General features: G+C 37.7%; 2 protein-coding genes and 1 long non-coding RNA gene across 3 annotated transcripts; 2 read left to right on the top strand and 1 right to left on the bottom strand.

The window, feature by feature from the left end:
* Positions 1–33,481: 33,481 nt before the first annotated feature.
* On the top strand, positions 33,482–48,037 carry ANKRD7 (ankyrin repeat domain 7). Its single transcript, XM_048213135.1, has 8 exons — positions 33,482–33,711; positions 36,251–36,365; positions 36,523–36,696; positions 37,563–37,669; positions 38,567–38,704; positions 40,645–40,754; positions 44,038–44,126; positions 47,795–48,037. The coding sequence occupies exons 1-8, from the start codon at positions 33,482–33,484 to the stop codon at positions 48,035–48,037; spliced, it is 1,206 nt and encodes a 401-aa protein (XP_048069092.1).
* Positions 48,038–58,852: 10,815 nt separating this feature from the next.
* LSM8 (LSM8 homolog, U6 small nuclear RNA associated) lies at positions 58,853–67,613 on the bottom strand. The gene is made up of 4 exons (XM_026510040.4): positions 67,454–67,613; positions 66,263–66,303; positions 63,584–63,711; positions 58,853–61,296 (listed from the first exon to the last, which is right to left on the bottom strand). The coding sequence occupies exons 1-4, from the start codon at positions 67,608–67,610 to the stop codon at positions 61,206–61,208; spliced, it is 417 nt and encodes a 138-aa protein (XP_026365825.3). The 5' UTR covers positions 67,611–67,613; the 3' UTR covers positions 58,853–61,205.
* Positions 67,614–67,707: 94 nt separating this feature from the next.
* LOC130542065 (uncharacterized) lies at positions 67,708–143,013 on the top strand. The gene is made up of 4 exons (XR_008956354.1): positions 67,708–67,790; positions 75,664–75,896; positions 138,007–138,104; positions 140,589–143,013. It is a non-coding gene; the product is annotated as an uncharacterized LOC130542065 (long non-coding RNA).
* Positions 143,014–144,179: the final 1,166 nt, after the last annotated feature.

Here is a 144,179-nt window from a genome sequence, read left to right as displayed (position 1 = left end):
AGAAATGGAACTGCCATCTCTGGAAACACCCACAGCCACAAGCTGCCACTTGTGCATATTTCTTTTTTACCACCTAGCTGTCCTTTCTTTCCACCTCCTTCATAAATGCCTTCTCATTCGCGTCCTCTCTACAGATCCTTTTATGCTTGTTTCCCAACGCCTTTAACATCACCTGCCCTTATAAGCTCCAGGTGATTTATGATTTAATTCTGCTCAAATTTCCATTCCATTCTCTGTTCTCCATTAATATGTTCAGCCTTAAGACAACCAGGAAATCACGTGTCCCTCCTTCCCACATATTTTGTGAATAATGGCATTTTGGTTGATCACTTCTGTGACCTGGCTTCTTACATCTAAAGCTCTCCAAATGCCAGGGCTCATGCTCAGATGCTCTCATATTTTAAATTTGTGGGGAAGACCTATAAATGCAATGACCTCTTTCTTCCTCTGTTAAATTTTTGCATTAAGTATCTTATTCCTTTTTCATTTTTTCATAGATCTATATCTACCAAAATCTAGTCTTCCCATACTTAGGCATCCTTCCAATTTCCATATTATTTTGCATTATTGTTATAGCCATATGATAATGTTCCTATGATTGTTTCATTTCAGAACAAAATGTAATCCCAGCTGGCTTAACAACATTACCATTCAATTTCTCTAACATTATCTTCCTTGTTTCAGTGCAAACCCTTTCTAATATAATTCAAGAATCAACTTTCTATGTTATGGATACAATGTGATGTTCAAATATTTTCTCCCAGTCTGTGCCTTGTCCTTTCATTCTCTTAACTTCTTTTCAGAGAAAATGTTTTTAATTTCAACATAGACATGAATGTTTATATCAGCACTCTTTACAATTACCTAAAATTGGAAATAACCCAAATATACTTCAATGAGTGAATGAATAAGCAAACAGTGGTACATCTATACAAAGCAGTTCTATTCATCAATAAAAATAGATGAACTATTGCTATACACAACAACTTGAATCTCCAGAGCATTTTGCTGAGTGAAAAAAGTAAGTCTCCAAAGGTTACATACTAAAGGATTCCATTAATGTGACATCCTGGAAAAAATAAATATTGGAACAGAGAACAAATCAGTGGTTTCCATGGGTTAGGGGTAGGGGAGACGTTCTGATTTAAGAAGTCAACAATAGGGAAGTATCTAGCATGTTGCAATCATGCTATAATCAGGTGAAAAGTAGTTACAAAAATCTATGCATGTGTGAAATCTCATAGAACTCTATGCCCCAAGCAGTGAATACTGCTGTATGTATGTTTTTTAAAGAGTAAGATACTAAATGCTTGAAAGGAAATCAAGTTTGACTTGATTTGTGCATATTTCTTTTTTATCACCCCCCGTGGGTGGTGGGTGATCAGCCCCACCTCATAGTTTCCTCTACAGGGTTATAAAACCCAAGAAAGGAAGCACTGCCCTCTATGCAAGCTAAACAGTTTACGCTGACAATTGTGATTATACTTAAATAAATTACCAGAAGTCATTCCAATTGAAAAGCAAATGCCTATAATCATTATCATAATCATATAATAATTATAATATTCAGATTGGAAACAATTTATTACTGACTAATTTAGGGTAATATCCACATGCATCTTTGTTTCTAAAGTCTTTGGCTTTCCACCTGCAGACTTAAAGCTGTGTATCTTTACTAACTTCCCTTAGCCTGTTTCATCTGGATTTATTGTTATTTTCCCATGTGCATATTCCAAAATTCAATAATTTTTCTTTCTTTCTTTCTTTCCATTAAATTGCAATCTCACTCAGAGAATAAACAGTATCTTAAAATTCCTTTTGTATCTACCACTTTACCTAATTCAATGCTGGGCACACAAAAAGAGCTCAGTAAACACTTGTATTTAATTATTTATTGTATATTTCTTTTGTCACCAGATGACCCAGTCCACTTCTGAACCTTGTTCCCAGACTGGAACCTGCTTCTCTTCAAAATATAGATTGGAGTTTTCTACAACATACTTAGGTATTTACATATCAGATACATGTTGGATGGAATCCCTTTAATTTTTAATATTACATATTCTCCAAACTTAAACCAGGGTCCTTACTAATGCTGGTTGTATAATACTCTTATTCTCATTAGCTGGCATTTATTGAACAATGATTTTGTGTCTGACACTGTGGTAAACAACTTAAGAGTCATTATTGCTTTTATCTTGTCTTCTGCCTTCCAAAATCTTTTCTTTGGAGGATGACAGTCATACTGGTGGGCATTTGAGTTACTAATGGGAAGCATCTGAACAAAATAAGTTGCCATTGGTCCCATGTGCAACTTTCCAAGCATTGTCATCAGCTGGCATTGACTTTTGAGTAAAAGCCACTGGTCATGAAAAGATAGATACAGATATAGATCAGAGGACTTGGCTCTTTTTTTAAGCTTTGTTTTTGTTTTTTGCAATTCCCCATTATGTAAACTCAAATGCACATCTCAGATATCTCTCTCTTGTTTTTTTAAGATTTTATTTTATTTATTTGAGACAGAAAGAGAGAGAGAACATGAGTGGGGGAAGGAGGGGCAAAGGGAGAGGAAGAGGAGGAAGAAGACCCCCCACTGAGCAGGGAGCCTGTCGTAGTAGTGGGGCTCAATCCCAGGACCCTGGGATCATGACATGAGCTGAAGGTAGATGCTTAACCAACTCAGCCACCCGGGCACCCCTCAGATATTTCTTTTAATGCTTTTGTTTATTCATTTTTATCTTGTATGAGAGGAAGAAACAGCGCACCAAATTAATGGAGTGGTGGTCAGTCCTCATTTATAAATAATGATTTTTGTGAAATGTTTATTGGAACATTTACGTGTCTAGCAATTGATGAACACCTAATAATAGGAAATGTAAATTACTAAATTTTGTATTGATCATCCAATTTCTAAACCATTTATTCATTTAACAAATAGTGGTGGTCATAATGAAGGGATACTGAAACATAAAAAATGGTTGCTGCTGAACTTGAAAATATCTTGGAAAAGTCAGGAATTAGACAGTAGCTTTATTTCACCTGAACTTCATGGCATAGAAAGAGAATTACACCTAGAAACATGAAAGTCTGGGATCAGTGCTGTCAAATACAGTAGCACTAACAATATGTGACTACTTAATTTTAAATTAACTAAAATTAAACAATTTAAAAATTCAGTTCCCATTCACACAAGCCACATGTTGAGCGTTCAGTAACCACATGTGAGAGTGGCTCCCTATTGGAGAACACAAGTGTAGAACATTTCCTTGATTCCAGAAAGTTCTGTTGGTACGATAGTAGATAGTGTGCATAATAATGCATGAATGAAGAGCTGTTGTTCTTTGCAGCAAATCTGTGACTTAATTTATAAAGTAAGTTTAAAATTGTTCAGATTTAGAATTTTGTTAAGTAAATTTTGGTTAACTAAATAATAATAATACGAAAAATTGTGCAGAAGTACTAAAACCAAAATTAACTTCTATACTCACTAAATATATATGGAGTACCTCGTAACTAAAATATTTTCAAGGAAAAATATTAAAAACTCAAAAGCTTCTAAGACTCCTAAGAATTTTTACTGATGTAAAAAAAATGCAAATCTTTGTAATTATGTAAAAAAGCCCCTTTCCCTGTAAATAAGAATGCTTAAGTGTCACAAGATGAACTACACACTTTTATTTTGGTCAAAAATAATACTTGGCTACTTCAAAATTTACCTGTAAGTTAAATTCTTCTTCACTGATATAGTGATTTTCCATGTCAAGATTTAAAATATGAATGTATATACATAAACCTTTGCCAAAATCAGACATTTGCTATATTTGAATCTTGAATAATGCAATATAATCTTGGCTGTTTGATCATTCATTCAAATGGAGCTGAAATTTACCAATGCACTCTCTAAAAAGAATGCCTTTGCCAAACAAATTGATTTCCCAAATTGACAAATGATCTCCAAAGTCATTTTTAGCACTAAAATTCTAAGCCTAGTTTCACTTCTTAAAAAAAAAAATAAATCGTATGGACTTTTAGAAGGCTTAATGCTTAAACCAAAGTAGATGCAAGTATTTACAATTGTAGTTCTTCTATCTGTTTATTAAAGCAAGGACATTGAGATTTCTACCTGGAATTATGTTAGCAATTAAATTACTGCATGTGCTTGAAATAAAAAATGTTCTTTTTTATATGATTCCTTAATTTACACATTTAACATCATTTTAAAAAATGAATCCTTCCAGCCACATCCTAAAATAAAAGTTTTTGCTGTAGTAGTATATAAAAATGATAAATATTAAGGCAGCTAACCATAATTGGGAGTATTTGGAATATTATCTTAAATGAAAAGTACAAAGTAATTTTGTCCAGATAGGGCAATCTGCAGAGTTCCCAGAAAACTGGTGGTTACTTTTCAGGTTTCAAGATGATTTTTCCCCCAAATCTGGGTGTTCACATAGCTATACTTTTCCAGTTGAGAATGATGATTAGAGCCAAAAAGAAAAAAGTTTTAGGATGTGATTTTTTTTTTTAAGATTTTATTTATTCATTTGACAGAAATAGAGACAGCCAGTGAGAGAGGGAACACAAGCAGGGGGAGTGGGAGAGGAAGAAGCAGGCTCTCAGCGGAGAAGCCCGATGTGGGGCTCGATCCCAGGACACCAGGACCACGCCCTGAGCCGAAGGCAGAGGCTTAAGGACTGAGCCACCCAGGTGCCCCGTAGGATGTGATTTTAAAAGTGAGTGCTGGATTTTAAAATTACAAATGCTAGGAAAAATATTGAATGTGATTTCAAAGTCAGAAAATGGTTGCTGATAACTCTATATAACTCTGTTTATCTTCTCTGTATTACATTATTTCTCAAGTGGCGTAATTTCAAGAAAGCTTATTGCCTATTTATTTAATATCCATTACTTTTGTCAACTATGAGAAATTATCTTTACAACAAAAAGGTCTATCATTTGTTTTTGGTTCGTTCTTAGGATTTCCGTCTTTGCTTACATCGCCCTTCTGTTCTTGCATGCTGTCTACTTTATCCATTAGAGTCCTTCCGCATATTCATCATGGTTATTTTAAATTTTCAGTCTTATAATTCTAACATAACTGCCATGTTCTTCTGATGCTTACTCTATTCAAATTGTGTTGTTTGCCTTTTGGTAAGTTTTTCTTTTTTTGTGTGTTTTTGTTTTTTCTTTGTTTTTTAGGGAGGGGGGCGAGGGGCAGAGGGAGAAGGAGAGAGAGAATCTTAAGTAGGCACCGCGCACAGCATGGAGGCTGACATGGGGCTGGATCTCAGAGCGCTGAGATCGTGACCTGAGCCAAAATCAAGTCAGGTGCTTAACTGATTGAGCCACCCAGACGCCCCGATATGCCTGGTAATTTTTTCTTGATAGCTAGACAGAATGTACCCGGAAAAGGAAGTGCTTAAATAGGACTTTAGTAATGTGGTGGTTGTTTGTGGAGGGAGGGGAAGCAGTCGATAGTCCTATGATTAAATCTCAGTCTTCTTGTGAGCCTTTGCCCCTGGACTGTAGACTTCACAAATTAGTTTTTTTTTTTTTTTCTTTCCACACTGTTGGGAAAGGAGGCCGAAGTTTGTTGGAGTTGGGTATTTCCCTTCCCCAGGTCAATTAGGCTCTGACAATACCCCAGCTGGTAAGCCTACGTTAATTAGCTCACCCTGAGGGCAGGCCTTGTTAAACTGCAACCAAATGTTCTGTTACATTTCAGAATGGTTCCTTTACCTCTCCCTCTGCTAGAAGTAACAAGGGGATTTTTTCCATTATTTACTGTGAGAATCTGGTTGAATTCCTAGAGGTAAATCTCACCATACTGTGGGGGTCCTATGACCCCCTGGGGTTTTGAACTCTTTGATTTGTCCACACTGAGCCTCCAGCAATTTGTCAATTACAGCTCCGGGTGTAATTGTCCCCCCCACCCCTTGCTCCTGTGGCTGCTTCTGCTCGTGAAGTAAGTCATGACTCCCTGAATTCGACTGTCTCTCTAATCTTGAGGAAAGACTTTTGCCCTGTGGCCTCCCCTGTCTTAAGGGCCCAAAAAGAGTTGATTTTTCTGTCTTTTCAGCATCTTACTTGTTAAGAGTGTTGACTGCCAAGAAAGAATCTTGAGAAGTCTTTGGTGCAAAAAGGTGATTTTATTAAAGCATAGGACAGGACCCATGGGCAGAAAGAGTGGCATTGTAAGTGTGAGGGGTGGCTGATTATATACTTGTTAATTGGGGGAGGTAAGGGAAAAGGGAGGTTTCAAAAGGATTTTCATAAGCAAAGACTCACAGGATACCAGAGGCCTTGCTATTGTCAAGCTAAAGTTGTTTTCCCCTCTAGCAAGACATTAACATTAATATAGTTGGAAGTTTCCTGGAGGAATGTTATACTCTGCCTATCTCAAGTTTGTCAATGGGTTGCAAGTTATAAGGAGATTTAATTTTACCTGCATTTCCTTCTGCCTTTGTTTTAGGGCATCCAGGGGTGCCTGGGGAATGTCACACACATCCCACCTGGTTGTGGGGGGTGGCGTTGGGGGGTGTCAGACTATGCTCTGTCCTCAGCTTGCCTTCTGCTCCCTGATCACTTACATGCCAGAACCTGGAAGCCAGAAATTTATCCTTGATACCTAAAAAACTAGAAACTGCTCAGGTATCAATTAATAGGAAAATTGATAAGCAAAATGTGTCCTATTCTAAAATGGAATACTATTCCAGAAAGGGAAAAAGGGCATTATACATGCAGCCGCACTGATGGATATTGTTGCACACACCAGTTGTGTCTTTCCACAGTGTCAGCTTTGTTCAATCATAAAGCAAAGTTAAACCACAGTCTAAAGCAGGTTCAGGATTCCAGACTCCATGACAACAAACCATGTGATTAAACTGGGCTTCTTACACACCTCACAGAGCAGGACAGCAGACAAGCCACACAACAAACAAGATAAGGATGCAGGAAGTTCGCAAACCAAACGCACAGTCTAGGGGCGCGCAGCTGCTGCTTCCGATGTTCCAGCGGCGAAAGCTCTCGGTTCTGTTCGAAGATCCATCCGGCATAGCCTTCGACGGCGGTTGCCTTTTTTATGTGGTCAGACGTAGAGGGGTCAGGTCTGAAGAGTCTGATAGTTTGCTGCCCAGATCCTTCCCTTTTTAAAGGGATTTGATCATTTTCGGGTGTCTGCAGACTTCGTCTGGTTCTGCTCATTATCAGTGCCGGGGTGTCCCCTGACACGGGTCCGGGCGATGTCTCCTGACTGCAGCACCTTAACCTGCTTGCATCACTGCGTGACACATGCCCCTACTTGACAGGAAAGACTCCGTTCTGCTCTCTACAGATCTCTAAACAGCATGCTGAGGGAAAAACGCTTTACTGAAAAGAGTATATACTGTATCATTCTATTTACATAAAGTTCTAGATTAAGCAAAACTAGTCGAGGGTAAAAAAAAAAATCAAAATAATTCTGATGGAGGAAGGGGATTTAGTGGTAAGAGACTTGAGGACTCTTTCTGAGTAATGTTCCGTATCTTGATAGGGGTTTGGGTTGCACAGATAAACGCATTTGTGGGCGCTCACCCTGTTGATGAGGTGGAATATCGGTGAGGTTCAGTGGGGTGGAGTCCCGAGCCCACGATCAAGAAAGAATTCTTGAGATGTCTTTGGTGCAAAATTGGTGGTTTATTAAAGCACGGGGACAGGACCCATGGGCAGAAAGAGTTGCTGCCCCGGGTTGTGAGGGGTGGCTGATTATATACTATGGAGTTGGGGGAGGTAAGGAAAAGGGGAGGCTGAGAAAGCACTTTCATATGTCAAAGAAGACTCGCAGGATATTGGAAGCCTTGCTATTGTCAAGCCAAGGCTGTTTACAGTATTTCCTCCCATCACGTGTCCTTATCAACGGGCTGCAGGTCCAAAAGAAATTCTGTTTTGTTTACATTTCCTTCTGCCTCAGTTTCCCTCAATTTTATGGAGGGGATGGTAATGTTAGGGCTTCAGGAAACTGAATTATGGGTCTCTGGAAGTTAGGCTATTGATAAGAAAGCTTCTTCCCTGTAAATCACTAGGACATGTGTAAACTGAGGGAGACTCAGGTCTTGCAGGATTGTGATCTCTATCAGTTAACCACTTGCTTTTTCCTTTCCTTAGTTTTAGGGCAGCCAGGAGTGCCTGAGGAATGTTGCATACATGGGGCGGGGGGGGGGGGGGTTGCGGGGTGTCAGTTTCTGCTTTGTCCTCAGCTTGCCTTCTATTCCCTCATCACTGTGGTTTACTTGAGATCTGAGCAACTCATTGTATACAGATGTTACCTTAAGATATAAATAAATACTAAACTGTAGTTAATATACATCCTGAAGTATTTGAGGGGACGGGTACTGATGTCTGTGACTTATCTTAAAATGCACCAATTAAAAAATGGATTATGGATGAACAGTGATCTAGATAGATGGATACGTGATAATGCGAGTATAACACACAAGAATCCAGGTAGAAAGCATATATAAATTCATTCAAGTTTGTTGCGTGTTTGAAACTTTCTTTTGAAGTAAATAAGGGGGATTATAGAATTGTGATTAAACAGGCAGAGCTTTGGCCTTAAATTCAGAAAACCTGAGGTTTAAATGACAGCTCAACTACTTCCCATCTGTGAACTCATGGATAAGTTACTTGACCTTTCCTCAGCGATGGTTTTCTGTTCTGTGAAATGAAGATACTTAGACAACAGGGTTGTAAAGATGTTTAGCCAAGAGAAGATACTGGCCCTTAGCTTCAAATGCCTCATCATCCCTTGAAGTTCCTCATTAGTTGTAATTCCAGGGATTACCGTGCTTTTGGAGAAAAAAAATTTTTTTTCTGCAGTAAGTTGGAATATTTGAACTTGGGGACCTCTCCAGGTCTCTCTTAACTAGGATTTCATGGTTGGTAAAGTCAGTGATGGTGTAGTTTTTGGAGTTGTGTTGTGAGGCCCATAGCTGACAGCCAAAAAAGAATTCTTGAGATGCCTTTGGTGCACAATGGTGGTTTTATTAAAGCACCGGGACAGGACCTGTGGTCAGAAGGAGCTGCTGCTGCCCCTGGATTGTGGGGAGCAACTGATTATATACTTTGGGGTTGGGGGAAGTAAACGGAAGGGAAGTTTCAAAAGGAGTTTCATCTGCTAAAGAAGACTCACAGGATACCACAGGCCTTGCTATTGTCAAACCAAGGTTGTTTCTTCCTCCAGCAAGGGATTAACATTAAGAGAGCTGGGAGCTTCCTGGAGGAAATTTATACTCTGCCCGCCTCAAGTACTTGTCAAAGGGCTGCAGGTTATAAGGACATTTAAATTTATTTACATTTCCTTCTGCCTTTGTTTCCCACATCAAGTGATTCCTAACTGAATTTTTAATATTTTTTATGAAAGGCCTCTCTACATATATTTTTCTTTATATGTGTGCACGGTTTACTCATCAGGACATTATTAAACTTAGTGCTATATACCCCTTCCACTCACTAATAAGATAACATGCCACACACTACTTTGAAAATTCATAGCAAAATTGTAGCAGCCCCCAAAGGAACATAAGAAGTATATTTCTTTTTTTTTTTTTTTTTTAAGATTGATTTTATTTATTTATTTCTTTGAGAGAGAGAGAGAGGAGAGAAAGAGAGAGAGTGTGCACAGAGGGAAGGGGCAGGGAGGGAAGGAGGGAGAGAATCTCAAGTAGACTCCCTGCTGAGCACAGAGCCCAAATGGAGCTCAGTCTCAGGACCCTGAGATCATGACCTGAACTGAAATCAAGAGTTGGACACCTAACTGACTGAGCCACGCAGGCACCCCAGGAAGTATATTTCTTCATCTTTTACTTGATTTATAATTTTTTTCCTCAAGATTATTTAAGTTATCATAGAAAGATGGGAAACAAAGGCAGAAAGAAATGTAGATAAAATTAAATGTCCTTTTAACATGTAGCTCCTTGACAAATACTTGAGGCGGGCAGAGTATAATGTTCCTCCAGAAAGCTCCCAACTGTCTTAATGTTAATGCCTTGCTAGAGGCAAAAACAACCTTAGTTTGACAATAGCAGATGAAACTCCTTTTGAAACTTCCCTTCTCTCTACTTCTCCCAACCCCAAAGTATATAATCAGTTGCTCCCCACAATCCAGGGGCAGCAGCAGCTCCTTCTGCCCACAGGTCCTATCCACATTTTGCACCAAAGATGTCTCAAGAATTCTTTCCTGGCTGTCAGCTCGGGACCTCACTGAACTCACCAACATTCAAAAAACTACATCAAAGCACTTTGAAGAAGAAATCACTGACACAGTGGAGGAAACTCAAGTTCTGAAAAATAAACCACTTTTAAACCTCCAAAACGAGGAAAGAACTTTGAGATTTATAGGCAACAAAAAAACAATACACAAAACCCAAAAACCATCATGTTCAAAATAGAGGGTTTCTTTCTTTCTTTTTTTTAATGATTTTGTTCATTCACTCTAAAAACTTAAGATTCTGACGCGCAAGTGATTGCACAGAACTCCTTGAATGAGCTGACGTGAGAAGTGCTCATTTCATGATTTCATGCTTGGTCATAGTCATTGTCACTATCAATTATACCTCATTACAGTGACTCCAAAAAGAAAGAGCCTGCCTTGAAACACCAACACAGCTGGGAAACTCTGAAGATTTGGCATGAAAAGCAGATTTAATTTTTGTTGCTTTCTATCAGAAGAGATTTTATAGCAAGAAGTAGTCTAATAGATGTACTTAACATAGTCATAAAAAAAAGGTTTAAATTGGAGATTGCTTATCTTTTGGAATGAAGCCTTTGGGGAAATTACTGAGTACTTTTTTATAGTATGACTTTTAGGAATTTTTTAATAATGAAGAGTTTTTATTAGCAAATTAAATGTGTTAATTATAAAGTTTATTGTCCTAAAACACAGGAAAATTGTGTTTGGGTACATCTTTTAAAATATTACCTTTTGAAGAAATCTGACTTCTCTATGTCTAAAACAAACTACTTCAAAATGCTGACATCTTGAATTTTGTTACATTTTTATCTCTCCTTTTTCTTTGGTGCTAAAATCGTAAAACATTTCCGCTGTGTTCTTTAAGCCAGGCTCTACTTTTCATTTGAATTTCTGTTGTCAGATATAATAGAACAATAAATTTATATATAAACATATTCTGTAAAAATTTATAAGAATAAGCTACATTTGTATATATTTTTGTTTAATCTAAAGGTTGCCTTCTTAAAAGATCCTCCCCCAAGGTTTATATCTGTAGAACTAAGAGAAATTGCTGTAATACAGAACACCATCAATGCATTTTTCCAATGGTAAATGATTCTTCATACAAACAGAAAGAAAAAAGGGAATACAAAACTTTCAGTATATGTGGTGCATATAAACAACCTCTCCCAAAAGAAATTTAACTATGAATTACATTAGCTCCTTCTAGAAGGTGGTTCTCAACTGGAGGTAATTTTTGCCCCTGTGGGACATTTGGCAATGTCTAGAAACATTTTTTATTGTCATGATGGGAACAAAGGGATGCTTACTGGCATACAGTGGGTAGAAATCAAGGATGATGCTAGATATCCTACAATGTACAGGAAAGTCTCCCAAAACAAGAACTATCCATCCCAAAGTTGTCCTTAGTTGAGAAACCCTGCTCTAGAAAAAGAAAATAAGTCGAAGTCCAAAGCCCGTGTAGTCCATTAGAGGTAGACAGTAGGACACTTGATGAAGGTGGTAGCATATGTAACAATCTATAGTTTCAAATTCTACCAGTTCTAGTTTACATGCCCACCAACAGTATACAAGGGTTTCCTTTTCTCCGCATCCTCGTCAGCATTTATCATTTGTCTTTTTGATAATAGACATTCTAACAGGTGTAAGATGATATCTCATTGCAGTTTTGATGTGCATTTCCCTGATGATTAATGATGTTGAGCATCTTTTCGTGCCTATTGACCATTTGTGTGTCCTCTTTGGAAATATGTCTGTTCAGTTCCTTTAACCATTTTTTAATTGGGTTATTTGGGTTTTTTGCTAATGAGTTGTATAAATCTCTTAGATATTTGGATATTAGTCCCTTGTCAGATTCGTGGTTTGCAAACATTTTCTCCCATTCCATAGCTTGCTTTTTCATTTTATCAGTGATTTCCTTTGCTGTGCAGAAGCTTTTTAGTTTTATGTAGTTTCACTTGTTGTTTGTTTTGTTTTTACTTTTATTGCTTATTCTTTTGGTGCCAAATCCAAAGTATCATTGCCAAGACCAAGATCAAGGAGCTTACCCCCTATATTTTCTTCTAGGAGTTTTACAGTTTCAGCTACATTCAAGACTTTAATCCATTTGAGTTGGGTTTTGTGTGTGGCATAAGATAGGGGTCCAGAATCATTCTTTTGCAGGTTAATATTCAGTTCTCCTGGCACCATTTTATGGAAGAGAGTACCCTTTCCCTGTTGTGTATTCTTGGAGCTGTATATGCATGGGTTTATTTCTAAGCTCTCTGTTCTGTTCCATTGGTCTTTATGTCTGTTTTTATGCCAATACTGTATTGTTTTGATTACTATAGCTTTGTAATATAGCTTGAAATCACTGCAGGGTTGTGCAGAGGTCCTGGCAAGCCCTTGGCCATTAGCAATCAATCTATACTGGCAGTCTTTGTCCCAGTCAGCCGGCTGCATTGGCCTCTGTAGCATCCACACCACACATGAGACATGGGAACCTTCAAGAACAATGGGAGCCCTGGTTGTAAGGGCCCACTGCTTCTCTGAGATGACAATAAGGGAAAATGAGTCATTCCCAAAACCGCAAACGTCTACCCCTTCCCAGTCTCTGGGCAGTTTTCCTGTCTCTTTGTGTTCAGTAGCCTTCCCCTCTAGCCTCTCTTCTTCAAAAGACTTAGGCTATGGGGGACCATTTCATTCATTTGCAGTGAATATTCAATTTTTCATACACCATTTATGGAAGAGACCATCCTTCTTTGCTTTTGTCAAAGAGGAGAAGAGACTTTGAGTTCAGGCCCTTCACATCTTCCCCAATTCCTAAGGCATGATATCCCCAAGCCTAGCAAACCTACTTAAATTGGGGAAGAGGGAAAACTACAGGGAGAACATATATTCAAATTAATATTTTAGTAGATTGTCCTTTTACACATAGCGTATTTGTGATTTCAGTATGTGCACTTCACCAGGTAGTAAATGCAGATTTAGTCACATCAGTATTCAAACCGCAGTGTTCCAATTACCCACCTGCTGGCTATGGGAAATTCAGACTTTGTCATAGAACCCCAATCACATGTTGCTGTACTAACAAATCAGGACTCGGATAACTCAGATAACCAAGCTTCGTATCGGAATCTGGAATTCCACTGTCATCGTCTTTGTTGCCATACTACAGAAACTGTTGCCAGGTGAAGCTTGAAATCTGCTACATCTAAGTTGACAAAGTAGGCTCTACCTTTGAGACCACTGTGACTGTTACGATTACAAAGTGAAAATCTACTTTATTGCTCTTGAGAAGAATGAATCTTCTGTATTACATTTAATAGAGGTAGGGAACTTATCCTGTTGTTTGAAATATAGAATATTCTGGTGACTAGTGATAATAGCTTTTCTCTTGGTCACTACTGCAAACCAAACTGGGATGTCAAAGCTCAGGATAAGACAATGGAGTGGCACTGCCCCTATATAGCACACTACTTTTTCTGGTTCCAGCACCACCAACAGTGTTTCAGCAAAGATTTCCCGAGTAATGAGGTGAGGAGTAGTAAAATTGCCAAAACCAGCTGTGTAGTTTTGAGTAGCATCTAAACTCTGCTAACCAAGCTTCTATTGCTAGATCACTAGACTCCATTTTCCCTTTTTCTCTGCAAACTAGCATTTCTTAGAGCCTCCTTAACCATCAAATTGTCTGAGTCTCATTGAAGAACAGAGGTTAAGACTTTTTCTTTCTGAGCTCTGTGACTTCTGTGGATGTTAGGACATGCAAATGGGTATTTGAAATTGGGGCCCCACCAGAGGCCATTGAGCCCCAGTACGTCAAGTTCTGATTTAAAGAAGCTCTCTCTGGGTATTGTTAAATCAAGATGCCTTACAATTAGGGCTCTAATTGGTACCCAAAGTAGAAAAATTCATATAAGAAGCAGCCATTACAAAAGGTTATTTTAATAAAGTTTATATTTGTCTGTTTGCTGATTATTCAACTTTTGTCCACTTATCTTATACCAGATAAGTTCCAAGATGCTGAGCCCTATGGCCTGCAACTGTGGATTGCATGAGGCCCACTGGCTCACATTTGTAGTCAGCCATTTGGAGACATCAGTAAGTTAGAGGGTGCTAGAAAGAGGTTTGTGTGTTACCCATTTCCGATCTTCTCTGAAATGGGCGGCTTGGCGGTGTTTCACATCCCTCCCACAGCTTCTGTCCTGCACTCCCTGTCCAGGAACTCCTGCTCTCACTGGGCTCCTAACAACATCTCTTTATTTCTAGTCTCTAAATTCCTCAACTTCTTTATTGGTTTCCTTAATCTTGCCATAATTCCTTAATTTCTCTATTCATTAAAGTCATATCATCTGAGTTTGCTTCTGTTTCTTTGAAGGGCTCTGATTGTTACAATGGCTGTTCTATTTGTTACATGTATTACATGAGTTTTTTTTTTTTTAATCACTGCATTCATGTTACAATTTAGTCTTCTTGAACTACAATAGTAGATGAAACTCTCCATAAATAGCACTTACCAGAAAAGGGAGATCTCACTGCCACCCACCACCAAAAACATCACAATCACTATGATTTAGCAGTTAAAGGATTAGCTTCCTTATTACTCAGATTAATAGGGAACACGAAAAACAAGATCCCCTTAAGACTTCCTGCAATATAGACTGTCCACTAATGCCAATAAAAGTAAACTAATCTTAGCAGTAGATCATTTTGCATGGACAGGCATTTCCACTGCTGATGTGTCTGTCATATCACTGTGTTATTTTCAATATATAGCAGGGCTGAAGATTTATTAGACAGTTTACAGCACCAACAGGTTATGCTGAGCTCAGCAGTGTTGCCAAGCAAAAAGAAATATTATGTGAGGGCAGCTTTTGTTCTCAACAAAAAATCTAAGCATATTTCTTCCTTATTTAAATTTGCTCATGGAAACCATTCTCCACAGGTAAGTCAACAGTGAATGTGTTTGCAGTGTGCTGTTGCATTCCTACCCAGTGCAGACAAGATGGGAACCATGTTTTCATAAATAAAAAGCGACAGACCATATCACTGGCCTCCTTTTTAACTCCTCTCTCCATGGGTGTATGTGTGCTAGGGGAAGGTTCTGCTTCACACCAGGCAGGGGAATTGAATATTGGTGGACTTTGCTGACAGTTTGTGGATGAACAACTCAGCATAGAACACAAAGGTCATGTTTGCTCTAAATTTAGTGGGTTTAATTTGATTTGGCTAGTTAATTATAAATATAGTGCTTGCAAAAGTAAATCGACTTTAAAAAAGAACCACACTTCAAGGAATCCATATACTATCTAATTTTCAACCATGTTTTTTCTAGTTACACAACTTTTTTGGCATGGAATACAAATTTAAAAAGTTAATGTACTTAAAAAAAGAATCTGGTGTACTATTAAATCATTTGTAAATGTCTTTGATAATTTATAGATAGCATAAACTAAGGAGTAGAAGGAAAACCATTGTTGAGACAGGATTCCTTAAGTCACCTAAAATTAATTCTTTGTGCCCACATAAGTCAAATTCACAGTAAATTCTGAAAGACTCCTCAAATAAGTCATTTTGTTACCTCCCCTGCTCTCAGGACTTTTCTTTCACTTATGCTAATTATATGTAACATCTTAGGCAAAACATTTGCCTCATTACCTAGACCTGGCATCTACAAATATATTTTAAAGATACCAGCCATCTCGAGTAGGAAATATAGTTAGGGGCCTCCCTATCTTTCTATTACAATGGATTAAATTTATAGAAAATAAATAACTCGATTAAAGAGGTTTAGCTACAGTAAATCCTTGAAGAGCATAAAAGTAAAAGCTGAAATAAAATATAACTTCAGAGTTAAATCAAAACCATTTTGTAATCTGGATGCATAGTTTAAGAATTTATTTTTACAGATAGAAAGGCTAATTTAAGTCCTTATCTATTATATAAGCAGATTATATGTAATAGTGCTTGGCACTCTAAGGGACACAAAGATATAGAGCACACCACTCAAAAAGCTGTGCTTAGGGAGGTAAGATATATTTATATAGTCCCACAAAAATTATTCAATATCTGACAGTATATGACAGTGATGTGATAGTATATTGCTGTGAAATGATGTCTTAGTTTAAGTTTTTAAACCATGCATTCACATCCTCGGTTCAAAATCGGTATCACCCTCTCCCCAGCACTTCATCAAGTGCCAAAGCCTTTCCTTCCAGCACGCGCATTTCTCCTAAGGCTGTCCTTCCCTTCTCTAGTGAAACTAAGCCCTCTTCATGACAGCTTCTGCTGGTCCAGACTTCCAGCTCAAAGATCACATAGCAATGTTTTGATCAAGCAAGGTGAGACTGACAATACAGAACATTTCTACCCTGAGTTCTAAGTTCCAAAATGAAAGAAGAAAAAAGTTTTCTTCCTCCTTTTTGGTTTTGGGTTTTTGTTTTTCTTTCTTTCTTTTCTTTCTCTCCCTCTTTTTTTAAATTTAAATTTCCTGTAGCTGACAACTGCTGGCTAGATATTACTGGCCATTTATATTTAATACTCTTCTAACATATAGCTTGAATTTATACATTGAATTCAATTTTTAAAATTTTATTTTCTAATGAACACCAAAAAAAAAAAAAAGACCCCTGTTATAGATTACACATATATTATTTAACTTAAATTGATTCTCATAACAGATCATGTTGTAGATGGAACTGAAGTTTGGTTTGGAGACTTGCTCATGATTTCAGAGGTCAAAAATGGCTGGGCATAAATTCAAAGCCAATCTCCCAATGGAAAATCTCATTGTGTCAGGGTTTAGGATTTTATCCTGTTATTCTGGGGCCTAGACACTGAAGGCCAGGACCCAGATAATCACAGCAAGGCTGGAAAGTGGATTTCTTCACTGATCTCTTTTGAAAGGTTACATGCTGGTAGGCACCATGAAAAAATGACAACATAAAATATATATTCATAATGATATAGCCTAGTGGTTCTTAGGGAAAAATAAAGTCAACAGCTCTGAATATGTATGTGAGTTTACAATCAAAGAAATAATACAGAAGACTAGTCTTTTATTATTATTACTATTGTTTTTTAACTGGGGTAGAGGTAGCCAACAAAGACCAAACATCTGAAAGCAACAGGAAGCAGTTACTCTCACCCAGGGTGGTTCCTCAGGCTTAAAATAGCCCAACAGTAAGTTTCAAATCCTAAGGGAGAGGAACAAGAAAATATTTGGTGCCTAAGGATATAAAAGAATGGTCAAAGTTCATAGAGGTGGAATATTTCCAAATTATGTAAAATTTATTAGAAAATAAAGTTATGGGGCAGAAGCTTTTTATCTTGATGAAGTCCCAAGAGTTCACTTTTGCTTTTGTTTCCCTTATCTTTAGAGACGTGTCTTGCAAAAAGTTGCTTTACCAAGGTCAAAGAGGTTGCTGCCTGTGTTCTCCTCTAGGATCTTGATGGATTCCTGTCTCACATTTAGATCTTACATCCATTTTGAGTTTATCTTTGTGTATGGTATAAGAGAATGGTCCAGTTTCATTCTTCTGCTTGTAACTGTCCAATTTTCCCAGCACCATTTATTGAAGAGACTGTCTTTTTTCCATTGGATATTCTTTCCTACTTTGTTGAAGATTAGTTGACCATAGAATTGAGGGTCCATTTCTGGGCTCTGTATTCTTTTTTTTTTTTTTTTTTTAAAGATTTTATTTATTTATCTGACAGAGAGAGACAACACATGCAGGGGGAGTGGGAGAGGAAGAAGCAGGCTCCCAGCAGAGAAGCCTGATGTGGGGCTCGATCCCATAATGCTGGGATCACGCCCTGAGCCGAAGGCAGACGCCCAGCGACTGAGCCACCCAGGAGCCCCTGGGCTCTGTATTCTGTTCCATTGATCTAGGTGTCTGTTTTTGTGCTGGTACCATACTGTCTTGATTACAGCTTTGTGATAGAGCTTGAAGTCAGGCATTGTGATGCCCTCAGCCTTGGTTTTCTTTTTCAACATTCCCCTGGTGATTCAGGGTATTTTCTGGTTCCATACAAATTTTAAGATTGTTCCAACTCTGTGAAAAATGTTGATGGTATTTTGATAGGGATTGCACTGAATGTGTAGATTGTTCCAGGCAGCATAGATATTTTAACAATGTTTTTTCTTCCAATCCATGAGCATGGACTGTTTTTCCATCTCTCTGTGTCTTCCTCAATTTCTTTCATAAATGTTCTGTAATTTCTAGAGTACAGATCTTTTACTTCTTCGGTTAGGTTTATTCCTAGTTATCTAATGGTTTTTGGTGCAATTGTGAAAGGGATCGATTCCTTAATTTCTCTTTCTTCAGTCTCGTTGTACTTCATCAAGCTAAAAAGTTTCTGAACAGCAAAGGAAAGAATCAACAAAACTAAAAGGCAACCTACGGAATGGGAGAAGATATTTGCAAATGACATATCTGATAATGGGCTAGTATCCAAGATCTATAAAGAATTTCTCAAACTCAACACCCAAAAAACAAATAATTCAGCCAAGAAATGGGCAGAAGACATGAACAGTTACTTCTCCAAAGAAGACATAAAAATGGCCAACAGACACATGAAAAAATGCTCCACATCACTTGCCATCTGGTAAATACAAATCAAAAGTACAATGAGATACCTCCTTACACCAGTAAGAAATGCTAAAATTAAGACACGGAACAACAAATGTTGGCAAGGATATGGAGAAAAGGGAACCCTCTTAACACTGTTGGTGGGAAAGCAAGCTGGTACAGCCACTCTGGAAAATAGTATGGAGGTTCCTCAGGACATTTTTAATAGAGCTACCCTATGACCCAGCAATTGCACTACTGGGTATTTTTTTTTTTTTAAGATTTTATTTATTTATTTGACAGAGATAGAGACAGCCAGAGAGAGAGGGAACACAAGCAGGAGGAGTGGGAGAGGAAGAAGCAGGCTCATAGCGGAGGAGCCTGATGTGGGGCTCGATCCCATAACGCCGAATCACGCCCTGAGCAGAAGGCAGACGCTTAACCGCTATGCCACCCAGGCGCCCCATCACTACTGGGTATTTACCCCAAAGATACAGATGTAGTGAAAAGAAGGAACACATGCACCCCAATGTTTATAACAGCAATGTCCACAATGGCCAAACTGTGGAAGGAGCCGAGATGTCCTTCAATGGATGAATAGATAAAGAAGATGTGGTTCATATAGACAATGGAATATTACTCAGCCATCAGAAAGGATGAATATCTACCATTTACATCGACATGGATGGAACTGGAGGGTATTATGCTAAGTGAAATAAATCAAGCAGAGAAACACAATTATCATATGGTTTCACTCATATGTGAAACATAAGGTATAGTGCAGAGGACAACAGGGGTAGAGGTGAAAATTGAATGGGAAGAAATCAGAGAGAGAGACAAACCATATGAGACTTTTGAGTCCAGAAAACAAACTGGGGATTACAGAAAGAGAGGTGTGTGGGGGGATGGGGTAACTGGGTAATGGGTATTAAGGGGGGCACATGATGTGATGAGCACTAAGTGTTATACTGAACTGATGAATCATTGAACATCATATCAAAAACCAATGAGGGGGGTGCCTGGGTGGCACAGCGGTTAAGCGTCTGCCTTCGGCTCAGGGCGTGATCCCAGCGTTATGGGATCGAGCCCCACATCAGGCTCCTCAGCTATGAGCCTGCTTCTTCCTCTCCCACTCCCCCTGCTTGTGTTCCCTCTCTCTGGCTGTCTCTATCTCTGTCGAATAAATAAATAAAATCTTAAAAAAAAAAAACAACCCAATGAGGTACCAAACCTTGGCTAATTGAATTTAAATTAAAAAATAATAATAAAAAGAAAATGAAGTTATGGGGGTTCCTGGGTGGCTCACTTGGTTGGACACCCTGCTCATGATTTCCACTCAGGTCATGATCTCATTGGTCATGGGATTCAGCCCCATGTTGGGCTCTGAGCTCAACAGTAGGGAGCCTGCTAAAGATTCTCTCCCTCTGTCTCTCCCCCAACTCGAGCACGGGTGCTCTCTCTCGCTCTCTCAAATAAATCTTAAAAAAAAAAAGAGAGAGAGTTCTCTGTTATTCGTATATTGAATACTTATGCTAGTTTTTGCTACACATCTGAGTAATATTAACTAAAATAAGAAAAGTTAACATTTGATATGTGTTAGAATTTACTAGATTTTAGTTATGTATAAATTATAATACATTAAAGGAACACAAAAATGCATTATGAAATCTACAGGTTATTTTTATATTTTTCCCAAAAAAGTAGCGGCATTTCCAGTGTTAATTTTAGAAAAAAACAATGTGTATTATTTCAGTCAACAAATACTTAACAAATGTATTATAAACTATAAGGAATATGATGTATGCTAGTTAAATTTAAATCAATTTGAAAAGTACATTTCCTGATACAAGAGCAGGAATCATCAATTTTATTTGTGAAACTCAGATGCCACCTATTGTTTAGAAAAATAAATACATCATTTTTGTTAAAATTCTATTTTTACCAAGTTTTCATGTCTCTGGAGGAATATGAAACACTGTACACAGAAAACAGAAGCTGGCTGTCTAACTGTACAGAATAATCAGAGGTTTCAAGGACACAGAAACACTAAGTGAAGCTCTGTGATATTTATATTAGGTGAGAAGTGAACTATTCTTAAGTGCCCATATTTTGGCCTAGTAATTATTTTTATACGTATATAATTTTCACTTTTAGATCATTGTTATTTCACATGCAGTTGTAAGAAATAATAGAGAAATCTTACTTATCCTTTATTCTGGTTTTCCCCCATGCAAAACTATACTTCAACAACCAGGATATTGACATTGTTAGGATCAGGGCACAATATTTTCATCATCACAAGGATAACTTTGGTGGCCTTTTTATAGCCACACCCACTTCCTTCTTACCTCCCACCAGCTCCTTAATCCCTTACAGTCACTAATCTGTTCATTTCTATAATTTTGCATTTCAGGAATGTTATACAAATGGTATCTGCCGTACAGTATATAAACTTTGGGGACTGATTTTTCACTCCGCATAATTCTCTGGAAATTCACCCAGATTGTGCTGTGTATCAATAGTTCATTTGTTTTATTGTTGAGTAGTGTCCCATGGTGTGCACATTCTGTAATTTCTTTAACCATTCACTCCTTGAAGGACGTATAGGGTGTGTCCAGTTTGTGGCTATTACAAATAAGACTGCTATTAACATGTATGTACTAGTTTTTCTGTGAAAATAAGTCTTCATTTCTCTGGGACAAATTCCCAGGAGTGCGATTGCTGGTTTGTATGGTAGTAACATGTTTATTATTTAAAGAAACTGCCAAATAATTTTTCCTGAGTGCCAAACCATTTTACATTCCCATCATGATGTGTGAGTGATCCAGTTTCTCTTATCCTAACCAGAATTTGACATTGACTCTGTTACTTATTTGAGCCATTCTGATAGGTATGTAGTGGTATCTCATTGTAGTTTTAATTTGCATTTTCCTAATGAAGTTGAAAATCTTTTCATGTGCTTATTTGCCATCTGTATACCCTCTTTGGTGAAAGGTCTTTTCATGTATGTTGACCGTTTTCTAACTGGATTGCTTTATTTTATTATTTTTTTTTACTTTCCAGTTTTGACAGTTCTATATACATTTCAGATACTACTAGCGTTTTGTCAGATATGTAATATGTAAACATTTTCTTCCAGGATATAACTAGTATTTTTATCCTCTTAAAAGATAATAAAGCAGGGTCTTTCACAGAGCAAAAGTTTTAAATTTTTATCCAGTCTAGTTTATCAGTTTTTCCTTTTATAGAAGGATGCTTTTATAGACCATGCTTTTGGTTGTCAGGTCTAAGAACTCTGCCTAGCTTTAGAGCCTGAAGATTTCCTCTTGTTTTTGTTTTCTCTGAAAGTTTCCTAATTTTACATCTTACATTTAAGTCCACGGTCCATTTTGAGTTCATTTTCATATAAGATGTGAAACTTAGTTCGTTTTATTTTTTGTCTGTGGATGTCCAGTTGCTCTAGCAGCATTTTTTGAAAAGCCTATCTTTCCTCCATTGGATTGTTTTTACAAACTTGTTTTGTCAAAAGCTAGGCATATTTGTGAATCTACTTCTGCGTTCTCTCTTCTATTTCATTGATATGTATGCCTATCTCTCCACCAATGCCACAGTCTTGACTACTGTCGCTGTATAGTAAGTCCTTAAATTACGTAGAATGATTCTTCCCACTCTATTCTTCTTCAGAATAACTTCAGCTCTTCTAGTTCCATTGCCTTTCCACATAAATTTTAGAATCTTGGCTATATCTACAAAAAATCTTGCAGAGATGTTGATAAGATTGCATTAAACCTGCATCTACGTCAAGAGAACTATCATTTTTACTGTGTCTTCTAATCTGCAAACATATTATGTCTCTCCATTTATTGAGATTTTCTTTGATTTGATTCATCAACATTTTGTGTATACAAATCTGTACATGTGTTAAGTATTTCATTGTTCATTGCTAGTATATTAGAAATACTATAGATTTTTGTATGTTTATCTCACTCTTGCAAACTTGATGAACACTTATTTAATAGTTCTTTTGTAGATTTCTTCAGATTTAATATGTATACGATTATCTCATCTGAAAATAGGGACAACTTTATTTTTTCCTTTCTAATCTTTATGCCTTTTGCTTTCTTTTCTTGCCTTCCTTCACTGGCTAGAACCTCTAGAACTATGTTGAATAATTAAAGTCATCTAAATCTAGAATTTTCTTTGTGGGAAGGTATTTAGCTATATATCTATATATCTTTAACAGATGTCTTCATGTTATATATTTCAAATTTTAAGGAATTTGTGCATTTCATCTATGCACTTAAATTTATTGAAGTTGCACAATTATTCCATTATAATCCTTTTAGTGTCTTTAGGATCAGTAATTATAGCCTTATTCATTTCTGATTTTAATTTGCAGGTTCTCTTTCCCTGATCATTCTGGCTTTAGCTTTAGTAATTTTAGTTTTGCTAATTTTTATTGCTATTTCATTGATTTCTGCTTATTTATTTTTTTTTCTTTATGCTTTATGTTTTTTCCTAGTTTAAGGTGGAATTTTAAAGCATTCATTTGAGACAATTCTTTCAGTATAAGCATTGATAGCTATAACTTTCCTTCTAAGGATTCTTTTAGCCACTTCGCTAAAGCTATGTAGGACGCATTCTACAAATTTTTTCAGATTCTCAATTCATCTTCTTTTAATTTAATATATTTTCTAAATTACCTTGTGATTTCTTTGAGATAGGATTAATTAGGAGTATGTTGCTCAGTTGGTTAAGTGTCTGCCTTTGGCTCAGGTCATGATCCCAGTGTCCCGGGGTTAAGCCCCACTTTGGGCTCCCTGGTCAGTGGGGAGTTGTGCTCTTGCTCTTGCTCTTGCTCTCTCTCAATTAAATAAATAAAATCTTTTTTAAAAATAATTTCAGAATACTGAGGGATGTTCCAAATATATTTTTTATTGATTTCAAGTTTCATGGTTGTCATAGAACATAATTTTAATATTTAAGTCTTTGTAAGTCTACTGAGATTAGTATTGTGCCCCCAGAATATGGTCTATCTGGGTGAATGTTCTATGTACACTTGAAAAGAAAAAAAGTGAGTTCTTCTGTGGATGGAGTGTTCTATAAAGGTCAGTTATGTCAAATTGGGTTATAGTCTTTCCATTATGCTTGCTGATGTTTTTGTCTACTTCTACAAATTAATGAAAGAAGAGTGTTGGGGTTTGAAACTAGAATTGTAGATTTGTCTCTCGTTTTAGTTTTATCAGTTTTACTTAATGCATTATATATACTTAATGTAATCTATTACTGTATACATACACATTTAGGGTTGGATATTTTCTTCATTAAATGAACCCCATGTCCTTATGCAATGTCCTTCATTATTCCTGGTAATATTTCTTGTTCTAAATCTACTTCATCTAATATTAATATAGCTAATCTAATTTTCTTTCAATTATCGTCTATATGGCATATCATTTTCTTGTGTTATTTTTAATCCCTCTTTGTCTTTGTTTTAAGGTGGGTGTTTTATAGATAGTATAGAATTGGATTTTACTTTTTTGTCTGATATTGGTATTCTCTGCCTTTTGATTGGGTGTTTAGAACAATAACATTTAATGAATTATTGATATTTTTAAATTTAAATGCCATATGTTACTTTTTTTTTACTTATCCCCACTTTTTGCGCCTTTTCCCTCTTTTCCTACCTTCTTTTGGAATAAGTACAAATGTACTTCTTATGACTACATCTTATCTCCACTATTGACTTATTGGTTATATCTATTATTTTTAATTTTGTGGTTGCTCCTAGATAAAATATGCACACACACATACACACACCTTATCACAGTCTATCTTCCAATAATATTATACCACTTCACATGTAGCATAAGAACCTTATAATAATATATTACTATATCCTCTCTACTCTGAGTCTCAAATCAAGATATCCATAATCTGTATTCTTATTTGGTACTCAGGGATTTCTTCCAAGCTCATGTAAGTGTTGGAAGAATTCAGTGATCTGTGTCTTTAAGACTAAGGTCTCCTATTTCTTGTTGACTTTTGGTTAGGTGATACTCTCAGCTCCTAGAAGACATTCTTGCCACATGGCCCCCTTCATCCTCAAAGCCACTAAAAGAATTTTTCTCTCTTCAAATCCTTCTCATATTTACATCTCTGACTTCTGTGTCTGATGTCTAGATCTAGATTTAAAAGACTCCTGTGATTATGTCAGGCTCAAATAGAATAAGCTCCTTTTTGCCATTTAAGGTAACATAATCACAGAAATGATATCCCACTGTATTCACAGGTTCTGTCCATATTCGGGGCATGCATCACTGGGAGTCATCTTATTAATTCTGCTTATCACACAAGGCAGGGAGACTCATATAAGCTAAAACATAATTCTGAAAGAAGAAAAATAAGAGATTTTCCATCTGTAAGCTCTCCAGTTAACTAAAAACCTTACTGGACAGTAAGATGTTTTTCATCTTATAGTGCCATGTCTACTACCTGCCTGACATATAACGAGAACTCAGTAAGTGTTTGTTGAATAGAACACCTGACTCCCTTTATAAATAACAGAAGTTTAAAGTATACATTGATTAACATTATTCTCCAGCACTCTCAAATGCCTTAATTGCTCAAGGCAAGCAGGTGTCCTAGATTCCACTTGGAGGGCCTCACTGGTTGAACACTCCAGCAAAATCAGTGAAATCAGTTTCTAATAAAAGAAGCACAACCCCACTTACTATGTCCTTGCATTATGAGAACTCTAAGAAAAATGCAAAAGGAAAAACTCAGTCATCACACATGCATGTGTAATGTAAATTATACATTGATAATAGTAATCAGGAAGTAGGATCTATGGAGCACTTGCTTGGAATCTGGCAGACAAAATCAGAAAGGCAGTGCTTCTAGATAGGTGATACATTGCAAACCATTTCTATTCTCTCTCCACCCATCTTGCTTTTCTTTAGAACACACTTTTAATACCCTTTCCCACTTCAATTTTGTCTAGTTGCCTCTTTTCCCAGCTCCCTCTGTTTCTTTTTGCTACTTATTTCTGCCTCTTCGTTTTCCGTTCTTTCCATGTACCCTTCTCCCCTCTCCCTTTCTCTTCTCTCATTAGATCCTTTGTTCTCCTCTCCACTATCTACTGGTTCACCTCCTCTCCCCAACTAGTATTTGCTCATTTAAACAATTGTTGTTTACCTTTATATAAATCAGCTTTTCATCTTCTGTTTCTGAATATTAAGTCTATAATAAGAACAATATTTTATCTATGATAAGTATACATATCTCTAATATCAGCCTATAGGACAAAATGAAAGATTAAATATTTTTATCTTATATAATCTGAAATGGTACACAGGAATGAAAATCACACATTACCCCAGAATATCTCTGATTAGTTTCCATCTCTATATACACCCTATATAGAACCCTCTTACAAAGCTGAGCAATACTTAGATTGTCCACTAGATGGCAAATGATCACATAAGGACACTGACCACAGAAAAAAAGATTTTATAGAATTAGAGATTTGTTATAAAGAAAAGGCATATTTTTTTCTACAAATACAGCAAGTACCAAATAAAATATCCTAAAAGCACCTTAAGTCTTTATCCAGGACAAAATCCTTCCAAATTCCTATTACCTTATAATTATTTATGAATCAGAAACAAAGCAAAAATAAATAAATAAAAGAAAGATTATAAAGAGGAAATGTTTCCTAGCTATAGGGACTAAGGAAATGGTTCACAATTATTCATCATTTAAATAGAAATAAATAAAGTGAAAATGTACCATAAGCAGCCCTGTCAGTAAAATGGTCTAGATTAAAAACACTGTCATCACTTATAAGTAGTAATTATGTCTAAAGGGGAAGTATGAATGATCATATGAAGAGGACATATTTAAATAACATAATAGTTTAGTTAAGGATAAATATATTAGTGGGGGTGGAGTTGATTATTACAGGAATTACCAACTTAAAATCTATTGAACCAAATTAAAATCAACTCTCCATACTGTCATATGCAATAAAAATGACAAGTAATACATCAGTAGCCTTAATATTTCAGGTATTCATGCAAATCAATAAACAAGTAGGTCTACATTGAACTAAAAAGCTTCTGCACAGCAAAAGAAACAATCAATAAAATGGAAAGGCAGCCTGTGGAATGGGCCACCATACTTGCAAATCATATAGCTGATAAGGTGTTAACATCCAAAATATATGAAGAACTCATACAACTGAAGAGAGCAAAGGCTAACAACCTGATTTTAAAAATGGGCAGAGGAATGAATAGTTTTCCAAAGAAGACACACAAATGGCCAACAGGTACATGGAAAGGTAGTCGATGTGCTACTCACTAGGGAAATGCAGCTCAAAACTATAATGGGATATCACCTCACACCTGTTAGGATGGTTATCATGAAAAAGTGCCTCTCCACAAGATATATACTATTACAAAAGGAAAATTATACGATTAGGGTAAGGGTCTTGAGATGGGTGATTATCTTGGATTTTCTGGGTAAAACCAATGCAAATAGGTTCCTTAATTGTGAAAAAGGGAGGAAGAAGAGATATAAGGATAGAAGCGGAGGTCAGAGTAAATCTATTTCTGGTATTCAAGAGACAACAGCATTTAGAAGCTAGAAAAGGCAAGGAAACAGATTCTCCCAAAGAGTCTCCAGAAAGGAAGGCGGATATTCTCAATTTTAACCCTGTGAGACCTGTTTTGGCCTCTGACCTCCAGGACTGTATGATAAAAAAAAGTTTGTGTGGTTTTAAGCCACTGTGTTGTGTATGTGGTAAATTGTTACAGCAACAAAAGGAACTAATGCAACTCCTTAGGAAAGAAATATCAGCTATTTCTTTTAAAGCAAGAAAGTGATTGCCTAAACTTGAGTAAGATTCACTTAATATCTCAGAAAAGACTACAAGATAAAAGCATTGATCTTATGTAACAGATAATGAAATCTTTTTTTCCCCTGTAGCTGGTAAAATAATTGTTTGTGGAGAAAGGCCTGATTTCTTGATAATGTTCTTAGGTAAGCACATTTTAAGGGAGATACACACTCTGGAGCTGACAGGTTTCTTGCAAGTTTCACAGGCAAGAGGAAAACAATTCTGCATGATAAAAGAGACTGATGATGGATTGCAGGACTGAGGTGCTCTGGGACAACAAGGAGAGGGATGCAGAATCCAGGAATAGAACACAGTATATGTCCTGGGGACTGGATGAATGAAATGTCAAGAGCTACAGGACCACCTTTCCATTTCTATACTGATCAGCTTTTGCTAGGGTAATAAACAATCTCATCGTCTCAGTGGCTTAAACACTAAATAATATGTCTCATTCATGAGTGTTGGTTGTGGCCCTGTTGGGCCCAGCTGGGTTCCTGGTGTCAACTAAGCTTGGGTTCAGAGCTGCATTATGTGTGTCTCATTCTGGGACCCAGGCTGCAGAGGTGCTCTCTAGGCATGGTGCTCTCACAGAGGAGGTAAGAGTGCAGGAGGGAGATGGGCTTCTCTTAGAAGAAGGCAACCTGTCACTTTAGGAAGAGGAGAATGAATATTTGCTGAGCAGTATTCCAATCTACTATGATCCCCTAACACTTCAGGCAAACTGGGAAACTAATGATAGACGTGGTGTCACTGGAAATTTGGTGAAAGCCAGAGTGTATGTTGAGTTTTGTATTGAAGTCTGCACAGGACTGAAACAGTAAGCCCAAGGGAATAAGGAAAACAGCAAAAGAAAAAACTGGGTTTTATTTCTTTAACCCAAAGGAAAAGAAAAGTGAACCAACATTTTGATAAGTAACATCTCTTTATCAGGTACTGTGCTGAATAATTTCATTCTCATTTATTTTCACATGTTTCTGAGGTGAGGAGACAAGCTCAGAAAGGTGAAAAATGTTGCCCAAGTTCCTGTAGTTTGTATTCCATGATGGTAATTCAGGAATGTATCATTAAGGAAAGTTGAACTAAGGAGTCAATGGGCATAGGAAGTGACTCTTTAAAAATAGAAGTCTAGTGGGGCGCCTGGGTGGCTCAGTTGTTAAGCATCTGCCTTTGGCTCTGGGCATGATCCCAGGGTCCTGGGATCAAGCCCCACATCAGGCTCCTCCTCTGGGAGCTTCTTCCTCTCCCACTCCCCCTGCCTGTGTTCCCTCTCTCGCTGGCTCTCTCTCTCTCTCTCTGTCAAATAAATAAATAAAACCTTAAAAAAAATAGAAGGTTAGAAAAATACAAAAAAGGTGGCAACCCCCATCAAAATTGGGAAGGACTTGTTTTTTATGGAAATGAAGTTAAAACAAGCTGGATCAGTAGACCAGGCAAAATTATGGTCCGTGGATTTCTAGAACACAGTGCTGCAGCTCCAGCTCCCAGTTGAGACTGGCTGGTGCCAATAGAAGCTACAGTTTGAGAAACATAACCAAGGAAATAAACTCAGAAGAATTTATACTGCAACTGAAACAGAGGCACTACTGGCTGATTAGAAGTACCTTTGAAAGTTAGAAAAATGTACCCTTTCTTCCTTTGTCACAGACCTGTGTCAAAGTACACGGTTTGGCCAATCCCACTTGCTCCCTCCAAGAGGGTAGCCTAAATCTGCACCTTATGCCATTATTCTAGTTTGGTTGGGGTAAGAAGGGGGAGATGGATGTTAAGGACTTCAGTCATAAAGAAGGGTTTTCCTCCAAGCTGTCCACGTGAATGAGAAAAGTAGTCTATTTATATGGCTGTCTACTGGAGGTTTAGTCACCTAAAGCTGGCTATGTATTAGTTGGTTTTTGTTGTTAAACTTTTTTAAAAAAATATTTATTTTTATTTGAGAAAGAGAGAGAGCAGGGGGAGATGCAGAGAGAGAGAGAGCAATACGTGACAAGTGTCAGTTATTATTACGTATGTATATGTGTGCATGTGTCAGTATACGAATATGTCTTGTCTATTATAGAGCATACAAACATATGCATTCGTTTTAAAGGCAACATATGATAAAAGGTATAAAGAGATTCAGGTATTTTCTTTCCCCTTCCAGTGGATTGTTTTGTTTGTATGCCTTGAGTGATGTGCATTGCTCTTTGATGATTTATCTGCTTTTAGGAGCACACTGAGGGTAGATTAGGGATTGGCATTCCTCATGGCCAGGAAGCTGCCTACTGAAGGCTCCTGTGGAGATGGACTGGGGTCTGTGATTTTGGCAGAGTTAGATCTCGTGGGCCAGTTTCACATTAAGTTCTGTGTTCTCACTCTCATCTGCCACCCTCAAGTTTCTGTTTAAACATTACATCCTGGGGGCACCTGGGTGGCTCAGTTGGTTAAGTGTCTGCCTTCAGCTCAGGTCATGATTCCAGGGTCCTGGGGTCAAGTCCCCGTCATTGGGCTCCCTGCTTAGTGGGGAGTCTTCTTCTCTCTCTTCCTCTGCCACTCGCCCTGCTTGTGCTGTCTCTCTCTGTCAAATAAATAAACAAAATCTTAAAAAATAAAATTAAAAAACATTACATCTTGGTTTTTACCTCTGCGCCATGAAATTAAGGAAAAGTTCTGTGTCCAAAATTGTATTAAAGAATTTAAAAGGTAGGTAGAAGCAGAGGTTATTATCCAAATGTTTATCCATTCATTTGACAGACATTTATTGAGCACTTAATGTGCCAAAGCTTGTTATGGAAGTTGAGAATTAGCCTGGAACAAAGCATAAAAAAAGGCTGCCTTCTCAAGAATTACATTATCGTGGCAAGAAGAGCACTTTAGGAAAGGAGAACAACAAGGTTAGAGACCATTAGACAGGAACACACTTAGTGTGTTGGGGAATGACCAAGAAACCACAGTGCCTGTAGCAATGAGAGCTTAAGAGAAAGGACTTGAGGCCAGAGAAGTAAAAGGTGGGATAATTAAAAGGTGGAGGAGTAGGGTCACAGATTGTACAGGGCCATGGGGTCACTATAAAAAATTTAGCTTTTATTGAAAGGGATTTAGGAAATAATTGAAGTATTTTTAACAGACAGATAATATCATCTGAAGGCACTTTAACTGCTGGGTTCAGGCTGCTGGGTTCTAAATAAACTGGGGCAAGGGTGGTGTGTAAGGGCAGAAGCAGGAAGACCAATCAGGATTCTCCTACAAAATATTAAAGTAAGACAGTGCAAATGAGAGAAATGATGTTGGTCTGTGCTACATAGATAGCAGTGGTCAAATTCTGTATGTATTTTGGAGGTAATGCATTTAGGTTTTGCTAAGTGATTAGCTAACTGATGTGGCCATTGAGAAAGGGGGAAGTCAAGGAGGACACTAAGACTTTTGACCTGAGCAACTTTTGACCTGATTTTTGAAGAATGGAGTTACCTGTTCTTAAGTAAGAAAGACAGGGACAGAGTGGAATGTGAGGTCAGTTGAGACATATTAAGTGTGAGATGCCACTAGAATCTATAGCTAACTAGATGTAGTAGTCTGGAGTTCAGGAGAGAAGACCAGATTAGAACTCTCAATTTTGGAGTTGAGAGTATATAAGATGGCTTAAAGTCATGGAATAAATACGATCACCCAGAAGGGAATATGGATACAGGAATAAATCAAATGAATTCTGGATATATTTTATAGTTAGAGCTAACAGGATTTGCTGGCAATTTAAACATAGATGTAAAAGATAAGATTCATGGATGACTCCAAGGGTTTTGGAGGAAAAAAAATGAAGCTATTGATGGACTGATCCTGGGGTTCTCCAATATTGGAGATAAAGAGGAATAAGCAAATGGAGAAGGAATGGTTAGAAAGGAAGGAATTAAACCAGGGAAGTGTGATATCCTAGAAGCCAAGTGAAGACAGTGTTTCAAGGAGCAAGCAATGGTCCTTGAAACCTGGTCAAATGCTACTGGATTAATATGAAAACTGAGAAATGACGATGGGATTTCACATGATAGAGGTCATGGGCAATCATACTGAAAGCAGTATGATTTCATTTGAGGGAGATGGGAACAAAAGAATGGTTGCTAAGAGAGTAAATCTTAAAAGTTCTTATCACAAGAAAAAAGTTTTGTAACTTTTGTAACAGATGGTAAGTATTAGACTTATCGTGGTGATCATTTTGCAGTATATTCAAATATCGAATCATTATGTTGTATCTCTGACACTGATATAATGTTACATGTCAATTATACTTCAATGAAAAATAGATAATGATAGGAATTGCTGTGAGGACAGAGGAAGAAAAATTATATAGAGAGATTATAATATTACAGACAATTCTAAGGAGTTTTGCTGTAAAGGAGAGAAATGAGACCATGAATGGTTACAGAGAGAGAGATGCGATCAGTTTCATTGATTTGTAGGCTAGATAAATATTAGCATGTGTTTATGCTAATAAGAATTAGTTAACAGAGGGACAGACTTTATAGACACATGAGAAAGCAAGAGGTTGCTGAGGCACTGTTCATGGACAGGCTATAGAGGATGGGTTCTAGTCCACAAGAGAAGTGCTGGGCTTTGCTAGAAACATAGTAGGAACATATCATCAGTAGGAACAGAAGAGAAGGTAAAATATTTTTTGAGAAAGGATAGACAGATGGGTAGATGTCCTGGGAGCCTACAGAATTTCTTTTCTGATTAATTCTCTTTTCTCAGTGGATCAGGAAACCAGATCATCAGCCAAGAATGAGTTTGGAGAGAAGATATAAAATGGACAAGGAAAGTGTGAGTGTGAATGGATCAGGGAAATAGTTGAGGGTTGCTGAAAAGCATACCAATCCACTTAAGGTGAATTTTCATGAACTAAAAGTGAGACAGGACAGCATGGCTTTGTTTTTTCCTTTAGTCACATTCAGTGACTCAGGACAGACCATTTTAGATGGGAGTTTTAGATTTAACTAGGACTGAGGTTTAGGCAGAAAATAAGAAAAAGATTGAGCACAAACATTGAAGGTATATGCAGGGGAGTGGTGATGATGATGATGAACCTTGGAATTTAATCTAGTTAAGTAGGGAAATGTGGACACAGAGTGGGGTGGTCAGGGTCAGTGAAAGGTGGTAGAATTAACAGACTGTAGGTGCAATGAATTGGAAGCCTTTTTGGAATTCTTTGACATGTGAAAGCAAGCTGGAATATGAGAGGTAGCATTCAAAAGTAAATTTGAAATTGAGATTATAGAAGGATCTCAGTTATTGTTAAAAATGTGTTAGATCATGTGAACCATGTTGGGGGGTGGGCGGATACATAGACTGGAGGACAAAATCCTTGGAGAAGATCTATCCCCATCACAAGGAAGGTAAATCTTTACAAGAGTTCGAGTCATTAGGTCTATCCTCAAAGGAGAAGGGGTTATTTGTAAGAAAGTTGGTAGGTTTCTACCAACAGGTCCTGATCTACTAGTAAGACTGATAGCGTAGCAGTCAAAGATCTTAACTGAGAATCTGGGTCTGGACACCTTCAGTACTGAGTCCCTACAGGTGCGGGCGCTACTGCTGCGCCAGGCTCCGGGCGTTGCCAGGCAACTGAGATGGGTGTGTTGCCCTAGGCGAGTGGTTCAACCCGTTTCTTGTCTTTGATCACTTCCTGTCACTGGCTTACTTCCGGTCTCTGGCTAGCTTGGACTCTGCGGTGAAGACGGGGGAAGGGGTTGGTGATGTAGGGAGGGACCAGGCCCAAGGGGCTGGTGGGGCTGTTGTGAGCTGCAGGGACACCCTGACCCAACTGAAGGACTTGTGCCCTGTGCCGCAATGAAGAAGCTTTTCACTTTCTGGAGAAGGAAGGATCAGCCCCACAGCCCCTCCTCGCACCTGCCCGTAGGCGGGGCCAGTACTCATCACCCCACCCAGCCAGGCTACAACCTTCGAGATAAGGATTTAAAGAAACTTCACAAAGCTGCCTCAGTCGGGGATTTGGAGAAGGTGAAGGAGTACCTTCAGCTCAAGAAACATGATGTGAATATACGGGACAGAAAATACAGGTGACCAGACTGATGAAGGGCAGTGTGGAGAGGAAGCCGGCTCCACTGGGTCCTGTAATCAGGAGCAGGACTCGTCTGGGCTACTTCATTGGTTGTCACTCCAGGTTTCCCATAGTGGGGAGGTCTGATAACCACTGTCAGAGGTCACACTCCCAGCTTCCAATTTCCAGCTTGTTATTTCTTGGAATGCTTACCTGGGTATTTGAGGTTATTTGTGTCCTGATTGCTTCCACTCCTCCCACTGCATTAATCTCCACCTGGCACCTCACCCTTTACCTGAATTGCTGTTTTATTATTTGATCTATATAATGTCCCCAGCCACCCAAGATTTACCATAGTACTAATGTGCTAATAGGAAAAAGTAGAGGAGACCACCCAGAACAGTTGTTGTTAAGATTTTAAGACATTGAGACAGCAAAACGATTGACTTTTTAACATGGATCTCCTATGATTTTTTTTTCCACTTGCAGAGTATCTTCAAAAAGGCCATCACAACCACTTACTGCAAAAACAAAATTAATTTTATATATTAAGAAAAGAAGAAGTTGCATGTTCGGCATTAATAACAAAATATGTACTGTCTATTGGGGGAGTTTTCAAGTTATAGGGTATAAAAAACATTATTTTTCATCATAATTGGGTAACTGGAAACTATGGTTATAAAGAAGGTTTATGTCAGTTTGCCAATAGTTTTATGTCCTTCCCTTTGACAAAAACAGAGTTATATAAATTTATCCAATTTTATCCTACACCACTCCATTGAATTACATTACGGGGTCATGGGTAACCTCAACATGACTTCATTCAGTGGCCAATTCTCAGTCTTACATGGCTGGCATCTCAGCCAAGTCTCTTACTTGCCCTATCAGTAGTATTGGAAATAATTTCCTGTCTTTCAGGACACTTGGTTCACCTGGCACCTCTCCTACTTCTGTGGGCACTTCTTTCCAGACTCCTTTGCTGATTTCTTTTCCTCCTCCTGTCTGGTAAATATTTGAGGGCTCAGAACCTGAAATGATTCTGTGTGTCTTAATCTTCACTTGCCTGGTGAAGAGAGATTATCTTTAAATGTCTATATTCCAGTGCCTTCCGACTTTTTATCTCCGGCCAGACCCCTCCCCTGAACTTTACAGTCGTGTATATAAATACCTACACTGGAAAGTGGATATCTGATAGATTGTGCTGTTCTGGTCAAGGTTTAATAGCAGGCTCTTAGTTGAGGGTTGGGGTGAAGCAAAGGGAGGAGAAGCCCCGATTTCAAGCTACCAGTGTGAGGTCATTTGGCTTGAATAGTTCCTGAAAATTTAACAATTGGCTTGTGAGAGCCACCAGCTCCCTCACATCCATCTCGAGACATCTCAAACATCCCCAAACTGTGCTCCTGCTTTTCCTCCTCAGACCTGCATCTCTCTTTCTAGAAATACCAAATTCTTTCTTTCAATTGTTATACCAGAAACCCTAACATCATACTTGACTCCTCTCTTTCATATCATCCATCTGATCTTGTGGGCTCCACCTTCAAAATATAGCTAAAATCCAATTATTTCCTGCCACCTTCACAGTTACCATTCTAGTCAAAATCTCTATCATATCTTAACCAAAATTACTACAGTGGCCTCCTAACTAGTTTTCTGTCTTTTAACCTTTCCAGTTTATTCTCAATACAGTAGCCAGAAAGATCCTATAAAATCTATGTGAAATGAGTCATTCCGTGCCTTAACAACATCTACTGGCTTTCCATCTCATTAAAGGCAAAGGCCAAAGTCCTTCCAATGGCTCATTCAGCCTTACATGACATGCACGCAACTCTGTTATCTCTCTGATCTTCTGTCCTACAACTTTCCCTTTCATTCATCTCCAGGTTCCCTGGCCTCCTTAGTGTTCCACAGAAATGTCAGAAATGTATTTAGGGGCTTTGGACTTGCATTTCCTTTGCCTGAAGTGCTTTTCCCCCAGATAGCCACATGGCTTCCTCTCTCACTCCCTTCCGGGGTTTATTTAATTATCACCTTATCAGCGAAGGCTCCCTTGTCTACTCTTTGTGCAATGGCAAATTCTCTGTTAGCTGACATTTCCCATCTTCCCTGCCTGATTTTTCTCATTAGCACTTAATACTGTCTGGCATGCCTTCTATTTTAAGCTTTTTGTGTCCTTCCTCCACTAGCATGTGTGATCCATAAGAGCAAGTATTTTTGTCTATTTTGTCTGCTGCTATATCCTCATTACCTACAACCCAGCCTAGCCATAGTGAATGCTTACTAGACATTTTTTGGTGAATACAATGCATACATACATATGTATTTTTAACTCATTATAAACTTTCCTTGAAGTGAAACCAGTTAAATATTTGATCTTAAAGGCATTTCCATGACTTTTTAATTCAGTAGAAAGCAATTATAATTAATATAACTTGTATATAAATATCAATAAGTACACGAAACAAATACCTTAACAGTATATGATCTGTCATGTTCTTGAGTATTGTAACTTCTCAAAATAAGACTTACGTCTAATTTTGTGTTATGTTATATTGATACAGAACTCCTTTGCACCTGGCCTGTGCTAATGGATATTCAAATATTGTATCTCTCTTAATAGAGAAAAAGTGCAAAATAAATGTCTGTGATAGTGAAAAACGGTCTCCCTTGACTAAGGTGTGTCAATTTTTCCTTTTCAATTGGAATGCATTTGAGTTCTTCTAGCTAATTTTTATTGGATTTCATCATTTAAAACATAGTATTAAACGTTAGTTTAAGATATCACACCCTGAGTAGTAAGTTGGTTACTCATCTATTGTTGTTGTATTGACAGGCAGTACAGTGTGCTAAGGAAGATTGTGCTACTATTCTTCTAAGCCACGGGGCAGACCCAAATCTGGCGGATTTAGACGGCAATACTGCTCTCCATTATGCCGTCTGTGGTCAAAGTATCTCATTAGTTGAAAAATTGCTTGAACACAAAGCTAATCTTGAAGATCAAAATAAGGTAGTCTATTAAAAATAACGTTATATTTTAGAAAGCAGTGGAAGAAGGTATGTATTGCAGATAAGTCATATCTTTTGAAACACATGTTCTATGAAGCGTGAATTTTCCAAAATGAAACTGGGGAGAAGGAGAAGAAGAATGATATTATCAAATACTGATAAGGTTTTCCTTTTTAAAAAATCTTGGTCCATTTCATTTCAAACTATAACACTGACCTCCAAAACGATGCTATATTTCACCATGATAACTGTTCAAAGGCCTGTATCAAATGAGAAATATCTGATTTCCCTATAAGTTGGTATTGGTTAAAAATCATAAGCCTACATTTTTGCCTGTCTTATTTATATACTCATGGATAATGATAATAGGGTTAAATTAGAAAATCAGTTACTATGCTAAAAGTAATCAAACTCTCCTGTTGAGATGAGGTTTTCTGTTTTTGTGTTTAAGCTTCTTAACACTTAGGTTCACTGATATTTTGTCTCTATGACAGCCCAAATAAGTGCCGGCCTTGGAAGCCTATGGAATCTCAACAATAACAACAGTATGAAATGTGAATTGATGGTTTGTAATACTTACATTAAATGCTGGGTGCTTGTCACTTCAACACTCCAGGCCGCTCTTGCCCACCATTTGAATTAGGCCTAAAGTAAAAACTTTAATTTTATTTTTGAATGACTTAATTCCAGTGTATTTTCTTAGTCTCTGAAATCATATTTTGTTATATATCAAAACCTTTTTAAAATTAAAGTGTATATTCAGAGGTTTCTCATTAACACACTTATCTTTTAAATTGAACTTAAATCTAAAAGGCATATAATGTTAGTATAATATTTTAAATAATCATTTTAAAATAATTTTTTCAGGATGGGTATACTCCACTGTTACTTGCCATTACTGAAAATAATGCAAAAATGGTAGAATATCTTCTGAAGAGAGGGGCAGATGTGAATGCTTCAGATAAGAATCAAAGGTATAATAAATGCTAAATAAGACCATCCAACTATAGCTACCTAACAAGACAATATATATAAGTGTGTGTGTGTGTGTGTGTGTGTGTGTGTGTGTGTGTGTGTATATACATTTTGTGATATTGATAAAAGATCTGGCCATATATTTTGGGCAAATTACCTAGATTCCCAAGATCTGTTTTTCTGTAGAATCAAACAGCTGGGCCAGATTGGTAAATCATTATTATTATTATTATTATTTATAACATTAGAATTAGAATCGTACACAAAAACTCAGTCTCTAAATCCTAGATGCTATAGTTAAATGGGGATAGCTATCCAGACCCCTACACATGCCCCTCCCTAGCATTTTGAGACATCTTGAAAACACTAGGGTTCCAGGGAGCAGGGATTAAAAACCTTTGAGCTAGGGTGCCTGGGGGGCTCAGGCTCAGTCAGTTAAGTATCTACCTTCGGCTCAGGTCATGATCCCAGGGTCCTGGCATCCAGCTCCACACCAGACTCCCTGCTCTGCGGGGAGCCTGCTTCTTCCTCTCGTTCTGCCTGCCCCTCCCCTCCTTGTGCTCTGTCTCTCTTTCTCTCTCTGTCAAATGAATAAATAAAATCCTAAAAAAACCAAAAAACAAAAACAAGCAATCAAACAAACAAAAACAAAACACACAACTAAACCATTGAGCTAGCTGCTTCCTAGAGACTCTTTTATTTTTAGATTCTGTGATATAATGTGATTGGTACACCTTTTTGAGCAGATCTGCCCCACTTTTTACATTCTTGCCCTGACTCTTTTTCCCTGATAGTCTACATTTGAACAGTAAATTTAGAAAACTTAACTTAAAAAAAAAAATACAAGACATGTCTAAGATCTATAAATACACATTTATGTATCTCTTTTGCTCCAGAACAGCCCTTATGATTGCTCTAAATGATGAACCAACAAATTTAGTCAGTCTTCTTCTTCAGCAAGAGGTGGACCTATCTTGCCAAGATATTTATGGATTCACAGCTGAGGAATATGCTTCTTTTAATGGCTTTACTGTGTAAGTGGTCCTGCATATCTTTTAACAACTGTATGGAATTTGATCATAAGGAAAGAACCAGGAACCCCCAAAGTGCAAAACTGACAAAGTGCAAAGCTGTACAGTAGGGGTAACCATATTATGAATTCTGGGCACATGGATCCAGGGATCCTTGATTTCACCTGTTTGTAGCGTCCAATCAATATAAGAACTGCAGGTAGGCTGAGTCCACAGATTGACTCCCAGGGGCATGGGAATTTGAAGTATGTCAGTACAGTGATTTCAGCAAATAGTGACATAGTCAATAATAAAACATCTGGGTAATAAGGTTGGGCAAAAGATGATTAATCTACACAAGCCTCTTTCATTATTTTTACACATTAGTAATGTAAACATTTTATTCAAGTTTTGAATATTATTATTGTTTTGTTAGCTAACTTTAGTTTGATAAGTTTTCAGAATTCTTAAGTATATTCTCAATAACCCAAAAGACAAAACTTTTCATGTATAAATATGCATTTTTAATTTTAATAGTCAATGAGAAAGTAAGGTGAAATGAACAGAAATTTACATATAGCTAATAAAGTTAAATAACATAAAGGTATTTTCCTTATAATTTCATTTTAAGGTAAAATTTTAATTATACATAGGTATTTTTTCTAATTGTTTTCCTTTTCTTCCACCTACTTTATTCACATTTAGTAATATCTTTTAATCATTAATTCCATATGAACATCACAGGGGTGGGAGGAGAGGAAAAAAGATAAAGGGGAGAGAGAGAGAAGTAATTTTTACATATACATTCAGACGCTTATTTATAAAGTCTAAGTTGAACTTTATAAACTAAGGGATTCATAGTCCATTAAATATATAAACCATAATTGAATACAATATTTTTTTGCAATACTGTACGTACGTACCTTGCTTTACCTTGGTTTAAGCAAACCATGTTATAAAAATTTCAGTAAAGAGATAAATTACTGATGGCTATCTATGCTATGAAGGGATTCTTCATTTTATAAAAAGTGGAATTTTAAATGGGGAGTTTTCCATATCATTCTAAAAGTTTGGATATAGGGGCACCTGGGTTACTCAGTCAGTTAACTGGCTGACTTGATTTCAGCTCAGGTCATGATCCTCAGTGTCCTGGGATAGAGTCCATGTGTCAAGTTCTGCACTCAGTGGGGAGTCTGCTTGAGATTCTCTCTGTCTCTCCTTTTGCCCCTTCCCTTGCCTGTTAGGCCCAAGTGTTATGAACTGAATTGTGCCCCATTCCTCCCACCTCAAAATCATGTGTTAAAGTCCTAACCCCCAGGACCGCAAAATTTGGATGATTGTATTTGGAAAGAGGCTTTTAAAGAGATGTTAAGTTAAAATGACGGCGCAATAGAGTGGGCCCTAATCCAGTTTGACTGGTATTCTTGTAAGAAAAGGAGATTAGGACGTAGAGACACCAACAGTGCTTGTTGCCAGAGGGGCAACTTTTAGTGAAGAGTCGGCAAAGCACAGTCATCTAGCCAAGGAGAGAGGCCTGGAACAGATCCTCCTCTTACAGCCCTCAGTGGAAACCAACATGCCTGGCACCTTGATCTTGGACCTCCCACTTCTAGAACTGTGAGAAAATAAATGTCTTTTGTTTAAGCCACCCGGTCTGTGGTATTTTGTGACAGCAACCCTAGCAACCTAATACACCAACGATAACCTAAAGCTATTTTTTCTACCTTGCTAGTAGTTTATTTGTGATAGCAGGAAGAAAAGTACCAGAGAATGGGAATATGTGAAATAAAAATGGTGTCTGTTAATGGAATTGGCTTGAAAGGAGGCTTGTGGTCAGCAGCAAGTGTATGACATACTTAGGAAGGCATTAGCTAAAGTCTAAGGTTTTGATCTGATGATTATGTATTATGAATTTAACTATTTATGAATCCTGGAATTCATATATGCTTTCTCTTTATGGATAGATATCATCAATTAATTGCCAATTATGGAAGGAAGAAGAACGTTGAACAGATGTCTGACTCTGAAGATACAACTTTGGGCACTGTATTTGATACAGAAGAGCTGAAGGAAGGTAAGAAGATACAAATTAAACAAATAGTTTTGATGGTTTGTTTTTTAGGAAGGGACTCGGTTTTCTCAAATAATATTTAAATTTGAAATAGAAATTTTCTCCAATTTTGAAATGCTAAATATTTTTAAGACCCATTCTTAAGAAAGTTTGTAATTAAAATATTTTGACACTGTGTTGACTGAAAATGTAATGTAAAGAGATACCGAATGATTAAGATAATTTTTATCCATAGTCTAGTTATAAAAAACAAAATATGACTAGTTATAATAACTACTAGTTTTAAAAAGCAAAATTTTTAATAAACATAAAGCTATTAGTAAATTTTTAATATTATTCTAAAAACACTTCCAATAAGTATATTTGATAATTGTTAATATAATATATACTTAATCATTACATAAAACTTAAAATTAGGTAGCAGTATTTGTGAATTAAAAATACTATGCATCTATTAAAATAATTCTTGGTGCTTATTTTCAAAAAAACCATACAGTTATTTAGGTCTATAAAACTTAGCTTTTTGTTTGTTTGTTTTTTGGTGGGTATATGTTACATTGACTTTTTTTTTAATTAGATGACATAAAAATTTTCAGTTATTCTCTGTAAATACACCAGCAAACACACTCCTCCCCTACCCTTCAACTATAGTGTAAAAAAGAAGGAAAAAAAATGAAAATTTAAGACAGAGAGGGACCCTGATGGCAATAGGAGAACATATGATTGTCACAACTATTCACTCTTTCTTCATCCCCTCAAATCTATCGTTATAACACCCTGAACAGTGCTTGGTCCTGTTGCCTCAAGGTGAGTGAATTTAAGAGAGAATTTACTTAAATTTTTCTTTGTAACTTAATCTCACACACTCAATAAATTTTGTTTTTTGGACTCTTGTTCTTCTTCCTTATATGCTCCTGTCCTACCATCTCTCTGTCTCTCTGTCTCTCTCCCTCTTACATTGTTCACGAGCTATAAGAAGTAAAGAATTTCTGTGATTTATACTTCAGTTCTTTAGGGAAATAAGGCAGTAGAAAGTTAAAAATACCACTCATATTTTGAGTATCTCCTGAGGCTAAACAATTAAAAACACCCCCATTTCTTTTACCCATGGCAATATATGTTGCAGTTTTTAATGAAATGTTAATCTTTGTATGCTTTGATGCATAATAGAAATATTAGGTCAAGAAAATTGTCCAAACACATTGCAAAAGATGGTGAACATTAAAGGTTGTATTCCTGTCAGATTCCAATAATTCAATTATTCATTTTTAAAATGACCATAAAATACAGAAATATTGATGCTAAATTGTAATTGTTTTGTAGCTGAGGCATAGAATTTAAGAAATATACTTAGGAGTAAAAATATTTGAACACAAATGAAGACATTACAAATATTACTTGTTTTCTAGACATATAACCTCATTTCTACAAGTCCTTTACTGCTGCCTTGAATTAGAAGAGTCTGTTTTGAAAGAGCAACCAAATGAAATGTCACAGCATTTCACTGACTACTCATTTGAAGAATAGTTTGTTAATGGAGAACAATTTTCATCTTAGAAGATGTGAGATTTCAAAAGACAAACATCTATATCATGAACTATCAGTTGAAAGGATACAATTTGTGTTCAGCTTATAGTCAGCAAAAGTCTTTTTAGTCAGAATTTTGAATGGGTTATTTGTAAGTGTAAACTTTGAAACACATTGTGTTAGGCATGCGTTAGAGCATTTAAATAAAGTAAAAATATTAACATTTCAGCTATAAAATGGAGGAAAACATTATAAGTAACCCTGTGTAAATGGAAATTCTCTTTATTTACAAGCACTTTCATTGAAAAAAAACTTTTTTTTCTTTTTTAGAAATATTACAGTAATACATATTAAGAAAATTTGGGTATTACAGAAAAGAAAAAAAGAAATAAGAAATCACTCATAGTCTCATGACCCAAACAAAACATCTGTTAAATTTCTGGCGTGTTTTTGTAATCTTTTAAAATCTGCTTAACTTTTTTTTTCTTCAAAGGAAATTTATAATTTTGCCTTTAAAAACAAAATATAGAGCACATGGTTTTCACTGCGCTCTTTGCCATACCTTGAACACATCTAGCACAATCTAGCTTCAGGATTATTCCCTGGAAGACTTTTCCTTTAGTTGTATCCTGGGACACTTCCTCCCCTCAAAAGGGACATCAGTGAAGCCTTCTCTGGCTGCCTTGCCGTTCTGTCATTGACAATGCTTTATTATCTACTCCTCTCCCCCTTGCCCTTTGGATTGCAAAATCCATGAGAGCTTGAACTTTTTGTTCATGGTTAAATCCTCATCACTTGTAAAATGTCTGGTGATAGTAAATATTCAATTGCCAAATACAGTCATACCTCATTTTATTGCACTTTGTTTCATTGCCCTTTGGAGATACCGTTTTTTTGTTTGTTTGTTTGTTTTGTTTTTTTTTGTCAAGTCGTTGGTTTGTGGTAACTCTGCGTCAAGCAAGTCTGTTGGCACCATTTTTCCCAGAGCATTTGTTCACTTCATGTCTCTGGGTCACATTTTGATAATTCTCACAATATTTTAGACTTTTTCATTATTACTGTATTTGTTATGGTGATGGGATCAGTGATCTTGATGTTACTGTCAGAATTGTCTTGTGGTGCCATGAACCACACCCATATCAGACAGCACACTTGATCGGTCAATGTGTGTGTTCTGACTACACCCAACCTGCCATTCCCCTTCTCTCTCCCTCCCCTCGGGCCTCATTATTCTCTGAGACACAACAGCCTTGACATTAGGACAACTAATAACTGTATAATGGACTCTAAGTGTTCAAGTGAAAGGAAGAGTCTCAAGTCTTTCACTTTAAATCAAAAGCTAAAAATGATTATGCTTAGTGAGGAAGGCATGTTAAAAGCTGAGGTAGGTCAAAAGCTAGGCCTCTTGTGCCAAATAGTTAGCCAAGTTGTGAATGCAAAGGAAAAGTTCTTGAAGAAAATTGAAAGTGCTACTCCAGTGAACATATGAATGATAAGAAGCAAAGCAGCCTTATTGCTGATGTGGAGACAGTTTTGGTAGTCTGGATAGAAGATCGCCAGATACAGGGGCGCCTGGGTGGCGCAGTCATTAAGCCTCTGCCTTGGGCTCAGGGTGTGATCCCAGCGTTCTGGGATTGAGCCCCACATCGGGCTCCTCCACTGGGAACCTGCTTCTTCATCTCCCACTTCCCCTGCTTGTGTTCCCTCTCTCTCTCTCTGTCAAAATAAATAACTAAAATCTTAAAAAAAAAAAAAAAAGATCGCCAGATACAGCGTTCCTTTAAATCAAAGCCTAATCGAGAGCAAGGCCCTGACTCTCTTCCGGTCTATGAAGAGAAGCTGCAGAAGGTAAGTTGGAAGCTCGCAGAGGTTGGCATAAGGTTTAAAGAAAGAAGCCATCTCCATAACATAAAAGTGCAAAGTGAAGCAGCAAGTGCCAATATTGAAGCTCCAGCAAGTTATCCAGAAGATCTAGCTAATGATAATTAATAATAATTAAGATAATTAATGAAGGTGGCTACACTAAACAACAGATTTTCAATGTAGACAGAACAGCCTTATATTGGAAGAAGATGCCATCTAGTATTTTCATAGCTGGAGAGAAGTCAATGCCTGGCTTCAAAGCTTCAAAAGATAGGCCGACTCTCTTGTTAGGAGCTAATGCTGGTGACTTTTAGAGGAAGCCATTGCTCATTTACCATCCCAGATATTGTAGGGCCCCTAAGAATAATGCTATATCTACTCTGGCTCTGTACATGGACAACAAAGCCTAAATGAGAGCACATCTCTTTACAGCAATGGTTTACTGAAAAATTTTAAGCCCACTACTCAGACAAAAAGATTCCTTTCAAGATATGACTGCTCATTGACAATGCACCTGGTTACCCAAGAGCTCCGATGGAAATGTACAAAGAGATTAATGCCTGTTTTCATGCTAACACGGCATCCATTTTGCAGCCCATGGATCAAGGAGTAATTTTGACTTTCAAGTCTTATTATTTAAGAAATATATTTTTGTACAATTTTATAAGGCCGTGGCTGCCATAGGTAGTGATTCATCTAATGGATTTGAGCAAAGTAAATTGAAAACCTTCTGGAAAAGATTCACCATTTTAGATGCCATTAAGAACATTTGTGATTCATGGGAAGAGGTCAAAATATTAGCATTAACAGAAGTTTGGAAGAAGTTGATTGCAACCCTCATGGATGAGTTGGAGGAGAAGGCTCCAGTAAGGCTTCAGTAAAGGAAGTAACTGCAGATGTGGTGGACATAGAGAACTAAAATGAGAAGTGGGGCCTGAAGATATGACTGAACTGTTACAATCTCATGATAACACTTTAACGGTTGAGTTGCTTCTTAATGGTTGAGCAGAGAAAATGAATCTTTGAGATGGACTTTACTCCTGGTGAAGATGTTATAAAGATTGTTGAAATGACAACAAAGGATTTAGAATATGATACAAACTTAGTTGATAAAGCGGTAGCAGGTTTTGAGAAGATTGATTCCAATTTTGAAAGAAGTTCTGCTGTGGGTAAAATGCTGTGAAGCAGCATCGTGTGCTATGGAGAAATCATTTGCAAAGGAGTCCATTGATACGGCAAACTTCACTGTTTTCTTATTTTAAGAAATTGCCATAGCCACCCTGCCCCTCAGCAATACCAGCCTAGTCAGTCAGGAGCCATCAACACTGAGGCAAGACCCTCACCAGCAAAAAGATTATGACTCACTGAAAGCCCAGATGATGGTTAGCATTTTTTAATTAAAAAGTATTTTTAATTAAGGTACGTACATGATATTTTTAGACACAATGCTATTGCACACGTAATAGACTATAGTACACTGTAAACATAACTTTTTATATTCACTGGGAAACCAAAAAATTCATCTTAGTTTATTACCAAGATAAGAATAAATAGCCCAGGAACTCAACAGGAAGAGAGCAGAGTTCAGACCATGAGGAATTTCTGTGTTAGCAAGGACCTAATAAGCCACTAAAAGCAAGGCAGAAGTCATCTCCACGGGACCTGCACCCAGTTGAAATCGGGATCTGCAGTGATAGGTGATGTGAATCAGATCTTGCTGGGTGGTCTAAGAAAACTGTGGAAATAAAAATAACCCAAATGAGAATAATTAGAAGCTATTCAGAGATTGTAGCAAGGAAGTCAGCCGTCATCACTTACATATGATAGAGATTCAAAGGAAAGCAGGAAAAGTGGGAAACCTCTATATTGAAAAAAAATGGAAGACTTCATACTTTAAGTCTGATTGTGGGTGGTTGGCATGGGGAAGCTGGAGATTGGTTAATTAGAAGTTTTGCATTTTATATGATTAATTTGAAGAGCATATTTGGCTTTCTCTGGTTGGTGTTGAGTTGGAAGCAGAAAGGGTGGAGGGAAATATTGGGAAATTGACAGTGTTCTGAGTTTAAGCCTTGACAAAATCTAAGTACTTAATCAACAAAAGTTATTATGATTTTAAAAAGAGTTTCCTGCCCTCTACAATCATTATAAGAAAGAAATTTGCCAGCTTCTCTATTTCCTGTATGTATTTACTCTTTTCACTGATGTTTTAGTAGCAGAGTGGAAAAGAAACAGTAGACTCAAATTCCTACCTAGCGACTTAGAAGTGAAAGAATGTTCAAGCTTCTTAACTATAGCCTCAGTTCCTTCACTGTAATATAAAGAAGGTATACTAATCACTTTCCAAGATTGTTCTCATGAGGCAGATCTTTTCTCTTTTTACTACATTTATACTACTTTAGCATTCTTGGAGTCATGTGTCTTTGATATAAATTGTATTCATTGGCCACATGATATTCTAATTCACCAAAAATCACTCAGACATTCCGTTACTGTGAGCTATTACATTTTTTTCCCATTTTCCCCCCACCATTAAAGACTGAAAACCTTATCTTGCTATCCATATTTTCTTCTTTGGAATTATATCCATTGGAGATAGTTCTATGACTGAGATTACTAGTTTACAATGTATGAAAGTATTTATGTTTCATAAAATACACTACCAATATTTTTCCAAAGTCTTTCAGTGTTTTAAGATCCACTTGAATCAAAAGTTGACTGAAAAAAAGACTCAACTGTATTGAAAAAAATGGAAGAACAGAAACCATAAGTGACCAAAGCCACTTTCTTGTTTGGCCATCTCATTACATTTTATAAGAAGAGAAACACATTAAATAGATTTATATGAAAGATTTATTTTGAATAATAAATTTTAAAATGAAAGTCCTTAAGGCAAAACCATTTTGCATGTAATTAAGCTCGGTAGGAAAGTAGAGGGTTGATGATAACAATTCATTAAAGTTGTAGAGGAGAAATTTCTTTAAATCTTGTCAGTATTACTCTATGATTGAATTCATGAAACTCATTTGGCATTAGGGATAAAGTTCAAAGCTTTTATTGAGTGAGGCAGAGCGGAAGAGGAGAGGAGAGACTGTGAAATGCCTTTTTTCTTTTCATCTGAACAGGGTACTTCCCCTTTGTCCTCATAGGTTTCCCTTCAGAGGCACGTGCTGTCAGACTCTGAAACTATGGCAGGGACAGGGGTTGCTGCCTGGGTTCCGGAATTATAATCCCCACTACCTACCAGATGTGGGAGTGGAGTAAGCTCCAGGAATGAAGCTTCTGCCACTAGAATCAAAGGGTGGGGGGGAAGTGCGAGGTGCCTAGGGACGTTTTCTGGGTGAGGAGACATTCCCGATGTTGCAGCCCCAGGTCGGCACAGCCCTGGTATTGTGCAAGCCAGCTTGTCCATAGGCTCAAGTGACCACCTGACCATCTCCCCCCACCCCCCAACTCTGCTAACTATCACCTTGTCCAGCAAAGGACAGCAACACCCGGCCCCACCCCCGGCTTTTCCTAGACTGGAGAAGGGGGCCGGACCAGCGCCTGCGCACTGGGTCCCTGCGGCTTAACATGTGCACCCGCCTAGAGCTACTTGCCTTGTAGTTAGGATTAGTTTCAAACGGTTTCCTTAGCTGCGTTGCCTTCCCCAAAAGCGCGAGGTTATAAGCAAGGGCACTTTGATGCTGGGGGTCACCACTGCAAGAACTGCTTCTGTGACCTTGCGCTCCCGGGTGGGATCAGGTGGCAGCGAGAAACAGGAAACTTGGGGAGCATCTGGATTCATTCGGGCGATCGTCAACGATCAAACAGGTTGTATTCTTTCTTGGAAAGGAAGGCGAAGTGGCAGTCCAGGTCCTCTTGCAGCCAGAGGAGAGACTGCGGGGACGTGTGTGTAGTGAGGGGCCTGAGTCCCACAAACAGAGCTCAGGAAATCCGCAGGGGTGCTGCGTGGGGAACGTGAGGTAAGTGCCCTATAGTCTTTGGAGGGGGATCCATAGCCTCACCTAAGTGTCATAAAAAACAGGTAATAGGGACGGTGTGATAGGAGGCCTATAGGGCGCGGCCGGGAAGAGGTAGAGACATATTCTGGGAAAAGCCGGTGCGCCTGCCCGGGCTTCACCTACATGTGTAGCTAGACATCGTCTGCATCCCCAGTGAGGCATTTTTCCCCTTTCTAAGGCTCCGCAGCAGCTGGGGGCATTGTAGCACTTAAAATAGTAACTTCACAGAGGCTCCAAGACAATGTGTCTGTCAGTTATTCACAAATCAAAATTGTAACATCGACAACAGCAGCAACAACAACAAACTTTTAGCTGGACCCTGATCCTTTCATTATATGACACATTATTGACAATTTTAAAGAGGTTTAACTAAATTTAAATAGTAATAGAAAGTACATGAACCATCATTTTCTTTTTCAGTATACACTTTTTAAATTATCAAATATTAGCATATTATAGGAAAGTTTGTAGTGAGAAAAAAAATTCCCATAATATAGGAACTTCTGAAGTAAAAATATTTTTTATAAGATCAGATATTTTAAAAATAGATTTTATATTTTAGAGCACTTTTGGGCTCATAACAAAATTGAGCGGAAAGTACAGAAACTTCCCATATACCTCGTCCCAACACATGCACTGCCTCCCACATTACCAATAAAACTCACCAAAATTGTACATTGGTTACCAAGGATGAACCTACATTGATACATCATAATCACCCAAAATCTGTAGTTTACATTTATTCTTGGTCTTGTACGTACTATAGGGTTGGACAAATGTATAATGATATGCATCCATCGTTACAGTACCCTACAGAATAGTTCCATTGCCCTGACAACTGTCTGTGTTCTCTCATTCATTCCACCCTCCCTCCAGCCTTTGACAACCTCTTTTTACTGTTTCTACAGTTTTGCTTTTTCCAGAATGACATCTAGCTGGAATCATACAGTATGTAGCCTTTTCACAGTGGCTTCTTTCACTTAGTCATGTGCATTTAAGTTTCCTCCATGTCTTTCCATGGCTTGATAGTGCATTTCTTTTTAGCACTAAACAATATTCTATTGTCTGGATATACCACAGTATCCTTTCACCTACTGAACGACATCTTGGTTGCTCCCCAGTTTTGGCAATTATGGATAAAGCTGCTATAAATGTTCATGCGCAAAATTTTTCACGGACATAAGTTTTCAACTTACATAAATACCAAGGATTGTGATTACCAGATTGTATGGTAAGAGTATGTTTAATTTTGTAAGAAGCTGACAAACTGTCTTCCAAAGTGGCCGTGCCATTTTGCCTTCCCACTGGCAATGAATGAGGGTTTCTGTTGCTCCACGTCCTCACCAGCATTTGATGTTGTCAGTGTTCTAGTTTTGGCTGTTCAAAGAGGTATGTGGATCTCTTTGCTGTTTTAATCAACACACTTTAGGTAGGTAGGTAGGTAGGTAGGTATAAACTATGTGCTTTACTAAGGCATTTAAGAAAAGCCTTTGGAGTGGAGAACTGCTCCATGTTCTTGAACAAAAAGACTCATTTATCTAAAATATGTAAACTTATATTATTTTAGCAATTTCCTATAAACCAAATCAAAATATCAAGATTTTAAAAATTAGAATTATTTGTGATGCTATTCTGGTATACTTTTATGTTTTGAAAAAAAAACAAAGATTTATAAATTTCCACTAATTATTGTTTTACTGATAGCAGAATAGATGGACAGATGAATGGAATAGAATAGAAAGTGTAGAAACACATCCAAATATAAATGAGAATCAGTATTTGATCATAATGAAAATTGAAATTAGTAGGGAAAAGCTAAATTATTCAGAAGTGCTGGCTCAGATCTCTAGTAGTAAGCCATGCCTGGACTTTTAGAATACAGCTCTGTTAGTGCACACCGAAGTGCTCAGGTATTGTTTCCAGAGCAGTCCCTCGTTTTCGTCAGAACTTTATGTCGAGCCCAGATCATCACCCAGACCTTCATGCTAGATTCCCTTTTGATACCCTTGTTCTTGCTAAGAAAGCAGGGCTGCGACTAGGATGAGGCAAGTAGGACACTAGGGGTGCAAATCCAGCAATTGTTAATAGGGACCAGCTGAAGCAATCAGATGCAGATAGTATTGCAAAAAGGCATCAGTCTCCTTTCTTTGCTCCTAGATGGTCTCCCAAGACCTAAGCCTTTTGTAGCTGCCTGTGTCAGACTATGAAAATTCCAATGTCTTCTTCCTCCAGAGCAGTGGGGGACTACTTACCTTAGATTCCCACTCTTAAGGTCAGTTACTCAAGTCCTAAGTTTGCTGTAGTAATGAAAACCTCCTATGTGACTTCTGTCTGTACCTCAGTTTTAGGAGAGGCTGTCATAATTTTCAAGGTTCAACAGGATCCTCTGAATCTAGAGGACCTAAGTCTCTTAGGGAAGGTTCATTCAGAGCCATCCATGTATCACAATCCAAGTAAAAAACGTAGTTTCCATCTTCCAAAACAATTGGGGATCAACATGGAGATTGAGCATTATTCTCACAAAGATCATCTGGTTTGGAATGTGAGTGGGTAGAATGGGAATAGTTTCCCACATCAAGTCTTGATCTGTTAGCTGTCTCCCATTAGCGTGATTGGCCACTGTTAATAGAGACCCTAAAGTATCTTATATGCAATCACAGACTTGCTATCTGATGATTTATAATATATGTAACTTTAGTTACAAGTGATGTAGTAGCTGAGTGCAAGTCATGAAATTACAAGCCTCAAAAAATAAACCACCTAATAAATAATATTAGGATTTAAAACACTTTGTGAAAACTGCAGAACTTTGAGACCTTAGCAACTATGTAAAAACAGTGGGTTTTATTGAAGGATCCAGAATAGGACAGTACTAAAGTTAATGAGCACATTCTTCTGTTGCTTCACTATCTCACAAAATATTTGTGTATGTTATGTCATCAAATCCCCACAACAACACTTGGGAGTTAGGAAGGTCAGGCAAGAGCCACAGCTTAAAGGAGCCAAAGAGAAAGTACTTGACCAAGAAAAAATAGCTATGTGTCTAAGCTGGGAGAACTAATCTTCAGGACTTCAGGACTTTCCCATCATAGCACGTGACCTCTAGTTAATTTAATGAGTTGTACTGCTCTCAATTCAGGACTACTCAGCAATACTTTTTCACTTAAATGCTAATATAAAGCTAGTATAGATAGGAAGTTTGGAGTGTATAGAAATTATATACCAATTTTATATAGAGTTATGAACTTGTCTGTTCTATTATGAGAAATATGAGTATTGTGTAATATGGATGGTACATCTTATCAGTATTAAAATAGTAATGTTATTTATTACATTTTTCCTATATAATAATCACCATGTGATTTCCCAGAAAAATATAGTAAAGGAGATCCAAATATTCTTTATTTAAAATATAGCTATCTGTTAAAACTCCTGATAGTGGATTTTCTCTTGTTGATTCTGCCAAAGTAATAGTAGGATTATGAAAATTTTCATAATAAAAGAGCTATTTAAAAATCAGTATGTAAATTTCATTGTTTTTCTTAAAATTCTACAATTTATGATTATTTAAGATGTTCATTGTGAGATTCTGAAATAATAATGTCTGAAGAGAAATTTATTTAGTTTCAGAAGTTTACTAAGTTCATTAAATCCATATGGTGCCTTTGTATAAATCAGAAAACAATTAAGTGTTATTTGTTTCTATATAATTATAAACAAAGTGGATTTGTTATAAAATGGGTTTATTATTTTTACAACAAATTATTTCTTGTAATAAATGATAGCAACTTACTCATAAGAAAACACCTGTCTATTTAAACTGGGACTGTAAACAAACACAAAGCAATATGAACTTCAATAAAAAATGTCAGGTTATATTTTTAATTTACTTTTGCAGATCAGTATAGAAGTTGGAAAAGCAATTCCTTCTTGTGAATGACAAGTTCTTTTATATGTTGTTACATTAACCATCTCTCTATTAAGCTTTCTCTTTTATAAGTTGAAGAGAATGAATTGTTCCCATTAGAACAAAATATTTTTCTCCCATTTGTTGGCTAATTGTCATGATTTACTATCTTAATCTATTTGGGGTGTAACAGATTACTATGGATTAGGTGGTTTAAACAACAAACATTTATTTCCCATAATTCTGGAGGCTGTAAGCCTGAGATTAGGGTGCTAGCATGGTCTGGTTCTTCAGGAGGACCTTCTCCTTGGTTTACTTTCTGTGTCCTCGGATGACTAAAAGATCTAGCTAGCTATCTCTGGCTGCTTACGGGGGCACTAATCCCATTCATGAGGGTTTCTGTGACTTGATTACCTCCTAAAAGCCCCACCTCCGAATACTATCACATTGGAATTAGGATCTCAACATATCAATTTTGGGGGGACATAAACATTTAGTTCATAACATTAACTAATTTTGTTAGAACAAGACATTTTATTACCATCGGCCAGATTTGTATTTGTAGAATAAATATATAAACATCCCATCTCTGGACTTAACTTGAAGTTTTAATAGAAGTGTAAAAGTATTTCTCAAAAACAAAATTGCTGCAATGAAAATTGTGGGGCTTGAACTCACGACCCTGAGATCGAGACCTGAGCTGAGATGAAGAGTCGGACACTTAACTGACTGAGCCATCCAGGTACCCCTAAATGGTTGATCTTAAACTTATTGAGTAGAACCTCCAAGTGTTTCAGAGTAGGTTAAGTTCTTAGCATGGGACCTTTTCATGTATTCTTCCAAGAGAGAAGAAATAGCCATGTGTGCAGGACTGTAGTCACAAGGTACATAAAATGGCTGGGACTGAATGAGTTTACCGCTGTCTCTCTGAGAATAGGAAGTAAATACACTTGTCTCTTTTGTACTCTTCTCCCCTGGCCACTGGAAAGTTTCTGCAAGGATCATTGTCTCTTACCTGTTTTCTAATGTGGCAAAGTATAGTGCTTCTAGAACTTATGATGGGTTCTTCACACTAAACTGTACAGTCTCTACCTACATTCCGTCCTTGAACTAAAGAATTATCTAAGTATGTTATCTCCTTGCTGTTCCTAACGGATGAGGTCTAGAAAAATCGTGCTATTTAAATTTGTTGTTCTCTAACTGTAATACCAGTTCTGTTCATGATGCCATTTCTGTTGATTTTATTGGGTTAAGATTATGATAACTATAATTTGCTCTTATCAAATTTTGATAAATCACATTCTCCCTTGCATATAATGATTTGTGATGGTGGGGAAGATTTTAATGCATCAATTGCCCACCAAGAGTATAATTAATACTCTGGAATATTCTTCAGTTGTGTTCCAAAGGGATAGTTTGTGGCAAAGAGTAAGAGTATTATACTCATAATATTATTATATATTTTCCTATTGCTGATTCAAATTCATTTTTACTTTTTAGTTATGGATGAGAGTTCTGAAGAAGATCCATTAGCAGGTAGGATTTTTATAGATTTATTACTTCTTAAATAAGGGAATGAAGGAAATGGAACTAAAATTTATTCGCGTTTTACTCTGGGCTAGATAGGACATTATGTGCTTAACGTGTTCTCTGTATAATACGCGTAATAGCTCTGCAAAGTTACCATGCTGTCATTTTCTTCTCTTTATTAATTATAAAATTGTGATTTAGGGAACTTGATTAATTGGCCCAAGATCCCACAGTTAATATGTGCTGAACCATAATTTAACTCCAAGTCAGCCAGGCTTTCAGACCAACCCCCCGCCGCCATGGTAGCTTTGTATCCACAGTATCAAGAGACAGGATCCAGTTAAGATCCTGGATCCTCAATCTTCAAGAAGTCAGATTTAACTGTGTTTGCTTTTTCTGAGGGAAAAAAAATTAAACCAAAGCAAAAACAGGTAAAGGCCTAGAGTTTGTTCTAATATGTTTGATAGTTAAAATAGCAATGAATACTTTTTCACCATCAAGGGTTTGAGGGCAGATCTCAGTTAGCTGTGGTCTCAAGACTATAGATTATTTGATTGCCCTCTCTTTTCTCAGAATAAAATCAGCAAAGGAGAAAGATACTTAAGGTGAAATCCCAGAAAAGCCAGGTATAAGCTTCCAATAGTCCTCTCCTAGTGGAGTTGCACAGATAGCACCTAATTTTCCCGGCAATATTATTTGATGACACATGCCAAGTCTTGCTAACCAGAGAAGCTCACTCAAGTCTTGGTGTTCCGGGTCTTTATCAGGGCTCTGTGAATACTGTTTATAAATATAGATAAATAGGTAAGTAGCTCCCACATGACTAACTTTTGTTAGTCTCCAACCCGCAGAAGTTCAACTGAAACAAACATGGCCCAGGACTTGAGGCATACAAAAGCTCGCTTATTAGAAAGGATAATCCAAGGGCTGAAAGGTTATCTCCCCAAAAGATAGAAAGTCAAGGCCCAGTCTTTTTTTGGAGTGTGCAGGATTTGAGCCTTTATTGGACAAATAACTCAGTCTGTTACTCAAGGAATTATTACACATCTTGTTCATTCTTGCCTTTGTGTCTACCAACATGGAAAGCTTTCTCAGCCACTTATGCAAAGCCTTACTATCCATAAGGACCTAGCACAACTCTAGTTCATTGAATTCCCCTCCGTGCTCCCCCATATCTCTGCACATAGAAGCATTAGCAACCTCTGCCATACATTGGGAACATTTATATATTGCTTTCAAATATCACTTCACCGGTCATGTCATCTCTCAATGAAGGTTCTCACATAGTAAATTCTCAGGAAATGAACTACTTGTTTAGATTTATTATTTGTTCTTTAATGTAGAATTTTATTTGCCCTAAACTATCCTTTCAATCTTTATAGGATACTTAGTTTTAATATACAAAATAAAATATGCAAGTTCTTATTCATTCTCAGTTTCGGACTTTTTAGCATATTCCCATTTCCCATTTATCTTTTCACACTAAAGAGATCTAATCTTTATATGACTTCTAACCACTGACTTTGTTTTTCTCTGTACTTTCTCTACCTCTGGCATTTAAAAAAGTGGTGATCAAAACTTCACATCACCTTTTGCACAAGGGAAAGATATTCATTTCCAATAAACTTACAGCTCTGTACAGAATTTTACTAGTATTTTTCCATCAAAGAGCTTTATCAAGGAATGCTCTTAATTACTTTTGAGACTTTTCCTAGGTAACAATAGATAACTTAGAGTCCTTCATTCAATATAGTATATATGTTAGCTATTATTAACATTGACACATTACTTTGTTCCAGGCAGTGTTCTGTTTATTATCTTAATCTTCATAACAGCTCAAGGAGAGTTGTCCCATTTTTATTGGGGCACCCAAGACATGGGAGATTAATTTGCTAAAACTACAAGCTAAGTCTGATTTCCTTCACTTCCATGCTACACTGGCCTCACCTGACTCTAATTTAAAAATTCCTCAAAATTATACCTCCTACTTATCTTTAGTATCTCTGATCCTTTTCTGTATAACTACAGTAAAGTTTACCCAAGTCAGGTTGAAAGATCTAAACCCTTTTTAAAATAAAATAAACTTTAACTTTAAGATAAATAAAATTTTAAAAAAATTTAGCCAAAATTTATCATTTTGACCTCTTTAAAATTATTTTAAAAATATTACATAAGCCATATTGTAGTGCTTTCTGGCAACTTATCAGTTTATGAATTTACTCTTTGTAGAGTACAATTATAATCTATGATTTTTCTGATATAAGACAAATTAAGTGAAACATAAGATACATTGTGCATATTCTTGGACATTAAGCAGAAACATTTTCTTGCCTGCTCAACACACACACACACATTTTTCATACTGACCTAAGTGATGTATCCCCCAGAGATGTGTCCCATCCCTATCCCCTGCTCCTGAAATCTTTTCCTTTTGACATATTTCAAATGTAATAACAATTTGGTATCATTTGCATTATTTGGTATTTGTAAGGCCAGTATATAGGGAAAAGAAAACAAAAACCAAAGGTTTACAGTATAAATGAAAATTACCCTAGTAAGGAGAAAGGCCTTATCATATAGTTGAAAGAACATGGGGGTAGAAATAATAGCATGGGATTTGGACCCTAGTTTTAGCAATACTTGACCTGTGCCACTTCTGGCAAATAATACACCTAGAAGATAAAAGGATGTCTAAAAAAGAAACATGTACAAAAAAGATGGAAGTAAAAGGTTAACAAAAAATCAATACAGAAATAATGCTACACCTAAGATCTGAAAGGTGTCTTGCAGAATAGTTTTCAACTCCTCCATTCACCAAATCATGCCAGTGGGCAGCAGATGGTATTCTGTTAACTAATGAGAGAAAACTGCTGGTAAAGTCCTCTTTTGCCTTTATCCTTAGTGTTACACAACGTATATAGAAAAAAGAAATCTTAAATAAAAAAAGGTTGGGAAAATGATTAATGCAAATTAGATACACTTAAAAGACGGTTTCTAGTCCTTTAAATGAATTCAAGCCCTATAAGTTACATCCTAGAGTACTTAAGGAATTTGACAAACTCACCCATGACCTTGGACAGTAAACCTTTGAGTCAAGATGATTTGGTTGAGGTGCTAAGGACAGATACAAGCTACACAAGGACAAAAACTTGTTAATATCATTCCCTGGTATATCCATAGTTGCAAGCATGGTGCCTAGTATGCCTTATTGGCTTTGCAAATGTCACTGACAGTATTCCAAAATATACGTTTGTTTGTGGAAATGTAGAAAAGGAAGCAGTCATCACTAGGAGGCAGCATTGATTCACGAAGACCAGCTATGTCCATGACACATAGTTTCCCTGCTAAAAGAGGAGTAAAGATCACAGCAAAGCATTTGACCAGATTTCACATAAATAATCTCTGTAAACAAGATAGAGAAAAAGGACTAAATATCTTATAATTAAACAAATTTGTAGCTGGTTGAATGGGAACACTATGCTGTTTAATGGATCAATGTCAACCTGGGTGGAGAGAGCTCTGCCTTATCAACATTGTTTTTTTTCAATCTTACATGGATAGAAATTTTTTACCAAATTTGCCAATGACTTAAAAACTAATAGCCCAAGTTAAAAAAAAAAAAAAAAAGCTCCAAATTAGTTAAAAAAAAAAAAATTAAAATGAGTGAAAGTAAATTTATAAAATGAGATATAGAACTATGCAAGTTCAGAATGGAGTGATCCTAATTTACATGTGAAAAACCTGAGTTTTCATTTTTGAACCCCGCAAGTCAAGAATATATGATTGCCATACGATAAATGTACTCATACTGTATACTTGTTAAATAATGTAAACTTAATACAAGTACCTTCCACTTAACCTTAAATCCTCAAAGTTGAAATATTCCAGTCTCTTATGGAGAAAGATGGTAGCCAGAGGCACTGCGAAAAACCAAGGTGGCAAGACCCACATCTGCAACTTTCCCACTTTGGCCTTTGAATACCTAGAATAAGCTGTTTACTATTAAATCCCATAAATCATCCCAAATTTTTAAAATGGAGCCTAATTTCATTTGTTACAACACCAAAAATACATATTGTTATCCATGTCTTAAAGATAAGGATTCTGAAGCATAACTAGGACTCACCCAGGCATATGATAGGTCTTTTAATAATTCTACTTTCCTTACTTAGCCATTGAGTATTCCTTTTTGCCCCATTCCAGATCTACTGAACCACATCAATGAGAGTAGGGCCCAAGAATATTTAAAGCAGCTCAGGTAATCATGAAAATGACCCACAACAAAGCTTTGAGAACTGCCTTAGATCATCTAAATATTTCTTTCAATCAGGTTTCTAATAGATATTTGACAGCAGGAATTTGATAATATACTTTCTATAGATAAGCAATTTATAAAAATACAAAGACCTGGTCAAATTAGAGCCGTTACTCATGTGATCTCTCATAAGGCTCTTAACCCTGCTGAGCCTCAATTTCCCCACGTGTAAAGTGGTCATTGTAAGCATTGAGCATCATGCCTGGCACAGGCTATGAGCTCAATAAATGCTACCTACTAAATTTTGAGGGTGAAGGCCCAGAATACCTTCTATTGCATTAAGGACTGCTTTATAATTTTGGCTACTACCCAAGTAGGTTCACGTGCCCTTGTGAAGGCACTGTATACTTTCTCATCCACACGGTGAATCCTTTGTTACGTGTCTGAGAAACATGTTGACACAGACAGCCTATATTTATATTGAATACTACTTAAAAGTTTTTATCATATCTCACAATAGGTTAAAAATTCTGAATGATTTTATAAAGGTGTTAAACAGAATGTTTAAAGCAAATATTAATAAAGTTTATCTTTAATTATCTTTCTTCTGGCATCAAGATTTGCAATGTTTAGGGGCGCCTGGGTGGCACAGCGGTTAAGCGTCTGCCTTCGGCTCAGGGCGTGATCCCGGCGTTATGGGATCGAGCCCCACGTCAGGCTCTTCCGCTATGAGCCTGCTTCTTCCTCTCCCACTCCCCCTGCTTGTGTTCCCTCTCTCGCTGGCTGTCTCTATCTCTGTCGAATAAATAAATAAAATCTTTTAAAAAAAAAAAAAAAGATTTGTAATGTTTAAACCAAAACTGTCGGCACGTAAGGCCATTTGACTTAGCAAAGTGCTTTAGCCTAAAAGCAATGCTTTAAACTATTACTTTAGATAGTATGTTTTCAGCTAAAAAGAAACAAATTAAATCCTTTCTGCAGTTAATTGCCCTTTACAAAAAAGTTTAGTGAAAATATCTTTTCAGGAAAGATTTATTTCTTTGTTTCATTATTAAGCTGGGCTTAGATAGTGCCTGAATCACAGAGCACAGAGGTAATTACAGGTTAAAATTGATTTGAGGCTCTTTATAAATAAGAAAAGTGATTACAGAATAAAAATCTCATTAAAGAACATAAAAAACTTGACGTTGCATATTAATCAAGTTACCACTCATAGTTGTGGTTCCTTTACAATGCTCATGCAAAAAGAAATCCAATTTGAATTGGTTACAAGCACAGAAAGCCCACCCAGGAATAAATAATTGCATAGACCGTTTGGTATATTTTCATTCATTTTACCTACCAACCATTACCAACATCCAGTTCATATTTGGGGAATGATTTTGTGACATCAGTCAGGTAAATGCATCATTATAAGATTTCAGAAGGCTACATCATATTTGAAACTCATTACTGTGAGGGAGGGGGGACTATGGTTTGTCTACTGGTTTATGTGTAACTTGTGTTATGTCAAGTATGCTGGCAAAATATCTGATTTGGACTTCCTTTGCACTGTTCTAATACATTTCACTTAGCCAATGAATGATCTGTATTCCTTATTTGATTTTTGAAAATAGTTTACCCATTTAAAATACCATTATATAATTATATAGAACATTTGGTTTATAGTCCTTCATTAAATTGCCTATTTGCTTTACTCACTTTGCATTATTTTCATTTTATTATTGATTATAAAACCTTATACTACAAAAGCCAAATATTTATGATTGCCAATACTAACTAAACTTTGTCTAATCCTGAAGCAGCCCTGAACAACAGAACATCAAGCAAGTTATGCTGGGTGATGGTGCCTGGTGACCAGTGAAGAAGACTATCTCAACAGTTCTCTTCTTACAAGTCTTATTTCTATGAAGATAGTTTCCTCTGGAAACTGTTTTGGGAACCAAAAAACTATCATATCTAATAAGTAGAGTTTTACATATTTAAAAAAATGAACTACCTCTAAACTCTGAAAGGATGTACTCCAGAAGCCGTTTTCAGATTTTATACAAATTAGCCCTCATCTTTTTTTATTGAGCTTGTATTATTTTAAGCCAAGGGTCAGCAAACTATGGCCTACAGGCCAAAACCCAGCCTGCCACCTGTTAATGTAAATGAATTTTATTGGAACACAGCCATAACTATTCATTTATGTATTATCTATGGTTGTTTTCATACTACAACAGAGTTGAGTAGCTGTGACAGAGACCATATGGCCCTCAAAGCTTAAAATATTTACTATCTGCATTTTTACAAAAAAGCTTGCCAACCCTATTGCCAAACACTTTCATTTAAAAAAAAGAAAACCTATTTAAATTTTGCTTGAATTATAAGAATGTAAATATTTTTCTATTTTCTACTCACCACAAGTTACACACTTTGTTCCTCAGTGAGTTGATGAGAATTTCTGTGGACTAGTCTGGCTATCTCAACACTATTTGTACCATTGTTTCTATGGATTCTTTTAAAAAGCCACACAGTTCTACAAGGGGTTTTAGAAAACAGCATACTTGTAGATGAGGGACATTATCCACTTAATTGATTCCCTCAAATAATTAACCAATTCTATTGATTATTGCTTGAAAGCATGTTTACTTCTTTTGAAAACAGGTCTATGGAATCAAGGAGTCATGGGAAGTTGTTGACAATAACAGCAAGCACTGCCTGAATATAAACATCAGGTTTATTTACTCACATTTATAAAAAACAACAAAAAACTCCTTTAATACTAGAAATTTCCCAATTTTTAAGATTAAAAGCTAAGATGGCTTTTAAGACTATATGGAATCCATTTTTTCAGATAATACACAACTTTGTTAGCATTTTTCCTTTTCTCAACCAAACACATTTTTACCTACACTTCTAAGATGCTAGAGAGGAACCAACCACCAGGGCCGTGTGATAAATGGGGATGGTTCATATTACAAGACTTACCTTTCTGTGACTTTCTTAAAAATGGGGAAACACATGTATCCTGCACTACTGATGGTATTTGTATGTTTGATTTACATAGCACACCCATTTCTCTTTTTAACTAATTTTCCGTAAGTATTAAAATATTAAATATTTGTTCTAAAAGTTCTCAAAGTAAACATTAGATTTTCATACTATTTAAGAGAAAAATAACACCAACCTACCAAACCTATGATTTAGGGGAAAAAAATGTTTTTCAAGGAAATGTAGAAATATTTTAATTTACATATCATATTACAATGAATCAATATGGAGTCAAAAGTCCACAATTACACATTCATAAAAATTCCATACATCATCGTCAGAATAATCAGTTTCTGTACAAAGATTTACAGATGTCTAATGTATGTAATTCTTCCTCAGTGTGCTACAGAGTTTAGAGGTTCTGCTCGAATATTCCCCAAATCAAGCGCAGAATCTGTCTCTTCATCAATTTCTCCAATGACTGCACTGTAGGTTTTTAAGGAGGAAAAAAATCAGTTAAAACAATCTTTTTCTAAATAAAACTACAAGGACACAGTAAAAACTACTTAAGGTGAAAAGCAAATATCGTTTTCATGAAGTAGTGAATTGCACATTTAAGTTACAAATTACTTCAAGAAGTACTCTGAAGGCAATATCATTACAGAAGCCAGTGTTAAAGGACAGACTGCATACAGTGTGATTGGATCATGAGTCTTTAAAGGAAAAAGACACAGATAGATATGGTACCAAACCCCACAAACTCCAATCCTATGATTTCAACTCAATAACTCAATCCAGGGACTGTGTTGGGGTTGATCACAAAATCACTACTAAATAAAGGAAATAAAAGTGTCTACTATTTGAGTAACTTCAAAGAACTAAATCCATCAGTATACATACACACATATATATATGTAACATCCGTTAGTTTCCTTTTCAGGATTTCTCAGTTCATTCAATTTAAATCCAAGACCAAAAAGTACAGTTCTTCACATATAAAGATAATGGTAGCAATGGGTACTCAGGTATCACAGCAAATGATTTTTTGATGTGATTGGCTAAGGTTAAAGCCAGCAAACTTTCCTTGATTCAACACTCATAACATATATTAATTTCATTAATACCATGCTAGGTACCAAGCCATGGCTCTCCAGCTAGATACGCACATTGTTAGAGCCACACCATGGGACATGTATAAAACATTATTCCATAAAAAATTGGTTGTTTAAATTAGTTTGGTTTTAATAAGAGTAAATTCTATAGCTGAATACTTATAATACCGAATTTGCCCAAGTGTGCTTTAAACTATATAAAGGCCTCTAGCTCTCTAATAAATAAGTACCAAACTCTGGGAAAATAAATTACATTTTCCCAATATAAAACAAATCAAAGATCTCGATTCCACCTTAAAAATTTTAGTGTCATTTAAAATCCTTATGGAAGACAGCAGAGTGCTGATACATGTTTTAAAACTGGCTCTCCAAAGGAAAAGGGGGAGGCAGCTCTGCAGTGTTTACTCATATCCACAGTGCAAATACTCCCACTATGGTCAATTTCAAGCTACCACCACCAAGACATCGATCAACCAGTTTGCAAAATTCCTGAAAATATAACAATCTGCTTCCGTGAGCCAGTCAAGCTGGCTCCAGCACAGCACTGAATCTATAACAAGGTTTAAAATTTTTTAAATTGAAGTCCCAAAAAAAAAGTTTTTTTAATTTTTTCAAATCAAAGTAGGAGAAAGCTTCTTAAAATCAATTACTAGGCAGAACCCCAATATAAATCATCACTATTATTCTGGTCAGGGGAACTGGTCCCCACAAAATGCTTTGCCTTTCTCTTGTTTTTACAGTTCACTTTGTAGCTTCACACCTAAAATTCACCTCATTAGAGTATCTTATAAACCCCTGATTTTTTGATTAAAGATCAAATAATTTATCCATCTGAAGGTGATTTTCTTAAGATAATTTAAATGAATATTCTTTCATCTTCTATACCCTATTTGTCTTCAAAATAATGTGAGATGTGTAATAGACCTTTTGTGCCTTACAGCTATGTTTTAATTCTATATGCCCTAGAAAATTGATTCAACAATCTTCTAGCCTCTCTAACTACACTAGCCACATGGGACTATTAAAAGTAATTAAATTAAATTTAAAATTCAATTCCTTAGTCACACCTTTTTTCAAGCACTCAATAGCCACGTGAGGCTAGTACCTTACCACAGTGGACAATGCAGATACGCATTTCCATCATCACCACAAGTTCTATTGGACAGTATTACTCTATACTGTTGGCAGACTTTTCTTAAATTGCTACCACGAAAATATGTCTTCTCAAACTGCCATATCAGTATGTTACAAGTTCACTAACTTTACAGCATAAACATGGGGCATCTTAAGTGTTCCAACTATACTAAAAACTTAAGTAACAGATAAATACTTATTTGTAAATTCAACACTTATAGAACACGAATTATTTAAAATTGTTCACCCAAGAGATTTTGAAGACCTCTTCAAACCCCAGCCTTAGACCCTAGAAGTATATTTATGTTGCTCCAAAATTAGGGGTATTTTGGAAGAATATTTTAAAAAGCCTCTCTAATGAAGTATTCAGTGTAAGGGAGAAGGCCCTTTCTGAGCCCTATGTAGGCCACTTAACTATCAGAAATATGGACCACTCTCAGTGGATAAAAACCTTTTTTCCATATAGTAAGCAGTACACACTTGTAGTATACTTAACCTGCCTTAAAAAAAAGACATATTTTACTTACACATTGTCACCTCTTACGATGTATAACCCTAGCACCACTTGTTCTACTCCCTGTGAAGAGCTGAACACTCGTTCATGGCTTTCATCCAAAATCAAATTAATGGTCTGGTCAAACCCTTTCAGTGTTCCCTGTAATGAAAACATTCAAGAGAAAAAGACAAATATTCTGGTTTACCTGAATGTGTAAATTCAATGATGCAAAAATTTTACTTGCCACGTATACCAACAGAGTACTTATTTTTTATTTTTAAGTAATTATTTTAGAAGTACTTCTTTTAAATACAAATCCATTATAAAATAGAATACCTCTTTATAACCAACAGTAGGGAAACAAAACATACCTCTTGGTTTTTTACGACAGGGAAAAAACCACCACACAACTGACTAGTGTGTAGAGTTGTTCAGTTACGAAGGACACCTATGTACCAGTGTAAGGAGGCAGCATAAAAGCTCACATAGTCCAGGCGCTAACATGAGACACAGACTAAAACAAATGAAATTTAAAGGCAAACTATATAAACATATAAAAAGGGGGAAGCATATATACCAGCCATGCAATGTAACAGAATCACTTCATGCTACACACTAGTACCAAGCCCTGTGCTAAACACACTGCACACATTATCTCAAATAATTTTTATCCTTTGAGGTACACAGTAGTTACTCCCACTTCAGAGAAGAAAAATTGAGGCACAGAGAGGTTAAGTAATTTCTCAAGGTTTCATGAGTAGAAAGTAGCAGAGCTAGGTTTTGAACCACAAAAGGCTAGCTTCAGGGCCAGACCACTGAACTACTATATTATACTACTATGAACAAACAAATATAATTTACCATTCTTCGGAGATTCAAATCAGTTCCATAAATACATACAAACTTCAACTGGTAGTAACAGCTAACACTTAATGAGTACTTACTATCTTAAGTGTTCTATGGGCCAGTGTTCTATGGGCCTCGCATGTATTTACTTAATCTTCCCAAAATCCAGTAAGGTAGATATGAATATGATTGTAATTATTAGAACCAGAACTTGAAGGAAATATTCAGAGAAAATATTATGGGAGAATCTTGGTTTTGAATAAAGGAAGATATGGGTCTAGCACAACACAGTAGCTCAGATGCTGTTCAAGTTTCTGAAGAAATATCAACTTACATTAGTCTTGGTTGTTAATTCTCTGAAGCTCACTATTGAACTGTTTCATGTTTTAAAAATCAAAATACAATAAAGAGAAAATGATACCCTAGAATTTGGTAGAGAAACAAAATATGGAGTATTTACTAAACTAATTAGTATAGTTGTTAACATACCCTGACACAGCCTCTTGATGTCATTTTACCCAAGTGAGCCATGTGCCAATAAAATACAGAACAACTTAACTTCAGTACTCAAAATGCTCTTTTAAAATAATTTTCTTTCTTCTGTAAAGTTAAATTAATTCTCCAAGTTATTATCTATCCTGTTCAAAATAGGAAAATTTAAATTTGAGGTTTTCACAAAATGAACTATTTGCAAATGTCTGTTAATAGTAATAGGTGCCTTGAAGTGTTAAGATGAGATAAAAATATTTCAAACTGTCCTTATTTGACAAAATACACTAAGGTGCCTAAAAAGAAAAGACTGTTCTCTTGATTAAGAAGGAAGCAAGGTGACTAGCCTTAGCTTTGGAGTCAAGATGAATTTAAATCCCAGTTTAAATCTAAGTGACTCTGAGAAAGTGATTCACTTTTTCTGAGTCTGGTTCCTAACCTCAAATTCAGGGATAATTCTTCACAGAATTGAAGATTAAGTGATAAATATACGTAAAGTGCCTGGTACATGATATACATTTAAATAAATGGCTAAGTCTAATACTTTGATAATAGTCACTTATGGACCCACTAAGAAAAATCACAATAATTAAAAAAAGCAAAGAAAGAAAAACAACTGCAGAATGGTAAAATAAGAGATTAAAATATATGAATTAGATACAGTTAGAAAATAGAGAAAGTTTAACAGCTTTGAAACTTTTCTGAAAGCAAGCAATGTACGAATTGTAAGTGAAGAAATAATTAAGTAGCCAAAAATCATGAAATAAATTCCTCAGGTCAAGCACAGATCAAGGAGAGAATCCAAGAATTTTTCCAGAATTAAAAGGGGGTTACTGTGATAAAAGGACAATGAGATGAAATAAAAGTCGAGTCAATCATCATCATTTGTCCTACAGAAAACGGAGGTCCTACACACTACAGATACTGAAAGTATATTAACACCATACAAGCCCTAAACGTTCATTTTTCTACATATGTAGTATCTAAACCATAAGTTTCTAAGAGGCATACACACATTTTCAAAAAAACTATGATTCGTGTGGTGAATGTCAGAGCACTGAATGGGGAAGGAAATTAAAAAAATGGAAGAGGAAGATAAATATAAAATACAGACAGATGTCTGAACACTAGACTAGAAGCTCTCTGAGGACAGAATCTATTATTCGTCCTGGCTCCTAGAAGCTTTCTATGTAAATTACACCTAACGTTAATTAGTGAAGAAAATACAGATCAGCAACTATTTGGTAGAGTTGAATCATAACAAAACCCCAACGCAGGTGTACTGTGATGCTTAGACATTAGAGATCAAAAGTTTTACATAAAAATTTACAACCAATAAGCTTACAAGGAGAGAATGGATATGCTTAATACTTACCACAATCATTCTTCCGTCAGAAGTTATAACTGCAACAGTTCCTGATACTTGAATCAAGGAAAGCATTCTCAGGGAATGAAAATGAAAACCTGGGATCTCCTAAGGAAATGGTTTGAATTACTAGGAAAAAGGTGACAGAATTAAGACGCAACTACTTAACACAGCCACTACATTCACAACATATCCTTAAGTTTCTAACTTCCTCAGATCTTTGTGATAATTATGCAATTAAAACAGGGAACAACAGAAAAAGAAAATCCCTTTCTGTACATGATCAGTTGTAAAGGGGAGATGTTTGGTACTCTTTTTCACTGGGGTATGCTCCCCATAGGGCTTGGAGCAAGGCATTTTCCCCTTTCCTAGACCTGTCCCTTCATCTCTAAAAGGAAAATTGAATTAGTGCTAAATTAATCAATATTGAATGCTTTCAAGCGCTATAAGACACTTTCTTCCAGGACCTGGCCTCTGGAATTCAAAAAAGAAGCTATAGTCAATGTCACAAGGTGCCAATATGCTTGCATCATTAAGCCTTTAGTATGTCACTTTTGTCCCAAATTTATACATGAAAGCAATGCAATGTTTCTGTCCTGAGATTTTAAAATGTAATACTTCTATAGGGTACGTTACTTCACACGGGGTTTTAGAAGTTATTTGCCCTTCGTGAGAATCAATTACAACAGCAAGCATTATTTTCATTCTATCAACAAAAGAGTTGAGGTTTCACATGGTAAAGGGGCAGAAATTCAACTTGTGCACCATCTTTCAAGTTTTTGGTATCTTCGAACAATGAGCAAAGCCTATGAATAAGACAAATTCTTGGGTTGCAAGATCCTCCTCGCCGCTAGGACGACTGTTGATCTTATTCCCAAACGTGAACGTATATGCCCTAGGGTAGTATGGAAGAACAGAAAGCTGATTTCTATAGAGACGGGGAAAAGTTCGGAATAATCACATTGTTCTGTTTTGGTTTTTTTAGGTTAAAATTAAAAGGCGCCTTGAGCCCCCGGGAGCGGCATTGGTGGGTCCCAGGTCCTTAAGCCCCTCACCCGCAGCCCAGGCCCCGCAGTGGCCGGGCATCCCAACCGCCCGCCGATCCCGACCCCCGGACTCTCCAGCACCAGCTCTCTCCAGTGCGGACGCGGGCTTCGCCATGGCTCCGGCTGATGCCCGCGGCAGCCGGCCCGAGGATACGGTTGATGTAGTTTTCCAAAGCAGACGTCATGATGCTCGGCCCGGCCGCTCTGGGCAACACAGGAACACCGGCGACAACTGGAGCTAAAAAGGCCCGCCAGGAACCGGCGGAGGCTCCCGCCGACTGGCGGCAGCAAGTATCGCGAGAGTACAGCATCGTAGTCTGGGCCAGTCAGAGATTGAAAGAAACCGGCCAACCACACTTGAGAGGCAAACGGCTGGCGAGTTAGTGCGCGTGCGTAGTGTGTTTCCGCTGTGTTTTTCCGGTAGGCGGTCTCCGCCGCCCAGCGTGACAAAAGCGAGCGGCAGGCGGAAGGAAGGAAGAAACTTCCTGAAGGTGGGAGAGCGGGTGTTCTACTGGAGTGAAAGGCAGTGTGGTAGTAGTCACTGGCGGAAAATGTTGAGAGAAGTCAGGGAAGGCGGGAGAAAATGACACAAGGTGTTTTCATCACAAGTAGAGAGATGAATGTTGTTCTCATATGAAATGTGGGTGTAGGGAAGTGGTATGATCCTTAGTTTTCTGGCCGAAAATTAATTTTTTAGAAATTTTCGGGCCGAAAATTAATCTTTTAGAAACTCAGTGGCCCAGGACAAAATTACGCACGTTGAGACCATATGGTATACATCTCTGGAGAACACTACAGTAAAAAGCATGTTCGCATATTCTGCATTTGCCTCTAAAAGTACTCCAATACGGAGGCGTTGTTACTCGTTTATTTAAGAAACTGAATACAAGCATAAAGATGTATGAGCCTCCGAAAATTGCCTCCCTTTTACCTTGCCAAAGTCTCTCTTTCCTCAGGTTGAAGTTAGTAAATAAATGGCATGTCTGCTGCACCGCCTGGGAAAAAAAGAGGCGTCCAGATAAGCAAGTACCAGGCTGGGTTTTAGACTTGGCTCTGCTAACGAATTATGTGAGTGTCCTTGCACGAGTAACAGCAACTTACCTGGGCATCTGTTTATGTCCTGTCACGGGTATTATTTTGGGTATTACCGCATATTATTAGAAAACATAACTCCTATTTTATTGTGACTTAAAATTGAAGTTAGAGAAGGATCTATATACAAAATACCGGCGAGAGCTATTCTTTTTACATATCTCTTTTTGGTTTTAGTTAGGCTTGTGATTTCTTAACTGAAGAATTGTGGGTTTGAAATAACTTGCGGTGTCAGCAATTTTTTTCTGAAAAGTGCAGCATCTGTTTTCATTGCAGCATACTCATAAAATTACCTACAGATCACTCCCAAACGGTTAATATTTTATATACTGAAAGTTACTCTGACCTGTTTGAAACCACATATAGTCAGAAATTAGGTGGGGAGTGTCCCATTATTTTTAGGGGGAAAAATGAAAGTCTCCTCCATAAATAAAAAAAATGAAGATATTGCGTGATTTGCAAATGTTAGACATTGAAATAAAAGAAAAACAAAGTACTGATTAGTGATAAATGAGGTATTAATAGTAAGGACTTTTAAAAAAATAATGTGCAATGTTTTTGAAATGAATAATAGTCCATGTAGTTTTTCATCTCTTAGAGTGCCTATGTTTCAGAATGTTTATTAGCATTATGTAGGAACTTACAGAACTAATTTTATCATAGATACATCACAAGTTTATTACCTTGTGTAGTTTCCATTAAATTAATATGCCAGATAAAGAGCAGATGGCTAGTATATGGAGCATCACAAAATCTCGTTGGTTTGAAATTTTTTTACATAACTCTGAACACTGCTGTATTTTCTGTAGTCCCTAAGGATCACAGAGGCTGAGAGAAAGCCTATGGATAAAGAAAAGTCTAGTTAGTAAGACCAAAAAAAATGAGTTATATCCAGATGACCTTGGGAGTACATGGACTTAGAGAGTTCAACACCTCATAAAGGAAAATTAAGTTCCAACAGAGGAAAAGGATATATATAAACATCTGACAACTAAAAAACTAAGGGGTACAGTGAGACCTTTAGTTTCAGTCCAGACCTCTCAAAGTACTAATTTAAATGATATTCTATTACTGTCAAAAAGAGTCAACCAAAGAATGCTGGAATACTCATTTTATCCCATTAGTTCTGAATCTAAACCTTAAGCCTAAAAGCAAATTTTTCTTTCATATTTAGTTCATTTAAGACTAGTCTAATATGGTGTATATCTCCCAGCCCAGTTGTGAGCCTTGCCCTCATTAGTAATCCAATTGCCTGTATTTGGAACAACAGTCAAGATTTATCAAGAACAGGACAAAAAGAGATAGAGAGGAGAATCCCTAGACATGACATTCCCAGGAGTTACTTTCTGTTAGTAGAAACCAATGTATATAAAACGGGTCTCTGGACACACTGCTTAGGACGATCCTAATGGTCGTCCTAAGAAGCAGGACATAACTCATCTCCCTTTGTATCCTGTATTCTTTCGTTAACCTGAAGAATCAGACTCATACTAGGATCTGGGGAAACTGAATTTGCACTTTCCTGTGAATGGCTCATGGAAAATATTACTTTTATCCTAATACGGTATGAACTTTTATTTACTTTTACTTTTTATTGATTTACAATATTTACAAATTCCTTTGAGTTCTAAAAGTGTCAACCATTGTGTCAACCAGTTAGCAATATTGAATAGATCTTTCTAGGGTTTTCCAAGACAGAAAAGGACATAAATCATGATCTCTCCTTACAAGGAAATTCCTGAGTAGGTACAGAACTTTAATTATAAACATGAAATAATTAGTACATGGAAAAACAATAAGTATTCCAAATTATAAAGAAAGATAATTGATGTGGATATATTAGCTCATTTAACACTATAAATTACAAAGTGTTTTTCATATTTCTTTTTTTTTTTTTTTTGTCTTTTAAGGTATTGAGATAGTCATTTTAAACTCCATTTGTTAAGGGATGGAAAAAATCAAATACAACTGACTCGTTCCTTGAGAAGCAGTATAGAATCATGATTAAGAACACGGACTCAGGAACTAGCCTGTCTAGATTTGGATACTGTGATACTGTGTAACTTTGAGTGGATACTTAAGCTTCTTGCCTCAGTTTCCCCAACTGTAAAAGGGAGAAAATTTGGTAGTTACCTCATCAAATTGTTGGCAAACTAAAAGTAATTCTTGTATAGCTTGGCATATGATAAGCACTTAATACATGTTAGTTATGATTAGTGAAGAACATACAAAACAATTAACCTTTCTCTCAGTCCCAAAGCTTGTTCCCTTACAGTATTCTGTTCACTGCTTTTTTTCCTGATTGGACAAATTGAGTGGTTACATATTTTAAGTGCTTAATGAAGAGGTGTATGTGTGAGAATCTTGGAAGGTTTTATGAGAAGTGTAATAATTAATTTGACATATTTAGTGGTGGTAGGAACTGGGATTAACACTAGCAAGAATGCAGGTGTGAGTTTCTGATTTGTAGCAGTAGGAATGGAAAGCAGAAGAAATATGATTCAAAGATAGTGGTTAAGAAAGGCAGTGGGGCAGGGGCGCCTGGGTCGCTCAGTCGTTAAGCATCTGCCTTCGGCCCAGGGCGTGATCCCGGGGTCATGGGATCGAGCCCTGCATCAGGCTCCCTGCTCCACTGGGAAGCCTGCTTCTTCCTCTCCCACTCCCCCTGCTTGTGTTCCCCCTCTCGCTGGCTGTCTCTCTCTCTGTCAAATAAATAAATAAAATCTTTAAAAAAAAAAAAAAAAAGAAAGGCAGTGGGGCAGGCAGCAAATCATGGGCTGCATAGTGATAGTGGTTGGTGAATTGGAAGGATGGCAAGAGTAGGGAGACCCAGGAAAAGACAGGACTGCTTGTTACTAAAGTAGATGGAGCCAACATGTGTGCATGTGACACGTGTTGCTCACCAGTTAGCGGTGAGGCCACAGAACATACTGGTTACACTTAAAATGGCTTTCACTTTACTTTGAAGGTCTGGAGAACCAGTTTATCTCAGGAGGTCCACTATTTCACTTTATAAAGGATAATGCATATTAATGAAATGCTATATACTTTTATGCATTCTTTTTTTTTTAAAGATTTTTATTTATTTGAGAGACACAGAGCACGAGTGGGGGGGGGGCAGAAGGAGAGAGAGAAGCAGACTCAGCACTGAGCAGGTAGCCCAATGTGGGGTTCGACCCAGGACCCTGGAATCATGACCTGAGCCAAAGGCATATGCCTAACTGCGCCACCCAGGCGCCCCACTTTTATGTATTCTTTGTATTATTTTTATTTTGGAAACCCACACAGTAATATAAACATTTCAGCTACAGTGTGCTATGTACATTCCTGTAAATACTATGTTTTAAAAAATAGCTCACTTAAAATAACAGAGCTTAAGGAAAAAAATAGATCTGGAAAGGACCACTCAAAACCTGAACTGACTTACAGTAGTGGTTCCCTGACTTTGCTCTTATTGAAATCACCTGGAGATCTTTGACCACTTCTGATGCCCTGGTCCCCAGCCCCAGACATTCTGAAGTAAATGGTATCAGGGGAGAGGCTGGGCACAAAAGCTCCCCAGCTGAGTGTAACAGGAAGCAAAGTTTGGGAACTACGGAACTGCACAATTCCTAACAAATAAAGCAAAGCTATCATTACTTATTTACCTTTTCAAAAGAGTTGAAGGTGGCTTGAAAAATGAGTTTATGGAAGAATTGATACTGCTGAGTGATGGAAACAATAGCAGGAGAACATTATCATCAGAGGTTGCAGGTGGAGAAGCAGTTGCAAACTTTGCACAAAATGTAGAGATGCCAGAGATGGATAGCTCTGATTCATTGTCTCCTGTGGCTTTTGCACAAAGATTTAGGAGAACTGCAGACTAAGCACTGACAAAGACTAAGCACTGACAAAGTGGAGCACAGGGCTGAGCCAAGCCAAAGGAAGAATGGGGTGCCACACAATGAAAGAAGTCATTTATACTATCTCCTCCCAGGCCTGGTGTGATCGTGGAGTCCGCTGTGTGCTTTACATTCAGCTGTTGTTTCTTGGTAGCACAAGACATAAAGTGCTTGGAAAAATTAAGTGTGAAGCAGCCTGCCTTCCATGTTATTCTAACATTACTCCCCTATTTAATAATCATGTGAGCTGATTTGTATTATACAAAACAGTGCTGTAGCACAATGTACTGTTACTATTCCACAGAGAATCTGGGCATTAAATATGGTTAATCTGCCCCTATTTACTTCTCTCCTCCTGTGGTCCATCCTCTCTTTTAGCACCAGGTAGTTTTTTGGGCAGGCAGGTCTTAAGCTTCTGATTCTGCCCTAAGAGGATGCGTGAATTCATACAGAGTGGGGCTGCTTTATTTAAATAGCAAGTAAAGAGGAGGACTAATCCAGATGGAGCATTCAGAGCTGAGACTTTCAGTATCTTTTTTTTTTTTTTTTTGGTATAGTCGTCTATGTGTTACCACTATCACAAAGCAAGTTAAAAAACATTACTTTAAGCTGTGCATTTACTTGCATTTTGTTATTTTTGCTGGCATTTAAAGCTTAGTGTGTTTAGTGGCTTGGGTTGCAGTACAGGTAAAATTATATTGTCCTTTTCATTGTGATTTTGGCATGACAAATTTGGAAAATAATACTGAAGACAGAAATTACTTTGACTTAGATCTCTAGAATCTTTCACCTGAACTCATTTCTGAATGGTATAGTCCACACTGAAGGCATAGATTGATTTAGACTTGTTGTGACATTATATTGCAAGAGAGATCAAATTTAGGGGTGCCTGGCTAAGTCTGTAGAGCATGTGACTCTTGATCTCACGGTTGTGAGTTCGAGCCCTGGGTTGGGTGTAGAGATTACTGAAAAATAAAATCTTAAAGAGAGATCAGATTTAATTTATTGGTATCCTTGAGGAAAAATACTGAAGTTAGGCTATGAAGGATGAATAATGTGAGAAAGTACAGAAAGATGAATGGAGTGGTAGAGTGAAGTATATGAATTATATTGACAAAAACTAAGCATGAATAACCTTCAGCCACTAATGGAAAGCAAATGCTTAAATTAATTTAAAATATGTGTTGGGTAGAACATATTACAATGAGCACTGGGTGTTATACGCAAACAAGGAAGCATGGAACACGACATCAAAAACTAAAAAGTACTGTATGGTGACTAACATAACATAATAAAAAAATAGAAAAATAATGAAAATCGAAGCTTTCTTACTATTTCTGAAAAGTTACTGTATAAGTTTTGCTGTTGTTTTGTTTTTATACCTAAGATATAATTACTCTCCCACCACCAGTGGCCCCCCTCCTTTTTTCTCAGACCACGGATCTAGATTTTTGAGCTGGAAATAAATTTAGGAGTTTCCAAGTCCACGTTTCCCGTCTTGTGGGTACGGAAACTGAGTCCCAAAGAAGTTCAGTGACTCTCTCACTAGATCATGTCACGTAGCAGAGCCTTCTAGATTCTAGATAGTAATTTTGACAATAATTAGTAATAAGTTGTTTTACTCACAAGAAAAAATTTGAGTCTGTTTGTGTAGATGAGCACATGTCCATAAATATGTCATTGTCTGCCTTTGTATGTAGACTTTTTTAAAGATCAGAAGGAACTGATATTCAAGAGTATACTCAAAGGCTGTCTGCATTTTTGAGATATCAGTACCACTGGGAAAATGAGGAAAAGCAAATAGGATATTGTATTAGGCAGTATAATCCCCACCCTACCCCAAAGATGTCCACATCCTAATTTCTGGAACCTGTGATAATGTTACTTTGTATGACAAAAGAGTCTTTTCAGATGTGATTAAGATTAAGGACCTTGAGATGGCGTGAATATCCTGGATTATCCAGATGAGTGAGACGGGAGTGGCTCTGAGAGATGTATGTAAGAAGGACTGGTTCCACTGTTCATGGTTTTGAAGTTGAAGAAGGGGGGACATGATCCAAGGAATGTGGTCCTCTTTAGCTGGGAATAGCTCTTAGTTAACAGCCAACAAGAAAACAGGAAACTTAGTCCACAAAGGCTAGAAACTGAAATCTGCCAACAGGCCTGGTGGGAGGAAAATGGATTCTCCCTCAGAGCCTCCAGAAAGGAACACATTCTGCCAACACCTTGATTTTAGTCCAGTCTGCTCCATACCAAACTTCTGACCCTGTTGAACTGTGAGATAATAGTTTTGTTGTTTCAGCCATTAAGTTTGTGGTAATTGTTTTTTTTTTTTAAAGATTTTATTTATTTATTCAACACAGAGAGAGACAGCCAGCGAGAGAGGGAACACAAGCAGGGAGAGTGGGAGAGGAAGAAGCAGGCTCCCAGCGGAGCAGGGAGCCTGATGTGGGGCTCGATCCCAGGCTTCTGGGATCACACCCTGAGCCAAAGGCAGATGCTTAATGACTGAGCCACCCAGGCGCCCCGCTTGTGATAATTGTTTTATCAGCAATACAAACTAATGGAGATAGTCAATGTCTTAATTTATTATCTTCCTGGATTTTGACTAAAGAAAGTCATTTGGAAAATCACTTGTACTATATCTTAGATTTGGAGCATATTTGATTTTGGAGCACTTAAAATAAACAACTTAAGTACTGTTGTTCATGACCATCTTTCTCTGTGGTACAAAGTCCTTCTAAATTCTGAACTTCTTCCCAGAATTTCCTCCATAGTGGAATTAAGTAAAACATGGGTTTCTTCAACCCAAATTACTGTTTACTTCATGTGTGTGTTTCTGACTTACACTGTCATTACTGTAAGGTGGAGGACAAGGAGTAGTACGTGTTCAACCTTTACTGAAATCTTAAGTGTTCTTGATCAAGCACTCACAGTCCTCTCAGCCTCCATCTCTCCTGTGAACGTGGCCCATGGTTCTAGTTTCTTTGAGATTTATTTTGGCCAAAGTCATTTTGTTAGTAGATCACAGGGCTGGTTTTTGAACCTAGGCAGTCAAGCGCCACTTAGGAACTTAGGTATTACCATAATGCCCATTTTGACCAGCTTTGAGATGTGATTCCTCCATTTTTCTGAATTTAATAATTTGTACCATGAATAACAAAAAAACAAAAAAGTCAGGTTAGACTTCAGTAGTATGTGTGTTGTTTCTTCCCTTTCTTCCTTCCTTCCTATTGTTGGCATTTCAGTCCAGAATGGCAGAAACATTTTCCAAGTCATTACCCCATGTGATAATAACTCATGTAATGGGATTTTTCACGCATAAAAATAATAGAAAATAAAGAATCATCTGCCTTTTTTTTTTTAAAGATTTTATTTATTTATTTGACAGAGAGCCAGCCAGCGAGAGAGGGAACACAGCAGGTGGAGTGGGAGAGGAAGAAGCAGGCTCCCAGCGGAGGAGCCTGATGTGGGGCTCGATCTCAGGACCCCGGGATCACGCCCTGAGCCGAAGGCAGACGCTTAACGACTGAGCCACCCAGGCGTCCCAAGAATCATCTGCCTTTTAACATACACATCAGAAACTAAAAAACCACAGACATATCATAATGCACTGGATGAAAGGTAATCATCAACAGAGAGTTTCTTAGAAACAAAGCGTGGTAATTCAAATTAAACGCACCTCTTTGTCAGGGATATTAATCATTGTTTTTTGGGTATTCAACATCAGAAGGTCTGAGATAGAGCTCAGTATATCAGGTACTTTTTTTTGCCCTGGTCTTTCTTTCAGCAAGAGAGCACCAGTCTCTCTTATAACTATGTCAGGCTTTGGAGCTATAGAGAATGCACTCTTGTGGTTATACCAGTTGCAGCAAGAGCAAGTTCGTAAAGGAGCCATACTATTGAGGCTACTGGTGGCCTCAGCTTCAGTCTGTGTAGTTTGGCAGTGGAGTCCACAGGATCCTAACTGACCCAGCCTTGCTGTGTGTTCAGCACATGCTGCGTGGCTATGTAACTTCTGAATCTTATTCTCCAGCCTGTCTCGCAATTATGGAGCTACTGAATATCTTTTAATAACCCTTTCCTGGTTAAATCAGCTCAAGTGGATTTCTGGTTTCAAACTGACAACTAAGAATTCTGACTGAAATGTCCTAGCAGTAAGCTCCAGTGATCTGCAAACATTTTTTGCTTATTTCTTCTACATTTTTGAAGAAGTTTATTTTTTTAGTAATCTCTACACCCAATGTGGGGCGTGAAGCAATGACCCTGAGTTCAAGATTCCCATGCTCCATTGACTGAGCTAGTCAGGCACCCATCTTCTACATTTTCTTAAACTAAAAATCTTTTTAACAAACCTCTTTATACAAGCTCACTTTAAAACTCTCAAGTTTTTGTATCATAAGTTTATTAATTACAAAGAATGTTATTTCTGCTACATAGTATTTTGTGTATGGGCTTTAAATATATTTTCATTAAAACCTTGGCACTGCAGATTTGACTTGTAAGTTTATGGCAAAAGCCCATTATCAGACCCATGAGCTGACTTTTGTTTTTCAATTTAAATAAATATGTTACCATGAATTCTGTGAGAACTGAATATCCCTGCATATCCTTTCTCGGTGTGTTATGGATATAAAGTCCCAGTCACTCTACCTGCACCAATTTTATGTCCCTTTTAACTCAATTTCTAGATGCATAGGTGCATTAATAACCGTTTTCCAGTTCTCTCAAAACTATTGCAGTGTGCTCCAGTGACTTTCACTTGTTGATACATTGCATTTCTGTGTTCGAGGGCTTTTTCTGGAACCCTGTCTATGTAGTGGTAGGTTGGAAACGCTAGGGACTTAGCACCCCCAGGGAGCAGTCTTCAGTCAGTGACTGACAAGGTGGATTTATAAATACCTAGGCCCCTTTATCAAGGTGGAATAATCCAGTTGGGATCTCTTCAGTCATTCGGTACAGTAGCTGTGTTAATAGGGCCCCTTTCATTGTGACACTTTTCTACCTCCTTACTGGGTTTCCCTAAATAAACTACTCGCATTTGAATTCTTGCCTGCGGACCTGCATCTGGGAGAACCCCAACTGAGCGATCATAAATACTTCTTCCTTTCAAAGGGGTCTATATCTTACTTGAGTTTGAGAATAACTGTAGCCTAACCGCAGCCCTTGTCATCTGATTTCACCTGATCACCTTTTACATGATACAAAGGGCAGGGTGGGGCTTCTAGGCAGGCCTCTTGAAATAACCCTAGGTAAACTCTTACCACTGCCACCAAAGTTGGTCTGAAGTGGGATGTTTACTCAAAAATGAAATTCCTGTGTGTGGTACCTTAACTAGGCTGCTGCACTGAACTTCAGTTATACTCGGCGAGGTAGCAAGAAATGAATGCAGAAATTACTCCGTTATCTGACTATGACATAGGGAAACTTAATGGTGTTAGAATAGACTCTGACTTTGGAATGTTCCTTAATCAAGTCTGAAGTGGTATAAAAGGCAGAGAGTGAGCCCACAGTTCAGTGCTGCTCTGACCTGCTGATTCCTTCCTCTGGGAGGGTGAGATCCCCAGACTGTGGGTGTGCCTCATGGTTGCCACCGTGACTAATCTATGTCCTAATCTCATGTATATCCTTTGCTCCATTTGCTTACTGGTTCAAAAGCAAAGTGAAAGCACCATTGCATGAATCGGAGTGGCCATTCTGACCCATCCCCAAACACTGTCCAGCCTGTGGTCTGGCCATAGGTAGGCGCCACCAGTAAACCTGTGCATCTCCCAAATATTGGGCTCTAAAGGTAAATATTTGGCAAATCTAAGCTCACCTTCCTCTTCAATACCACAGTGAAGTAGTTACGACATTCAGAAGCCTGAGCCACACTCACAGGTTGGGGATTTGGTGGTGGAAATGAAGGTCTGAACCAGCCGTGCCTCTTTCCTGGATTAACTGGGTGTGGATGTTGAGTTTGCAAAGGCTTCTCCAGTTTTCCTCAGATCATACTGGGAGGCTCAGTTAGTTAGGTGTCTGTCTCCCGATTTTGGCTCAGATCATGATCTCAAGGTCATGGGATCAAGCCCCACATTGGGCTCCATGCTCAGTGTGAAGTCTGCTTGTCCCTCTCCCTATGCTCCTTTCCCCGCTGTGCTCACTCGCTCTCTTGAATAAATAAATAAACAAACAAATAAAATCGTTAAAAACAATACAAATCATATTAAGATGGTGATAGTGCACTATACCTTTCTGTGAGCCTGGCCTTGTTGTATTCCCTCTCTGAGTCCTGGGCTCTCTTTACAGACCTTTCTATTTAGAAGAATGTCTTAGGACAGAGTCTCCAGAAGCACAACTTGAAGCAAAGATTTCTATGTTAATGGTTTATTAAAGAAGTGTTCCCAAGAGGAATCAGTAAGGAAGCAAGGGAGGCAGGAGAGGAGAGGAGAGAAAATGCAGTTTGCAGGCTAGTTCTCACCCAAGGTAGTTTCGGTCACACCCCACAGGAAATGATGGTGTGTGTTTTGACACTGTATAGTTTTGTCTTCATTGGAGGCAAGGGACCTCGGCTTCTACAACTCCCTGCCAGTCCTTAGGAAGGGCTGCCTGGGGTCGGGGCAGCAGACTTCCAACTCAGTGTAAGTGAGGCAAAACCCAACCAACCCAAGGGTAGGCAGTATCCTGGAAAATAGTGCAGGTCCTGACCTCTGGAAGTAAGCACATGAGAAGTCAGGAGAGAGGTGCCCAGAAACGATGAAAGCAGTCCCGGGCATCTGAGTGGAGCACCGAGAGTGTCCACTTTGGCAGGCGATTTAAGTTTTTTGTCCATTTAAGTTTTTGGACTATCTGAAATGGGAAAATATTAGGATCAGAAGATAATTACAATTGGGTAAAAGAAATTTAAGAAATTTGTTTCCACTTCTTGTTAACAAGGTATACAGCCCCCAAATACATTCATTTGTGATTAAGGCCATCTTCTGTTACATGGTCAGGGATTATAATGAAAAAGGATTTGTAGAGAGAATTATGCACTGTATAGAATAAATCTTTTTGTGACGTCATTAACAAAGCCTTATATCGTCTGAAGCAGTTGTTGGCACACTTTATCATTGGACTGCTCTTTAAAATATATGTAATCCATGTTTGCTCAGGAGTTATCATAGCTGAGGGCACGGAGGAAATCATAACAGTTATAACTCAGATTTCTCTAGTTCATGCTTAATCTGTCTCATGCAGGATTTTCATCTCCCATTCAAAGTCTTTTTGGTCATTCTGGGAGTCCATCTAGGGTGCTTTGCAATAACTCACCAGGAGTCTTTCTTTTATGATCGTGGAGGCTTGAGAATTTTCTTCACGGTGATCCTTTCATGCCTGCAGTGACAAGATGAATGTCTCTGGAAGACTGGAAGAAAAGGGGGTTTTCTCCCAAAACTTCTAGAGCTTCAGATTGTCAAGGTTGCCAAAATGATAGTCTGTTCTCATATTTTTCCTGAGCTAAAGCTGTACTGTATTCAAATTGTAAGGGTCTCTGTAGCATAGCTTGATACTGGTTTCTGAAGGAGGGCTGCATGTGTACCCGAGTCTCAGAGAATCTTTGTAAAAACAACTCTTTCTTGCTTCTGTCTGTACCCACCTCCATGCTCCCAGATTTTAGACATTACCATGGGGAGGGGTGAAGAGAAAATTGTCTTCATCGTCTTTTTCCATCCTATACAAATGAACTTATGCAAATAGATGATTGCAAACACTTGAGAAATTCCCAGTCTACCTGAATTCTGGTAGTTGATACAACTTTATCTTCAGTGTGTCTTTTCCTGACACCCCTCCAAAGAAACATACACACACCCACGCACGCACACACACACACTCCAGAAAACCTCTCTGTAAACATTATTTTACAGTGGGATTTAACTTGTCCTACTCATTTATTTAAAATTCCTTGATGAAAGTTTGATATGCCAAAAAAAAGAACCCCAAAAGTTATTTGATACGTAGTATCAAATGAGTAAAACCGTTTTCATAAGACGTTTACCATTCTTCTGGTGGATATAGATGGATTCGTAGATAATATACATACATACATACATACAAACAAACAAGGATGAAAGGTTTTTGGTTAAAGAGCCCACTTAAGATCACACAAATACTTGATTTTGAACTACACCAGATCTCAGACCTCCTGCGCACAATACTTCCTCCAGTGTTCCAGATTATCTCCCTACATTGGCTGAGAGTCTTTTGGTTGCAAGTAATGGAAAATGTGAACAAAAGTGGATTAAGCAAAAAAAAAAAAAAAAAAAGGTAAGATATTTATAGGTTCATATAACTGAATTGTCCACAGACTGTTCTAATTTCAGGCTTTCAGGGAGTCTTGATTCATAGGTTCATGATGCTATCAAGACTCCAACTCCATTTTGATTCCTACAGCTCTGTCTTCCTCCAGGTGCTGGACTCATTTTTATGCTAGCGCCCCTCATGGTAGCATTAATGGGCCTCACATTGTTCAGGTCAAGTCCCTAAAGCTCTCACAGAAGAGAAAGGGAATTTCAGAGGACTCCTTATGAAGTCACATTTCATTGGTCAAAATGTGATACATGCCCATCCCTGCACCGGTCAGCGTGGTCATGTGCAGGATGCCCTGCTGGACTTACCCTGGGGGCGGGACCTATGCTCAAACCACATGGCTGCCTTGTACTGGAATGGGTGAGTTCTGTGATAGAAAATGTTTGGACAAAAGAGAAAGTGAATCCTGAGGAAGCAGCCAGCAAATATCCACTTTTCCCTAAGAGCTATTTGAAACTAATGCAACAAAGCTCCAAAGCTCTAAGTAGCTCATAAATTCAGTTATGTTGAGTTGAATCATGTTTCCTATATGTAATACCTATAGTATCTAAAATGTTATTAAAATGTCTATTTTTTTTCCTTTTGCATTTGCTTGAGGTTTTTAATGTAACCATGAATCTAAGTTTGGAAGTAAAGATTTAAACATATATGGCATTTACAATTGCTGTCCCTCGTGAGAAGTCCTAAAAATCTTACAGCTTAGTATACATTTATCTTTTCTAGGGACACATGGTCACAAAATTTCTGGACAGAGTATAACCTGGGACCACTGCTAATTCAGGACAGAGAAGTTTTTCTGAGGCTTTTCCTCCTATGTTGTCTGCACCTAATCAGCTCCTCTATACCTTTTCTAAAGATTTATTTATTTGAGAAAAAGAGCGAGTGAGAGAGAGATTGAGTGCACAAGCCAGGGGGAGAGGCGGAGGGGGAGGGAGAAGCAGGCTCCCCCTGAGCAGGGAGCCTAATGTGGGGCTCCTGGGATCATGACCTGAGCTGAAGGCAGAAGCTTAACCAACTGAGCCACCCAGGAGCCCCTCCGCTACACATTTTCAAAGAGCCTCCGGAAATATACTCTCTGTACCTTTCCCAATAAACCCCCATAATTCCTTATTCTGTTTTCCTTAATAATTACTTTCAAACGTTTTTCCATGTCTTTGGGTGCAGTACACATTGAATAGAATGAGCTGTGCAAAATAAACATTTTGTTGTAGGTCCAAAAGAACTATACCTTTTTATGTCTGAGAAAATATTTTAAAACTTACCACCTATACAGCAATAAATCATCTAATGATAGCCCTTTAGTGCACCATTAGAACTCTTCTAGAATTTCATGAAAGACCTGCCAGATTATTTCCATGGAAATTGGTCTCATTTTAGAGATATTATCCTAAGGAACGTTCCATATTGTTAAAAAAACAAAATTCAACTGAGTAAGTTTGAAGATCTAATTGGCCTTATTCAGTGATTCATGAATCGGGCAGTATCCCATCTGAGTTGCACAAAATAGAAAGTTTTTATAGGCAGGAGGGTGAGACAAAGTCAAAAGAGTGTATTATTTCAGGTAAAGTTACCTTCCCTTCCGGGAAGGGGGTCTTATCAGGCAGATTACCTCACTAGTGCAGACCGTGAAATTCCAGACTGCTTTAAAATTCCCCTCCTGGAAGAGGCTGAAGCAGCAGTTAGACTAGATATTAAGCTGGTGGGGCTTAGCAAGTGACTCCAGTTGGGGCTTATTGTTTCTTTTTAACAATATAAACAATTCATACTTTCTACACTTTTTAGAAGTTTTTTAAAAACGTTGAACTAGCATTCATGTCAGGGTATGGTGAATCAGCAGTGCTGACATTCTGCGTAGGCTGTGTTAGACCTTACATAAGGGACAAAACAATAGTCATATTTTAGGAGCTGTGATAGTGGTGGCATACATCGATGTATAGTAGTAGTGAAGCAAATTATTAAAACATTTTTATTCTTATTATTTTTACTTATGTCAAATATAGCCTGAGTTGCTAATTAATGGTAGTAATGTAAAATTTCTTTTACAAATAAATTTAGATAACAATGCGAGTTTATTTGAAGAAAAGTAAAATAATGAAATTATATATCATTATATTTATATATATATTGAGGTGTCCTCACATGAAGATGATACAGGTATGACTGAAATTCAGGGAATGTTGACTTTGCCCTTCAGCATGTGCTAATGGACTTGTAAATAAAATGAAATGTTATCTTCTGTATGGAGGTGATCCTAGATTCCTCAAAGAGCTCAGAAAGTTAAACAGTTACAAGTGTAGTGCATTCAGTGCAAAGAAAAGCAGAATCCGCTTAGGGAGATTATTATTTATCCTTACATCTGTATAAGCTGATTTCTCCTTGGCAGAAAGGTATTAACACTGTGAGGAATGGCTATGTACCTTAGAAGTAGGATGTTTAGAAATAAGGGTGCAGAGGAAGGAAATTTGCAAGAGAAGCCCTCACCTAGAGAAAGGATGTTCTGTGAGGCTGGTTTAAGAAGCCACTTGACAAGAATATTGCTACTGTCACATGGAAGCCAGATTTCATTACACATTCCAGTAATCTAAGTCCTTGTTCTGCTTGCTCATTTCCCAAACACCCCTGTGATAATTGGGCTCAGTGGTCAGACTGCTATATCTAGACTGCTTGGCAATTACATTCCTTATAAATAAGTAAAGTGGCTCAAATAGCAAGTCTGTGATGAGCTTTGTTAGTGGGATCAGCTTCTTGAGAAGCTAATTATATTCACATTGATGAGATTAAGTTTCTGAATCTGAAAGGTTGAGGCCTGATCCTGGACTGGGTGATTGCATGAACATACGTGCTTACTTTGCGGGGATCTGCATGAACTGCACATCCAGCAAATCCCGACGTCTCAAGGCTCACCTTTCCTAACTTTTTCAACTATACTGTTCTTGTTATTGTAATTTGAACCAAGTTCTTAATGTTATTTTATGCCATATTAACATGTGAGATAGTTTGCAGATATTCTCTTAAGGAAAAAAGATATTAATTTCTGTCTCTTATTTTTGAAAATGTAAGGACTCAATGTTTTGCAAAAAAATGTTGAATTATTTGAGTACCCACCTGCCTGAAATTGAAGCATCAGAACATTAAATATTTCTCATTCAAACTGCTATATATCTTTCTCTTTTCTTCATTGCCAGCTTTTTTGAATGAGCCATTTGCTTCCACTGCCTCCACTTCTTTGATGCCAAGTCTCCCCTCTCCACCCCCTACCATCTGGCTCCCACCTCCATTATTCTGCTGAAACTCTGTTAGGTTTCTGACTGATAATAGAGCTTCTTAATCTTCTTTTCACTTGACTTGTCTGCAGAGTTGGATGGTCTGTTTTCTGCCATTCTTTTGAAAACATACCTCCTTCCTTTTCTGATGTCCAAGACCTACTGGCTCCTCTTAATTTTTCTTGTGACAGTGCATACCCCTTTCTCTCTTCCGGTGTATTTTACCGCAAGCTTTTTTTAAAAAAGAAATGTAATGTGGCAAATGAAACTAATCTCCTATTCTCTCCCTCCAATCTATTCTCCTATTCTGAATTTGAATTATCATTGATCTACTGTTCTGCATTTGTGTATCCACATACAGTGTATTTTATGTTGTAAAATTTCACATATACAGAATCATACCATCCTTTGTAGCTTGCTTTTACTGAACATTATTTGAGATTTACCTATTTTTGGTATATCTAGATTCAGTTAATTCATTTTAATTTCTCTGTAATCTTTTGTTTATAAATTAATGACAGTTTTAACTGCCCTTTAAATACAGACTTTTTAGATGAAGACTTGATTGTTTAGAGCAGTTTTAGGTTTACAGCAAAACTGAGGGGAACATACAGAGATTTCTCATATACTCTCTACTCCCACACTTGCATAACCTCCCTCATTATCAACATCCGCACCAAAGTTGCATTTGTTACAATTGATGAACCTATATTGACACATCATAATCACCCAAAATCCATAGTTTACATTACAGTTCACTTTTGGTGTTGTAAGTACTATGAGTTTGGACAGATGTATACTGACCTGTATCTACCATACCTCTCATGTAGAATAGTTTCACTGCCCTAAAAATCCTCTGTGTTCTGCCTATTCGTTCCTTCCTCTCCCACCAACCGTGGGCAGCCACTGTCCTTTTTATTGCCTCCATAGTTTTGTCTTTGCCAGAATGTTATAGTTGGAATCATATAGTATATAGCCTTTTCAGACTGGCTTCTTTCCCTCAGTAACATGCATTTAAGGTTCCTCCATGTCTTTGTTGGTTTCATATCTCATTCTGATTTAGTGCTAAATAATACTCCATTTTCTGAGTGTACAACACCTTGCTTATCCATTCACCTACTGAAGGGCATACTGCTTCCAAGTTTTGGCAGTTACGAATAAAGCTGCTATAAACATATGTGTGCAAATTTTTGTGTGGGCCTAAGTTCTCAACTACTGAATACAAAGTTTTAAGAGACTTTGTTGTTATTTTGTATTTTTTAAAGGGATTTCATCTATTCCCATCGCACCAGCTCCCAATTATAGACCACTGACCTCCATAACTCCATTAGCCTTAGAGATCATGTTGGGGATGATTTCAGTATGCTCCATGTATATATTTTTTGTAGGTATTGAACATGTCTAAATTGCCCGTTGTTATTATTCTTAGGAACTTTCATTTCTCTCACCCCTTTTCAGTACCCTTGAAAATACTACCACTCTCCCAGTCACTGAAAATAGAAAACGTGGGGTTACTTCTTATAACCTATTTCTGTCTTGTTTTTTCTCCTATCGAATTGTTTATCTAATCCTGATTCTATACACAAAATGTCTCTGTTTCGTTTCTTTTCTATGTCTACTTCCATTGGCGTAGACTAAACCTTCATTATTCTTACTGAACTAAAAATTTCCTTCCAGATATTTGCCATGCACCTGATTTTCCCCCATTACTATTTATCCTTCATCATGCTGCCAGAGTTATCTTTCTAAAAAAGAGCTGATAAATTCTCTAGAAAGGGATAGTAAATATTTTAGGCTTTGTGGATTATGTGGTCTCTGGGGCAACTATTAATCCCTGCCATTGTAATACACTAGTCACGGACAAGAATACATAAATGACTAGGTATGGGTGTGTTCCAGTAAAACTTTGTTTATAAAAATAGTAAGCTAGATTTGGCCCAGGGCTGTAGTTTGCTGACCCCTATCCTACATCATGTATCTCCCACCAAAGTCTTTCCATTTTCTACAGAAAATAACATTCACCAGCCTTCTAAATCCGGCATTACTAACTTACCCACTTAGGGTCAGTTACCTCAAACTGAAGTTTCCACCTATAGTCTCATATGTTCTTTGATATCTCTTGATTTGATGGCGACGGGAAAGATGTTTCGGTGGCAGATGGGCTTGGGGATTTGGTTATGGGAGGATGAGAATGCTTCCATCGGATAATTCATATTCTCAGTAAATGATGGGCAAGGATACCTGCTGAGAGATAAAGGTGGACAAGGCAGAGTAGAAGATCAAAGAAAGAGGATCCAGATCAATATGATCATTCTGGGGAGCAGAAACGTAAAATTATTGGAGAACTGTAGCAAGATTTCTGGGTCATATCAAGATTCAAACTGTGGCCTGAGATTATAACTTTAAAGTGAAACTAGTTACGTGATTACATAATCTGTGGTCACTAACACTCCTGTGTAAACGAGGAGAAAGTGTGAAGCCAGAGGAGTTCATACATGGATTGGGGTTTTGTAGTGTGAGCTAGGTTGAGGGAGAGAAGGAACTGAGAGTTGAAGTATTTGCAAAGGGGCATCATGTTGATGATAATGGTATATGTGCCAAACACTATGGGAAGTGACGACAGGAGGGGACCGATGGATAATAAGAAAGTAGGGGAATGAGAGGATCAGATGTCCCCACATCATTGAAGAACTGTGTGGTCGTATGGAAGTACTTGTGCCCACTGAATATGTAGGAAGCTGCCATAGTTAAATGTTTCAATAGGAAATTTTTTTAAAAGGTTTGCATTTTTTAAGAGATGTAAAGGTCCAGGGTGTGACCATAAAATGAGTGACTGAAGTGGAAAAGAAAAATGTCAGTGGAATATGGAAATCAAGAAACTGAGAAGCTGGGTCTTCTTGATGGATCATCCATTTAGGTATTGAAATCACCCAGGATAAAGAAAGGAAACCGGAATGGAAGACTGCCAGGAACAGAAGGCTAGTGAAGGCGGAGATAGGGCTAAGAGATTGGGAAGAGCATATAAGAAGGTGTAGGAAATAGTGATCTATCCAAATGACATTAGCATGGAAAGAGCAGTGATTTTGCAGGAGGGAAGGGGTGAAATAATTTGGAAGCAGCAAGGGGGAGCAAGGAGTACGCCTACCTCAATCAACTCAATGTAATCAACTCCTGGTCCTAATGTTTGTTCAGGGCCCAGGCAGGGCCTTCCTTTCAAGTAAAGCAAGGAGTTGAAGGGAATAAATATTTGAAGAACAAGGAATCGCTTATTCAGATTGGGGTCACAGGAGACACTGGAAGGGTTTGTTTGGGAAGAGAGGGAAGTGGAGAGGATATATAGCTTGTGGATTAAGTTTGTGAGAAAAAGAATGACTTGGCCTGGGACTCCTGCAAATTAGTGAAGCATGATGGCAGCAGTCCCGAGAGGCTCACCTCGTAATCCTCTTGGTGATTTGTTGGCCTTGGGATTAGTGGTTATTCTTTCAGTAACTGAAAGTTCTAGATTCATCTGCTACAGTGAGCTCAATTAGAGTGGGCGAGGCTCTAAACCTCTCAAAACCTCAGTTTTTCCATCTATGCCATGAGGAATTGGTTTAAATAATCTCTTGGACCTCAGGCATTTTAAATATCTGAGAGTAAAGAAATAGGGTCACGGCACACTTGAGTTTGCAGTATGAGAAATAAGTATTTATCTTGCAAATCAATGATTTATCAAGAGTTAATATTAGAAAGAAAGAGATATCTGAGAGTTTAGACATATGCCTCATTTGGCTTCAAAGTATGTTAATAATTTCAACAAAACAGAGATATGTGACAGAACAGTCTAGCATATTTTAGAGATATTTGGTAATGCCTTCCTGCTAAAGCAAATATACTTTGTTAACTCACAAACATGAAATAGTAAAAAATTTATGATATCTCAAATGCTAAGTAGTAATTAAAGTTGAAAGTGATTTGCCAATCCTTATCTCTCACCCTCTTTCCATTCTGTTCCCCTCCCCATTCAGTTTATATCAGTTAACTGTATTATTGTTATTATAACAGTAGAATAATACATGAATGAGATACTTGAAAGTATACAGCCATAATTGGTGAAGGCAGTGAATTAGTGAGGAGGTTCATTCAATCAAGAATGAAAATGCTTCACAAGTTTTTAATAGACTAATTTCCTACTAACCTACTTAGTTGAATTGGTGGATCAGTTCAGTCAACTCTGTAACCACACTAATAGCCTACTGGTTAAAAACTTCATTTCAGTCCAAATTGTGGAACAACGTTGGGTCCAATCAGATGATGGATCTTCTCAGCTGAGGGGTTTGTCCTGATGTCTTGATTTTAGCTGAGTTTGGTGTCCAGGTAGGTGTTTTGTTGAATGGCTAAGACTCTCTTCAGAGAAATAGGTCTTTAAGCGAAAAAAGCAGCAAAGTTTGAGCTTTGTTGGGAAGGGACATTGGATGAAATCAAAGCGGGGGTAATGTCGACATTACATATCCCTTATATGCAAATAAAAATGCTGTATATTGGAACTAAAACCTTATACATGTGAATTAATTTCACTCAGAGACAGAATGTTAAAAATTGGAATGTGTATATGTGTAAAGTGGTATAGAGGTTTCTTTATCTTATGATATTGAATGGAATTTAAATGTTTGTATTTGAGAAATACGGTTTATTTCATACTAGATATTGCAATTACAATTTGGGTAATTGGCCACTAGATGGCAGGACTCATATGTATGTGGGTCAGAAGACACTATAAACGGGCATTCTGTAGGCATAGATAATTTAAAAAGTCAACACGTGCAATTCCTTGTTTAAGTGCACAGGTTAAGCAAATACTTATATGTTAGAATTTTTGTAAATGCTGGAGACACAAAAATGAATGTTACATGACCTATGTCACCAAAGAGATGATAATTAGAGATAGGTGTGAGGTCTTTTTGTTTTTTAAAGCACTAATAGATTGTGATAAACACTATTCTTACAGATTTTTTATTTCAAAGTATAATTGGAACATAGGGACTATTAAAATTCTACCTGTGATGATGATGTTGAGACAAGCAAGGAGTTCTTGGAAAGTTATAGAGAATATAAAAGTCTGAGGAGGAGCTTGTCTTCTAAAAAACAAAACAAAAAACATTATCTAAAACAAAAAGTACAAAAATAACTCATCTTTTACTGTTATGGATAAAGTGACAATGTAAAATTTAAAAGATTAAAAAGGAAACAAATTCCTTTTATTTTTAAGATTTTATTTATTTATTTGTCAGAGAAAGAGCACAAGCAGGGGAAGCAGCAGACAGAGGGAGAAGCAGGCTCCCCGCTGAGCAAGGTGCCCGTTCTGGACTTGATCCCAGGACCCTGGGATCATGACCTGAGCCAAAGGCAGATGCTTAACTGACTGAGCCACCCAGGCGTCCCAAAAAATGAAACTAATTCCTATGTAATCTTTACTTCTAATCCAGTGGTTCACAGCCAAGGACAGTTTGCCTCCCACAGCACATCTGGCAAAGTCTGGAGACATTAAAAAAAATTTTTTTTAAAGTAATCTCTGCTCCCAGTGGGCAGCTTGAACTCACAACCCCAAGGTCAAGAGTCACACACTGTACCAACTGACCCAACTAGGCACCCCCATCTGGAGACATTTTTGGTTGTCACATTTGGGGAGAGGGTGCTGCTGGCATCAAGAATGTGAAGGTCAGGGATGCTGCTGAACAGCCTGGTATGGACAGAACAGGCCTCCACGGGAGAAAAATTACCTGGCCCAACGTCCACAGCACCAAGGTATTGTAAATATAGGTAAATGAATCTAGAGGTTTAAACTTGGACAAGAGAACACAGGTAAAATTTAGCATTTTGGAACTTGAAAACTAATTTTTGTCTCAAGATCAGGAGCAGATGTGGTTTGGTGTTTGGGAGAGAAAGGCTGGAAACAGCACCTTGGATTAAAGATATTTGGGCAACCTCACGCAACGGCTTTCCAATATGTATGTACAGTTGGAGCTAGGACGACACAGGCTTGATTTTGCCTTGGCTAATGAGGGTTAGAGGGCGGAGTGGCCAGAATCAGCACTGTGGAACACGCAGACCAGGGTTTGGATCTCAGCTTTGGCATTTATTAGCTGGGTGACTCATCTTACTTTCTAAGTTTCCATTCCTTTAAAATGGGGAAACTTGTTGAGAGGATTAGAAATGTATGTTAAATACCTAGAATATAAAAGTGCTGCATAAATGGTATTTAACATTATTGAGATATTGTTAAGAGTCCAGTTATATCTCCCCTTCCACAGTTGTCTTTGAAAATTAGTCAGAATACAACTGTATGTCATAACATTGAAAATAGAAAAACATATGAATTGTGGGATGGGGAGAGGAAAAGTAAATGACAAAACACAGAACTTTTGCAAGACATCATTGGGAGAAGTATTGAAAGCTGAGTCAGAATCACCAAGCTCTCTGAACAGTATTGTTATCTGTCAAGGAGAAAATAGCTAATATTTCCATGAGGAGGCGCGGGGGCTCGGGGGTGGGGGTAGGGGAAGATGATGCTGTGATTAGCCAAACACAGCCTGGCTAAATCCAACCGTGCTGTTCCTTCACCTACACAGCTGAAGGGAATGAAGCCCACAACGGTGCTGACTGTTCTCACTAGCTGTCACTACCACTGTTCCAAAGTAGGTGACGCTGCCCTGCAGCGATACTGTGTATACCCAGTCCATACTTTCCTTGTCCTTGACTTCATGCGTTCTGAACTTCAAAGCTCCAAAGCCTTCTCCACCATAATCACTCTTAGCTGATGATCTTGGTTCCTATTTCATTGGCAAAATAGAAGCCTTCATAGGAGAACTTTCATGGACTGTCACACTTCATCTACTCACCTTCTGTGTCCATTCATTCTCCCTTTCTCAATTACTAAGAATGCCCTTGAATTGTCTGTACTCTTAGCTAAGGCCAACCTCTCACTGATATACTATATTCCATCACTTTTCACCACTAAAGTCATGATTTCAGTAATTCTCACCCATTCTCTTGGATCATAATTATTCCCTCTCTTTTGGATCATTCCTATCACCATACCAACTGCTGTTATTTCTCTCATTAATTTTTTTTAACTGTGCCAGCTTCATTTTGCTTCTTTTCTATAAAACAAAACTTTTTAGATTCCTCTATATTGACCGGCTGACTTTCTCTGCTTCCATTTTCTCTTGAACTCATTGCATTAGGCTTTCACCATCACTGCTCCACAAAAACTGTGCTTTTCACCAGGGCAATTTGTATTGCTAAATTCAATAACCAGCTCTCATGCCTCATCTTCCCTGAACTATTAGCAGCATTTGATACGGTCAGTTACATTTTCTTCCTTAATACATTTCCTTGGTTTCCTAGCTACCACACCTTGCTGGCTTGCTTTCTGCTTTGCTTTGCTTCTCAATCTCTTGCTTTCCCTCTGTATGCTTCCTCTTCCAATCTCTGTATTTTGGAATGCCCTGTAGTTCTCAGAGTAAGAGCTTTTCCCTTTCTATCTATATTCATTCTCTTCATAATTTTATCCAATGTCATGACTTTAAATATGGTATGCTGATGATTTCCATATTTATATCTCTGGCTTAAACCTCTATCCTGAATTCCAGGCTTGTTGCCTAAATTTCCTCAACCTCTTTAGTTCCATTTCAAAAATAATGTATCTAACACTAAACTCTATATACAAACTCCCAAATTTCCTCATCTCAGTTAATGGAAATGTAATTCTTCATTTGCCGAGGCCTAAACTTTGTAGTAATGCTTAATACCCCCTCTTCTATTAAAAACATCTCACATCTGAAGTGTCAGCAAATTCCATTGTCTGACTCTGTTTTCAGTTATAGCCCAAATCTGTCTAATCAATCCATTTCCCACCCCCTGTGCTATTACCATTCTGAAACAAGCCCTTCTCCTCTCACCTGGTATTGCAGTGATGGGTTGGTTGGTTTTCCTGAGTATTCTTTGGTCCTCTTTCCCATTCTGCTTTTAATACAGAAGCCAGAATAATCCTTTTGAATTTAGATCATATCGCCCCTCTGCTCAGATTCTCCACTGACTTTCGAAAGATCCTGCGTGTTCTAGGCGTCCATTAACTCTTTGACCTTCTTTACTACTATTCCCTTGCTCATCCAGCTCCAGCCACAATGGCCTCATCACTGTTTCGTGAATACTTCAGTAACAGTCTTGCCTCAGGTTCTTTGTACTTGCTGATTTCTCTGCTTTTCCTCTAGATTCCCTTGTGGTTCCCTTTTCCTAAGGGCCTTTACTCAAATGCCATCTTCTCAGTGAGGCTGCCTTTTTGGCCACTCAATCTAAAATTTTAACACCTATTTTTAAACATTTTCTCTATACTCCTTCTCTGCTTTAGTTTTTCTCTTTAAGACTTAACACTCTCTAGATACTATATATTTATATTCTGTGTATTTTTTCTGCTCATTGCCAATCTTCCCTCTCAAGAGGACAGAGATCTTTGTCTGTTTTGTCTATTATTATAATAGCAGTCCCTAGAATAGGGCTTGCCACACACTCAATAAATATTTATTCAGTGAATTTTAAATGACCATTTTGTTGAGTGAACATCAAATGAATCTGGTAACCCTATAACCATCCACACTGGGGAGGAAGGTTAGAGTAGACATGAAAATTTGTCACACGGTAATACTCAGCAGTATAATTTGGCAAAAAATATCAAAAACATTTCCTCTCAGAATCACTAAAATTACTTGAAATCCTTCAGAGCCATAGCTAATGGTCAGGGGTATGATAAGAGTTGCCACATGGCTTGGTGAGGAGTAGGTAAAACTAGGAAAATTCAGTTCTCCTGTGGATATGTCTGGAAAACAAAGTAGTCTTTAGCCCTGTTTGTTTTAAGGTTTCTTGACTGATATCTTAATTGATTGATGTGAATAAAATAAGTAACCCAAAATGTTAGAGCATAAAATAATTTTTTTATGGCTTATAATTCCATGGCTTCCCTGGGCAGTTCTTCCCAACATGGTATTGTCCAGGGTCACGGGGACGGCATCAGGCATCTGAAGGCTTGACCAGGAGCTCAGCCAGACCTCTCAGTTCTATTTTCTTCTATTAGAATAGTCAAAAGTCCAGCCCAGAGACTGTGGAAGGGGAACCGCACATGAAGTGTGATTCATTAACTATCTGCCATGTTGGGTACTTCTATTAGACACCTCCAAAACACTGAATCGCATTCCTTGGGCCTACCTCTGGTTTCATCTGAAACTAAAGTGTATACTTCTGTACAAGCTCGGGCTGACTTTGTACTTCTCACTTCAAGTGAGAGCCAGATTTTTCAGCTTTCTGCCCCAAATCCTTCTCTGATACCAGGGTTCCTGAAAATACAGGTGAGTTAACTTCTAGGACAACCTTATATCAGTGGGAGATGAAAGCTCCAGCCTCTTGTCCCTTGAGAAGGTTTTTCTGGGAAGCATGATGTATGCATCAGGACCCTCAATACATCTTGACAAATTAAGCTCCTTTTGCCCATAGTGAGAACTTTGGTTAAGGACACTTACATTGGATTTTTTCTACTTTTTGAACTCACTTTCCTTGGTTCCTCATTCCTGTGTCTCTGGATCTCCACCCAAATAAACCACCTGCATTCAAGATCTTTCTGACTGTTCTTTTTTGGGGAAACAAACTTAGGCATTTTATCTAATAATGAGAAAAATCCTTTCATGTTTCATTCATTTATTTATTTTTTTAAAGAGTCTATTTATTTATTTGACAGAGACAGAGACAGCCAGCGAGAGAGGGAAAACAAGCAGGGGGAGTGGGAGACAAAGAAGCAGGCTCCCAGTGGAGGATCCCAATGTGGGGCTTGATCCCAGGGCCCTGGGATCACACCCTGAGCTGAAGGCAGACGCTTAACGACCGAACCACCCAGGTCCCCCTCATGTTTCATTTAAAGAACAAAGTTGGGACTTCTGAAAATGGTTGAACCTGTGTCTATGAATTCTAGTCTTTCCATTTCAGTAAAAGAGTTTGTAGTCTAAGGGCTGAAAATGTGTTTCAGTGTATAAAGCTAATTGAAGTGATGGGGAAAGTTTAGTCCTTTGTTAAATGGAAACCAACTGGAGATGATGACTCATTGTGTCTTGGCCTTTCCTGCAAAGAAGTTGGATGGCTCCAGATTTAGAAATAGTGCATTTAAATGTGCATGCAACTCCTTTTTTTCAAGATAGATTAAACCTTACTGGAAAGATAATACTGTCCCATTAGGAGAGGTGACTGTTGTAAAATTTTCCTGTTTTAGGAAAATAAAATATTCAGTGCAAAGCCTTTAAATGTGGTGTATAAGTTAAGAGCTGGCACCTTAATTCAGTAAATAATTCAGTTGTTCAACTGAAAGAAGTTTTTATGCAAACTTTGGAAGAGTTTCAATATGTATATGTGTGTATTTACACTACTAGTTGAATTTATATTTGAAGATCTATATTTGAAGTAATGTACTTGAGTTATATTTCTTTTACAATTAATTTGTATATCATCTTCAAAAATGATTTATAGCTACTTACAATATACATAAATGTGATCAGATAGAATGTATTGGAATTAAAATGAAAGAAGAAAGTGTAACAGGGTGGGGCACAGAGCAGATATATATCCAAATATATGTGCTTCTGTGCTGGTCTTTGTCATCTCTATTCCACTTGGGATGAATATAGAAAAATGCCTGCAGAGGGCTGAAGTTCTCCCCAAAATACAATTAAGATCTTTTCTAGCATACAGATGAACATAAAATGGAATCCAAAAGTTCTGCTCTGTGTAGCATGGCAACGATTGATTTAGGTTGAAAACAATTTAAAGCAGTTATAATCAGATACTTGCTTCAGGTGAAAAAACCTCAAAAATAGAATTCTTGAAAAGCCTCCTTTTAACACCTATGGAATACCTGACCTTGCAAGATGCTGTGTTTGTTCAATGTTCACCAAGATAACTGAGATAACTTGTTGTATTGGTTTATTGTTTATAAATCAGTTAAAAGTTCTGGGACATCCTCCAAAAATAACTATTTTCACATTTAAAAAGTTGGTCAGTAACTCTCTTTTCTGGCAATAATGAGCTTGCAGAACCTGTTGTTTGTTCAAGCTACTCACGATTTGAGATAATAATATAACCGCATCATTAGCCTGTAGAACATTGTTCATCTTTCTGTTCTCTATGGGACTGTGTCCAACTCATCTGAAAGCAGCATCTGATCGTTAAGAATCAAGTTATAAAGAATGGTGTGGGTAATAACTTTGCTTTACCCTTGTGGAAAATTTCAACTCTTCTGTCAAAATCTATTTTTGAGAAATTTAAGGATTGTTTTAGGCTGCTGTTCTAGTTGAAGAATAGCTTGAATTCATTTTGGTATTACATGATTTAAAAAAAAATTAGTATGTTTTACAAGCTATCAATTATCTGGGCAGCCAGCCCCAGGATGACATTCACAAACCCTTAGGACTTTCCAAAATTCCAGTTTTTCCAGGTTGAACCCACAATCTCCTTTTGATGCCAACCCAAGAATGTTGATATTAGTTCTTTTTTGTTTTTTCCTTTTATCCACTCAGCCCTGCCCCCAACCCCCAAAACTGTCATTCCAACTCTAGAACTTTGCTTTTGCTCCAGTTTATGCCATTGTAGTAACAGTGTCTTTAGCTAAACCACTTAACCTTTCCATGTCTCATTCCTCCGCTGAAAGCACCTACCTCATGGGGTTGTGGTGATGAAATGAGTTCGTACACATAAACTATAGAGGAAAAAAATTATTTTTTTCTTCTATCCTCCTAGGCCTTCTGGCTGGGGCCCTGTAAATTGGCTGACAAAAAGATTAACTTGAAAACATTTTCTTAGCATGTGCATTGCATACATGGAGCACTCAGAGATGAGGAACTCAAAGGAGTGGTTAGAATTTGGGGTCTATCTACCTAACTTAGCAGGGGAAGCAATGGGGAAGAGCAATTATGGAAAAGCAAATGGCTTTTTGGAAAGATAAATGGGTCCTTAGAGGTATATATGGGAGATGTGATAGTTTGTGACAACGGGTGTCTGGGTGTGGTGCCGACTTCTTGTCTCCCAGAAGCTATTAGAGTGGCTCCTGGGAGGGGATTTGTGACAACTGAGTTCTTTGGGGAGGCCCTGCTTTTAGGCAAATAAGGGATTTCAAGAACTCAAATGCCTTCGGCTCAAAATAATCCTGTCAAAGTGGCATATTTGAGGATGGCATATCCTGATCCCCTTCAGTGTATAAGACTGTGTAATACTCTTAAAGCATTCCTGACAAATAGCAAACACTCTGAATGCATGGTGCTGTTATTTTGATGATTGCTAGGATGGAATTCTGTTCGAGCATCCATAAGTGAAGGTTTGGGTTGAACTTTGTACCAGCGCCTGTGTCCACTGAGTTAAAGGTGAGGAGGATCTAAGGGCGCCTGGGTGGCTCAGTCAGTTAAGCATCTGACTCTTGGACTCTTGGTTTCGGCTCATGTCATGATCTCCGGGGTCATGGGATCGAGCCCCAAGTCAGGCTCCATGCTCAGCGGGGAGTCTGCTGGAGATTCTCTCTCCCTTTCCATCTCCTTCTGCCCCTCCCCCCTGCTCACACACACTCTCTCTATCTCTCTCAAATAAATAAATCTTTTTTAAAAAAATTTTTTTTAAAAAAGGTTAGGAGGATCTTACTCTCTCACTTCTCCTTCTTCCTTCCTTCAAGATTCTGAACCAGTTGAGAGCAAACGTAAGATAGGAGTGCTGGATGGCACAGAGACAAAGTGGGTGGAAGCCGACCTCTGAGCCCCTGGGGCTGTCTGTACAGTAGGCTCTGGAGGCAGCACAAGCTGCCATGAGCCAAGAACTCTGCAAGGTCCGGGTGCCCTTCTGAGAGTGCACGTTTGCTTTACGTTTTAAAAATTAAAGCCAAAAGTGCTCTGGCTGCCATGGTAGAAGCTGGGCTTTCTTTTTCCAGCCGACGATTGTACTTCTACTCTCCCCCTTGGCTAAGGAAAAATTGGGTATGAACTGATTTGACTTTGTTAACCTGACACTACTCCCCTATTTACTAGTTGGGTATGAGCTAAATCACGTTACAGAAACCTATGTGGCAGAACTGTCCTATGAAGTTGTGATTCATGTTTCCTCTTTCATTCTAAGGTTAAATCTGAATGTCAGTTCCTTACTCCTGCTGGTGCTGGGCAAGTAGATGCGGGCCTCGGTCCTTGCGTGTGGGATCTTGCAGACCTGCCAACGATGGGAGGGTGCAGGCTCACACAGAGGATCAGCTCCACCAGGGGTTCACGGAGTTCGTTAAGTTACAACACACACATACAGAGCAAACCACGTGTCTAGAATTTTCACTCTTCTGGGGTTTTTGTTGTTGTTTGTGCATTTTTAATGTCCTCTGTGACATCCTCTGGGTATGCTGAGCTGCTGGCCTGGAGCTAATGCACCTTACGAAACCATGTAAAGTTCCCCAGCATATAGCAACCATTCAATAAACGTCAGTTATTATTATTATCCCTGATCAATAGAGAAATGCGGCCTGCTGGGTACTGGTTTCTCCCTGGTCTACCCCATCAGTTACAGTCACTTGTCTTTGTACAGAAGTTGCTAGTAATTGAGATTTGCTAAGAATGGAAGATTTTTTTCCCTTGGTATTTCTGAGAAGGCAGAAATGTTTGTCAAAGTCTCCAACACTTTGCTTAGAGAAAGGAAATGTTGATGGAAGTTCCTACATTTTGAGCCAAGGCAGAAACACACAGTGCGGATAATGAAGTTTCTATTTATAACATGGATTCATACAGATTTCTCCACTGGAAGAACACAGGCAGTTGGACTACAGATCCCACATGTGTCCAAATATATTTTGTGTGACTTAGCTATTCTCAAGGCTTCCTGGGCCTACAAACACAAGCAGATGGTCCTGGCAGGGGTGACACCACAGCCTGTTTGCTGAAAGCTTCCTCTGGAAGCTTCCTTTGGGGGAGGGAATGTGCACACTCAGTGGGGTGACCATGATCGTGCATCTGTTTTGTCTAGACTGGCCAGTGTTCTTCTGTTATACTAGCGTCTAGAGTGGTTTAACATTTGTCACTCTCAAAAATGTTCCAGTTTAGGTGATAAATTACATGCTTACTTCAACATGAAGACACATCATCTATTCAGCTTGCCAAGGAACAAGTTCTAAAATCACAGAAAAAGATTTCTTTCCTAACGCATTAGACAATTTTGCAATAGAAGCCATAAAACTGATAGAGATCAGGATGATAGATCTATCTCTATCTCTCTAAGAAATGGCTAGAGAATTAAAAGACCCAAAAGACCAAACATAAAGAAATTATTTTTTTTAAAGATTTTATTTATTTGACAGAGAGAGAGACAGCCAGCAAGAGAGGGAACACAAGCAGGGGGAGTGGGAGAGGAAGAAGCAGGCTCCCAGCGGAGCATGGAGTCTGATGTGGGGCTTGATCCCAGAATGCCGGGATCACGTCCTGAGCCGAAGGCAGACGCTTAATGACTGAGTCACCCAGACACCCCCATAGAGAAATTATTAATGAAAAGTCCGGAAGCCTAGCAGGTGATTAACATTAATAGCCCCCAACATTTTGTAGACCTTACTCTTGGGGTCCCAACCAACCAAAATACAGAAGAGGACTCTTGGAGAATGCAGATCGTGCTCCAGGACCGCCACCACTCACCGGTGGTGCTGTGTGGCTCGTGGCTCATGGGTTGCTAGGGTGCCATTTCTTGTGGAGCAGTACACTCCACATCCAGCCAGTTGAGCCCAGCTGAGTCAAGATAGGGGGTGAGTCTGAGGGATTTCTGACTGGCCATTAATCCCCACTGGATTAGGTGGTGAGATGGCCAGAATCAGACAGTGGGGTTAGATCTCTCCATATGGAGATAGCTAAGTCCTTTCCCACTTTCTGAAACTTCGCAGTGTGTTTAAGATGGCAGGATGTGAGAGGTAGGGAGAAGACAGGGAAATTAGTATTGGGGAAGAATCCTTTCAATGGGAAAATCTTTCAGTGGAGGACACAAAGCTGTCAGGCAATTTGGGGAAAAAAGGGGAATTGTCACTATCAGAGTTATCAGTGTGGCTTAGATCCAAATTTGATAAACGTATCCTTTGAGGGATTCTAGTTTTCACAGGATAGCATCCTGTACTCTCTGGGGACAAAGAAAAAAGCCTGGAAAATCCCAACTATACACCTTTACTTTCAGAATTTGGGGGAGTGAAGGGGTTAGGGACAGGATAATAGATGTAGAGGGGAGACAAAGATCATAATGGGAAAGTGTGAAAAAAGATATAAAGTATGTAAATAGATAACATGTAATAATGCTATATATATATATATATATATATATAGTTAGTAGACACACAGATAATAAAATTATACAAACACACATAGGTTGTATGTACCCACTGCAGGGAAACAGTGATCAGTGATCCTGGGGGAAAAGGAAGGGCACAGAGATGAGCCAACACAGGGCTTTTGGTTGTCTGTGTCATTATTCTCCCCAAATTAAATTGGAAGTGAATACTTTGAAAGCAGTGACAGGACTCAGATTTCCAGGTTCCTGGATTCTTGTGGGGCCTCTAAGAGCCCCGTTACTCTTGGCTTCCCACAGGGGTCAGGCCAGAACTGCATATTCTTGGGTATGAGGTTCACCTTGCTCTTCCCTCCTAGCATGCAATTGCCAAGATTTGCCTAAAACCCAATTATTATTTATTTTGGTTATCATGAATTCTGAGTCACATATTTTCTCTTAAGGAGAATAGTGTGATATATTTTTTTGGTGTGATATTTTAATAAGTAACCTTTTGGGCCAATCAGTGACCCATATGCAGAGGAGAGAGGGTAATGGCCCTGGGAAACGTTTATATTGAGCAGGAAGTAGAATGTGTTGGAGAAAATCCAATAAAGCAGTGGGCGCGTGGCAAAAATGGGCTAGAATGCATGGGATGGGTTTTTCCTAGTTATAATAAGGACTCTATCCTTTATTCACACTTTTCCAGACCAGTGGTTCTTAGAATGTGGTCACCAACTCAGCATCAGCATCACCTTGGTCCCACACCAGACCCACTGAATCAGAAACTTTGGGTCTGGTGCCAGCAATCTGTGTTTTACAAGCCCTCTAGGTGATTCTAAGACACAAACCTAAAGTTTGGTTACCATTTCTCCTGACTCACTTCTTGTTGCCCACAGTGAAGACACCACTGTTAAAAATCACCACTGTTGATTCGAATCAAAAAGAAGAAATGGGAGAACAAAGAGGGTCAACAAAACCCAAGTGAAAGATAGGCCTAAGCTAGTAATTGAAGTAAACTATTAGAGAATGCTAGCAGTAGAATAGACAAAATTAAACATAATGATTTAAAATTATAGAGAATTAAAATTAAGAAAAAGATCTAAGATCATGCTAAAATTAAAATGCAATAAAATAAGCTAAAAGTTAAAAATAGAAGGGGAAAATAAGTAAAACTTCTGATAAAAATAACATCTGCCTCGTATATCCTTCATATCAGGTGCTGTTCTAAGAAAGGTGACTCTTCTAACTCATTTAATTCAATAACCCCATGAGACAGGACCATTACTATTTCCATTTTATAGCAAGGAAAGTCAGGCACAGAAAGAATACATACTTTACCCAAAGTCACACAGCTTGTTAGGTAAAGTGAAGAGCAGAAATCCAGCTAGGAGGGCAATAAAAAAACATACCTACTAAGAGAGGCCAGTTAAAAATAAAAATAAAGCTCATGAGGTTAATGAGTTTAAAATGAAAGGTCAAGGGGCGCCTGAGTGGCTCAGTCAGTTAAGTGTCTGACTCTTGATTTCAGCTCAGGTCATGATCTCAAGGTCCTGGGATTGAGTCCCGCATCTGGCCCTGTGCTGAGCATGAAGTCTGCTTGTCCCTCTCCCTCTGCTGCCCCCCCCCATTCTCCCTCTCTCTCTCTCTCTCTCTCTCTCTCTGGAATAAATAAGTAAATAAAATCCTTAAGAAAAAAAAATAAAATGAAAGGTCGAGAAATAGGAGAGGAAAAAAAATACCGGTGGGGTGGGAAACAGAGAAGAAGCAAAGAGGCACAAGGTCTCTAATGGAGTGTGGAGGTGGGTGTGCTTTCCCAGCATCAAGGCAGAGGGCTGCACTGTGGCTTGTGAAGAAGAGGGTGGAGAGCCTGGCACACCCTCATGGCTTTCCTATCATTTGACCCCCTCTCAGGACCTTTCAGCTCTCTACTGAAGCTGGAAGCAGATCTTTTCAGACCAACAAATACCCTTTCAATACAAATACCATACCTGTTACTGTGCTGGGGCCTCACTTGTTTCTTTTTTAGCAAAACTGGAAAACCTTTGGTTTGTCCTGGCTATAACTGGGAGTTAATTTGCTTTGTCTCAGTTGAAAATTTTTGTCTTGTTTTGTCTGAATCTTGGGTATGATGGCTTCAGCACTTCTGAAGACACAAAATTTTCACTCACCATTCAGCAGAGATCAGAACCTGAATGAAGCTTATTGAAATAACTAATAAGATTATCTGGGTTTCACGACAATTAGAATGGCTTTTTCTATTTTAAGTTTCGTTAAGTGTGTTTCCCCCTTCTTATTTCTTATTCTGACTCTTCAGTGAAGAGGAACTATTATGATGGTCCAAGAACAAGGACAGAATATCAGGGCAGCTCACATCCCAGCAAGCCACCTATCTCGGAGGTGAAGAGAGAAGAATGAGGATACATCCAGATGTGTCCTGGATTGCAGACTTAGGATAAATTGCCTAAAGCAATAGATAATAAATAGTTGTCTTGAAAGGTGGTGGGAAGTTATGGGTTTACTCTCCTTTAGGAGAAGACCAAAGAGAGGTAGATTCCTTCCTCAGCACAATGATCAAAGCTGGGTGAAATGCAAAGTCAAAACTGCAATCGGGGGCTGCTATTTCTATGGAGTACAAAACTGGTACTCGTACTACGTTTGAAAGAAAATGTTTAGAATTAATGTTTTCTTATACTAAAATGGAAAAAAGAAATATTAGGAATAACAAAACTGAAAGGGAAAGATTAATTGTGCGATATTAATATGATTCAGAGTGCATACATTTTAGTTAATAATGCTTTGATTTGGTAATATCTATATAAAGTACAAAGAATTTTAAACTACCAACAAATATACTGTTAAGGTGAATTTTCCCTCCCACTTCTGTTCTCTGGGTTTTTCCATCTAGCAGGCAATGAAATATATATTGTTAAATTTTGTTCAAAGATTTTTTAAAAAATGCATTTTTAAGTTTATTTATTTAGTGATCTCTACCCCCAATGTGGGGCTCAAACTCATGAACCTGAAATCAAGAGTCGTATGCTCTTCTGACTGAGCTAGCCAGCTGCGCCTAATTCGAAGATTTTTAAATGTTTTGAATTGATCAATTATTTTATATTTAATTTTATTTTCAGAGAGGGGTACATTATGGATCGCCTTATAACAAAATTCCTGGGCATTTAGCTCTGCTTTACTTGACAGATGCCAACAAACAACCTTTGCTCTGCATTAGCACTGAAGAACCAGTATTTCCTCTGAAATAGAATTTTCTAGATCTTGGAATAAACATATGAGTAGAATCTGGGACGTCTTTTGCTATTAAATACAGCTTGACAAAGGGATTTTTAATAAATATATTGGAGGATGCCATAGGACCAGCCTCAAAAAAAATGAGGGCAAGAATAATAATGATGACTATGTGCTGAGTCCTTCAGTGCATTACTTCCAATTTTGAAGCTGATAGATTCACAGCAACTCTGAAAGGTAAACATTAGCATGCCTGTTTTAAGATTCAGTAACTTACCGAAGCTCTGCAGTTGGTAACAGCCCGAATTTAAACTCAGGCATTTCCAGTTCCAGTTTCTCTTTTACCATATTCTCATACTGGTCCATGCTACTTCTTAAAAGGGGATGGCATATGGAACTGCTAAGATCAAAAGAAAGGAGGAAAAAAAGGGATCAGTGTAGGAAAATATCTAGGGAGAAACCATGGTGTTCAAAGGCGGCTGGGTTGGTTATTCAAAAAGGGTTTTGTTAAAAAGAACTATTCCATGATTTATATAGCATCGCAAACTAATTACTTCCTGTTTGCTGGAGTCATTTTCTCTAGTATTTATAAGAATTCTGTTGTCACAGTAGATCTCCTCTGGGAGGAGGATATATTTTTTTTCCCTTTCTGGATGTTTGTGCTGTTGTATCTGCAATTTCCAGTGTTGGTTCACTGGACCTGGATATTCTGTAACTAATTCCTGGACAATTAGGCTGAAGGGTAAGTATATTGGATGCAAGATCCCCACACTGGCCCTAAGCTTTGTGGTTACTGTTGGGGCATCTGTGAATATTCTAATGGTTTGCCAAGAAAAAGACTATAATAGTTATCTATTGTTGCATTTTAGTTACCGTAAAGCAGCATTCATTATGGTACAGTTACTGTTGGTAGGGAATCCGGGTGCCTCTGGTTCAAGGTCTTTCACAGGTTTGCGGTTAAGGGCTTGGCTGGAGCTGTAGTCATCTCCAGGCTTGACTGTGGGAAGATCTACTTCCACACTCATTCATGTGGCTTTTGGTTGGAGACATCAGTTCTCTGCCACACGAGGCTCTTCACAGGGCAGCTCACAACATGGCAGCTGACTCCCTAAGAAGCAAGCAAGAGAACAAGAAAGGGTGCTTAACATAGAATTTATAATTTTTTGTAATTCAGTCTTGGGGATTACATGTCATCCCATCTTTTTCTGTTCTGTTTGGTTCTATGCCTTATAGACAGGTCAGTAAATCCTGCCCGTACTCAAGGGGAGGGGACAGCACAAGAGCAGAGCAGCAGTGTACAGGGGTCCTTGGGGGCTATAACCGAGGGTGCCCACAACAAAGACACTATACTGTCATTGCCTTCTCCTTTAGAACTTGTTTACTGCTTTGTTCCTCTCTTTAAATTATATTCTATAAAAAACTAGGGCTGTGTCTATGTTGTTTACTATCCTAACAAGTGTGGTACCTAATATGTAGTCAATAAGTGCTTAATAAATGAATAGGTTAAAGGATAAATTTTAAAAGTGGTTATGGTTATGGTTCTCATACAAGTTAATATCTGTCAAATTTTTACTTAGCTCACTAATTATTGAGAGAACAAGTAAGATACTATAAACCACTCAAATGAAAATTCAGAGTACCAACTGTTTATTGTCACATAAGGAATGCTGCAGTGATTTTTACAAGTGGGTGCAAACTAGCCAAACTGATCAATATTCGCAGGGCAATAATCAATGGCATTCACGGGACACAATCTGCATTTGTATGGCCAGAAATTGTTCTCATTACTAGCAGTTTTCTACAATTAAATTCTGTCTGTACAGTGTTGTGAAATAATATGGTTGAAGGCAAAAGCAGAGATAACCTGTACTGATGAACTTAGTGGGCTCACTAAGTTTCAAAATCTTCCAGAATTTTTTCTTACAAATGAATGGTACAGACGAAGAAAATGCACCCCGAGGAAAGGCCAAGTAAGAGGATAGTCTTAGCTCTTTTCTCTTCAAATTCATATAAGCAATTGGGACACTTAATAGGACTTAATATTCCTTGATTATTAGAGAACAGTTTAAACATGTTAGACTATCACAGATGGATCTCCTCACCTTCACAGTGCTATTCCTTGTACATGGTGCTTGACCTTGTGAGATAGTATCTCTGGCAATAGAGTAAGAGCAAACCATTTCAGTTCTTCAGGGATTGATGGGGTCTTATAGTAGATTCCAGGGTCTATGAGATCTAGGGTTCTGTCAACAATTGCCAAACATAGGTGGACCAGCTACATAAAAATCTTGGTGGGGAGTGTATGACTGTCGGAAGGTTATGTCTTTGTCAAGAATTTTTACTCATGGGCTCTATCCTAAACCTACTGAATCTAAATGTATTAAAGTGAGGCCTAAATAATCTTCAGGTACTCCTCAGAGCATTCTGTGTGACCAATTTTATTATGCACTAGTCTAGATCATTTCTCATTGAAGTCATTCATGGTTCTGTGGCCATGACCAAAATGCATCTAAAGAGTTTATGGAGCCTTTGAGTCTACCATGGAGAAATTATAGGTGGCTTTCCCTTTGAGTTTTTCCAGGTGAATTTGGGAATAAAGATCCTTGAGAAAACACATTATGCTATCAACTTAGCTGTAAAATCATTACAGAAAAAAAAAAGTAACAAGAGGTCTGACTACAGATCTCTTGCTGTATCCTCAAACCATAGACCATGGTTATTACAGAATTAATTTTCATAGCCTCAGTAAAAAGCCTTTTGATAGTATCAGTCCATGGAAGCTTCAACAGATTTGCAGAATGTCCTCCTAGGTCCTACTGGAATAAGTGAAAGACAATTATTTACATTTTTTTCTACCATACAAATTTTGCTGAATCATTTCACTATACTCGAAAAGCTACAACTATTTGAAATTCAAATGAACATTTACCATCTGTGGTCTTCATTAACATTGTAATGGTATCATGATTTCAGATATTTCGGTTGATGAATATTAGTTTTCTTGAGCTTTATATCCACTAGTTTTAATTTTGTAGTCCATAAAGCATAACAGGTAATTTAGAGCATATATACACATATACATGGTATATATATGATGTAAATCTTAGAGTGAGAAAAGATGTTAGAATGATTAATTCCAGTATCCTTATCAGAAAGGGGAATGGTTATGAACTGAATTGTGTCCCTGCAAATTCATATGTTGAAGTCTAACTCCCAGTACCTCAGAATGTGACTGTGTTTGGAGACACGATCTTTAAATAGGTAATTAAATTAAACTGAGGTCATTAGGGTAATTCCATATGAAATGTGTCCTGATAGGAGAAGTTTGGACACAGGCATTGTCTTAGTCCGTTTGGGCTGCTATAACAACTTGTCATAGACTTAGTGGCTTATAAACAACAGAAATTTATTTCTCATGGTTCTGGAGGGTGGGAAGTCCAAGATCAGTGTACCAACAGATTTGGTGTCTGGTGAGGACCAGCTTCCCTGTTCACAGACTGCTATCTTTTCACCATGTCCTCAATGGTGAAAGGGGCAAAGGCTCTCTGTGGTCTCTTTTATAAGGGCACAAATCCCATTCATGAGAGCAACACCCCCATCACCTAATCACCTCCCTAAGTACCCCCCCCCCTCCTAAATCATCACATTGAGGACTAGGATTTCAACATAAGAATACTGAACATAAGAATCAACATAAGAACATTCATCTATAACAGGCATGGACAGAGTGAAGATGATGTGAAGACACAGGGAGAAGACGGCCGTCTGCAAGCGAAGTAGAAAGGACTCAGAGGTGATTAACTCTGCTGGCGACCTCGATGTGGGACTTTTATCCTCCAGAATTGTGAGAAAATAAATTGCTGTTGTTTAAGCAACAGCACTTTGTTATTGCAACCATAACAAAATAACATAGGAATCGAATTGCCCAAGGTTAAAGAACCAATTAGCTGTAGGACTGAGACTGAAGTATCTAAGTCTTCTTCCTCTCAGTTTGGTATATTTTCCTTTTTGTTATAATGCTATTCATACATAAAAAACTAATTCTTAAAAAGCTTTAGTTATGCAAAGTCATAGGACTGTAACCGAGTAGTTTGAAGATTGTTCTTGTTCTTCATTCACCTTCAACATTAGATGGTCTTAACAAATGTTGGATATCAGCATGGGATTGAACATTAAGTATTGTACATTTATGCCCTGAACTCCTAAGACTAAGGATTGCACCATTTCAAAGATATAGAGCCTATTAAAAATGAAAAACGCTGACACTTGTTATTATAATAACCTCATCTTTGGCATCACTTCCGCTCACCAGTTTCTCAGCTTACTTTCTTATGTACTGTGTGTAGTGTCTGCAATCCCACAGCTTTCTATGTAATTTGAATCCAGCTTCGTACTACCATTACACATAGCTTTTTAGCCTGTAGTTATAGCTGAAAACTTTAAATTTGGTTTTCAAAGATTTAAACAGAAGTTTCAGGATTCTTTGACAGAGTGAGAATTTTTTTTTGACTACCTTAGAATTTTGTTCTTTCCATACTTCCTCTCTAATTTGCCCGCCAACTTAAAGTAAAGACCCTAAGGTAATTATTGAATTCAGTTTTGTAAAGTCATTAGGGTCTTTCCAGATCATGAATGAAAAGCAAATGGAAAATGTGTGTTGTGAAAGTAGAGCCACAAGTCCTGCAGCACCGGTGTTAGGTCGAGTTGCCAGATAAAACACAGGATGCCCGGTGCGATATTTGGGACAGAGCTACACTAAAAAATTATTCATTGTTTTACTGAAGTTGGAATTTGAGTGTCCTGTATTTTATTTGGTAGATCTGACAACCCTAATTTTATGTGATTTAATAACAGATTGAATACCAAGATTTCTCCATGTAATGAAGGACCCCAGAATGTATGCAGAAAAGGTTGTGTGAAGCACATTTGATGCTTAGTTTCTCAGAACAGAGACCCATTTATTGGAGAAGCAGTGATCTAAATAAAAAATAGATTGTTAATTAACAACATCTTATAAAAACTACCAAACTACCTGTTAATAAAGGAAGACACAAGTTATTTCTTATTGCATTAAGGGAGGTCACTATATTGGCAGTGCTTTGACAGTGTGTCAGGAAGGGGAGGTGAAAGGCAGGGTATTTGTAAGGCTTGGGGAATCTAGTTTAAGGCAGGTTTTTCAATGTGGTAGGAGGGCTGATGAGGATTGGGCAAAGCTTATGAAATAATAGTTTAGGATTGGTGGACCCAACAGTGAAGGGTTTTAAAGTTAGCCTTGAAGAATAAACAGCCTTTGATGAGACTGATGAATGATCTTTTAACTCTGATGAGGGCACGTTTAGTGGTTGATTATTTGGATAAATGGATTTTTAGAAAGTTCTTGTAGCAGATAATAAATAACAAAAGCAACAATAACAATAACAGTAGCAGAACAATGAATTCAAAGTTATTTGGAATTTCATCTTTTGGAGCAAGAATTTTGTAAACACAGAGTATTCTGTAGGAAGTCATCTTAATGTAGTCAGAAAGCTGCATAGCCATAGATCATTGGTTCTCTAAGTGTGGTCCAAGGACCACTGAATCCTGGCATCCTTTTAGGAGGTCAACAGAGTTGTCTGTTTTCCAACTGCATGTCTGTGTGAGGCCACATTTTCTTGATAAATTTCAACCAAGACAATGTATTCCAAGGACTGAATCAGATGAGGACCTCTCCTCGATTAAGCCAGACATTAGGGATTTGCAAAATGTTAACACTGCTGTTTTCATTGCATTTTTTGTTTGTGATTGTCAAGAACTATAAAGGGTCTGAGGTTTTACTCTACTTGCAAGTTAACAGATTAACTTGCCACAGTTTAATGGAGGCTGGCAGAAGATATGAGACTCCTGTGTCAGAATTGAAGGACTTTATTATTCACAGCAAAACCATAGCCAGAGTGTCGGTATGTTTACATCAGTTTCCCCCAGTGAGTACCAGTTCCACAGGGGCAGCACAGCCAGGCCTGGATGGATGCCTGGACACACAGTGGGTTGCATGACAGGAGAGACAGACTGAGCGTGGGAGACCTGCCATTCATAGCTGGCAGTAAGCAAGCCTGCTTTTTGTCCTGGAGGGAGACCCTACTTGACCCTGCAAGGCTACTTGCTGCCTGTGCCACCATGAGAAAACCTGAGTAAAGAGCTGTTTGAGCTTTGCCTTCTTGACATATGTAGCAAGTTGTCTTGAAGCATGAGACATTTGTGAAGGCATGTCATTCAACAGTTATTTTTCATAAAAATATTTATGTTAACATATACATATGTTGCTATTTTAAATAAATAATATATAAAATTCTCCATTTTGATTTGTAATTGATAAATATCAATAGTTGCAACCACTCTAAAACTTGCTCTTTGGGGTCCTCAGTAATTTTTTTTAAGAATATGAAGATGTCCTGAGACAGAAAGTTTGAAAACTACTCTTGCAGTGAATTTGATTTCTCGCCATTATAATCCTCTTAGTTCCTTCATCCTAGTCCTAGCGATCACTTATTTATTGCTGCCAAAGAATGCCAGTGGGTTTATGCAGTGCATGTTCTAGAATAAGCTCTTTTAAATGTTTCCTTGATACCTCACCACTGCTGGTCCTCCCTGCGCTGTATGATCCTGGGAAGGCTAGAAGTAGGTGGCTTCTGAGAGAGGTGAGACATTCCACTGAAGGCCCTGCTAACTGAATTTTGCAGAGGGGCTTTTGGCTTTCTATCCCTCACTACGTGGTGTCAGGATGGGCAGAGTCAAGTCTGAACTTTGGCTTACTGACATACGCCGCTAGTTAATTTTTCAGGTCTCTTTTGTTAGAAATCCTCTGAACAGTTTTTGTTTGTTTTTTCCTTTGGATTTCTCTTTGTTCTTCATGTTTATTCAGTAAATCTTCTTTTCTCTCAAGTTTGTCTCACAGGAATCTTTGTACTTTTTTGTTATGCATATTTATCTGATATATATTTATATAGAAATGTGTGAGATATACATATGGATCACAGGACTCCTTGGCCAGATTTGTATTTTGACAGCACAGGGCTTCTCAGCTGTCTTTGTCTCCTTTCTTATTTGCATTTTCTCAGTATAAAACATCCCAAGGTCTTGTTACAAAATAGCCGCTTAATGATCACCTAGCACTGTCTAGAATATGGTAACGTTGAAGTTCCAAACCACAACACAGGAAGTTTACTTTCTAACTTACACATGTCTATAATATTTCTTTAGTAATGAGCAGGTATTACTTTTTTCAAACAAAACAAATTACCTTACTTAGAAAAATGGAAAAGAGATTTTTAAAAAAATATAATAATTAATTGGCAGCATAGACTTTGAATGCCTCCATTCAAATTCAGATGGAATACAAACCATTAGATGGCAGGTTCCTTAAGTTCAGGAGTTATGTCTTATTCATCTTGCTATCCTGAACACCTAAGAAAGTGTCTGAGCATACCATTGGTGCTCAATAAGTCTTTATTAAAGAGATAAATAATAACAAAAATTTATTAAGTGCTAATATCACAAAGTCATAAAGCATCCTTATGGAGTTATCTTCTTACTAGGTCATTTGAACTTCACTTTTCAGACTTCCAGATTCCTGAACAAAATTTTGAAGCTGAATGCATACAAAATTCCGTAACTGAATATATCTGAACTATTCAGTTGAACTGTCTAAAAATTCTGTTTTTGTGGAATGGTCAGATAATGGCTATGTGATTTATGCTAAATAATTCTAGGTCAGTGTTAATTTTTTTGTTACATATAATTTAATAGAGGTAAAATAGGGCAAAGAAAACAGGTAGTGGATCCCTCAAATGAAACCACCTCATTGTGCTTCTGTATTGCTGTAAAGGAGTTAGATTTGGGGTGGGGAGAAGATACTATGATATGTCAGAGACCTATGAGGTGTTTTGTTTATATTTTGTTTCTGAACCACTCATGTTAATCAGGGACTAGAGGGAGGAGAGTGTGAATTTGGACCAGAGTCTTGAAACAAATACAGAATGCTGTAGAGTTATATAGTCCTCTCTGAAAACTGAAGCAAATGGGTGCATACTATTCCATTTTATGCTTGTGGTCTTAAAATAGATCATTTAACCCTATTTCTAATGGGAAGTGCAACCCAAGAAGAGGAAGCACTAGTTCAATTAGTGATAACCACCCAGGCCAATGACCACTTCAGTGGTGCTACCCAGCCTCTTTGTTTTAATTATTCCATTGAAATCTTCCTTTCTGGAAATAATATATTTTATGGCTGACAACCTTTTGATTCCTAGAAATATCTGATTCTCATCACCTCTCATCCCCAAATAAGCAAACATAGGAATATTTTATAGGTGAAAGCAAACACTGGATACAAGTCCTGCAAGTTTATGGGTGGCTTAAGGTGGAAGACGTGCCTGCAACAATGTATTCCTAACTGTTTTTACTTAAACCTCACTTGGAAATGGATTGAGCATCATGACCCGATGAAACACACGCACGCACACACCTGAAAGAGGAGTTTTATAAATTAATATTTATTTACCTTTGATATTCAAAATTCACACTAATGTTTTTATTTTTTATTCTGTTCTATATTAGCAAAATATTGCCACAAACCATTAAATTGGTTTCCTGATATACCAATAGAGTCCCACCTGTAATTAAATTATTCATACATAAACATGGAAAATCTTTATTTCAATAGGGCTGATTCTAAAATGTAAACAAGTACAATTGTCTGTAGAAATGAAAACTTGTAGGAGAACGTGCCTAGTTGAACAGAAAGCCTCAACAATATTTTGTGATCAATTGAGGGAAACTCAGAAGGAGTGCCTGAGGGTGGGATTGTATTGCTGATTAATCTAGGTTGTTTCAGAAGCCAATGCCTTCTCTAACTTCTGTTTACCATGTTTCAAATCCACACATGGAACATTACTTTGATTGTTTTTAAAATGTGTCGCTTATTTTTCTGCGGCCTTGTTTTTGCTAACAGGCTTTTAATAATCATAATTTTTTTCAAGAATGTAAATCTCATGGTTGGCAAGAGATATAAAGCAATCTTTTGCCAACCATGTCTATACATATCTGTATCTATCTGTCTATCTGAATGTTAAGTGATTTTAAGTCTAAAAGGAAAGCAGGGGATTGGAAATGCTGAAGGAAGACAATTGCAATTTTAAATAGGATCATCAGGGAAGGTCTCAATGAGAAGGTGACATTTGTGTTAAGATCAGAAGGTTTGGAGAGCAAGACATGTGGGTGGGTATTTAAGGAAGAACTTTCCAGGCCAAGGGAACTGTGACTGCAAAGAACCTGATGCTGGAGCTTATCTAGTGTGTTGGAGAAGCAGCAGGGAGGCCACTGGGGTGAGGCAGAGTGAATGAAGGAGTGAATGGTAGAAGATGACATAAGAGCAGTCACCTTGGGACAATTGTATAGGACACTGTGAGCCACAGTAATGATTTTGGCTTGTACTTGGAGCAAAACATGAAGCTGATGGGAAGTTGGGAGCAGAAGAATGAAAACATTCGGGGCGCCTGGGTGGCACAGCGGTTAAAGCGTCTGCCTTCGGCTCAGGGCGTGATCCCGGCGTTCCGGGTTCGAGCCCCACGTCAGGCTCCTCCTCTATGAGCCTGCTTCTTCCTCTCCCACTCCCCCTGCTTGTGTTCCCTCTCTCTCTGGCTGTCTCTATCTCTGTCAAATAAATAAATAAAAAATCTTTAAAAAAAAAAAAAAAGAAGAATGAAAACATTCATCTTACATTGGATAGGATCTGTCTGGCTTCTCTGTGTGGGGTGGGGGGCAGTGTGGGAGCGGGGAGACCGTTTACAATAAGCTGTGCAAAAGATAACGTTGGCTTGGCCGGTGAGGTAGCAGCAGAGTGGGAAGTAGTAGGACTATGAGTCTATTTTGAAGGTGCAGCTGGCAGTATTTGCCTACGGATTGGACATGGGTGTGGCAAAGAGAAGAGTCAAGAATGACTCTGAGGATTTTGGCCTGAGTTACTGGAAGAACCCTTGTAGACCAATTAAATAATGACGAACAACCTCAATGGAAAAATAGGCCACAATATAATTGAACTTAAACAACAAGTGATTCTTTAAGGCAGTATATTTTTAGCAGACCTTTTATCAAAGATAAGTGCACAAATCCTAAGGGTATAGCTGGATGCATTTTCACAAAGTGAACAAAACACATCCATGTAACCAGAACCTAGATCAAAAAACAGAACATCACTTGTACTCAAGGAAACACCCCCCTCCCCCGGCCTGAGGTGATTATTTTTAAAACTAACTCTGTATTTAACTCAACATGTTAAGCCTTTTCTGCATAGCTAATGATGTCGAGCAACAGACCACAGAGTAGGGGATATCTTCAGAAATTAGGAGAGGAAGAGTTTAAGAAGCCTGCCCACAACCGTGTGATGGGAATTAGTCATCCGCTTGATCTCATGAAATTCATACTGAAAAGTTCTTTCCTAATAATACAACGTGAGACAGACACAAAGTAAAAATAGATACATTTTCTGCATAGATGTCAAAATTAGAAAGTTCACTAAAAAGTTGTTAAGGGAAAAAAAGGAGCCCTGAGTTGACAAAAAAGAAACTTTGAAAAACTGAAGTTGAATATTCTAAGGTCCAATGATCTGTACTTTTAAAGTAAAGCATTTGTTATCTGGAAAGCTTGGTGAAGGCAAGGATCAAATTAAGAGGAATTAGATGCTGAGTCTGAAAACTGAACTTGGAACACAGAAACTAAGTTACAGTTTTTTTCAGAAGTTACATATGAAGAAATATCTGAGCCAAAATGGGTGTGTGAGGGACTGGAGGTGGAAGGGGCAGGAGAAATAAGAAATGACATTAAGTTTCTAGGTGACTATTTCAGCCTCCTCCCCTTCCCATCCCCCAGATACCTTGGAATTAAAAATCTTACAGTAGGAAGAGAAGAGTCCTTGATTTTGGAAATAATATAGCAAATAGCTTATTTCTGATTGGCAAAAGACCCTGTAAAGACTTTATGCTGACAACAAAGAAGTATTTATGCAAATATAATTTTTTTCTTCTTCTTAGGCAATATGGAAGGAAAAAAAAACATTTTAGAACTCTGAGAAATGACTAGAATTTGTCAAAAGCCAATTAAGGACCTTTTAGTGATTAGCGGAAAGCAGCAGGGCAAGCCTGTGAATTGAAGCCAAAGAAAGACTCTATCAATATGTATTGATCCCTTCTGCCCAGAAAGACACTATACTACTTATTAATATGCCTAACTATTCTTCGAGTTATCTTTCTTAATTTTATAGGCTGGGTTTCATTATTTTGAGTCTGAGGTTGTGTCTTTTGAAGTCATTTAACAGGCTTGACAATTGAATGCCTAAAACCTGAAAACAGAGACATCAGATATATCATACCTTGATAAATTATCTAGATAGTTTATCTCTAAAAGGCCAGCTTAAAAAGATACTCATACTTAGAATCCTCCCGAAGAGATTCTTGAAATTAGATTTCCATCTAAACAAATGGTAATCATCATGCTTTTATGAATTACCCAAATGAGACTCATTATGTGAAATGTTTTATATTCAGAAAATCTTTCAACAGTTCTCTTTTGGTTTATTTTACCTATTCTAAGTGATAGTTGTGGCTACGGATTTATGTATCAGAAAATTTAGATATCTTCCAGTGATGTCTGTAACTCTTTCAGTTGTGTTCATGGGGCTGTCCAGTCTTCCTTTTTTATTAATATTCTAATCATCTTCACAAGTACTTACAGATACATCTGTCCAATACTAGACTGAATGACCTGCATGTTCTTGATGGCAAGAGCAATAGGAATTTTGTTTACTGCTATATTCCAGTTAGTAACCATACAAAGTTGGGTATAAAGTTGGTACTTCTTCAGTATTTGTTGAAAGAATGAATGAATGAGTATCAAACTTTTGGTGGCCGTGATAAGACCCTGAAGTTTGTCTTTATTTTTCTTCGCTCTTCTGGCATTGATACCATCTACCCACAGCATTCTGTCGGGAAGCCTATCTGATGACTGGGAAACATGGAAGTTTAAATCACCCAAGCTGTGTTTGCCATGTGCACTTATGCCAAGCCCAGCGATACACCTGGCTCCGCCTCAAATATCCATGTGTTATTGCAGACACGTAATGATGTGAGTGGGATTGTGTGTGAACGTGCTCTTGAAATTTTTGAAATAAAAAATATTTTAGTGCAGCCACATTCAATCATCCTTCACTTAATTTCAGATCCCTGTCTCTGAAAATGCTATTTTGTAGTCACATGATTTCTACCGAATAATAAAGTAAGTGAAAGGCACCGATGGTACCCTGTCTTCCCTGGAACCATCTCTATCAATTGTCCAATATTCTTTTGAAAAAATAAAAAACCAAAACCCTATGATGAGTATTTCTAAGGTGGTTTTGATTCTTCCTATCTCCCCTACCCCAATTATTCAGCAAAAAAGGAAAGAATGTCAATATTTGTCAAGTGTCCTCATGTGACAGACACCTCATGTGTAGGAGCTAATTTAACTTTGCAGCAGTGCTGGCATGTAGGTGTTACTTACCTAATTTGCATATGAGACTACTGGAAAAGAAGTTACCTGCCCAAGGGCACGTGGCTAATTGAGCATCAGAACTAGGATCTGAATCTGCCTGTTTGATTCTAAAACCTGTGCAGTATCCTCAACATCTCAGTGCAATCAGTGTGCTGGAATTCACACAACTAAGAAAGATCTCGAATTCATTTAAGCATCTTCTTTTTTCTCACCTGTATTTTCATTACTGCACTGTTGATTTTTTTTTAAGATTTTATTTATTTATTTGACAGAGATAGAGACAGCCAGCGAGAGAGGGAACACAAGCAGGGGGAGTGGGAGAGGAAGAAGCAGGCTCATAGCGGAGGAGCCTCATGTGGGGCTCGATCCCATAACGCCTGGATCACGCCCTGAGCCGAAGGCAGACGCTTAACGACTGTGCCACCCAGGCACCCCTGCACTGTTGATTTTTTATCCCCACTAAGGGAACTTTTCAAAAAAGTAATTAATAACATGTAATTAAAAACTATACATGTGTTTAAGTATCTACTTTGCCTTTTCAGTTTCCCAGCTTATTTAGTTCTAAAAGGCAGGATTATTGAAATAAACTTTTCAGTGTATAGAAGCATTCTCACAAGAAAAAGTTTCCTTGCTCTTGAAAATATTTTTGTTGGAGCAACATAGAGGGGTACCACAGAAGCCTATTTGAACGAATTACTTGAGTCAGCAGCTCTGTACAGACACAGTCTGAAAGATTCGTGAATTCAGGTATACATTTTTTTAAAAGGAGACCTAAAATTTCAGAGTTCCAGCCCTGTTTGGAGGCATATCTTAAACATTTATCATATACTACTGTTTTCTGACTATGACTAGTTTCTTAAGATGTTGAAACAGTGAACTTACCTTTGCACAGAACACATACATAATGCTTCCCAAGGGTTATTTGGGCTGGGAATTTCAATGTCTATTACTTCCATAAAATTCAGATTAAAAAAAAACTAACATTATGTAATACAACGTTTGCTTCTAAATGCTTCCTGGAGGGGGCAGTGAAAGAGGAAAATACTAACATTTTGGTAGATAGGACTATTTTATTAAAAATCAGTTCTAAAAGAGATGGGTCATAGCTGGGAAAAAATATATGAACAGATATGTGTTTAATCCATACCCTCAGCTGCAACAATTTGAAGCCTTTGTAAATATATGGATACATACATACACAGATATGTAATTATACATAATGCATTTATTCACAGCTACATATAAAATTGATGAGTTTTTATTTGGTTTATTTTCAGAAAATAATAGTCCACAAAAAGCACTGAATGTAAGCTATAGCCATCTTAGCTATTCAAAGGATGTTTTAACCCCCATCGTCATCAGACATTTACAGTTAAATATATTTTGATTCAATGTTTTCTTCTACACAAGCACAATAAAGAGAGCATATTTTTATTCCAATAATTGAAATATGTTAGAAATAATTCATATTTGTTTTCTCATCCTGCAGTATTTTTGACTCATTGTATTTGTTTATAATGTCTATATTATATGACATTGGCCACAGAAACATTTTTCTAGATATGTCTCCTCAAGTAAGAGAAACAAAAGTAAAGTTAAACTATTGGTACTACATCAAAGTAAAAAGCTTTTGTACAACTATGGAAATGGTCAGCAAAACAAAAAGGTAACCTACTGAATGGGAGAAGATATTTACAAAAAATGTAAGAGCTTATTCAACTCAACACTGAAAAACCCCAAACAATCTGATTAAAAATGGACAGAGGATTTGAATAGACATTTTTCCAAAGAAGACATACAGATGGTCAACAGACACATGAAAAGATGCTCAGCATCACTAATCATCAGGGAAATGAAAATCAAAACCACAATGAGGCATTACCTTACATGTGTCAGAACGGCTAATTTAAAAAAAAAGAGATAACAAGTGTTGGGTGGATGTGAAAAAGGAATCCTTGTGGACTGTTGGTAGGAATATAAATTGGTACAGCCACTGTGGAGAACAGTATGGAGGTTCCTCAAGAAATTAAAAATAGAACTACCATATGATTCAGTAATTCCACTAGTGGGTATTTACCCAAAGAAAATGAAAACACAAATTTGATATATGCACCCCTATGTTTATTGCAGCGTTATTTACAATAGCCAAGATATGGAAGCAACCTAAGTGTCCACTGAAAAATGAATGGATAAAGAAGAAGTGATATATATATATATATATATATATATATATATATATATATATATATGGTATATATATATATATATCACATATACAGCCATAAAAAAGAATAAAATCTTGCCATTTGCAATAACACGGATATATCTACAGGGTATACTGCTAAGTGAAATAAGTCAGAGAAAGACAAATACCATATGATTTCACTCATATTTGGAATTTAAGGAACAGAACAAACAAAGAAAAAAGGATACCAACCAAAAAACAGACTCTTAAAAATAGAGAGCAAACTGGTGGTTACCAGAATGAGTAGGTGGGGGGATGGGTGAAATAGATAAAGGAGATCCAGTACATTGATCTTGGTGAGCACTGAGTAATGTATAAAGTTGAATCATTTTGTACACCTGAAACTAATATAATACTATATATTAATTATACTTCCATAAATTTTTTTAATTTTAAAAATTCATTTCTCTTTTCCACCTTGCAGTATTTTTAACTTATTATAAGGACTCAGTGTATGTTTGTATAGTTGAGCTATGATCTTGTATTTTGCCACAGTTGTGCAAAAATTGCAATCCTTTCTACTCTAATCAGATCCACTAAGTCCAAGTGTTTAGAATTAACTTTGTGTATTACATGAATTACCTTTGTCATATGTAGGGATTTATTTTAAATATATTGAACTTGGAAACTTCAAAACATTCATAGTTTTTTGTTTGTGTGTTTTTTTTTTTTTACTTTCTGGAAAGGGTAGAGGAAAGAACATCATCTTCTATTGAATACCTGCTATGTGCTGTCCCAGGTAACTTGCATAAATATTATCATAGAGTTATAACATTGTTCATATGCCAGTAGCCAGTGCTAATATTACCAGTCCCTATTAAAACCAAGAGAATTTGCTTTATCTTATTCAGTTCAGTGGATCTTGGATTGCAGACTAGACTTCCAAATAGTTACTAGCTATTTTCTTAATTTCATGTTTGAGAATCATGGATTTTAGAGCAGTATTCAAATAACTATCCATGGCTTGAATTTTCTTTGTACAGTCTCATTAAGTATTTATTCAGCAGAGGCTTACGTTCCTTGCCACAGGGGGTAACTCAGTACCTCCTGAGGTAGTCATCCCACCTATGAACCACTATGGCTCTAAGAAAATTCTTTCTAATAAAGAGCAGGAATCTTCTCCTTCTAATATCCATCCACTGGTTCTGAATTAATTCCCTGGAGCCTTGCAGAAGTAATCCAACAATTATTGGCTAACAGATTAGTTTCCTAGGTAGGTTTGCTGTAACAAAGTACCACAAACCACAAACTGGGTTGCTTATAACAGTAGATATTTGTTCTCTTCCATTTCTGCCCTGTTGGCTGAGCCACTCTCTCTCTCTCTCTCTGAAGATACTGGGAGAAAATCCGTTGCATGCCCTTCTCTTAGGATCTGGTGTTCCCAGCAATTTTTGGCATTTCATAGTTTATAGATGCATCACTTCCTTTTTTGCCTCCATCATTATATAGTATTTCTCTGTGAATCTGTGCCTCTGTTTCCTCTTCTTATAAGGACACCATTCATATTGGATTAGGGCTCATCCTACTGATATCACCCTAACAACACCAACAAAGACCCTATTTCTAAGTAATATCTTGTTCAGAGATACCATGGGTTAGGACTTCTACATACCTTTAGGGGACATAATTCAACTCGTAACACTGAGAATCTACTCTGTTCCAGGGTTTGAATTAGTAACTGAAGAGCATAAAGGGGGAAGGAAAAGATGAAATAAAAAGATGAAATAACTGCACTCTGAAGGATATCAGTCTAGTCAGAAAAAGGTCCTTAAAGAATTAGTACATGTTCTGGGGCACCCAGCTGGCTCGGTCGGAGGGGCATGCAACTCTTGATGTTGGGGTCCTGAGTTCGAGCCCCACATTGGGTGTAGAGATTACTTACATAAGTAAATAAACTTAAAAAAGAAGAGTTAGTACATGTCTAAAGTGGGTGAGAACAAAAATGCTGAGAACAGGAGAAGTGACCCACCCTCATTAGGCAGGTAGAGCAAGGCTTCATAAGGAGGTTACTTCTTTTTTCCATTAATTTTCTGCTTGATTATAAAACAAATTTGTATTCAGTGTAGATCATTGGAAAATATGAAAAGCATAAAACAAACAATCTTAAATTTTCACTCAAGGATATAATAGTTACTATTTTAGTGAACATTTTCAGTATTCTCTCTATGCACGTATAAGAACTTTCATACAAAAATGAAATTGCTATAATGTTTGCTGTAATGTTCTATAAAAAAATTTCTGTTTAATAGGACATCAAACATTTTTTCACTTCATAAGATACTCTGGAATATTTTTTGAGTTATATAATAGTCCATTTTGCAAATGGATTACAACTTACTTAAACTGTGTTTACAGAACCATAAATATATTTTAAAATTTCTTATTCTTAAACCAATGATGTGATTTTCATCACATAAAAATTTCCCATACCTTCTAGAAAAGTATCTTTAATTTACATTCTCGCCATCAGAGAACCTATTTCTCCATCTTACCATCAAATTGTGCATTTTAAAACTTGGCCACTTGATGGGTGAAAATGTATATCTTGATTTAATTTTCAAGTCTTTGGTTTTTAGCAAGGAAAGTTTTTTTTTATGTATTTATTTGACTATTTCTACTTTGCTTTTGTGAATCTTCCTAAAGATAAGCTTCATGAAGTAAATACTATATCTCTCATTTTACTACTGTATTCCAGTTTCCAGTACAGTAGTAGATATATAGTTGTTACTTAGTAAATATTTATTGAATGCATTCAGGCATTAGTTAATTTTTCCCATGTTTTTATCACTGTATTTTTATTTTTCTTATTGACTAGTAAGTGCTCTGTGTATTTTAAATAATTTAACTTTCCACTTATATCAGGAATATTTTCCCCACATTGTTTGCCATTTAATTTTTATTAATTAAAATTGTTCCCATTTCTGTGTAGCAAATCAAGTAATGTTTTCCTCATGCATTTTGTCTTTGGTGCTTGCTAAATAAAGCTTTCTGCATGCCACGATTATGTAACTAACTATTCATCAGTAGTTATAAGAAGCAATTCAGGAAGTAATGGTCAAACTCTATTTTCTCTGAAACTCTTAATCAGTGTTGTTGTAGGATTATTTCCAAAGTGTTTTGAAATTCCAAATTTCATTATATAAAAATGATAATGGAAAATTACAGCAATAATAATAATTCTGAAGCTAAGAATTATTGTTAAACAATATGTGTTATCTTTAAAAATCACAACCTTATCAGCAGCAGCAACAGCAGCATCTTCTCTGCTTTACAGCTGAGGAATCTGAGGATAAGAAAAGTAAATAAAACTCATTTATATTTGAGATGGTTTCTGAAACAGTGCTTTCTGATTGTTACATGAAAACATACTGCTTTAATTATTTTAGCTGTACCATGTGCACGTTGGGTGGAAGAATGGACCAACTTCCTAAATAGAGGTTTCTGCTTCACGTATTCTCCATATGCAATTTAGCCTCGCCCCTCATTTCTCAGGTTTTTGCTCATTGCTGTCTTTCTAGTTGGAATAGTGACTGAAGAACTCTGAGGGATACAGTCAAAGCTGTTTTTGAGTATTGTTGAAACTTCAACAAAAGAGATCCTTGGAGCTATGTTCCCATGGGAATCATCTTGAATCTCCTATACTTCTTGTGATATCAACTACCTTCAAGGAGGAAAGTGGCAAGTTATTTTTGGTGTCTTTTCTCTACCTGGACCTTCCTGCACTATATCTAGCAGACACCCTTAGCTATTCTAGCTTGTATAAGGTATTTCTGTTTTTGTATTTTTTCATCATTTCAGTAAGGATATGGGTGTAGAATAGGAAGTTAGATATTTATTTAGAAATCCGTAAGCATCTTTAAAGGATGAGTAAATGTCCTTTTAGGCACAAGAGAGGTGTAAGACATTCTAGGTAGGAAAATTATTCACAGAAAATGTAGAAGTAAGAAAGAAACTGTCTGGAACTGGTGTGGTTGCAATTAGGAAAACATAAAGTAGGAAAGGTAGTTTGGAATTAGATTATGCAGGATTTTGTGTGCCAAATTGAGATACGTGGGTTTTGTTCTTTAAGAAACCAAGAACCGGTGCACCTGGGTGGCTCAGTCGTTAAGCGTCTGCCTTCAGCTTAGGGCGTGATCCCGGAGTCCTGGGATCGAACCCCACATCGGGCTTGAGCCCCACATCGGGCTCCTCCGCTGGGAGCCTGCTTCTTCCTCTCCCACTCCCCCTGCTTGTGTTCCCTCTGTCGCTGGCTGTCTCTCTCTCTGTCAAATAAATAAATAAAATCTTTATATATATAAAAAAATATATAAACCAAGAGCCATCAGGATATTCTCTTTACAAATGACAATCCTTCGAACACATGAAGTTGCTAACATATTTCCCTTGAGATTGTTTTCTGCTAACTAATTAACTAATATGCCCAGTTTCTTTTCTGCTCTGGTAGCATAGTTTGATTTTATCATTTTTTTATAGTTCTCCTATGAACATACTTCAGTTTATTACCTATGGCAGTTACTAAGTATACTTTATAATGTTTCCTTTTGCATTTTTAAGATGCTGCTTTCACATGTATAATACCTTGAAAACACAGGCTTTATCACTTTCCTATTTTTTATTCTTTCCTACCACCACACACAATACTCCCAACACACGCAAAATACTGAAATCATGTTATTAACTGAGTAGAGACTTTATTATTTTTGGGTGAATAAAGTGATTAATTGTGTCAACAATCAATTTGTATTTGGTAGTAATGCTGCAGACCTCATGTTCTCTCTCTCTCTATCCAGCAATGTATCAACATGTCTGTTTTTTATTTCATGTCTGAAATGAAGTCCAAAGATCAAAAGTAGGAGACAGCTAAGCTCTCAATCAGGGCCCTGGTAATTAGATAGTAACTTCTAAAATTTCCCCAATTTTTTTACCTGAATGCAAAAGAATAATTTATTTGGAAACTTTTCATATCTTATTCTATGGTTTTCTAAAAGCTGGTTTGCTGGTTTTACAATAGAGCTGAACCATTGCCATACTTCCATTAAACCAAAAATAGAAAAAACAAAAAAGAGTAATTGTTTCCTACTTGTTATATCCCTTAAGTTTCTCCAGCCACGTAGAGTATCTTTAATGGCATTATTGTTAGCTTGGAATGCTGTGTAACAACCTTGCACATGTACCAACTTAAATAGGAAAAAAAAACAATGGCTAACCGTGATACAAAAAAGGTGGGGTAATATAGCATACACACCCTGAGTAGTTTAAGCAAATTTCCTGAAAGTTAGCCAATGGAAATTTGGAACACTGTCCTATTGTCTAAGACTACCTACCATTCCTGTTCTGAGGTAAAATGTACCATATTAGATACTGTTAAAGTGATCTTGTACTAAAACACATGAATCAAGAAGAATTTGAATTTTTTTTTAAAGAGTCCCTTTATGACACAGTAATGGGGAAAAACATACTATGGGAATATTTAAGTCTTCCATAGCAAAAGATGGCTCTTTGATATTTAATGTCATCTGTAACTATTTATAAGAGACACTATGTGAGTAAATGGGGGTGGGGATTTATCTTTTGGCAAACACCTCAATATGCTGCCCTACCATGTTCAGTGGACAGCATCATTTCTGATAATGAATTTTTAGGCAAGCAAATGATGTCAGAAATAATAATAAGAAACCCATCAAAACATACCTACACTTGATGAAATCTGATTTTTAACAAGAGCGTAGATGTTTGTGATTATAATTGGATAGTAAAATGAAAAGTATTTAATGAAGGCCTTAGCTTTGGCTGAAGCCTTCCTTACAAGTATATGCAGACTACGCCCATATTTTAAAATGAGGCATGAGAGTACCATATGGGACTTGCAAAAGGAGATGGGAAAAAGCTAGGTTTGTGTAGGTCTTTACCCACGTTGAAGGTATAAAAAGGAAGGCATGGAGATTAGAAGAGGGTTTATGGGGAGAGCTATCGGAACACTGTGAGTCCTCTGCCCTCTGCCTCTTTATTATGCTCAGGAAAATAGGCATCAAAATAACCACTCAGAAAGTTTGGCATATGTCCCTTCCTACTTGGAAGGCATGGTGGACACAGTCTCAGGCCAGACAAATTAAAGGGTAGGAAGCTGACTGTGGCTGGCTGGCTGCCCTGATGGTGCAATTGAGAGAAACCAATACATTGGTATAGTCTGTTCTTCCAGAATTTCTGAGGGGCAACGAATGTGTGATAGTTTCTCACAGACCAGTTGAGGGAAAGGAGAGATAGAGCAGAGCAGGTGGGGTAGCTTTACCTTTTCTCCAACAAGATTCTCTCAGAAGAGAGAAGCTGGAGGTGTGCTATGATGTCTAGGGACTGAGGTAGGCAATCAACCATAGGCGATGCTTTCCCCTACACCACAGGAACTTTGGAGAAGTGTTCCCCAGCAATGGCCTTTCTCCAAAGAACCTTAAAAAGCATCCCAAAAAAGAACGAGAGCTTTAAACACCTGCCAAGCCTGCAGAATGTCATCTCCAGTTCTTTATGACAGTATACGATGAATAAAATCTTTCCTACTTCATCTCCCTAAACCCCACCAGCTCCACCTTGGGAGAAGTCAGAAACCATGGATTAGCAAGCTGGAGGAAGAAAGGTAGAAGCATAAAACAGAAACAGAAGTAAAGCTGCTATTCGTTTGAACAGATTTGATCTAGGGAGGAGAAGATTTGGTATAAACATAGTTGGAAGTTTTTACAATTACATGGGACTGGTCATTTTAATATTAGAACTGTGATTTGGGAGACTAACATGACCAGAGGTTACTCTGAGGGTGACCAAAACAGTCAACAGTACTTTCCCCAAGGTGCATCTTTTAAAGCGAGGCAAGAACCAAGCCTGCAGAATGGGTTTGAATGGATGGCAGTTTCCTGGTTGTGCGCTTGAGTTGTCCTTGTTCAGTGTTTGTGCTGTCTACCTCTCCCCAAAACCCTCTAGCTTCCAGATATGAGGGCAGTTGGCTCCCATCATTAACTTCATTTTAGGCCAAGGGGGGAAAAAATAGGACCCTTCATCCCAACATATTTCAGTAATTCAGGATCCATTTACTTCGTTACTGGCCCCTCTAGCCTTATACCTTGAACCTTGTTTTAATAGTCAGCATTTTGCATCCTTTTTTGTCACAAAGCCTCCATCTTGTTTTCCAACTCTGAGTTCCGTTTTCGATTTGCATCTGACATCGTCCAGCTATTCTTCCCATGGCCTGACCTCCAGTCCCCCGCGTGGTGTCCCACCACACATTGCCAATCCACCTGCCAGCCCTCCTTGTTTCCAGACTCCCTCAGGCTGTGCAGAGCTTGCCTGCTGGGATCTCCTACTCACTCACTCACTCACTCACTCACTCACAGACCTCCCTGAAGCAGAATTCCTGCCCAGACTTTTCCCTGCCTCTGGCTCTTTGCTTCATATCATCACTGAAACAGACTCCTTTTGCCCATGTCGAGCCTCTCTGAAACTCTTTTCTTGCTACTGAGAAAAGCCCCACTTACTGTCCCATGCCAATAGGCCTACCTCATCTCCTAGCCTAAGAAGCCCTTTTAGATCAGGCCTGGATCCCATTAGTCTTCTTAAACTTTAGTTAAGGCCATGGAGAGCATGTTCCTCAATTTAAAAATATTCATTTATTGAATCCTCTAGTCCGGGTGTTTTGGAGTAACAAAGAAACATATCCTTGAGTACCTTATGTGAGGAAGACCCAATTGTATATAGTTCTTAAACTGATGAAAAGAAAGTTTAATGTACTTTGAAAAATCTACTTCTTTATTAATTGCTCTTACACTTTTGTATGCCTTTCTCACCCAAACCTCCTGAGTGACAGTTCTAGCAGGGAGAGGCCTTTTTTGTAATCCCAAGCCAATTTACCAGGCTACCAGGACAGTAAGCCTCTTCCAAATCCAGGGTTACATCAGGCAGCAATGCCACCTTGTAGAACAGGTTTACCAAGATATCTAGGTTTTATCGTGCACTTTGATTTGTGGGAACCCATATTCATGATTTATTACCTATACCAACTTGATCAGCAGGAAAAGCAGTAGATCTGTAACCCTAAGGATGTTGTCAAGAATGCAGGCTTGGATTTACACATTTGTATAAGGCAGACTGTCTTTCTGCTTCACCCAGATTCCCATTCAGTACCACCCTGTGGCAGTTGTGCAGTGAAGTCTACCCTAGAATCATATCTCACACACCTGGTTATGATGTCATTTTAATAAAAAGTGCTAGAACAATATTCTTTTTTAAAAAAACATAAAACATTTTATCCTTTTTCAAATAACTATGATTTCATTTAATCCTTGCCGTTTACACTCAAATTTAAAGCAGGCACAAGGACCAATAGTGCCATTTTACAAGGATATGAGTGAGACCAAAAAGTTAAGAGATTTGACCAAACTTAAATAGTTGAAGTTGGGTAAGCCCCTGGTCTCCCAACTCCCAGCCCAGCATCCTTTCCTTGTATGCCAGCCCTTATTCTTATTAGTTCTAATTTTTTTTTATTGAGGTACAATTTGACATATAAGGTTATATTTGTTTCAAGTGTACAGCTTAGTGATTGCATATTTGTGTATGTTGCAAAATGATCGCTATCATAGGTCTGGTTAGCATTCTTCAACATACATAGTTACAAACACTTTTTTTCTTGTGATGAGATCTTTTAAGATCTAGGAAATTATTAATTCTAAAGATTAGGTTTGACTGCAAATGATAGGAAAACCAAAAAATTGTGATTTAAACAAGATAGAATTGGAAGGGCACCTGGGTGGTATGGTCAGTTAAGTGTCTGACTCTTGGTTTGGGCTCAGGTTGTAAGATTGAGCTCCGCATTGGGCTCCAGGCTCAGCATGCAGTCTGCTTGAGATTCTTTCTCCCTCTCCTTCTGCCCCTCCTGCTCACGCGCGCTCTCTCTCTCTCTCAAACAAATAAATCTTAAAAAAAAAAAGAAAAAGAAAAAAAGAAAAACAAGACAGAATTTGATCATTTCTTTGCTATCTTCAATACCTGGCATTTCAAGACAACTCCTCAAGTTCCAATCATGAGGTCCACAGTGTTACTAACCATAATGATAAGGAAGATTAGGGACAGAACACATTTTTTTCCCTTTAAGGACGTTTTCTAGAACTCATACAGGACATTTTTGCTAAATTTCATGGGCCAGAATTTAATGACATGACCCTAGTTAGCTTCAAGGGAGGCTGGGAAGTATAACCTTTATTCTAGGTGGTCACATGCTTTGAAAAATTTGTAGGTTCTATTACTAAAGAAGAAAAGGAGAGAGGGTATTGAGGCGATAGCTAGCAGTGCCAACCACAACTTTGCATTTTATTGGCAGAGGTCTGTTTTCCTTAGATTACCTTTTTGTTATATCTACTTGTTTCTGAAATACGGTGAGATTTTTAGGTCTTTTATTTTATACCTATGAATAGAGTACCCATAAATGTCAGTAATGGTAGAATTATTTTAAAATTTTATCTTCACCCTAATTAATCTTTAATGTGACATCTTGCTTCAGTTTTAATTAAGAGGATACTGAATAAACATTTTCTTTGATTTGTTTATCATACAAAGCATGATGTTAAATACTCAGATATATTGATTAATAAAGTATATTATGCCACCACTTGGATCAGTCCCTCCTCGTTACTCATTTGGACTCTTACTAATCAACCATCTCAAAGTCTTCCTCTTAAATCTGTTGAAAATATCACTGCTAACATAATTTCCCTGGAGTGCAGCTATGATAATGTCACTTCTCCATGTAAACACCTTAATGAGTTCCCATTTCCTATAGAATAAATCCAAAGTTTTTAGCCTGGAATTTACCACTTCCCACAGTATTATTCAAACCTTAATCTTTAGATTTTTCTTTCATTATAGCCTTTGTAATATTCATCCACAGTGGAAATATTCCCTAAATCCCATAAGTGTCTGATATTTTTATTCCTCTCTAACTTTGCTCCTGAAGTTTTGGGTATGTCCCCTGCACTTCTCCTCCGCCACATATCTTCTTCTATATATTTTATCTTTTTTCAAGGACCTATGAAATGCCAACTCCTTCATGAAGTCCTGGCCTAACACTGATATTTTCTTAAACTTATTACTATGGGTCGAGTTTTAAGGAATTTATGCATCTCTTACTCTCTTATCACATCATTCATTTATTAAATAAACTTAAAATTTTAGTTCACCCAAAGGCACTTTGTAGATAAAGTATATACACTAAGTAGTTATTGAATGAATGAATAACGTAATGTTTTGACTTTGTTTGTAAGCTAGGGCTTCTTGGAAACAGCTTGTAAGAGATGAAGAAACATAATTGGGCTCTAATTTTTTACTTCCAGTTTAAATCTAGTACCAGACAATAGGAAGTGAATGGCATTACTACTTGATACCAGATGAATAATTCACAAGCTAATTCAGAATCAGTCTAAGGTCTTTTGCAAGAAAAACAATAGCAACAAAAACACATTACAAATCCCACATATTTTCTTCTCATAATTAGTGTGTCTCTATTAGTCATGCCATGCCTTTAGCACAATAGTTTAAATTTATAGACAAATATTTGCTCAATAGTTTTTTAAAAAGAAAAAAGCGGGTACTGTAAGTTTGGACCAATTTGATCAACATCAAATTTAGGCATATTCAGAACAGATAATTGAACTGATAACTTGTGAGTAGTTAGAATAATAGAATGTGGTGTCCATCAGAAGCCATCAATTACAGGTTGCAACAAATTAGACTTGCTGCTTCTTTCGATAGGGTTATCATAATGGAAAATCAGGGAGACATTATGTACCAAGGATATCTTGATTTTTTTTAGTTATGTAGTAGTGTTCTTTACTAATATAGAAATAATATTATAGTAACAATAAGAGAAACAAATATTACCCCCATATCACCGTCTAATGATCATTTCTCTTTATTTTTCCAATTTTCCTCCAGTTCTTTAATTCATTTATTCACTGACCATTTGTTGAACATCTTCTTTATATTTCATGTAGAATATTTGAATTTTAACAATTAATTTGGCTTTCCAGATATCCATGTGGATAAGATGGTGAAATATGAATTTAATGATATTATGATATTCCTGATTAATTCCCAGTTTATCAAATCATGCCTAATGAATGTGGATTACTGATTTGGTATCAACCTGAAAGGATGCTAAAATTTCTGTTTTGGGGTCTATTGCTAGTCAATATGTTCATCATAGTCTTTAGTATTAAAAGAAGTAATGATTATCAAATCCACAGATGTACTATTGAGACAAAATTGTAGATGATAGTAATACCACAGGTGATAAAAACTAGAATTTGATTCTCCCATTTTCATGTCATAAGCTCCAGGAATTGTGTCTACATTATCGATAGTAATGATACTAATGGAAGCTAATGCTTTCAAAAGAGAACCGATTATGTATGAGCCATGGTGCTAAATTTTACCAATTTTATTTAATCCTCACCAAAAATTTTAAGATGAGAGAATCATTTTATAGATGAGGAAACAAAGGTTCAAATTGGTCAGGTAACATGGTCCCCAGGTTAGTGAGGATCAAAATCAGGATTTCAAGCCTGATCTTCTAACTATGAAGCCTATCTTGCTTTTACCTCAAATTCTTCATAATTAAGTATAACTAGAAAGTTCTCTTTTAATTTTTCAGTATTTTCTCCATCTTTAACTCATTCTGAAGGGTTTCTGCTGTGTCCACACTGTATTTACAGACCTTTAAAATTAAAAACAATGATAGGTTGACCACAGAACTTCTTATGTATATACATTGATCACTTTAATTCTCTCTCCTTCCTTTCTCTCAGGGAATGCTTTTATAATTTTATTTCTGCTTCTTTCTACTCTCATCAATCCATCATGGAAGACAGTAGGGTCAGTCTTGTTTCTTTAAAGTTTTTGATTACTCACTTTTTTAAAAAGACTTAATTTTTTAAAAAGATTTTATTGGGGCGCCTGGGTGGCTCAGTCGTTAAGCCTCTGCCTTCGGCTCAGGGCGTGATCTCGGCATTACAGGATCGAGCCCCACATCAGGCTCTCCCGCTGGGAGCCTGCGTCTTCCTCTCCTACTCCCCCTGCTTGTGTTCCCTCTCTCTCTGGCTATCTCTCTCTGTCAAATAAATAAATAAAATCTTTTAAAAAAAAGATTTTATTTATTTATTTGAGAGAGAGAGAGAGATAGAACACGTGCGGGGGGAGAGGTGATGCTGGGCTCTATCCCAGGACCTGGGATCATGACCTGAGTCAAAGGCAGATGCTAACGGACTGACTGAGCCCCCCAGCTGCCCCCAAAAGACTTAATTTTTTAAAGCAGCTTTAGATTCATAGCAAAATTGGGTAGGAGGTACAGATATTTCCTACATACCTTGTGTCCTCACAAATGCGTAGCTTCTCTCATTAGCAACATCCTGCACCAGTATGGTACATTTGTTACAATTGGCGAACCTACACTGACATGTCATAGTCACCCAAAGTCTGTAGTTTACAATAGGCTTCGGTCTTTGTGTCGTCTAATCTATGGATTTGTACAAATGTATAATGACATGTATCTGTCATTACAGTACCACACAGGATGTATGTTTACTTCCTGAAAAATCCTGTCTGTTCGTCCCTGCACCCCAAACCTTTTGCAACCACTGATCTTTTTATTGTTTCCATAGTTTCACCCTTTCCAGAATGTCATATAGTTGGAATCATATAGTACGTAGCCTTTTTCAGATTGGCTTCTTTTACCTAGTAATATGCATTTAAAGTTCCTCTATGTCTTTTTGGCTTGATGGCTCATTTTTGTTTGTGTGCCAAATAATATTCGTTGTCTGGATGTACTACAGTTTATCCATTCATCTACTGAAGGACATCTTGGTTGCTTCCAACTGTTGGCAATTATGAATAAAGCTGCTGTAAATTTCATGAGCAGGTTTTTGCGTGGACATGTTTTCTTTCAGTTCATTTGGGTAAATACTAAGGAGTATAATTTGTGGATTGTATGGTAAGGGTATGCTTAGTTTTATAAGAGAGCACCAAATTGTCTTCCAAAGTGGCTGTCCCATTTTGCATTCCTACCAGCTCCCCATGCTCCCAGTGAGCATTCCTGTTGCTTCATATCCTCACCAACATTTGGTGTTGTCAGTGTTCTGGATTTTGGCCATTATAGTATAGGTGTGTAGTGGAACTGCTTACTCTTTCAGATTGCTGACCTGGGGTGCCTGGGTGGCTCAGTCATTAAGCATCTGCCTTCGGCTCAGGTCATGATCCCAGGGTCCTGGGATTGAGCCCCGCATCGGGCTCCCTGCTCAGTGGGAAGCCTGCTTCTCCCTCTCCCACTCCCTCTGTTTGTGTTCCCTCTGTCGCTGTGTCTCTTTCTGTCAAATAAATAAAATCTTTAAAAAAAAAAAAAAAAAGATTGCCGACCTTATTGCCTATGCTCAGTACATACTTGGCTATTATAAATTCTAAAATGGCGCAATTCCAAAGTTTTCATCAATTTCTCTTCATCAGCCCCCTGCAGCTTTCATAACCATGTGTAGACTAGCAATTCTCTTTATTACTTTTTCTAAAATCTGAAAAATGATATTGTCTAGAAGATCAGGCAAATGTTTACCGATGCACTGATTTTTAGCAGAATATAGCTTTAGAAGATGTCTGGACAGATTAGATTTTTCCGTTATGTGTATCTTTTGTTTCTGGGACAGCTTTGGCAGCACCTTCCACACATTTTATCTGCCTGAACAGTCTACCACTCTAGAACCATAGCATTTTCATTCATTTTATCCTCACCAAAGTGTGATCCCTATACCTTTATTCTTAGAAGACATCCAGAGTTTGTCTCAACACCAAGATTCTATTGTTTTTGTTTTGTACAATTCTATCAATTTTGTTTTGTTTTGTATAATTTTGTACAATTATAGCTAGAGGAGGATGTTTAGATTGATGAAAGCATAGCATTGATATTTATTTATTTGTAATTTTTTCTCAAATAATAGTAGCCATTTTAATTGTATAATTATGGTGGAACAAGGAGAGGTAATTGCAGTCTTAGCTTGTTAAATATTTTAAACAGAGCATGAATATCTATTAATAGCATCTACTCATGTAAATATTTAATTGAATTTTCCTAAATGAATTCCTCAGAGAATCACAAAGCAATCTCTACTACATTAATTGAGATAAGAGTCAGATGCATAATGCCAGAAAGGGACTCGGGGTTTAATCCCAACCTTCCCTGACTCAACACAAAGACTTAGCTCTATATCTGTTCTCCAGTCCTTAGCATTAGAAAGTGCAAGTTAGTTCTTACTATTGCTCAGATCCTTTTCTATGCAATTCACATAGCTTTAATCCAATCAATAAAGGGAAGGAAAAATCTCTGGAAAACGCAGAATTATTTTTGTTATGTGAAAAATGACAGCTCAATATCATTTGAGTCCATAAACATATATGGAAGAACTAGTTTCCAAAGCAACAGTAACCAAGTTGCCCTTATAAATTCAACTATGTGAATTATTTATTTCTCAGAGATTTTTCAGTAGGGATAATAAAAACAAGTACACAGTAGCTAACCCGTATTTAGAGCAGCTGTCATTTAAAAGGGAAATCTTGTTGCATTTGGGAAAAATTGATATTTTGAACTGCCACAATTGTGCATTATTTGTTCCATTTACCTTCTCTTAATGGTATGGGAAAAATGTGTAAGAGGAGAAATGAATGTTGAGCTTTTTATGTCATTACAGGTTAAGTAGGCACGTTGTTCTCAATAGAGATACAAAGCTAATGGGTAATGCCTAAGTGCCATTCTACCAGCAGGACTCTAGCTATTTGAGTAGAGAGATATCCCTCACTCCATGAAACAAGGTCATTTTTCTATTCTTTCTGCTGATGAGTGACTAGTAATTCAGTAGGTAATTGATAGGAAAGAGAGGTGATTCCACCAGCTAGAGTCAAAAAGACCCAAATTTCATATGCATTTAAGCAATCTTTGGTAGCTATCCACCATCACTGAGAGAGGAGGCTTTTCTATATCATCCTTCCATAAGGCCTCTTAGCATGCTCACTGGGCATGTCTTTTATTTTCTTCACACCTGCCCTTTAAACCTGCTTTCTCCATAAGCAAAGGTGAATGGTATTGTTGAGTATTTAGTATTTCCTCTATTAGCACCCCTTAGGCATAGCTTCAAAAACTGTTAGTCTTGGGGCTCATGAGTGACTGTGTTTAAATATCTGCCATTGGCTTAGGTCAGGATCCCAGGGTCCTGGGATGGAGCCTGGCCTAGGGCTCCCTGCTCAGCGGGGTCTGCTTCTTCTCCCTCTGCCCCTCCCCTTGCTTATGCTCTCTCTCTTGCTCTCTGTCTCTCAAATAAATAAGTAAAATCTTTTTTTTTTAAATGTCAGTCTTACAGTTTACCCTCTCCTGCTTCTCCAACTCTAAGTCTAACACAAAATATATAATAGCATGGAGGGCATTTAGCTCAGTTTTCTGACGTGGACGTACAGCATGATGCCATGTTTTCCTAGGTTTCTAGGGCTCTCCCTCACCTTGTATTTATGGCTTCTGATGGATACCACATTCTTCCCTAAGTACTCACAAGTTGTCAGTTCAGTTATCTGTTCTGAATGCTGCCCAAATTTGATGTTAATCAAATCGGCCCAAACTTACAGTACCGCTTTTCTCTTTTTTGACTGGTGAGACATAAAAAAGCATTGATGGATACATAGCATAGCTGCTCAGTAACATCTGTATATTGTTCTTAAGAATGTAGTTGAGTTGAACAAAATTAAAACTATATCTGTTCTGGACCCATTTACTGGAAACATGGGCAAATTATTAGAAGTGATTCCAATATTTTGTAATTATTTTTTTAAACTACATTGAAGATGTAAAACACTTGCTTCTATGTGAAATAGAATATTGATATTCATTTATGGAGGTTTGAACTACTTTTCTTTTCCTCAGATGACACTCAGTTTATAATTAATTTTCTAAAGTGTATCTACTGGCATTTAGCAATTACCTAATCAGTTTGTGACCATTTAGGTATCAGTTACCCCAATCTGATGAGGAATAATTGCTCTTAAAATAGAGTCCACTGATAGCCCCATTCCACTGAAATTATGTGACTTTGACAATTAAAAGTAGTAAATGGGCTGCTATTTTACTACTGAACTATCAGTACAAAAATTAAGAATTTCCTGACTTTTAGAAGCCTATAGGTTCTTGTTTTCCAATAAATTTCAGGGGCTGAGTAGATGTCAAACACTTCACCTCCTAAAAGTTTTTGAGTTGGGGAAAGAATAGGGAGTCGTATAAGGGCAAATATTAGTTACAGTCCTTATGAGTAATTCCTGGAAATATGAGGTACCCAGAAGTAAATGAAGGCCTTATTTATTTGTTTTTATTTTTATTTATTTTCTATTTTAAAATTTTATTGAATAATAATTGATATACAATATTATATTAGTTTCAGATGTACAACATAGTTATTCAATATTTATATATGTTACAAAATGGTCACCACTATAAGTCTAGGAAAGTCCTGTTTATTTGCTTAAGCTCCAAACTTCCTCATTTTTCTGTCCACTCAAATTTTGCCAACTGAGTGAGTTTATAGTTAACTTATTTATTCATTTGAAGAGTCTGGCTGTGTATCACAAATTGTGATAGACACAGGCGATGGGGAGACCCACTTGCCCTAAGATTTGCAATGACGTAAAAATGTTATGTTAAGATCAACAAACCTGTGGGCTAGCCGAAAAATTTAATCTAGGAAGAAACATTTGAGCTGGTGAAGAAGGAAGAGGGAGGAAGAGTATTCCAGCCCAGTGGTGAAACCCAGTGATATGCGCGAAGATGAAGTAGTTGGGACCACACCATATGTATGGTTGCTTGGCAGGTTTGGGGGCATAAGGAGAGAGAGAGAGAGAAAGAAAATGAAGTTGGAGGGCTAGTCTGTAGAGGAGGACTCAGCAAACTGGGATTAACATTTTAGATTTCTCATGTGGGCCTTATGGAGACCCTGAATTTTTTAACACTGAGAAGTAACATGATCAAATTTATACCTTTGAACAAAAGATAGACTGAAAAAAGCAGAAAATGGATAAAAAGAGACCAGTAGTCAAGCTACTTATTTTTGTTTCTTATTTGGTGTAATGTACAGACCCAGTAAATGTTTGAGGAAAGAATAAATATCCCCTGGGAAATTTAGAATATTGATGTGGAACTCAGAAGCAAGATGGAAGTATATAGGGGTGGCCTGGAGAATCATTTGCGTGAGGTGCATAGGAAGAGGAAGAAAACATAGGATAGAGCTAGAGAAAACACCAGTGTTTAGGGGCAGGTAAAAGATAAGAAACCAGCAAAATGTCTAGTGGAATGGGAAAAAGCATGATCCTGATGGAAGTAAATTTGAAGAAGGAAAGAAAAAATAAGCAAAATAAAATGGTGCAGCAAGGTGAATGTTGGTTTTCCGTTGAATGCCATTACTGGCCATAATGACAGCAGCTTCATCAGAGTGACAGCAAAAGGAACCAACCCGTGGGGAAGAGGATAGGACAAGATGGTGAGAGTAGTTATGGAGGGAGGAGAAAGATGGATTTGCAACTGAAGTGGAAGACAGTGTCAAGCTTTCTTTAGTACAGGTGGAGCTGAACTTGTTTTATCAACTACAGACAATAGAGAATTGAAGAAGAGAGAAGAGACAGAGAGAACACTGATGGATAAAATTCTGGAGAAGTCTCCAAGCGGTGGGATACCACTGCACTGGTTGCATGATGTTTTTATGAGAAGAACTTAGAGCTTAAAAAAATACTTAAAATGGAGGATGGGTAGGGATTGAGCTGGTAATTTATTCATACTTCTGCCATCAAGAAGTTGATCTAATTGAATCCCTAATCCTGGTAAGAAGGGATAAAATGCTCCATTTGAAAGCATAATTTTTCTTATTAATATTCATTGATTCATAGATTTTTTTTTTTAATCTGAAAGGGAATTAGAAGATCTCTTGAAGTTCCTGTCAGGTCAGTAAGGTCCTGAAAATGGAGGAAAGTCATGACTTTGGGGCCTCTTTTTCTGGAGCCTGCTTCTAGTAGTTGGAGTGGTTAATGAAGGGGAGGAGGTGCTCCTTTCTGCTTCCTACTGCGTCTTCCATCACTGCGGAGAGGTCCAGATGGTAGGGGGAAGGGATAGGAACTGAGATCAGTCTGGATTCTGCTGGTGCTGCACTGAGGATTTATTTTCACTGTTTTGGATTGGTGGTCTATCTGTTGAGAAAGTGATGCAAGAATCCATTACATCTCGTAGCAGATAATCAAAAGCACTTTTTTTAAAAGTTCAATTGTAATAAGAAAATATGAAGTTATAAAACCTATAATACAGAGGTTTTTAGATGCCAGTACAAAGTAATGACACTCTGGCAACTCTGCTTGCACACCGGAAGCTGGATTTAATATCAGGAATGTCATAAGTGCTCAATATTTTTTAAAGCTACGTATTAGAGAGTAATAAAAAATTTATTTCAATGTTACATCATTTAAAAATGGATTTGCATTAAAAATGTGTACTTTTTTCTATAGTTAAAAGTCTGTTGCTTGACTTGTCTCTCTTTTTTTTCTCCTTTGCTCACTTGTTTCTTATATTCCACATATGTGGGGACATGGGTTAAATAGGTGATGGGAATTAAGGATGGCACGTGTCATGACAAGCACTGGATGATGTATGGAATTGCTGAATTGCTATATTGTACACCTGAAACTAATATAACACTGTATGTTAACTATACTAGAATTAAAAACAATAAAAAAGTAGAACCAAAAAAATGTAATTTTTACAACTTTCAACTCTGAGAAATAATTGGTGTTTGAAATATTTCATGAACTGCTTTTCAGTATGAAAAGAAAATTATTTTTCTTGGGGCGCCTGGGTGGCACAGCGGTTAAGCGTCTGTCTTCGGCTCAGGGCGTGATCCCGGCGTTATGGGATCGAGCCCCACGTCAGGCTCCTCCGCTATGAGCCTGCTTCTTCCTCTCCCACTCCCCCTGCTTGTGTTCCCTCTCTCGCTGGCTGTCTCTATCTCTGTCAAATAAATAAATAAAATCTTTAAAAAAAATTATTTTTCTTGATTATAAAGATAATGCAAACTCTAAATATTAAAATAAGTAAACACATAAAGAAGAAAGTTTTTTTAAAGTCCATATAAAATACCACCACCTAGAGATAAATACTGTTCATACTTAAGAAAACATCTGAGAAGATGTAGTTCTATAAGGGCATCTGGCAGGCTCCATCAGGAGAGTATGTGACTTGGGGTGCCTTGGGTGACTCAGTCGGTTAAGTGTCCAGCTCTTGATTTTGGCTCAGGCTCAGGTCATGATCTCACGTTCCTGAGATTGAGCCCCGTTATGGGGCTCTGCACTCACTGGGGAGTCTGCTGGAGATTCTCTCCCTCTCCCTCTGCCCCTCCCCCTGCTCACACACCTGTGCTCTCTCTCTCACTCTCTCTCTAAAATATTTTTAAAAAAAAAGAGAACATGTGACTCTTGATCTTGGAGTCATGAGTTTGAGCCCCACGTTGGGTGTAGAGATTACTTAAATAAATAAACCTTAAAAAAAAAAAAACAGGTATAGCTCTATAAAAGCACCAGTATACACACACTTGTCATAATTTTACTAAATAATTCTTTAATTTTTGATGAAGCCATAAAACCTTTCAGAATTTAATTTCCAGGGGTTGGAGACTAGGGTTTCTAAACATCTTTTGTGTTCCTGCCTTCACTGCAACATAGAAGAACAGATACATTCGGCATGAAAGGCTATTTTATGTTGGTTCACATTAGTAGCTGTTTTCAGTTAGAAAGAGACCAGTTCAGAAGTTCTTTTGCATCTGTAAGTGATATTTTGCTGTTATTTTCGTATAAATCTTTATGATGGCTTTCTTTTCCTACAAGCCATGATTTTCCTCCATAAAATGAGGCAAAGGAATAGCACTCGATGATGGTATTTTTTTGCACCCAGGGACGTACAAATTACTAAGAAAATATCTTATTCCGTTGGGCTGAGAAGTCTTAGTTACAACTTGAAGACCTGCTATGAGGAGACTCAGAATGAAAAAGGGAATCTTTTCCTTCTTTTTTCCTATTGAAGAGATTGTAGGAGAGAAGGTCATGACCTTGTCACCTAGGATTTATTCTCTGACAAAAGGAGGAACCGAAAGAAGGCAGCTGGCAAAGGGGAAACTCCTCATAAATTCCTAAAGAGAGCTTAGAGCGCACGTGCCAGCATCCTCCTTGCTACAGGGTTTCAAGAAGAGCTAAGCTATTTGGGTGGGAGAGTTTAAAAGGGGAAAGAAAAATAATGAAAAGCAAGAGAGAGCACAGGGAGAAATAAACAAAGAAAGAGAAAAATTGAAGCAGATGGTGGGTGTGGATAAGCCAGGACTTCCAATGCCTACCACCCCTGGTTCCTTTCTATGCCCAGAGTGGCCGGGCCCCTTGGTCCAGGTTCAGCCCTTGCAGACAATCGCTCCTTCACTTGGGACCTCATGATTTATTCCATTTGCTCTTGTGCTTACGCTGTTTCAATTTGCGGACTGGTCCTGGATTCTTATCTTTCTTTCGGCCTTTCTTCTGCTTCCCAAGGAAAGCAAGATTACAGTTCTTAGCAGTGAGTATCTGGATGAAGATACTTGCAGGAGATGAGCCATCCTGCGTGGCCAGGAGAGTGTCATATGTCCATCTCATTTCCTTTCAGAAAAAGTCTCCTGACGTCCACTGCCAGCCAAATGAGCAGCAGGCAGTGACTCTTACCCTCCCCAGAAAACAAGGTAGCCAGGAACACAGAGAACAAAGGTAAGTGCAGAAATTAAACCTTGGTTGCAAACCTAGGATGTAACTTCTATCACTGGGTTTAGTGTTTGGTGTCACATGTTCTGTCAGTATTTACCCATCTGTATTATTTACTGTTTTTTAAAAGAGACTGTTGAAAGGTTTTTTGAATAGCCTGTCTTTATATTATAGTTTCAATTCAATGGCACCTTTGAAGTGGTTTTTCTTTTCTTTTTATTTTTAAAGATTGATTGATTTATTATTTGAGAGAAAGAAAGAGTGTGTGGAGGGGGGTGAGGAGGGGTAGAGAGAGGGAGGAGAGAGAGAGAGAATCTCCAGCAGACTCTCTGCTGAGTGCAGAGCCCAATCAGGGCTCGATCTCACAACCCTGGGATCACTACCAGAGCTGAAATCAAGAGTTGGACGCTTAACTGACTGAGCCACCGAGGCGCCCCATGAAGTGGTTTTTCTGTGTGGATTCCAACAAAATTAAGACCCTTGCCCCTGATCATGCTGGCTTGCTCTCTCTCTCTCTCTCTCAAATAAATAAAAAATCTTTAAAAAAAACCCTGCATCTAATATGGCACTCACTTCCCCTACACTAGACCTAATTATCTATATCCTATTTCTGCAAAAAGGGGTCATCATTTCCCAGTTTTTCAATCCAGAAACCTAGGCATTGCCCTCCTCCTTCTCATGCAACTTCCCTGACAGGGATGGCATCTTATAAAGAGACTGTGGTCTTTCTTCCCTCTTCTCCTCCCAGCACTACCCCTGAGTTCAGGTCCTCCTCCCTTCTCACTTCCAATAGCCTCCAGCTCGTCTCCACTTTGCCCGCCTTCCACATCTCCCCTCCTTACCGTCAGTCCTTCTTCTCCAAAGCTCCCAAAGCAGTTCTTTACATCTAAGACATAAATCGGTGTTTCCCTATTACTAAAGATACTTCAAGGATCATAGAGTTTGTGGGATAAATTGCAAACGCCTTTTTAGTGCACCCAGAGCCTGCCTTGCTGGCTTGAACTCCCAGCCCTCCCTCGGTACCTCCCAAGCCGCAGTCATATTGAACTACTTGGAAATTCCTGAACAACACTTCTTGGTTTTGCCTTGGAGCCTTCCCATCTACCACTCCCTTAGCTTGAAATATGTTCCTCCCTCCCCACCGACACATTCTTTTGTATTCAACTGATGGCTAGTCTTCTATTAAAACTCATTTCAAGTAGCACCTCTTCTACCTACCCCTTCTACTTCCCTCCGTCATCCCCACCTCCAGCAGTGAGGTTTTGCTCTTTTACCATGAACTCTGAAAAGCAAAAACCTTTACAACAATTCTAACGGCCAGAGAACACTTTCTGGTAAACTAAGCCATTCCTGAACCAAACTAATCGTCCAGAAGCCAGAACTCAACATGTCACCCAGAGGACCAAAAAGCTCTCCTTTATTTTATTCTCCCTTGTTTGGTCCTGCTGTTGTTAGCATCAACTCCACCATTCTAAGATATTTGCTTGTGTGAATGGTTATGTGAAGTTTCTTTTGATGTCCTTATTACATTGGTAGCTTTCAAATGGAGGCTTTTCCTCCTAGAAGTGGACTCCTGGCTATCTTTTAAAAATTACATCAGTGCTAATTATATATATATAAATCACAGAAATTGGCTTTGTAAGACTAGTGAGTGGTAGCAAGGTTACCACAGTAAAGGTTAATTAGCCAAGAAGAAATTCCATGTGGTTGTAATTGTCAATGTGTTCTGTAAAGTTCAGTGGTTGGTACAACCAGTTTATGGGCCTCTGGCGAGGCTTTCTCTGCTCCAGGTCATTTTGTGCCCAGCAGACTGCATGGAACTCAATCAATATTTGTGAAATAAATAGTGACTTTGTCAAGTCTAAGATATAATCAGGCCTAGAGATAAATGGAGGAACTATTATTCTAGTTATCCACTCTGAAGAAAAGTCTTAGCATTTAGTACTGTGGGTATGAAAGCTGGTTTGGATCTGCTTTCACCCAGGTTCCTGAGACTGTGGTCAGAGCCTTGCACTGAACGATGTTATTGCTCATATTTTCTATAAACTTGCTCCAGCCTATGGTTAGTGTCTGATTTCCACTCCTGTAAACCAGTGATTTTCAAATCTGCCTTCACATAAAAATCATCTGAAATGCTTTGAAAAAATAATGAGGCCTGGGACCCACCTCCAGAGGTTTGGATTTAATGATCCCAACACTGGTATGTTTGGAAATCGGTCATTTGAGTATAAAGCGCCAGTTCGAAACCATTGCTGGAAAAGAACCTATTTTATTTCTGCCCAGTGTCTGGACAAATTTTCTTTTTAATTGCACTTTTGCATATGTTTACTTTTTTCAGAATTTGCATGGGGCTACCATGCTAGTTATAACTTGCATAATCATCTTTATGTGAATATAAATATTACTATATTTAGCATATGGTTTCTTCAGAGAATAGCAACATAAAACACTGGAAGGATTTGACATTTAGTCATTTGAATTCCCACATAGGATTCCCAGGACACATCGATATAACCGATGACACTGAAGTTATCGATGCATAAATAAAGACCTGTCCTAAACTGCGACATTCTTGTGAGTCATGATATGGTAACTACCAGAGGCATTTTCTGTTAGTTCCAGGAAAACTAAAACAGCTAGGAGCTCTAGTAGCTAAGAATCTGAGTGGATAAAAGGCCTTTAACTGATGAATGATTGTTGAGTCCTCTAGTTCTTTAAGTGGCAACATGGCCAATCTTTCAGGAAATAAAGATGGCTTTCAGTGAGATGGTAATAAATGAAAACCATTGGTCGTTATTTTAAGCCATCATCTTGCATAGCAATTGCAATTGCAAGCTGTTACACTGATATAAAGCTTAGCTGTCATTTCAAAACTCGAAATAAGAAAACACATTCTTTTTATTAAATGTTGTTTTTCCACATTATGGTTGCTATTTTGCTTCTAAAATGATAGTGTAGGGATGCCTGGACCCAGATGGTTGAGCATCCAACTCTTGCTTTCGGCTCAGGTCATCTGATCTCAGGGTCCTGAGATCAAGCCCTGCGTCAAGCAGTACACTGGGTGCGGAGCCTTCTAGGGATTCTCTCTCTCTGACTTACCAACAGCTCTAGGAACTTCATGTCATGTAACTGTAACTAAGCCGAACTGAAAACTGTAAGCCATGGAGCAAGTGTCAGTTGACATTCACGATGAAGAAAATTATAATGCCTCCTAGACATATGTGACTTTTTCCTTCTCTCCTCCCTTCCTTCCTTCCTTCCTTCCTTCCTTCCTTCCTTCCTTCCTTCCTTCCTTTTAGAGGGAAAGAGGGGGAAGGGAGGGGCAGAAGAGAGAGAATCTTAAACAGATTTTATGCCCGGTGCAGAGCCCGATGTGGGGCCCAGTGTCACTACCCTGAGATCATGACTTGAGCCGAAATCAGGAGTCCAGTGCTTAATGGACTGAGCCACCCAGGCACCCCTGTGACTTTTCTTTTAATAGCAGCATAGTCCCACTTAGGGGTGTCTGCAATGTTTCTGTTGTCTGGCTGTGCAGGGGATTGTCATGACTCCTACTGAGAGTTTCTGCCCTGGAGTACCACAGTTGTCTTCGTCCTTAATCAGGGAGCGTCTGATTGTTTGAAACCAGAGGTAGTATAAGTTAATGGGTTTCAAGAGCACCATAGGAGATGTCTTGAGGATTCCTCTGAAGTGTTCTGTCTTCATAGGGATTAAATATTAAGACACGGCTTGAATACTGATTTAGGAGATTCGGGATAGAAATTAGAAAGAAAAAAAAAAGTCAGTTTCCATCAGCCAGTATGTTTCTTCATCCATATTCGGTATGATAGAATGGTGAAGGCTGTCAATTCCATTAAATGGTCTCACTTGCTTGAGGGAAGTGGGTATAGTTGTGACAACTCAAATGAAGATGATTTTGTTGAAATTTTTACACAGTTGTAGGCAGAGCAGACTTGCTCCCATTCAAAGCAAAGGAGACTGAGAAGATCATTGCAGTGGAGGTGGGTACAAATGCTCACAAAAGAGAAAGAAATGCTCCATGTTCTGTCCCTAGCATCTATAAAATGGGACAGGTGGCGTTTTGATCAAGAGTTTGAAAAATCTAATTATTTCATAATACAGTATTGTTTGGGGGATCCGAGGACAAAGGTTTAAACCTAAGATTTTGTAGCAGATTTTACACATGTTGGCCAGATAGAAAAGGACTCATGCCAGGTATTTCCTCAGCCCTTCACATTCATCACCATAAAATATAGCCTCACTAGTACAGATGGAAAGAATGGTTCAGCTTTGCACAAAATTTTAAGGAGATCCTGTGTTTTATATTGAGTATTATAGGATCTTAATCTGTTCAATGGGAAACAGTGGGTACTATTGTAATTACAAAAACTTTAAAGAAATAAACAGAAGACCACCACCTAGAGGACTGCCATAGTCTTTTCACCCCTCTGATTAAGAAATAGAACTGCTTCATTAAAAAGGGTGCAGTCTTCATCTTAGCCATTTTAAATATTGATGACAATATGTTTTTCAAGTACTGTAACCACCCCCAGATGAAGTACCCTGCAACACTGAATTTAGATGTGATATAAATTTGGTTACAGTGTGATCAGTGATTGGCCAACCCTAACCAGACCTCTCATTTCATTAACCTGGCAAATTGTTATCCTCACAATTTATGCATCTGGAGTTTTGGGACCTCTCTTATAGTGTATGATGGATTTCTACCGTGTTGTGAAACTGTTTCAAAACCAATCACGAAATCTTAGGACCCTATGTATTCCCCATGTTCCTTCAAGTATACTTGGAAAGGAAGAAATAATCGTAGGCAGTGTCAGATTTATAGACATTATGATTCAGAAGGAAGAATGGTAATGATAGTTCTGTGAAACTGAACTCAACTTTCTCTGATGACCTTGCTTTCCTAGATGGGAGGAAGGGATGACGAGGAGTGGCAGGATTAGAGGTGAGTGTGAGAACCTTAATTTTTCTAATTAAAGATAATTTTCTTCTTGAAAATTTTTCTCTTCCAGATTAACTCATCTTGTTGGGGATGATGGTTAGTCTTTCACAGCTTCCCTTCCCTTCCTCCTTTGCTTTTAACCACAGGGCATGTGGGTAACAGGTACTTTTGAAACCTTGTGACCTCAGAGGGATAGTTATCTGCCCACATGCTGAACTGGGGTGTTCTCTGAGGCCTCTGGGTGTTTCTTTCTCTGTGGTCTTTATGATACTCTAAAGCAATGGGTTCCATCTGTATTTGAGGCAAGTTAGCATCTGTTGCTACTGATGTCTGTGGTCCCTGTCATAGCCTCTTGTAGTGACATCTGTATGCCTCTTCCCCACCTGAAGAACCCACAAGTCTGTGTACTCTCAACAGTTTTACTAGTTCTCCAGGGGTTTGGGGTGGGGAGGCACTTCTGGACCTTTCCTTGGGTTGCACAAATCCTAGGGAACCAGGAGCATGTGCTCACTTGAGACCTCTCTTGACCTAAACACAGACAATTGCTGTTTCACCCTGTGTCAATCAACAGAGATCACTTTGGTGCCAGTTGGGAAGAGAAGTGTAAGTCCTGTTTGCACTCAGATCTCTCCACCTCTCCTTCCCTTGATCCCCTCCCATCTCCCACTCAAGGTTTCCACCTTAGAAGAGGGGAGAGGCCAAAATACTATCAGAGGCACCAGATGCATTTGTGTCTCCTCTCCTCATTCAGTTGTCTCTAAAAACATCATAGTGTACATCCTTTCTCTCCCATACTTTGTAGCAAATCTCTGTGTTTTATGATTCTAGGCCTTTAAAGGGAAGCTTTAGGAATTTTGAGCATCCTTTTCTTTCTCAGTTGTAAGGCTGTTGTTATAGGAAGCCCTGTGCTTTCATGATTTTCAGTACCTAACTTTTAAAAGTCTATTTTGAGACCTAAAGGTGAACACTTTCTTCTTTGCTCTTGGCTGGTTCTGCCTGCGCTCTGAAGTAATGGTTGCTTCATCCTTGTTGGGTAAAGGGTTCGGCAATAATAATTATCATAAGTAAAGATTGTATTGGTGATATTTCAAAGCATTATCCTATTATGAAATTATTAA

This window comes from Ursus arctos, unplaced genomic scaffold, assembly GCF_023065955.2.
Source record: "Ursus arctos isolate Adak ecotype North America unplaced genomic scaffold, UrsArc2.0 scaffold_3, whole genome shotgun sequence".
Taxonomy (NCBI): Eukaryota; Metazoa; Chordata; class Mammalia; order Carnivora; family Ursidae; genus Ursus; species Ursus arctos.
The sequence above is the reverse complement of the archived record's forward strand: the minus strand, read 5'-3'. Positions and strand labels throughout refer to the sequence as shown.

Excerpts from the sequence above, each read along its gene's own strand:
- LSM8 (XM_026510040.4), bottom strand. The coding sequence starts at position 67,610 with ATGCTGTACTCTCGCGATACTTGCTGCCGCCAGTCGGCGGGAGCCTCC. Across the intron at positions 66,304-67,453 it reads TTTGGAAAACTACATCAACC|GAACTGTTGCAGTTATAACT; the intron begins GTATCCTCGGGC and ends TTCAAGTATCAG. Across the intron at positions 63,712-66,262 it reads CTGACGGAAGAATGATTGTG|GGAACACTGAAAGGGTTTGA; the intron begins GTAAGTATTAAG and ends TTTTCATTACAG.
- ANKRD7 (XM_048213135.1), top strand. The coding sequence starts at position 33,482 with ATGAAGAAGCTTTTCACTTTCTGGAGAAGGAAGGATCAGCCCCACAGC. Across the intron at positions 33,712-36,250 it reads ATACGGGACAGAAAATACAG|AACTCCTTTGCACCTGGCCT; the intron begins GTGACCAGACTG and ends ATATTGATACAG. Across the intron at positions 36,366-36,522 it reads AACGGTCTCCCTTGACTAAG|GCAGTACAGTGTGCTAAGGA; the intron begins GTGTGTCAATTT and ends TTGTATTGACAG.